Source organism: Eucalyptus grandis, chromosome 8, assembly GCF_016545825.1.
Source record: "Eucalyptus grandis isolate ANBG69807.140 chromosome 8, ASM1654582v1, whole genome shotgun sequence".
Lineage (NCBI taxonomy): Eukaryota > Viridiplantae > Streptophyta > Magnoliopsida > Myrtales > Myrtaceae > Eucalyptus > Eucalyptus grandis.
This window is the reverse complement of record NC_052619.1, coordinates 29,178,933-29,323,111: the sequence shown is the minus strand read 5'-3', so window position 1 is coordinate 29,323,111 and position 144,179 is coordinate 29,178,933. Positions and strand designations below refer to the sequence as shown.

The following is a 144,179-nucleotide window of genomic DNA, read 5'->3' as shown; positions in this document are numbered from 1 at the left end:
ATTCTAGGATCCCGTAGGCCAAAAAAAACTGAAACTTTTCATTGTTTGTAGATTTTGGATGTTGCTGGTAACTTTCAAATGATATTGGTAGAAAATTGCAATCTGTATTGTTGATAAGATACCAACATCACATCGAATTTACCAATGTTGTAATTCTTTAGTAAATTATTATCTTCTTTTACACTGCATGTATAGTGAGTAAGTTACCAACATCGTGATGAGCTTATCATCTTCCAAATAACTTAGTAACTTCTTTTAAATTTTAAAATTAAGATTAGACAATAACAAAGATTCAGATAGTTACTGATTTCTTTTAAGTTTCATAATTATAGTCAGTAAGTTACCGAGATTGTAATGAACTTATTAATCTTCAAATAAATATGAGAATTACCCACTTCTTTTATATTTTACTACATCTAGTAGATTGCCACTTACAGTTGTGGTTTACTGATCAGTACATTCAAGCCCAATTACGTGACTTTGTAGTACATGAACAATAGTATCATCCCCTCATTTTGTTCAGTGACATAGCAAGAATAAAGGTTCATTTAGTTTAACTTTTTCGAAGGGCTTTTCCCTTTACTCAATGCATCTCTCACCTAGTATTTGCATAAGAAATAAATGGAAGAAGGCATCCTTGTCTTAAGCAGTTCCATTTACTAATAAGTTATATATGAACATCATTGATTGGCTAGATTCTTCATCTAGCATTTATTTTTAACGTTATGTACATTTATTTGTATAAATATGTGTGATTCTCTTTATTTCTTTTCATCATCTTCACAAATATAATTCGATACGAGTGGTCTCTTTGTAATTTAGCAAATAAAACTAAATACTTTTTGGAAATAATATGCTTTCCATTTCTAAGACAACATATCTATTTCCAACCTTACTTGGCCATTTCCCGTCAAGAGCATGGACAGTGTAACTACTCAGTATATGAAGTTGACTCCGAATTATTGAGCTAGATTAATTATTTAATTGTATTTTATTAGTGCTTCGCAGACAATCACAACCATCAATTGCATATCCAAATGAAAAATTGTCTTTGGAAATTGATCGACGTCTGTTTTTTTAGCAAGCCCCAAATTAATTTAGTAACTTCCAATGCCGCTTCAAATAAATGTAAGTATCGTTTTTGTTTTCAACGAAATTGATGAATTTTCTCTAGCAGTAGCACGAACCAAATATGAATACGTAAAAACAGTACACTCTAAAAAGGTTGGACCAAGACAGAACATGCGAGAAGATAATGCCACGAAAAATAAATATCAACACCAGATAGCATAAGAAGAAGAGTCAATTACAGAGAATCCGCCCACAAAAATAAGAATAAAAATAGGAAGCATATCCAAGTCCTCCATTAGAGAGACCAAATCCAAGACACCCGAGTGAGGCATTATAACCTCACCCACTTATTACGAAGACTGGAGTCTGGCAGATCTCCAATACATTGCCATACATCCGGGTGATGTTTCATCTCCCAAAGTCACGCGGGCAACGTCTGTATCGTATTCAAATGAAGCTATATGGACCCCAATTCTTCAAGGGCTAGTAGAAGAGGTTGAGGGTGGTGGTCGGGAACGAAGGGGTTTGGGAGAAAGATGGGAGAGGCCGGAGTGTCGCCTTTGGGAATGTCGCACCTGGGAACGTCGCTCCCGAGAGTGGCGGGGACGAGGCCTCTGAAATTGGAGGGAACGTCACCCCTGAGAGTGGCGGCAGTGGCGGCAACGTCCCTCCCGATGGCGTCAGCAAGTTCGGGATGTTTGGCAACCGTAGCAGATTGCGAGCTGCTTCGCACCAACCCGTGCCTTCTGATGCGAGGGCCATCACAAGTGCCAGAGCGAAGGCCGCGAAGAAGAATCCACTTTTGGAAGCCATTGATGCCTCTTGTTTCGATTATAAAAGTATATGCGAGCTTACAGGATTGATAGGAGCTTCGGACTCGCGAAGGAACAAGTGCTAGGTCGATGGTAAATAAGGGGAAGAGGGAAAGATTTTGTGTGCGGGTGCGTTGATGGCCATTGTTGACTTCTAGAAGAAAGTCGGCTTTCACGGGAGAGCACATGCTTTTCCAGATTATTAAATCTGACATGTACATACTATGGTCATTAATTGAACAATTAATTGCTGATTATATCATGTATCCGTCAAAAAGGTCACTAACTATATTATAATTTTCTGCCAAGTCCCCTCTGTATTCAAATAAAAATGTTCATGCCAGTGCCGGTGATATCACATAAGATGGCTAACATCCACATTAGTAATTTCTTATCAAAATTGATAGAATAGACTCAACTAATACAAATGCAAAAAGTTCAAGGCTAAATTGGCTCAAAAAAATTGACTTAATTGAAATGTTTATAACTGAGTTGATACAAATATAATAAGTTTATCATTTTTTTTTGGTAGATTTCCCTACAAATGATGAAGATTTTCAATTTGCTTAGATTTCGTTATTTGATCATGAAGTAGGTCTTTTCAGCTTACTTTGGATCTTTGGTTTTTGTATGTAGGTGATATTCATCGGAGCATCAATAGAGAGCAATACAATTAGGAAAAGGGAAAATGTCACAAATGGTCCCTATACTTTTGCCCAATGTGCAATTTCGTCCCTAAACTTTCGATCGGCTCAATTTGGTCCCTGAACTATTGATAAATGTCCAATTTAGTCCCTGAACTTTTGATCGGCTTAATTTGGTCCTTGAACTATTCATAAATGTCCGATTTAGTCCTTCGTTACTGTTTTCATTTTTTAAAATTTTTTAAATTTTTTAAAATTTTTGCTTTTTTCTCCTTCCTCCGCGGAGCCTGAGCCGGCGAAGGAAGCCGGCGTCGGGCGAGGGCTGTCCTCGCCGGACGCAGCGAGGGCGGCCCCTCGCCGGTGTCGAGTGAGGGGCTCCCTCGATCCGGATCGCGAGGAGGCCCTCGGCCGACACCGGGGTGCTCCTCGCCGGACGCAGCGAGGGCGGCCCTCGCCGGTCTCGGCGAGGGCTCCCTCGCAGATCTGGGCGAGGGAGCCCCTCGCCCGACACCGAGGTGCTCCCTCACCGGCGTCGAGCGAGGGCTCCCTCGCCGCCGGGCGAGGGCCATCCTCGCCGACGCAGCGAGGGCGGCCCTCACCCGACGCCGGCGAGGGGCTCCCTTGCAGATCCGGCAGGGGCTCCCCTCGCCGGCGTCGGGCGAGGGAGCCCCTCGCTCGACGCCGGCGAGGGAGCACCCCGGCGTCGGGCGAGGGGCTCCTCGCCGGATCTGCGAGGGAGCCCTCGCCCGACACTGCGAGGGTCGCCCTCGCCCGCGTCCGACGAGGACTGCCCTTGCCCGACGCCCGAGGGCGACCCTCGCCGGACGCCGGCTTCCCTCCACCGGCTCCGGAGGAGGGAAGAGAGAAAAAGCAAAAACATTAAAAAAAACATTAAAAATTTTTAAAAAAGGAAAACAATAACGAGGGACTAAATCGGACATTTATGAATAGTTCAAGGACCAAATTGAGCCGATCAAAAGTTCAAGGACTAAATTGGACATTTATCAATAGTTCAAGGACCAAATTGAGCCAATCGAAAGTTTAGGGACGAAATTGCACATTAGGCAAAAGTATAGGGACTATTTGTGACATTTTCCCTTAGGAAAAATATATAGAAGCAACTATATACTAAAACTTTACGTTTTTGCTAGCACATATACTAAAATTGTACTTGTTAACACCAAAAGTCGAGCTCATGGGCTGTCAATAGTCAGTAAGGCCCATCGAGCTTATAATGGACACATCGAGCCGCGAGAATTCAGATATAACAACAATCGTAGTTACCGACGACTTGGCATCAACTACCATATGGAGGAAAGAGGATAAGAAGGAGACCAATTACCAAAGCACTCGATATCAAATTCTTCATGGATGAGACGATACAGCTACTGAAGGCACGCCGAGTATTCTGGAATCAATTGAAATTGAAGCAATAATCGTCAGGGTAGTTATTCACTCTATCTGGCTATAAATGGCCGAAGAGAAATCGTTGTAAAGGGATTATAAAATTTTGACAAAGAAAACTATGTTATTTTTCTAGCTTAAGCATTTTGTACAAGTTATTTTTTATCTCAAATTTACTGTCAAGCACTTTAGATTTATTATTTAATTGAATAATTCTCGCCAATTGCTTCCTTTTGAAACAACACAAAACTCGATACACAAAAAAACCAAAGAGCAAGCCTTTAGTGAAAGATATTTTGTTTGAGCTAAATAGTACTCTTTAGGCTAGACTGTTAAATCACAATAACAAGAGGATTTATTTAGGAGACTCTCAAATGTGTATGGATCGTAGGAGTGGACATTATGGATCCTCAAACTAATTCTTATATGTATGTCATTTTTCAATTTGATCCTTTTAAGGTTAAGCAATATGACCACGTGAAAGCATAGATTTGATGAAACTTGTGAGGTCCCATTGCCACCTCTGGCACAAAAGCTCACAATGGAGAAGCATATATACTAACCTAAATCGGCCTTTCGATGGTACGTGAATTAGCCATTAAACTTAATTATAATTGGTAACACAAGTTTTGTGAGTAGTTTTATTGAGTTGTGCCGAAGGTAACTATGGCAGATCTAGCTTAATCAATTACAAAATGAATATACAAAAAATACATCACGAGGTTCAGGAAGTTCTAAAAGAGGTGTCTAGCTAATACCGTCAATAGACAATATGTCATGATTAGCCCGAAGTGACTGAATTTCAATTAATACAAAAAATATGGTAAAGCCAAGTATTTACTGCAGTGAAGGTGCTTTCTTGAGACTGACTAATTTATGATTGAGAGTGACTGATGCTGCAGTAGGTACTTGACTTGGCTTTCGTCTCCCTTTCGCATTTCTCGTGCAGCTAGAGATAGTTTTCTCAATCTTAGCGAAGAAAGCTTTCCCCCGTCAATTGTTTTGTCAATGAGAGCCAACTCCTTTTCTTTCCATTCCTCGATGGCATTGTCTTTCATCAAGATTGAGATTTCACTTTTTGAATGATCCTCTCTAAAAATATAGTTTCCAAAAGGAAAAGTAAAGAGGGAGAAAGATCTAAGACAAATGAATAACTATACATGAAAATAGACCCATCTACGTTAACTCTCGTGAGAGGCTGCTTTTCTTTTGTTTTTTAGATTATTTTTTTTTTAATTTGTAGGCACATAATGCATTTATGAATAGTATTTAACATCAATTTGTCATGACTTTACTTGATATAAAAAGGGTGTTGTTAACATATTCACAGGACACTTGTTTTTTGTTTTTTGTTTTTTTTTTGTTGGGTCGTACACAGGACACTTGTTAACCATACCTAATAAAAACCAATTTTTAATTTTCAATGCATTGCTTTTTCTGCGCTTTCTATGAGAAACAGGCTTAAGAGTCATGATAAGAAATGATTTAATTCATTTGGTGATATATAATCCAATGAATAACTCCAGTCACTTAATTGAAATCGTGTTAGTGTGCATGAATGGAGAGCAATATATATTGCAAGTATGTCTTAAAGAACGGAATTAATTTAAGATGCAACCCAAATTGCAGTGAACACCTAGCCCTAAAATCTCTCCCTTTGAACACTAAACTCGACTCTCGAGAATATCGAGAGGGTAATAGCGGTTTTACTCCCCCAGAAAATCTACGAGAAAAACTTAAGATGGAAAGGTCATCTCAATGGTTTTTCAACTTATTTATGCACACAAGTTATGAATATCGAATTAAAAGACTTCTTTTTTTAAGGTTGAATTCCACGCTTGGTGAAGAAGATTGAGGACGTTGAATTAAAAGACTTCGGAACACCAAAAGATATAGGATTAGTAAATTTACTCACATGACAAATTAGTGCAAAATTACGAAACACGACATATATAAATTCTCGATTAATATATTACTTACACGATTAGTTTTCTAGTTTCATTATTTATTTAGCTTTCTTTGTCATACATTTAGCCTATGTGAGAGATAAAAGAATTTAAGAAAATGGAGGTGGTTGGAACAAGAATTCTCTATCATGTCCATTGATATCAATAATCTATAATTAGTAATTAAATATCGTTCACTAATCAAGAACTTAAAGTAGATTCGTGCAAAGCCCAGATAAGACTACTTGGCTCTAAAAATGAAGTCATTTATGACTAATGACTAAAAAAGCCATATATTCTGACACAGTTATGATATAAATCGTGTTTAATTCAATAAAAGTGTACTTTGTTAAATCCGACAGCACAATCAATAAATCCAACCGCTTACGTGCAACAAATCAGAAATATATCATCCACTAACAAATACTTACATATAAAACTACCCAAAACGGCATGCACTTCAAGCAAACATATTGCAGTTGCCCTCGTTTAACATCAACGCAAGCAGCTGGGCTTGGCTCCACCTCCACGCTTCTTCTCGTCCCCAACACCGGGGTCTCGCTGGAGCCTTCTCCGGTCTCTGACGAACGGCAACAGAGAAGGTTCCACGGGCCCATCGTTCGTGTCAAGATAGATGCACGAGCACAGGTCGAGAGACGTGAAAAATGCGGCGGCCACTCCACGACCAACCCACCGAGCCACCCCATCGAGCTTCTCGCAGGCAGGGGTACAAGCGACGCCGCCTGAGTTCTGGGCCTTGATCTGTCCGAGCCATTCGACCCGCTCACGACGGCCTTTGCAGGGGCACCATCGGTTGGCGCATCTCCGAGGATGAGGATGATGAGAATGACGAGTCATTTGAGGGTTAATGTTAAACGGAGTGCATGACGGCGCTATAAAGGGGAACTAGAGGAATCTGATCGGAATTAGGTTTTAATACACGTGTTGTAGCTTCTAGATCAAACACCATCAACTACCATTACTAAAAATATGCTCTCTCCTTGTATTTTCAGAAAATCATAAGCAGACATAGTTTGATATTACCAATGACATTCGTGTACCATTATTGTCCACGTTCGTTCATGGAGAAAAGTGTGAATATATAAGATACGAATTAAGCCCTTTTTTCTTAGGTTAGCCCTAATATTATTCGAAATGAGAATATTATGGTCTGCCCGAATTTTAAAAAGAAAAGGTTCTTACTTTAGGCGGTGGGTAATGATTATTCCGAGATGTGGGTAAAGGAAAGAATTTTTATTTTTTTATTTTTTTATTTTTGGGAGGGGGGCAGGGGGAAGCTTATGGATAGAGCCCTAACAAATAGCGGATTCTAAATCCATACAATAATCAAGCGACACAAATAACATCTAGAAATAGCAGCTTTTATTTTGAGGAAATTGGAGCAAATTAGATCGTGTAGTGGATATAATGAGTGACCAATTTTAAGATGAATAGGTTTCAGATCATGAATTTAGAACCTATCCTTTCAAAGTCGTTCCTTGCCTAGACCAAGCTGTCCTGTTGCAAGATCAATCCTAGAATGTGCATAACTTCAAATAATTTAACTATTATTCGGGAAAATGTACCATTTGAACCTTTTAGTAGTTAAGGCATTACTGGACTTCATAAACTTCGCAAGTCCGAAACCCTATCCAAGATATCTATCTTTCTTTCAAACAAATTAAAAAAAAAAAAAAAAAACTCACAATTGGTCAAGGCCATTTCCCGATTATTCATCCAAGAACTTACTCAGTAAACCGGCCTGGAATTTATTAGGTAAGACCAGTTTAGTTCGATTTCCATAGTTGACCAGTTTGGTTGTTTTTTTTTTGGTGACCAAGGACACCACCACATGCCCCCGAGCCCGAAAGGCTCCTAAAAACCGGGCCCCTATACCTCGGGAAAGACTAGCATAACAACCCACCGCCATGACCCCCCACTTAAATTGCTAGCAACGCAAGGTTTCGAACTCTTGACCTCAGCGATGAGGGAGGGATTCTCAACCAACTGCGTTATCTACAAATGGGTGACCAGTTTGGTTGTTAACCCCTAGCCGAAACTTTTTTGAATGTCAAATCTGTATTGATGTCAATATGTTGAACTATGGTAAATCCAATTACCGGTGGGGGAAAAGACATTATCGGCAGTAAACACATGATACAGTTTGCGGAATTATTGTTTCAAAATTAAATGCTTAGACCCTTAATTAAGTAGCGGATAAAACTCAGGCCCTTCTTTTATCAATCACACGATGAAATTCTCCCAAAAAATGGGGAAAAAACACACGATACAATGCAGCCATTCCCCTGTGAAATGCATTGCCATAGAATATTGTTTTAACACCCTCACTCAACATTTTCCCAAGGAACAAAAGATCGAAGAGAGAATCGGGTAAAGAATGGCTTTTCATTGTGGCAAGGATAAAATAGAGATGTTTGCTTATTAATGGAGCGATGCTTTGCCTGTTTTCCAATGTAGGAATTGAAAAGGATACGGCAAAATAGAAGAATTTCACCCTAGAAACTTACAAAGCAAGAAGTGAGAGACCATTTGTAGATTTTGTATATACTTTTTCTACTTGCAATCTTTACATATTATATCTTTCTTTGGCGCTCCCTCTTTCTATAAAGTGCATAAAGCTTCAATGATAGTTATTAAATATAGGCCGGAGCTGGAGTACAACTATTTCTATCATAAAGAAGACATTTCCTAATACAACACGTAGCTATATCCGGAAAAAAAAATAATAATGAGACTAAAAGATTTTAACTCTCTCTCTCTCTCTCTCTCTCTCTCTCTCTCTCTCTCTCTCTCTCTCTCGTATATATAATATATGTGTATATATCGGTTCTCTGTCGTGATGGTGATTGATGGTTGATATAATTAACCAGCTTATTATGGTGGTCGCAATGACGCAAGTGACTACCATTAGTCGCCCTTTTCATTATAGATCCTGGGTTTTTCGTCAATTGGTAGGGTATTTTACTTTTTTCTATCCGATCATGAACTTATGTTCATCAAAAACTAGAAAAACTTTATAGTTTATATGATAGGTTAGAGCCATATTCATCGTTACAACCGATTTTCTCCCAAATAAATGATAAAAATGATAAATTTGAATGATTTATATATTATTATCCTATCGTGTCCTTCCCTATTATATATGACTCTATGACTTTAGGGTTATCTCCTCGAATGTATTTTGGTATATGATTTTATCCCCGTACAAGTTTCTTCCTGCCTCGACAATAAGTCGACGTCCTCTTTTCTCCCGTTGTAGTTTCATTTGCTAGCAGGAATCTCTCAGAATTACTAAAGAGAAGGAAAAAGAAGAGGAAAAGCAGAGTGTATGGAAACAAAAGCAGAACTTTGTTGACCCGCAATTTCTCATGTATGTCTTCTTTCGTGCAAGTAGAGTTACATGTAGCAATTTCTCCTCTTTTCACCTCTTTTCTCCGGTAACTTTGTTGACAACCTCTTTTGGGTCCATCCAAGGAGGAAATCCCCACTGCATTCCTTTCAATTTCCATATAGCCAATGCCTTTTCCTAACACACTAATACTCAATCCACACAACTTTTTTAAAATGTATGGATAGATTGCCATTTATCCGTGAATAGGACACGGTCTTGAGGTGAGGTCACCGTTTTGTTTGTATCATGATGTTTTATCTCGAGTGATCACTTATCTAATGTGTGGCAGAATCATATTTCTCACACGCAGAAGAGGCAATCTACTTACTTTGAGTTTATAATAAAAGCAAAACCAAGCAGATTGAAAAGAAGAAGAAGAAAAGAAGAAGAGGAGTACAGATACATGAATCACGTTATATCCACTCCCAGAATGACTGAAAATTTCACTAGAGATAGGGGATGTGGCCGAGATTACAGCTACTTGATCAATAATCTCACAATCAAGCCCTTCGAAAGAGTTCTCACATAAACACTCTAATCTCACAAAGAACTTTACAAATCCTAGTAAAACAACTTTAAAATTATGTTTAAAAAAAAAAAAACAAAAAATAGAGAGGACAGACGTTATTAGATCCGAAGAGCATCAACCAAAGGCCGGCAAGCACCGCGGCAAGGGAATTGGAGCCCGGTGAGCATTGACCAGAGGCCGCTAGACCTCAGCAAGGCAGGGTAACGCTGCTGTCAACAAGAGGCAAGGTGAGGCGACACCAAGTGACCAAAGGCAAGGCAATGACCAGGTGAGGAAAGGCGAGGCGAGGTGACCCAAGGTGAGACAAAGAAGAGGTCATGTTATCCCAGCAAGGCAACAGGAGTGTAGCGCGACCCAAGGCAAGGGACGCCTAGGCGAGATTTGCTCATGTCATGACCCCAAGCAAGGTGACTCAAGGTCATGCAATCCCAGGCGATGGCGAGGCGACCCCAGGTGACCAATGATGAGGCGATGCGAGGCAACGCTGAAGTCACGCCACCCCAGGCGACAGCCATCAAGATCGTGCAAGCCCAGGCATGGTCAACAATCAAATTTGAGCTAGCTTTAGCCCTTGCGTTGATGCCCTCGTCTGCCGATCAGATCTATTTAGCTTTTGAGGGTGAGGTTAAAACTGAAATTTCATTAGCTTAGTGAGGGCAAAGTTGAAAGAAATAATTCATTAAACCCCTGAAAAAACATTTTCAGAATGCAGCCCAAAACTGGATCCAAGTTGCCTTGAGGTTTTAAGCTTACTTGAGATTACGTTATCAAACACCGATATTTTAGCTCAAGACCCTTTGGAGGTCCGAAACTCTTTGAAAATGTTATGCTAAACAAAGTGTACGATGCCTACAGCATAATTCTGTTTGGTATGTTTTCAAGTTGCCCGACAAGACTGCATAACCCGGCTGTACCACCGAAATGCAAACTCAAAATGACGCTTCTCGTGCCCCTTGTTAATAATGCCTGATTCCACCTCCATATGTCTGGACATATACAGTCGACCGATTTTGTCGCATAAAGTGACAAATAATGCCAAACAAATAAATTACGCTCGGCAAATTTACATGATTCGCCCGGTGCACCCACTAAAGTCAAGAAGGATAAGATATCACACATGATATTAAAAAAAATTACAACATCTCAAACAGATGCTATAAGTTTCCCAAACTCCAATTATATCTAATAATTTTCACAAAAATAAATGAATATAACTAGATATCCATTCTGGAAAGAACGCTTTTCGAAGCTTTCCGAGGCTTTCTGAAGGTTGATCACATATTTAGGTCTAAACAATGTTGCAGTTTTGAATGACTCATGCTTACTTTATGTTTTTGATTGAAATAGAGTAAGCTTTCATCATTTAGAAATTCTCTGCACAGAACGGATTAGGTGGTCAACCACATTTAACTTGTCTAGATTGAAATTCAAATGAGATTATATATGACTAGCGCTAACTAAATGTGGGAGAATTAGTATATTTTTAATTGAATGCCTTATCAAATGTCATAATAATTTCCGCAAAAAAATAAAATAAAATAATTATGATTTTACCGTATGATACTAAGTAACCTGCAAACTAAACGGGCTAAAAGCTAGAATTTATACAAAATATTGGGTTTTGCTTAATGAGGTTTAATAAATGATAAATCAGTAAGCTTTTAAAATGTTAAGCAGATGAGAATAAAAGTAGATTTCTTACACGACGAAGTGAATGAGATGCATTTTATGAAGGAATAATTTAATATATTAATGATATGTCAATAATTAAGCATCGTCGGTTACGTCTGATACTAATTTAATCATCAATTTGGCATTCTTTTCTTGCAAATAAAGGTCAATAAGAGCAGCATCCCTCCCTCCCTCCCTGAGGTCCAAAAATCAGCAATAGTCTGCACGCTTTGTGTGAGAGGTGGGCAAAATAGTCACGATAGGAAGTGATATAGTGCATTTGGTGATAGATAATCCAATGAATAACTTCAGTTATTTTATTTAAATGGTATAAGCGTGCATGACCAGATACTTATATTTGGAAAAAAGTGTCAAAAAAGTCCTAAACATTTTTACTTAGTGCCGATTCAATCATTTCCGGCCAATTTTGACCGGATTTTGCTGACTAGATGCCGGCCAACCAACGTTCTTTGATCAAGAGTCGACATTGACAAATTTTAATAATATTTTAATATTTTTAAATATTTTTATTTTATTTTCTCTTTCTTTTTATTTTTCTTTTTTTCCTTTCCCTTCTCCAACTAGTCGCCGGACCTCGCCGACCGGCCGAGGCAACGGCCGGTGAGGTTGACCTCGTCGAACCTTGCCGGTGGCCACGAGGGCGGCCTCGCACTGGGCGCCGAGGCTCGCCGACGCCACCCAGCCCACAATTTGGCAAGGTCGAGCCTCGCCGGCCATGGGTGAGGCTCAAACTCTCCAAATCCAATGAGGGCGAGCCTCGCCAACCTGGTGCTAGGTCGCCCTCATGGCCTAGGCGGCGCCGGCAAGGCTCGCCCTAGCGACCACTAGCAAGGTGGCCGACAAGGGTGAGTGAGGTTGACCTCGCCGGCCCAAGCGCCTCGGCTAGTCTCTCGAGGTCCGACAACTAGCTAGAGGAGGGGAAGGGAAAAATAAAAATAAAATTCAAATTCAAATTCAAAAATTCAAATTCAAAAATATTAAAATATTATTAAAAATTGTCTACGTTTCGAGCCACATCAACCGGGCGACGTTCGATCGGCAAAATCTATTAAAATTAGCTGGAAATGATTGAATCAATACTAAGTAAAAAGGTTCATGATTAAATTGGCATAAATACAAAAGGTTTAGTACTTTTTTTTTAACACTTTTCTCCTTATATTTTGCAAGTACGCCATAAAGCGAGGAATTAATTTAAGAGGTAACCCACTAAAATGTCTCTCTTTGAAAACTAAACTCGAAAATATCAAAGGATAATACCCCTTTTTACTTCCCAAAAAAATACAAAGATATTAAGATGAGAAAGTCATCTCAAATGATTAAGCTGATTATTTATGCAGACGACATGTATTTTTCCCACAGTAATGTCCACAAGTTGAATAAACATTCTCCATGATGTCCAGGTGATATCAAATGATCTATGATTAGAAACCGAACATCGTTTCTTAATCAAGAACTTACAAGTGAATTCGTGCAAAGCACGGTCGAGACAACTAGTCGGTTCTCAAAATTGTCACGTATAACTATTGATTTGAAGAAAGTCATTCGTTTTCCGACATTTTGATGATGGAAATTGTGCTAAATTAAGTAAACGTATACTTTATTAAATCCGAAACACAATCAACAAGTCCAATACTTACCTACAACTAATCCATGTACAAATACGTACACATACCAATAACTATAATGGCACGCACTCCGAGCATACATCTATTTTACTTGCTCTCGTTCAGCATCGAAAGAAGGGGCCGTACTTGGCTCCACCTCAAGCTCCACCTCAAGCTCCTCCTCATCCTCCGCACCGGCTTCTTGCTGGAGCCTTCCCTGGTCTCCGATCAGTGGCGGCAGAGAAGGGTCCTCGGCGTCATCTTTCGTGCCGAGACGGATGCACGAGCATCGCTCGAGAGACGAGAAAAAGGCCGTGGCGATGCCACTGACGACCCACAGAGCTACCCCGTCAAGCTTCTTCTTGCATGCAGGGGTACAGGCGACGTGGCTCGAGCTCTGTGCCTCGGCCACCGCAAGCGGTTCGACCGGCTCGCGACCGCCCGTGCAGGCGCACCATCGGGTGACGTGGCTCCAAAGAGGAGCATGATGAGAATGAGGATCCATTGATGTTACAGTGATGTGGAGTGCACGATGGCCATATAAAGGACCGGGGTGATCTGTTTGGAATTAGGTTTCAATATGACATTTTGTAGCTTCTAGATCATACACCATCAACTACCAGAACTATATATATTATTTCTTCTATGATAAGTTTTCTTTTCTAAGAGAACAATGGGGCCGTAGAGAAAATAAAGATCAAAGATGTGATATGAAAGTAAAACATAAGATATGACTATTATTGGGTAACACTTTCGAACGAGAATATTACGGTCGGCCCGAATTTTGAAAAGAAAAGGTCCTTACTTTAGGCATAGGCCAATTTTTATTCGGAGATATGTAAAGGAAAGAATATTTCTTTTTGGAAGCTTATGGATAAAGCCCAAACAAATAATGGATTCTAAATTCATACAATTAAGTAAAATGAACATTATTCGGGATTGATATATTATGTGAACAATTTGTAATATAGTGATCACAGCTTTATAGATTTTTTAGACAGACCAAAATATTTATCTTTTTCTTGAACAAAGTATAAAAATAATAAAGCTAAAAACCAGTTCTAATCTAGAAACTAAAATTGGGAACCGAGCCAATCGAGACGGTTCCCCAAATTTTACCCATAAACCTACCTAGTCCCCATGTGAACCGACTTTGAATCAATTGGGTAAGGCTAGTTCGATTGAGTTCTGCAATTGAATCCACTCGGCTGTTCAACCCTAGTAAAAACTTTTTCGAACGCCAAAATCTATAACAAGAGGGGGAAAAAACCTCAGTGGCATCACACACTTGAGATAGTTTGCAGCATTAATTTTTATAAAATGTTTAAACCGTTAGTTTAGTAGTGGATAAAATTCAGGCTCTTCTTTCCTTGACCACACGATATATTTCAGACATTCCCATTAAAATGAAATACCATAGAATATTGTTTTAACGCCCTCACTCAACGTTTCGCGCGGAACAAAAAGAGAGAATGGGGTAAAGAATGGTTTTATTGTCTCTCAAGGAGAACATAGGAAGGTTGCTTCTGAATAGAGCGATTCTTTGCCTATTTCCAATGTAGGAAATGGAAGAATTTCGTCCTAAAAAGTTGTCGGGGTAAAGATAGGCTGAACCTGGTGGACAATCCATTCCATTTCCACCCTTGGAAAGGAAGAGTTCCTAAATCGAATTTGGAGGATCGGCTAGCTTATAGTTTCGTTTAAGGTTGTGGTTTTGTTTGCACCAAAATTAACCAGGCCATTGATATGGATAGACATGTGACTAGAATATAAGTTATTTTTAACACGTGAGCCATCGTCGATGTCCATGAGTAATGTTGTATACATCGATGACCGCAGATCTATAGTTGATATACGATGGCGTATGGTAGACAATTATGAACGTCATAGCAAGGTTGGTTGGCAAAGATATCAATTAGACAGAATCATCGATTGAGACTCTGAATGGGGAAGGGATATCTTAGAAGCGCCGTGAGATGGCTGTGGTATTACAATTTGAAAATCGTTTGTGGAAGAGACAGAGTCAAAATTCAATAGATCATGGGGAAAAGGTGAAGTTAATGGGATAATTGTCCAAAATATCCCAAACCTATTGTATGGCGGCCATTTGAAGAATAAACATTTTACTTGTACCAATTTAATCTTAAATCTTTTTAAAAAATTGCTAATTTAGTAAACCTTTCAATTTTGTTAATTTAGTCCTACATCTCTTAACAACCTGTCAATTTAGCCATTTCAATCAATTTTGACCTAAAAATGCTAATATAGACGTTGGTTAGCGACTAGCCATTCTATGTGGTATTGTTGGTGGTTACATGAACAAATATTTCATATTTTTTCTTTTTCTTTTTTAATTTGTGCCTTTCTTTTTGTTTTTACTTTTCTTTCCCTTTGGCCTGTGGTCAATAATCGGTCAACTTGACATATTTTATGACTTGATTACATTTTTTGAAAGCTTAAAGACTCAATTACACTTTTTTGACAAGTTTTAGAACTTTCAATACATTTTTCCATACTATTATTTTATCCGACTCTTTGTTCTAGGAATTAGATGCAACCTAATTTGAATATTTTCATCATCTTGAAAACCATGACTTTGGCAATCAGCATACGGCGGTCGGCAGTGTGCCCCCTCGTTCTGTCCTCTCGAGTCTCTACATCGATTCTCCGTAGTGATCGTGATTCGTGGTTGAGAGAACCAGTCACCGTTATAACGGTTGCCTTCACATTATAGAACTAGGGTTTTTGAGCTGTTTATCTAAACTCGTTGTCCAATTACAACAATGTCCACAAAAAAACTTCAAAATTTTTATAGGATATGTATAGCCATATTCATCATTATATCCGATATCCTTCCAAATAAATAATATAAGAAAGTTGAAGAATTTTGTTCATCTAATCATATTATATCCCACCCTATAGTACATCACCCTTTATCCAGGCGTCATAAAAAAGCCTAATGGAGAAAATTGATGACTCGGGGATTGTCTCCTCGAAATGTATGTCGATACATAATTTTATCACGTAACGAGTTTCTTCCTGCCTTGAAAATCAGTCCTCGAGCTCTTATTCTCAAATGGTAGTTTCATTTACCAATAGGGAATCTCTCAGATTTGCTAAAGAGAAAAAAAGGAAAAGAAGAGGAAAAGCAGTGTGTATGGAAACAAAAGCACAGCTTTGTTGACCAGGGATTTCCCCAGTAATTCCACTTTCATGTAAGTCTACAAGTTCTGCAAAGAACAGACCCTCTTTGTCAATGCTTTTTCCTAATGCTCTATCCACACAACTTTCAAGAATACGTGGATAGATTGCAATATAAACGTGGATAGAATTCGGTCTTGAGGTGACTTCACCATTTGGTTCCGATAATGGTGCTCTATCTCAAGTAGTCGCCCATTGATTGCTGGAATTTCAATGCCCGAAACATGTGTTCTGGTCTATCTAATATGCGGTAGAATCCATATCACCATGAACTCAAAGTTGACTAAGAGCCATGGGCTCAAAGTATCAACCTTATATTCTACTATCAGATTGGTCCAATCTACCATGTGATCACAAATAAAACGAATTCAATCAAGAATTTCCTCAACATGCGATGCTAAGGCAAGCACTCACACCAAATCATCGGCAAGATGTCCTCTCTTCCTAGCCTTCCATTCTCACCATGTGATGACCGCCCATTGGATTAGCAAAAACAAAGTCACAGCTTAATCATAAAAATTCCCCTAACAGTCCGTTAATTTCCGACCAATGTTAAGGCTGAAGTTTCTCGGCCCCGACATAATTGCGATTGACGATTTCACATGCCGTGGTGACTTGATTAGAGGCCCAAAAAGTCTAATGGGACTTGAGATGGACGTCTTGTCTTTCTAGGAAACTCTAGAACGTTGCTAAATTGGTTTTCGATTGCCCAATGAAGAGCCGAAGACAGAGACAACTTAATGTCCCCTCCATCTTCCCGGTATCTCACGAGCGGACAGGAAAGAACAGATGAAGGAACGCGTAGAAATTCTCTCTGTTGCGGTGGAACATTTTCTTATTCTACTCTTCGTTTCCTGTTTCTGAAATTCGGTTCACGAGTGACAAACAATTAGTTAAAATAGGGAGAGATTATCAAAAAAGTGTTCAACCTATTCCATTTGTGTGAATTTAGTTCTAAATCTTTTAATTTGATCAATTTAGTCCTAAAAATTAACGATTTGCCAATTTAATCCTTTCAATGAAATTTGACTAGAAATTGCTGACATAAACATTAGCAACGCTACATGAGATATCCAACACTAACATGAACAATTTTTATAATTTTTCTTTCTTTATTTTCCTTTTAACCTAGCAAACCTCATCAGCCACTAGGCAAATCTTGCAAGGCCCTCACCAGTCCTTGCCCAGATGACCACTAGGCGAGGGCCGCAACAGTTAGCACACTTCATAGGAAAAAAAAAGGAAATAAAAGAAATAAATAAAATAATAAACAAAAAAATTCATATCATTTTTAAAAATTCTAAAAATCATAAAATTTATCATGTTAGTATCGTTCATCATATGTGGCACTATTTACGTCCATGTCGGCAATTTTCTCCAAAACTTGGCTAGAATGAATAAATTAACAAATCGTCAAAAGGTTTATAAGTAGAATAGCCAAATTGAAATATATAAAACTAAATTGGTACAATTGTAATAAATTTATGACTTTTTTTATTTATCATTTTTCGTTGAAATAACATCGGTGTGGGTTTGGTCACTAGTTTATGAACCTACTTAACGGTTAGGATTCAAAGAAAACATTCCGTAAAACTTGTGAAACATTTATGGTGAAATTCAGAAGGATAATCATGGCAGTCGTCCCTCCTCACTTTTATTTAATAAAAAGATCTAAAAATTAGAATAGCAAAAGTATACGATGAACGAAAAGATGTTCCAAAAGTTCATGCGTACGACAAATGGCTTTTATTGGTTACCCTAATTGATAATAACTAGCTCATTCTCCAAATCAATAATACTTTTCTAAAGTTTATTCTCCACCGGCCGTGACCTTTAACTTTCATATAGTGTCATCGATTTCATTAAAGCATTTCACACTGATTTTGGGATTACGTTTTGACCAACACTAAAGATATTCACAATGCTTATGAAAAGCTAAATGTAAAAACTTGCTAAATTGATTAGAAGACTAATTTTAATAAATATTCTCAATGAGAATAGATCATCTTTAATTAGCCTGATTTCTCTAACTCTTTTGCGCGGCGGAATCCGAAACATTCCTGAGATACAGTTATCTTGGTCAAAGCTAAAATAAAACAAGTCTAAAATCTATGACATCGGTTCACATGATCTGTCTTCATTCATGGGCATCTTTGACATTAGAGTCATAAGAAAGAGAATTCAGTTTTTGGTATTATTCTTTTCTTCTACTTCAGTTGATCATTTAACTTTATTGTTGATAAGCTTGAACCGACCTGGAATCTCTAGATAAGGGACGGTTGAACCAAGCAACCTTCTTTTTCTTTTTCTTTTTCTTTTTCTTTTTCTTTTTGAAAACTCAAGGGGTACGAGTGCATATACTCGATTATCAGAGAACTCGTGAAACAATTTGCAAAACTCACAATTAAGTTATGTGTAGATCTTTGACCTGTGCAGATCACCTAACCCAGAACAGTTGGTACGTGATTTGTGAGATTTGAACAAGCAACTTTCAGTTTTTGAATTGAAAAGATTTACAACACAATTGACAAAATTGACAATTTTATGACTGAATTGGTAAAAATCCAATAGATTTTAGACTTTTTGGATAATCTCTAGAATAACATAACTATCAATGCTACACATCAATAAGCGGCCCGTTCCAAGTGGGTTCAATTCTAGTATTTAAGCGGTCATCTTATGAAGAGGATTTCTCGTGTTGTATATGGAGTTGCGGTGTTACAAACCGCCACGTATGATATACTAAGGTCCTCGTCGATGTTACTCTTGAGCTCTGGAGCATATCGAGCTGCTAGAATGTCGTTATACTCAAGAAGTCCACTATTTCGGCTTCTACTGGACAAAAGAAATGAATTATACTCGATCTTTCAGAGAGCTAATATCAAGCTACCGCACATAAAACCATTTGTCATGGACAAAGCCATGTCACATCCGGACAAAACAAGTGTAGATATACGTCTCTAAAAAATGCTAATTATAAACCATATTAGATTATTGAATGTTGAATGTGTGTACGATGATGGATGCGTTTATTTGTATACTGATTTCAGTATGACACATCTCTCCGAAACTAAACCAATCTTTAATGTGTGTGTGTGTGTGTGTGTGTGTGTGTGTGTGTGTAAAATTACTCTTTCATTATGCCACCGACAATCTCCTGCCGTGCAAGCAGAGACTTAACGCCCTCATCGACCCAAGATTTAATCCTATATCTTTCTTAGCTTTCCTCTCTTTGGACTTTGATTCCTTTCGGTCGTTCTCTCATAATGATACGCCAATAATTTCTCTGTGAATCTTCGATTCGATCCCACCGAAATTCTCTATGCCATAGTCTCCGTCAATGATGTCTCAAGCTACCTCGGTTCACACGTACTTTAGTTAACTTTAACAAGTGCTCTATTCAACTCTCCCTGTCTATTTAAACCATCTATCCCTACTATTCAGCATCAAGAAAGACAGCAAAGATGGCCAAGATCACAACCCTTTTCTTGACGTCTCTCCTCCTACTCTGCACAATCTCATCCTGCTTTGCTCGCCCCGAGCCAGTGTTTCTCGATGTTACTCCGGTCGACACTAAACATGCGGTGGGTTGTTCATTTACATTGGATTTTAATAACCCTGTTGGCCCGAGTTTTCAAGGCTCGACCTGTCAAAGTTTTTATTCAAGTTATTGCTATTACGTAACAAATTAAACGTTTTAGAACAATCAGTCATGTGTGCATCTGAACATTTGTGTGGGTAAATTCCGTCTTAGGCGTTTTGTATTCTCTATTTTGCAGGGTGTTGAAACCAAGCGTGATGATGAGTTGTTGGATGATAACTGCAAAGGTGTTGGGGAAGAAGAATGCTTGGTGAGGAGGACTTTGGCTGCCCACATCGACTATATCTACACCCAAAAGCATCATCCTTGAACTTAATTTCCTTTGTTGGTGATGGGAAAAAAAATGAAAGGTTTGAACAGTTTAGTGCGCCTCTACTTTGTTGTGAATTATGAAACATCTACTGTGGTGGGAATGTGAAATTAGCTCATCACTGAGAGCGGATTCCGAGGGAGTCTACTTCTGAGAGTTTGTTTATTATTTGCAAACATACGTATCTTCAGCCCTACCAATCTCTTTTGAGATTAGTTTATTGAGTGCCCTAGCAATCATGTTTTTTCTTCTTCTGCTTCTTTTGTTGTGTAATAAGGTTCTCGAGTTCTAATAGTGAAAGAGGTAAACGATTGCTTTGAGCCCAACAATATGACTTCAGTTACCAAAGACAAAAGTTACCAAGTTATAACCGAAAGCATATAAGTAAAGAACTGGGATCTTCTAAATTTAGATGGAAGTTCACATGGCCGCGGATTCGAGACCAGAGAGATGTTGAAAATTCTCGTAAATATGGATTTTGTCAATCTCAAATACTAGATAGGGGTGTGGGTTCGACTCTGACTTCCTATAAAGAAATTGAATAAGTATTTAAGAGACAAGAAAGTTAGAGTACGACAAACAAACAAAAAAAAAATGCAAATTCATTTGTCTCTCACTTCCCGAGAGAGATGTCGAAAATTCTCATAAATGTGGAATGTGTACATTTTCTGTCAACCACCAAATCCACTCCTCTGAGAGTTTTCTTCTCTCTTTTCTGCGCCTTCTCTCGTCACGGCACCGCCACCTCATCTCACAATCTATCTTTGCGCATATCAGCATCCATCATGACCTATGACCTAGCCACACCACCGCCACTTCTCCACCGCTTATCCAGATCACCATCATGAGACGCCACCTCTCTCTCTCTCTCTCTCTCTCTCTCTCTCTTCAATGACCGAGTCAAACGCAACTCACTCCGTCGAAACGAAGCAAAATTTGGCTCCGCCCTCTTTGAACTAGCCAGATCTGGTTCGCTCCTTGATGGTGCTAGCTTCAAGCTAGTGTCATTTGGCCTACGTCTAAGACAATGGAGCACTGGCTCAATTGTGATGAAAGCTGGCTCCATCCCGAGGGATGTAAAAAGTGTTGGGGAACTTTAATTGTCAATGAAGACAAAAGAGCAGCTAATGCTTTGATACATGCTGATAATCACTGTTCTTAAGGTATTATTTGCCTCATCCTATTTTCTCATGTAGTAGTTTCATGCACTAGCGGGGATCTCAGAAATGCTAAAAGAAAAAGAGAGAAAAAGGGGGGAGGGGAGGGGAGGAGAGTGTATAGAAACTAAAGCACAACTTTATTGACCGGCAACTCCTCTTATAATTCTACTATCATTTATGTATTCAAGTTGTGCAAAGACCAATCCTCTTTGTGGAGCATGCAATCGAGGAAATATCCCCACCATATTCATCTCAACATCCATATAGTCAATGCTTTTTCCTAACACGTTAATGCTCAATCCACACGGCTTTTAGGAATTTGTGGATAGATTGCCATATCACCATGTATAGGAGCCGATCTTGAGGAGACGTCCCCATTTGGCTCGTATAATTATTTTTTATCTCAAGTAATCACGCATGTAAACATGAGTACTGGTCTATCTAATATGTGAATATTATCTCGCCTAAGTTGAGGAGACAACATAGAACTCAAACTAAGTAGACTAATAGCCCAAAAACAAAAACAGAAAACGAGGAGTACAGATGCGAGATTACAAAATTTAGTCGATACAACTACTCCTAGAATGGCAAAATGTCATTAGAGATAAGGATTCAGGAAAGAGATTATAGCAACTCGATGGATCAATCAAACACAATTAACATTTTCTAGGTTCCCATTCCCATTAACACTCAATAATCTCACAAACAAGCCCTTCGCAAGAGTTCTAACAGAATCTCTCTTAATATCACAAAAGACTCTTACAAACCCTCTTGATGGATCTAAAGGTTAATCGAGAAGTTAGGTCAAAACACAATTAATAGTTAATCGCGTGTATGTTTGGTCAACTATCAGAAGTGGGCTTATACACCCGGCCAAAGCTTTGCGAAGCCAAGACGTCAGCCGGGTGGACATAGGGACCCACCTCCAGCTTGGATACCGGACAATGCGTGACCCGACGACCAAGTCCGATCTGCTGGATAGTTGTCGCTATAGCATTGGTGGTCATTCTCGCAATCAATGTCCGTTGAAAAAAATTACTAAAAGAGTCCTAATCTATAGCAATTTTTTCAATTCAATTCTAAATTTTTGTCAATTCAATTGCAAACATTTTGTACCAATATTCAGTCTATTCGGTTAAATTTGACTAGTCGTTGCTGACATAAATGCCAACCGACGCTGACATGACATTTTTAAAAATATATTATTTTATTTGTTATTAATTTTTTTCTTTCTTATTCTTTTGGCCAGTTCGATCGGCCAACGGTGACGTGGCACTAGTTAATAATATTTCTTTTTTCTTTTTCTTCTTCTTTTGGCCGATCGTCGGAGGCTATAGTTGGCAAGGCCTCGCTTTAGTGGGCAAGGCCTCGCTGTCGTGGGCAAGCTTACCCTCACCATGGCTAGGCGAGACCTCACCCAGTGTTGCAACAATGAGGGCAAGCTCGCTAAGCACCACACTATCGTAGGCAAGCTCGCCCAATGCCTCAACGATGAGGCTTGCCCCCGCCATGGCTAGGTGAGACCTCACCTAGCATGACAATAGTAAGGGCGAGCTCGCCCGTGATGGCAAGACCTTACCAACCTTAGCCTCTAGCTAGTCGTAGATGGGTCCGACGACAAAAAAAAGAAAGAAAGAAAGAATAATAATAATAATTAATTAAAAAACTCGAAAAAAAAATATTATAAAAAGAAATTGCTATGTCGGATTGCCAAACAGCTAGCATTGATGCCAACCTTAGCCTGTCAAGAATAAACTAAATTAGCACAATTACAAAAAGGTTTATGACTGAATTGGTCAAAAAATAATAGGTTTGGGATTGAATTAGAAAAATTACAATAGGTTTGCAATTGTTTTGGTAATTTTCCCACTTTGCCTTGATCAGTTGCATTCAAATTCAAGACATTAATTTCAATGTGCGTTTTTTTTTTTTTTTTTTTTTTAATAATTTGAAAGCAATGGGAAGTCTTGAATATACTAAGTTGTTATGGGACCAACAAAACTTAGTGTAAGCGTAAGTGGACTAATTAAGAGCCATGGACTCAAAGTCTTAGCCTGGCATTGGTCCAATCTACCCCCATGTGATCACAATAATTTCAAGCAAGAATTTCCCCCAACATCAAATGCTATATAGCAAGCACTTAGTCCAAATTATCTACAAAATTTCTAATGGCATAGATGTCCTCTCCCAAGCCTTCCTATTGGATTACCAAGAATAAAGTCAATGGATAAACAGTTTAATCATAAGTGGCCTAACAAAAATTCTTCAAACCATCCATTAATTAGCCACCACCAAGTGACTATGATTGATGAAATCACATCACATGTCGTGGTGAACTTAAACTATAGACCGAAAAAGTCTATGGAGCTCGAGATGGACGTCTTGTCTTTCTTGGAAATTCTAGAACAAGGCTAACTTGGTTTTCGGTCGCCCAATAAAGAACAAAGACAGAGACAACCTAGTTTCCACTCTATCCTCCCTGGGTTTCACAGGCAGACAGGAAGAATAAGTGAAGGTGACGCGTCGAAATTCTCTTCGGTTCTTGTTTTCGAAATTCGGTCCTCATGCAACGAACAATTGACTAAATTGGCATCGGTGGGAATTAGCGTCGGTGGGACTATGGTGACTGACTCATAAACCTACAGGGTTAAGGTCTAAACAAAACATTTCACAACATTTGTGAGATCCTTCTGGTGATATCTCGAGGGGTAATTGTGTGGGTCGCCCCTTCTCATCCTTTGTTTTCTTAATTAGAGAAAACATGAAACTCGGTACAGCAAAAGTCTACAACGGACGGATAGATGTTCCAAAAGTTCACACGCGACAATAGCATAAGTTCATTCTATGAGACATTTAAAGAATAATGATCAGAACTAACTTGTTTTCCAAATCAATGATACTTTACTAAAGTTTATTCTCCACTGGCCGTGACGGTGACATAAATTCATATAGTATCCGAGATTTTGTTAAAGCATTTCAGATTTATATCAGATGATATCTTGACCAATACTAAAGACTGAATGTAAAGACTAAGACTTTATAAATCAATTAGAAGATAAAGGTTAGTAAATTAATATAAATAGACATTCATTTGTTTAGCAGCATTTTTCTAACATTTTTAGGCCGCAGAATCCGCAACATTCCTATAATACGGTTACTTGCACTTGGTCAATACAGGAAAAAAGGGTGATATAAAACAAGCGTCAAATCTATGACCATGGGTTCACATGATCTTCCTTTATTCATATGCGCCGACAGAAGAAAGGGAATTCGGTCATTGCTATCATTCTTTTTCCTCTTCACTTAATCTTTTTATATTATCGATAAGTATTGTCCAGATTAGTCGTGGCCGAACAAAACAAACTTCATTTTTTTTCTTTATGAGAATTTAGGGCACGATTGTAGAGATCCATCTATCTAAAGGGCTCATGAAACACCCTACAAAGTCATGAACTGATGAAGTTCAGAACTTTTACCTATGCAGTTGGCCCGATCCAGAGCAATTAGCATACACTTTATGAAACTTAAATGAGTGATTTCCAATTTATGAGTTAAGAGATTCTTGAACACACTCTCTTGAAGTTTGTTGTTGATAAAAAAAAATGATTTTAAACCCTCGTAAAATGTAGTTATCCTCTAGAAGCACTCTCTTTTGGCGTTGTCATATTATACTCCATCTTTCAAATGTATGAACTAATATCAAGCAACCCCATATAATACCGTTTGTCATTGACACAGCCATGTCAAATCATGATAAAACAAGTATAAGCACACCTTTCTTAAAAAAATTTGCTAAATATTCCATAATCGATATACAAAATCAGTGTACTAAGTGATGAGGTACATTGTTATTACGTGTTAATGTGTGTACAATGACCGACTTATGTATATACCTCTTTCAATCTGACGCATCTCTCTAAAACTAAAATTACTCTTTCGTTTTGCCATCTGCAATCTCCTGCCGTGAAAGCGGAGACTTAACGCACTCATCTACCCAATACTTATCCCAATATCTCTGATTGCGTTCCTCTTTTTGAACTTTGATTCATTCTGGTTGCTCTCTCATAATAGAACGCATTTGATTTCTCTACGCATCTTCGATTCGTCCCCACCGAAATTCTCTATGTCACAGTCTACCTCAATGATGACTCAAGCTACTCAGGCTCACACATACTTTAGTCAACTTTAACCATCCGCTCCATCCACCTCTCCCTATCTATATAAACCGTCACTCCCTGCTGTTCATCATCAAGAAAGACGACAAAGATGGCCAAGATAACAACCCTTTTCTTGACGTCTCTCCTCCTCTGCGCGATCTTATCCTGCTTTGCTCGCCCCGAGTCAGTGTTTCTCGATGTTACTCCAGTCCAGACTCAACGTGCGGTGGGTCATTTATTTACATTATAATATTATATAATCATTTTAGCCCGAATCCTAAAGTTTCGACCTCTGAAAGTTTTCATTCAAGTTGTTATTCTAGAACAGCTTAAATTTTTAAAGCAATCAGCCATGTGTGCACTCAAACATTTATGTCGGTAAGTTTTGTCGTGTATATCTGTCTTCTCTATCTTACAGGGTGTGGAAACGGAGCACGACGTTGACTTGATGGATGAGAGCTGCAAAGGAGTTGGCGAAGAAGAATGCTTGTTGAGGAGGACTCTGGCTGCTCACATCGACTATATCTACACCCAAAAGCATCATCCTTGAAGTTAATCTCCTCTGTTGGCGATTAGGAAAAAAAAAAAAAAAATTAGAGGCTTGAACGGTTTAGTGGTCGTCTACTAACCTTGTTGTGAATTACGAAACATATACTATGGTGGGAATGAGAAATTTGCTCGTCACTGAGAGTGGACTCCGAGTGTCTGCTTAATTTCAAACTTGTGTATCTTTTGCCCTACTAATCTCTTTTGGAATATTTTATTGAATGCCCTCCCAATTATGTTTCTTCCTCTTCTTCTTCTTTTATTGTTGTACAATAAGGTTCTCGAGTTCTACCAGCGAGAGAGGTTAACCAAGAGTGTCTCGAGCACAACAATGCAGTTTCAGTTCCCAAAGAAGTTATCGAGCTATAGCTAAAGTTACATAAGTAAAGAACCGGGATCTTCTACATCTAAATAGTGAAGTCACATCTTAAATTTATCAACCTTAAAAATGGACACATTAGCAACACCAACCGAGTTAGGCTCCCAGAACCAAAGAACCTCAAGCTCTACCAAATCCCCAACCCCCGGCCCCCTTTTCTCTTCTTGCTGTGCGTGCTTGACCTGGGTTCAAGGATTCAGGGTCATGGACCTCCAAATCAAAAAGAGATAGACTAATGCTCGCTGTGCGTGCTTGACCTGGGTCCTCGGATTCAGGGTCATGGACCTCCAAATCGAAAAGAGATAAGACTAATGAACGTGACAGCAAGACAGGAAGGTCCACGACCACGGGTTGTTAAAGGCGAGAATGTGTGGGCGTGGCGGTGCAGCAAGGGTGGTAAGACATGCTGGAGGAGAAGACATGCTCCAGGGACAAGCGACGATGCTCGGGGGACAAGATAGACCTGCTTAGGAAAGAGGAAAGGAGACAACGACGTTGTTTCTAGGCAAGGAAGCTGCGTCAATGCCACGTTGTTTTTTCTGGGTACTCCATTGACCAAAGGCCAGAAGTATGATTAGGTAATCTTTTCCCCAATCTTTTCCCGACAATGTGGAATGTCAAAGTTCCTTGTTTTCTATGGCCGAAAGAAATCCTTGATTAGGACGAGCTGAATACATCGAAATGAAAAAAGGAAGATCGCTTTAACACGCTGTCCTTGATTTTCTTGGGATCGTGGCTCTGCTTTTGGCGTTCAAAGGTCCACCAAAACGACGGTACAGACGGTGCGCACACCATGACTTCTTGGTCTCCACCATTTCCGGTTCCAATTTTGTCAAATGCTCTTTCTCTGTAACCCTAGCTAGAGCATTGTCCTTCCACGACGCGGTTACGATCATTCTGGTCTTCTCAAGACCTTGCGTGTGTGTGTGTGTGTGTGTGAGAGAGTGAGAGAGAGAGAGAGAGAGAGAGAGAGAGAGAGAGAGAGAGAGATCACTTATTCAAAGTAATTGAGTGCATTTGGGGAAACTTTGATGCTTGGTGAGATTTTTCCAAAGTACTTTGTGTCGTGGAATCGCGAATAAAATGTTGGGCGTATGAAAACAAATCACTTTGAATCGTAATCACTTTTCCGAAAGTGATATTTGCCCCCACTGTATTACCTATGGGTTAAGGCAACGTCACTTCTAAGATACAACAAAGCCACCTAAGCGCAAGATGAAATATCCACTTGTCACTCCCTTCTGAACTTCCCTTGAATTTCATGAGAGGTCCCAGATGAGAAAATTCAATGAAGAGAGATCAAAGATGTGTTTTTTGGTGATGTTAATAGTTTGTTATGGGAATAATTAAGCAAATTATTTTTGAAACTTTAGTCCAATGTATGACATCATCCCTAATCTACAACTAGAGCATTCAACCCATTCAACCCAGTGTTTAAGGGAATTGAGTGAGGTAGACATGTTTAGTTTCATATATGAAATTCGACTCTCATACTTTGTGAAGAAATAGAGTAAAAGTTTGAGAAAGAAATAAGAGCTAGAATAAGATAGACATTAGAAAAAAAAAAAAAAGTTGAGTTTTGGAATTGTACGTAACTAAAAACGATGGGGGAGAGGGGGGAGAGAGAGAGAGAGAGATGACGGCGGTTGCTTAATGCCAACTATCAAGATGCTCCTTTGTCAGGATCATGTGACCTCGTTAATGCCTTGCATAGGGTCGCACGCAAGCCTTGAGATGATCCTTTGCATGATCGCTTTGGTTCTCACTTTAAGAACCACTTTACTCTTGATCATTCATTAATGATGTTGAAAACCAATTCTAATCATTTCTTTGAATATATATATATATATATATATATATATATATATATATATATATATATATATATATATATATGGAACATACCATTTTCTAGTTTTATTAATGCAATTGGGCTGTGGAGATGGCCTGACTTAGAATATATGTTTTTGTACGGAATAGCCTCATTTTCCGCAGGCATTGCATAATTGATGGACGGACCTAAAGAACCGACTTATGTATTGAGAAGAAGACACCCCTAATAAGACTCGATCCTATTTCCCCAATGCCCCATGCTGAACGATACCCTTTTAGCCGTTTGCAATACAAGTTATTGCCCTAGCCATGCCTCGAACCGATCACTCCGGGTGAGGAACTCCCGAGTGAGGCTTAGGGGGGTCGGACGCCGGTCGCCACTTTTTGCCCTTTTTTATGACGCAGGGACCAAAGTTGCAACTTGAAATGGCCGCAAGGACCTATTCGAACCCCCTCATTTCTTAAGATTGAAGTTCAATCTGTCGAGCGCAAGCCCAGTTGTAATTCTTAATCACAGGCCAACCCAATCATTATATAAGTCGATGTTTCAAGACAAACGTGGGTGATTCTATAACTATGTGGTTGGTCATGATGAGAGAATACTGCCGGACACACCAATCATGTAAAAAAAAAAAAAATAGTAACCCAATCATTCTCTTTTGTCTCTATTTAAAGAGAATTTTAACTTCTATTTTATAACACGAATAGACCCTTCATTTAAAAATAATAATAATAAGCTATGGGGTAATGATATTCCCACAATCAAAATGTCGTCTTCCATAACTTTGTAAAACTCTATATTTCGATTGGATTAATTCATCCTGAAAAGCTCATCCACAATATCCATGAAGGTTCTTGAAAATTATGACAAAAATAATATCTACGAAATTAGACAACAACCAAATAGTCCCTCTTGCTTCTATTTTTCTTCTTGCTAAATGCTATTATCCATTTTCCTGATTAATAAAATCAATTTTATATAGAATTCAGGGAACAAGGTCTATCTCTACATTAATATCCTAGGTAATTTCTAACTTGCTTAGAAAAAAAAAAATCTGATTTTTTTAGTTTAATTTGAGTTTGATATAAGCTATTATAATGTTTACAAAAAAAATGCAAATTATACCCATTATAACACAAATATCCCATATTTTTTATATCACTAAAAACTCTACAATTAATCATTGTGAAATAAATATCTCAATTTTTTTTTTCATAAAAAAATCCACTTTTTTTTATGTATATGTCATAAATAGAACTGAGATATAGGGTATGTATGTTAAACCTGCATAAGTTTGGAAAACTTATTTGGTAATAAGATATGTTATTACCTTATTTGATTTTGATTTCAGTTTACTAAGATACATATTGTTTATTTGATCATTAATCAACAAAAAAAAAAAGTGATATTTATTTATATCAAGTTTTATTTATACCTCTATAAAAGAAAACGAAGTAAGCTCTAATTCAAATTACAAATAATCTACTTATAAACAAGATCGCTTGTTTTACTTTAGTTTTATCTACATTAAAGATTTATATAAATTAAATCTAATTCCTTAATGTTACTATCATAAATTATTTTCAAAATAAGCTATATTATCCAAGAATACTTTTGAAGATATCTTCTTTTAATATGATTTGTTCAATTCTAGACTCAATAAAAGGTAAGTGTTCATATATAACAAATAAAGTGAAGTTAATTTTTGTCAAGGAAGGAAAAAATAAATGAAAAACAAGTAAGGTTAAATTTACTTGATTATGAGTTAATACCATGAAAAATCCCAAATTATATCTAATTTAACATAAATACCTTAAACTTTTTTTTTATTACTAACGGTATATTTGATATCGTGTCAAACAATGTCTATTTTCATGCTTTTATTCCCCAAAACAAAAAAAGAACAAAAAAAATTTTGATAACTTTTTTATTCTCGAGAACAAATTTGTTTCAGAATAGATTTGAAACATTATCAAGAAGGGAAAAAAAGTTACTTTTTTTTTTTCCTAAAGACAATTCTAGAATCAAAGCTTTTTTTTTTTCTTTGTTCTTTTTTCCTTAGCTAGTCGTTGACCTCGACCATGGTCGGACGATAGCTGGTAATCTTGTTGGAGCGTCGTTGGCTCTTAACGAGGCCAAGCTCGTCAAGCAAAGCCTTACTATTGCTAGGTGAGGCTTAACCTCCCCATAGCCGAGCAATACCAACCTCGTGGTGGCTTGGCAAGTTGTAGCCTCATCCAGCCAAGGTGAGCACCAACCACGGTGGAGGTCAACAATCGGCTAAAAGAAAAAGAAAAAGAAAAAGAAAAATATAAGATAAAAATATAAAAATATAATAAAATTTTAAAAGAAATTCTAAGTCAAAAAAATTTAAGAGTTGTACCAAATACAATTCTCTTTCAAAAATAGAAATTTTATGCAATTACAAATACTTTCAAATGATCAAAAACTTATTTATGGAATAAAATAAAAATAAAACTATTTTTAGTAAAAATTATTCTTGATAATAAAATAGTTACTAAATGAACTCTAAAATTCTAAACTTATCTATTATGACAAAAATATCCAAACACTTTTTTGTCTCTCATAAAAAAATCTAAACTTATATCAAGTATAATAAATATACCCTCAATAAAATGCCACATATGTATAAAAAAAAAGTTATGAGTATTTGTGTTTTTTTTTTTTGTCGGTCATACTCTACTCTTACTCTAATTCTCACTCTCGAATTTTGTCATGCCTCCTTACAGGGTGTGGGAGTCGAAACCAACTCCCGAAACTAATTCATCCCCATCCCAACCCCCTCAAAATGTGAAAATTCGAACCTCTATGGGTATTTGTGTCACAGCATGAGAAATTTAGGGTTTTTTTGTAACACAAGAAAGTTTGGGATATTTGTGTCATAGTGGGCATATTATGGATTTCTTTTTTTTCGTATTTGCCCCTTGATTATTGCTCAATCTTTTACAAGGTATTTTTATTTATATTCTAGAGATTGTGGATGAATTGTGAAGGGCAAATTAGTCCAATCGAAATAAAAATTGTCGAAGAAGAGTGTTTTTGCCCGTTGTACCCTGAATAAACCCTAGTTCGATTTTCCTTTGAGCCAAATCTACTCCGTTTCAAAATCCGAAAGCCTTTTCCCCCGTAATCCGAGAGCCGAATCGTTGACGGCCGCCGCCGCCGCGCCCAAGGTCGGCATCGACCGGACCTCGAGGTTGCTGTCAAGTAGCTCGAACCAGAGGCTCGCCGTCGTCCCCATCGCCGATACCGTCGCTTCCGCTGTGCCGCCGCCGTCCGTCTCGTCCACCCAAGCGCTCCGGCCCTCGGCAGCGCTCGCCTCAGTCTCCCGGCCCCTCCGCCCCTTCGGCGTCCTCTTCCGGCGGCCCCTGATTTATGCTCGTGAAGAATGGAGCAGAGGCTGGCGAACACATGGCGGATGACCGTTAACGAGAAGAAGTTCATAGAAAGCGCTTTGGTCTCCGGCCTCAGGGTCGATGGCCGGAACGTCTACGACTATCGCAAGCTGAGCATCAACTTTGGCAAGTAAGTTGCAGCCTCTCTTCTCTGCAAAGCTTGCTCCTTTCGGCGTGTCGAAGCAATGTGAGCGGGATATTGGCAAAGTATTTCTCAATTGGCAAGCGACTTTTCTCCCCTCGTAGAGAAGTGTGCTGTGTCTATCGGTGTTGGCATGCTGTCTCGGTTTTTCAGTAGTAGTAATTCACACAAGCGGACACTTTTACTGGACCGTATATTGATAAACGCAAAATTCATACGAAAGCAGATGAGTTTAACATAAATCATGATTTTGGCACACGTACTCTATACAAAGAATGATGCTTTGTGATGAACAATATTTCATGGACTCAAATTCAACTAGTGAACACAAATCGACAGGCCTTAATATGCTAACATGGTTTAGACTCGTGACTCACTTCAGTGTTTATGGTCTAATGGGGGGACTTGATGCATCGCTGCGGTTTGTCTTTGTAGGCGGTACGGGTATGGTTGCCGTGTTTACATGTGGAGATGATTGTTTATGGATGTGATGCTGATTATGAATAAACAAGTACACTTGTTCCTTCGGCTAAAAATCTTTCACATTTGTTTGTTCGGAGTCCATGTAGCATAAGTCTATAGTTGTGTTCACTTTCAAGTTTCTTTGTCTGATAACTTTAGGGTTAAATAGCTTGATGTGCTTGTTTTACTTTGATTTTCCTTTTCCATCTTGCTATTTGTATCACTTAATAGAATTGGCTCTAATCTAACTTTTATTTTACCAAACCTGCAGAGAAGATGGCTCAGCAGAGGTGCATCTGGGGCAGACGCGTGTCATGGGAATTGTGACTTCTCAACTAATTCAAATTGACTCGTTTAGCCCATTTCAACCTATTTTCCTATGCAATTTAAATCTATCAACTCATATTGGACCTAACATATATCACTAAAACACTTTCGTATTTAATCTAATTAAAAAAAAAAACTCTTACCCAAATGAAGGTGGAATTTTGGAGTGATTGAGTATGAGATTGAGTGAGGATGAGAGAGAGTGAATAGTATATAAATGGATTGAGTTTATAAAATACAACTCATTCAACATGAATAATATTTTGAGTTTACTATTATGGACTCATTTGTGATCCATAAATTAAATATGACCAACCCATATAATAAGTCGATCGATTAAATATAAGTTGAGAAATGGATTTTAATAACCCTATTGGCCTGAGTTTTCAAGGCTCGACCTGTCAAAGTTTTTATTCCAGTTATTGCTATTACGTAACAAATTAAACGTTTTAGAACAATCAGTCATGTGTGCATCTGAACATTTGTGTGGGTAAATTCCGTCTTAGGCGTTTTGTATTCTCTATTTTGCAGGGTGTTGAAACGAAGCGTGATGATGAGTTGTTGGACGACAGCTGCAAAGGTGTTGGGGAAGAAGAATGCTTGGTGAGGAGGACTTTAGCTGCCCACATCGACTATATCTACACCCAAAAGCATCATCCTTGAACTTAATTTCCTTTGTTGGCGATTAGGAAAAAGAAAATGGATTTTATCAATCTCAAATACTAGGTGGAGTTATGGGGTTCGACTCTCACTTTCTATAAATTAAAAAAAAAAAAAGTGAATAAAAATCAGAGAGACTTAGAGTATTACAAATTAAAAAAAAAAAAAAGTAAATTCATTTCTCTCTCACTTCCCGAGAGAGATGTCGAAAATTCTCATAAATGTGGAATGTGTACATTTTCTGTCAAACACCAAATCCACTCCTCTGTTACTTCCCTCTGAGACTTTTCTTCTCTCTTTTCTGCGCCTTCTCTCGTCACGGCACCGCCACCTCATCTCACAATCTATCTTTGTGCATATCAGCATCCATCATGACCTAGCCACACCACCGCCACTTCTCCACCGCTGATCCAGATCACCATTATGAGACGCCACCTCTCTCTCTCTCTCTCTCTCTCTTCAATGACCGAGTCAAACGCAACTCACTCCGTCGAAACGGAGCAAAATTTGGCTCCGCCCTCTTCGGACTAACCAGATCTGATTCGCTCCTTGATGGTCCTAGCTTCGAGCTAGTGTCACTTGGCCTACGTCTAAGACAATGGAGCACTGGCTCAATTGTGATGAAAGCTGGCTCCATCCTGCGGGATGTAGAAAGTGTTGGGGAACTTTAATTGTCAATGAAGACAAAACAGCAGCTAATGCTTTGATACATGATGATAATCACTGTTCTTAAGGTATTATTTGCCTTATCCTACTTTCTCACGTAGTAGTTTCATGTACTAGCGGGAGTCTCTCAGAATTGCTAAAGAGAAAAAGAGACATATTAAAAAAAAAAAAAAAAGGGTGGGAGGAGGGGGAGCAGAGTGTATAGAAACTAAAGCACAACTTTATTGACCGGCAATTTCTCTAAGCGGATTAATATGCCCAAAAACAAAAAATAGATTATGGCAACTCGATGGATCAATCAAATGCCATTAACATTTAGGTTCTGATTAACACTCAATAATCTCACAAACAAGCCCTTCACTAGAGTTCTAACAGAATCTCTCTTAATATCACGAAAGACTCTTACAAACCCTCTTAATGGTTCTAAAGGTTAATGGAGAAGTTAGGTCCAAACACAATTAATAGTTAATCCCGCGTATGTTTGGTCAACTATCAGAAGTGGGCTTATACACCCGGCCAAAGCTTTGCGAAGCCAGGACGTCAGCCGGGTGGACATAGGGACCCACCTCCAGCTTGGATACCGGACAACGCATGACCCGACGACCAATTCCGATCTGCTGGATAGTTGTCGCTATAGCATTGGTGGTCATTCTCGCATATCAATGTCAGTTGAAGAAAATTACTAAAAGAGTCCTAATCTATTGCAATTTTTTCAATTCAATTATAAATCCATTTTTTTGTCAATTCAATTAAAAATATTTTGTACTAATTCAGGTCTATTCGATCAAATTTGACCGATCGTTCTTGACATAAATGCCAACCGACGCCGACTAATATTTTATTTTATTTGTTATTAATTATTTTTCTTTCTTCTTCTTCTCTGGTTCGATCGGCCAATGGTGACGTGGCACTTGTTAATAATTTTTTTCTTTTTTCTTTTTTTTTTTTTTTTCTTTTTTTTCTCTTTTTTCTTCTTCTTTTGGCTAGTCGCCGGAGGCTATGGTTGGCAAGGCCTCACCATCGTGGACGAGCTCACCCTCACCATGGCTAGACAAGACCTCGTCCAGTGTTGCAACAACAAGGGCAAGCTCGCTAAGCACCACATTGTCGTAGGCAAGCTCACCCAACGCCTCAACGATGAGGCTTGCCCCTGCCATGGCTAGGTGAGACCTCACCTAGCATGATAATGGCAAGGGTGAGCTCGCTGTGATGGCAAGACCTACCACCTTAGCCTCTAGCTAGTTGTAGCCGGGTCCGACGACAAAGAAGAAAGAAAAAAATAATTAATTAAAAAACTCAAAAAATAAAATATTATTAAAAGAAATTGCTATATCAAAGATCGCCAAATAGCTGGCATTGATGTCAACCTTAGCCTATCAAGAATAAACTAAATTAGCACAATTACAAAAAGGTTTAGGACTGAATTGGCCAGAAAATAATAGGTTTGAGACTGAATTAGAAAATTATAATAGATTTGCAATTGTCTTGGTGATTTTCCCACTTTACTTGGGCCTTGATCAATTGCATTCAAATTCAAGACATTAATTTTAATGTGTGTTTTTCTTTTTTTTAATTGAAAGCAATGGGAAGTCTTGAATATACTAAGTTGTTACCGGACCAACAAAACTTAGTGTAAGCGTAAGTGGACTAATTAAGAGCCATGGACTCAAAGTCTTAGCCTGGCATTGGTCCAATCTACCCCCATGTGATCACAATAATTTCAAGCAAGAATTTCCCCCAACATCAAATGATATATAGCAAGCACTTAGACCAAATTATCTACAAAATTTCTAATGGCATAGATGTCCTCTCCCAAGCCTCCCAATTGGATTACCAAGAACAAAGTCATTGGACAAACAGTTAAATCATAAGTGGCCTAACAAAAATTCTTCAAACCATCCATTAATTAGCCACCACCAAGTGACTACGATTGATGAAATCACATCACATGTCGTGGTGAACTTAAACTATAGGCCGAAAAAGTCTATGGAGCTCGAGATGGACGTCTTGTCTTTCTAGGAAATTCTAGAACAATGCTAACTTGGTTTTCGGTCGCCCAATAAAGAACAAAGACAGAGACAACCTAGTTTCCACTCTATCCTCCCTGGGTTTCACAGGCAGACAGAAAGAGTAAGTGAAGGTGACGCGTCGAAATTCTCTTCGGTTCTTGTTTTCGAAATTCGGTCCTCATGCAACGATTAATTGACTAAATTGGCATCGGTGGGAATTAGCGTCGGTGGGACTATGGTGACTGACTCATAAACCTACAGGGCTGGCCTAAATAGTTTAGGTCTAAACATAACATTTCACAACATTTGTGAGATCCTTCTGGTGATAGCTGGAGGGGTAATTGTGTGGGTCGCCCCTTCTCATCCTTTGTTTTCTTAATTAGAGAAAACATGAAACTCGGTACAGCAAAAGTCTACAACGGACGGAAAGATGTTCCAAAAGTTCACACACGACTAGCGCATAAGTTCATTCTATGAGACATTTAAAGATTAATGATCAGAACTAACTTGTTTTCCAAATCAATGATACTTTACTAAAGTTTATTCTCCACTGGCCGTGACATAAATTCATATAGTATTAGAGATTTTATTAAAGCATTTCTGATTTATATCGGATGATATCTTGACCAATACTAATGACTGAATGTAAAGACTTTATAAATCAAGTAGAAGACAAATGTTAGTTAATTAATATAAATAGACATTCATTTGTTTAGCAGCATTTTTCTAATATTTTTAGGCCGCAGAATCCGCAACATTCCTATAATACGGTTACTTGCACTTGGTCAATACAGGAAAAAAGGGTGATATAAAACAAGCCTAAAATCTATGACCATCGGTTCACATGATCTTCCTTTATTCATATGCGTCGGCAGAAGAAAGGGAATTCAGTCATTGCTATCATTCTTTTTCGTCTTCACTTAATCTTTTTATATTATCGATAAGTATTGTCCAGATTAGTCGTGGCCGAACAAAACAAACTTCATTTTTTTTCTTTATGAGAATTTAGGGCACGATTGTAGAGATCCATCTATCTAAAGGGCTCATGAAACACCCTACAAAGTCATGAACTGATTAAGTTCAGAACTTTTACCTATGCAGTTGGCCCAATCTAGAGCAATTAGCATACACTTTGTAAAACTTAAATGAGCGATTTCCAATTTACGAGTTAAGAAATTCTTGAACACACTCTCTTGAAGTTTGTTGTTGATAAAAAAAAAAAAAAAAGATTTTAAACCCTAGTAAAATGTAGTTATCCTCTAGAAGCACTCTCTTTTGGCTTCTACTGGACAGAAAGAAATGGCTGTTGTCATATTATACTCCATCTTTCAAATGTATGAACTAATATCAAGCAACCCCATATAATACCGTTTGTCATTGACACAGCCATGTCAAATCATGACAAAACAAGTATAAGCATACCTTTCTTAAAAAAATTTGCTAAATATTCCATAATCGATATACAAAATCAGTATACTAAGTGATGTGGTACATTGTTATTACGTGTTAATGTATGTACAATGACCAACTTATGGATATACCTCTTTCAATCTGACGCATCTCTCTAAAACTGAAATTACTCTTTCGTTTTGCCATCTGCAATCTCCTGCCGTGAAAGCGGAGACTTAACGCACTCATCTACCCAATACTTATCCCAATATCTCTGTTTGCGTTCCTCTTTTGAACTTTGATTCATTCTGGTTGCTCCTCATAATAGAACGCATTTGATTTCTCTAAGCATCTTCGATTCGTCCCCACCGAAATTCTCTATGTCACAGTCTACCTCAATGATGACTCAAGCTACTCAGGTTCACACATACTCAGGTTCACACATACTTTAGTCAACTTTAACCATCCGCTCTATCCACCTCTCCCTATCTATATAAACCGTCACTCCCTGCTGTTCATCATCAAGAAAGACGGCAAAGATGGCCAAGATAACAACCCTTTTCTTGACGTCTCTCCTCCTCCTCTGCGCGATCTCATCCTGCTTTGCTCGCCCCGAGCCAGTGTTTCTCGATGTTACTCCAGTCCAGGCTCAACGTGCGGTGGGTCATTTATTTACATTAGATCATATAACCAATTTAGCCCGAATCCTAAAGTTTCGACCTCTGAAAGTTTTCATTCAAGTTGTTATTCGATAACAGCTTAAACTTTTAAAGCAATCAGTCGTGTGTGCACTCAAACATTTATGTCGGTAAGTTTTGTCATGTACATCTGTCTTCTCTATCTTACAGGGCGTGGAAACGAAGCACGACGTTGACTTGATGGATGAGAGCTGCAAAGGAGTTGGCGAAGAAGAATGCTTGTTGAGGAGGACTCTGGCTGCTCACATCGACTATATCTACACCCAAAAGCATCATCCTTGAACTTAATCTCCTCTGTTGGCGATTAGGAAAAAAAAAATTGAGGCTTGAACGGTTTAGTGGGCCTCTACTAACCTTGTTGTGAATTACGAAACATATACTATGGTGGGAATGAGAAATTTGCTCGTCACTGAGAGTGGATTCCGAGTGTGTTTGCTTCTGAGAGTTCGTTTCTTAATTTCAATGTTATGTTTCTTATGTACCTTTTGCCCTACTAATCTCTTTTGAGAATATTTTATTGAATGCCCTTCCAATTATGTTTCTTCTTCTTCTTCTTCTTCTTTTATTGTTGTACAAAAAGGTTCTCGAGTTCTACCAGCCAGAGAGGTTAACGAAGAGTGTTTCGAGCACAACAATCCAGTTTCAGTTCCCAAAGAAGTTATCAAGCTATAGATAAAGTTACATAAAGTAAAGAATTGGGATATTCTGCATCTAAATAGTGAAGTCACATCTTAAGTTTATCAACATTAAATATGGACACATTAGCAACACCAACCGAGTTAGGCTCCCAGAACCAAAGTACCTCAAGCTCTACCGTATCCCCAACCCCTCCCCACCCCCACCCCCGGCGCCCTTTTCTATATCTCGCTTTGCGTGCTTGACCTGGGTCCAAGGATTCGGGGTCATGGACCTCCAAATTAAAAAGAGAGAGACTAATGCTCGCTGTGCGTGCTTGACCTGGGTCCTCGGATTCAGGGTCGTGGACCTCCAAATCGAAAAGAGATAAGACTAATGAACGTGACAGCAAGACAGGAAGGTCCACGACCACGGGTTGTTAAAGGCGAGCATGTGCGGGCGTGGCGGAGCAGCAAGGGTGGTAAGACATGCTGGAGGAGAAGACATGCTCGAGAGACAAGCGACGATGCTCGGGGGACAAGATAGGCCTGCTTAGGAAAGAGGAGAGGAGACAACGACGTTGTTTCCAGGCAAGGAAGCTGCGTCAATGCCACGTTGTTTTTCTGGGTACTCCATTGACCAAAGGCCGGAAGTATGATTAAATAAATGCCCCGATATTTTCCCGACAATGTGGAATGTCAAAGTTCCTTGTTTTCTATGGCCAAAAGAAATCCTTGATTAGGACGAGCTGGATACATCGAAATGAAAAAGGAAGATCGCTTCAACATGCTGTCCTTGATTTTCTTGGGATCGTGGCTCTACTTTTGGCGTTCAAAGGTCCACCAAAACGACGGTACAGACGGTGTGCACAGCATGACTTCTTGGTCTCCACCATTTCCGGTTCCAATTTTGTCAAATGTTCTTTCTCTATAACCCTAGCTAGAGCATTGTCTTTCCACGACGCGGTTACGATCATTCTGGTCTTCTCAAGACCTTGCGTGAGAGAGAGAGAGAGATCACTTATTCAAAGTTATTGAGTGCATTTGGGGAAACTTTGATGCTTGGTGAGATTTTTCCAAAGTACTTTGTGTCGTGGAATCGCGAATAAATTGTTGGGCGTATGAAAACAGATCACTTTGAATCGTAATCACTTTTCCGAAAGTGATATTTGCCCCCACTGTATTACGTATGGGTTAAGGCAAGGTCACTTCTAAATTACAACAAAGCCACCTAAGCGCAAGATGAAATATCCACTTGTGACTCCTTCCGAACTTCCCTTGAATTTCATGAGAGGTCCAAGATGAGAAAAAAATTAATGAAGAGAGATCAAAGATGTGATTTTTGGTGATGTTGATAGTTTGTTATGGGAATAATTACGCAAATTTTTTTTGAAACTTTAGTCCAATATATAACATCGTCCCTAATCTACAACTAGAGCATTCAACCTAGTGTTTAAGGGAATTGAGTGGGGGTAGACATTTTTAGTTTCATATGTGAAATTCAACTCTCATACTTTGTGAAGAGATAGAGTAAAAATCTGAGAAAGAAATAAGAGCTAGAATAAGATAGACATTAGAAAAATAAAAAATAAAAAAAAGGTTGAGTTTTGGAATTGTACCTAACTAAAAAATGAAATGATAGGGGGAAGGGGGTGGAGAGGGAGAGAGAGATGACGGTGGTTGCTTAACGCCAATGCTTTATCAAGAGGCTCCTTTGGCAAGATCATGCGACCTCGTTAATGCCTCGCGTAGGGTCGCGCGCAAGCCTTGAGATGATCCTTTGCATGATCACTTTGGTTCTCACTTTAAGAACCACTTTACTCTTGATCATTCATTAATGATGCTGAAAACCAATTCTAATCATTTCTTTGAATATATGGAACATACCATTTTCTAGCTTTATTAATGCAATTGGGCTGTGGAGATGGCCTGACTCAGAATATATGTTTTTGTATGGAATAACCTCTTTTTTCCGTAGGCATTGCATAATTGATGGACGGATCTAAAGAACCGACTTATGTATTGAGAAGAAGACACCCCTAATAACACTCAAGAAACGATTCTATTTCCCAATGCCCCATGCTGAACAATACCCTTTTGGCCGTTTGCAATATAAGTTATTGCCCTAGCCATGCCTCGAACCGATCACTCCGGGCGAGGAACTCCCGAGTGAGGCTTAGGGAGTCGGACGCCGGTCGCCACTTTTCACCCTTTTTTATGATGCAGAGACCAAAGTTGCAACTCGAAATGACCGCAAGGGCCTATTTGAACCCTTTCATTTCTTAAGATTGCAGTTCAATCTGTCAAGCGCAAGCCCAGTTGTAATTCTTAGTCATAGGCCAACCCAATCATTATAAGTCAATGTTTCAAGACAAACGTGAGTGATTCTATAATTATGTGGTTGGTCATGATGAGAGAATACTGCCGGACACACCAATCATGTAATAATAATGATGATGATGATGATGATGATGATATTAATAAGCTATGGGGTAATGATATTCCCACAATCAAAATGTCTTCTTCCACAACTTTTTTAAACTCTATATTTCGACTGGATTAATTCGGCTCGAAAAGCTCATCCACAATCTCCATGAAGGTTCTTGAAAATTATGACAAATATAATATCTACCAAATTAGGCAACAACCAAAGTATTCTCGCTTTCTTTTCTTTTTTTTCCTTTCTAAATGCTATTATCCATGTTCCTAATTAATAATTTCATTTTTTATATAGAATTCAGGGAACAAAGTCTATCTCTACATTAATGTCCTAGGTAATTTCTAATTTGCTTAGAAAGAAATCTGAAATTTTTAGTTTAATTTGAATTTAATATAAGCTATTATAATGCTTTTAGGATTAATACCACAAAAACCTCAAATTATGTCCATTATAGTACAAATACCCCAATCTTTTTTGGTATCACTAAAATCCCTATATTTGCCCATTGTAACATAAACATCCCCATTTCTTTTTGTCATAAAAAAACCCCGAACTTTTCTTTCATGCATATGTCCTGGATGTAACTGAAATGGAATTTATATATGTCAAACATGTGTTATCCAAACTTATTTGTTAATATATGTTTTTACTTTGTCTGATGTGTCTAATAGGTCTATATGATTTCGACATGAATTATAGGTAAGATGAAATTAAATTGTCCAAATTTAGAGTAGAGTTCCATCTTACCTGGTGCAATAGCTGTGGACTTCGTACTCCCGAATTCTAATGAACCACTTCAGATTTTGAATATATACTCGAGTCGAAAATCTGATGGACTCTCTGTTCTTCAGTTGTCTTCATATGTAATCACAAAGATCTAGAATGGGGAGTCGTAGAGAACAGGGAAGAAAAGAACTTGAAGAGTTGCGTGCAAATGGTAACTAAAAATATTGCACAAAAGTCAGAGTATTCATAAATTTCCAAAGATGTAAATGGCACCTCTTTAAAGTAGCAATCTTTTTTGAACAGGTAATCTCTATCATATTACTAAACATAAATATTCCTTTTTCTTAGATCGAAAGACACAACACCCCATGAATAAACGTCTATGTTCAAAAAGACTATGATTATACATGAAAACGCACTCTATTTCATTTACAAAATATAACTTTTGAATTAAAGTCACGACTCTTCTAATGAAGGTTGAATCACGGTGTTAATAAAACTACAATGGAGTGGGGTTCGTGTTTGTGAAGAAACTGCTTCATAAATGACCAACATGTACATAAATTCGATTGATCCATCTCTGTTAATACAAGGGCACGCATCGCTCCATCAGATTAAAAAAATCACAATGCTCGTTGGTGCATAAGGCATTGTGGCGAGGCCATCGTAACGATGATCCCCATCCACCATAAGAGCCTTGCACCTGCTAAGCAAACTTGACGTTGTGATGCGCCTATTGTGGAATACTAATTTTGCTCTTCTGATTTTATTCATTATCCAATCCTATCCTAGGCCCAAAATGGCCAGTCTTGTCTCTATTTTTATTTCTTTCCTAGTTTCAGCCGGGCAGAATTTAAGGCTTCTCATCGTGAAATATGTTAGCGGAGAAAAAAACTTGCCATCGCAAAAGTGACGTTAGGGTCAAGCTAGAAAGAATGGCTCAAAACATGTCGAAAAAGCGGATTTTTCATGCTAAAAAGACCTCATACGCCTTTGGAAATCTCATGCGGCGAAGTAGGCCCTTCGATCAACTCTCTTGTACCAATGAAATAGAAGAATATCCAAACTTTTTGAATGAAAATATGCTCTGTAATACTAGCGAAAGGATTATTGCTAATCTGAAGATCAAGGATCGACTCTTATGCGTTTTCATAGATAAAAACATTTCTTATCAAGTGATAACCTCGTGTCAAATTTCTAAGATGAATTCTAGTTAAATTTCTTTTTCTTTTTTCTTTTTTTTGGGGGGGAGGGGGTGGTAGATCGATTCTGATCATAATAGTTTTAGGAGCTCCTAGCCTAAACTCCAGCCTAGTGAGTAATTTGCTAGAGTCCACAAAAATCAACTATAGTTCCCTTGATCCCCAAATTACTCGGAAGTTATTATTAGGGGTGTCAAGAACCGAACCGAAAACCGAACCGAACCGAACCGAACCGAACCGAAAAAATCGGTTTTTTTTCGGTTCGGTTCGGGCTTGTTCGGTTCTTGTTAAAAACCGAAATCTCTTTTATCGGTTCGGTTTTTATCGGTTAACCGAACCGAACCGAACCATAAACCGATAAAATCTCTTTTATCGGTTCGGTTTATTCTCTCCCGTCCCGTTAGTCCCGACTGTAGGGTTTATTCTTTCTCGACTCTGGCCCTCTCCTCTCGTCTCGTGTCTCCTCTTGGTCGGCTTGGAGGTGCAACGGCGACGGCGGCAGGGACGGCGACGGCGGCAGGGACTGCAACGGCGACGGCAACCGATTGAGGGACAGGAGCGAGTTCTTGGGAGGCACGCTTCACATCAAGGTCCGTCCTTTAGCTTCATTGCGTCGCTTTGGCTTGGTCCCTGTTTGGTTTTGAGTGCGATTCTGGAATTTCTTTTTTGGGTGGTTTGAGCTTGTGGTCACTGATGCCGAGAGGTTTTCTGTTGGACTATTATGTCGGGTTTGGTACAGTGGAATGGAATGAAATCGGGAAGTGATGGGGAAAGCAATGGACTGGAGTGATGATTCCAAGTCTTGGTTTTTGTTCAGTGATTGTGGAGGACGGAATGGAAATCCTTGTGTTTGAGTGCGATTCTGGAAGATTTTGGGAGGTTTGAGCTTTTGGCGGTTTGGTAATGTGGAGAGATGGTCACTCTGTTCACAAGCTTTTGAACTTTTCTGGTCTACTGTCACTGCTTAATTCAATTCGCTGCTGTTCGATTTTGTGATAATTAGGTCAGACGATAAAGGGTTTGTTTTAGGTAAAGCTATCGAACTAAGTGCATATCTTGGAATTCTGAAAGGAAAAGTGCACGGATGTTTTATCCTAATAACAATTCGCTTCAGCAGATCATATTTAGACTTATAATAGGACTGTAGTTAAAATAGTATAGTGACAGAGATGAAAGGACTTCCATAAGTACTTGGTTTTCATGTGATTGAAGTGAAGATCTCGTCCTCACTTAGTCCAACAGCAAGATGGAGATCTTAATGCAATATAAGAAAAGTTCATGTCTCTGGAGTGTACTTCACTGATGCATCTAGTGAAGTGCTTCATGATTCTCTAGTGGAATTGGGGTTCCCTCTACGTGACACATTCAGGAGAGAGGCAGATGATCGTATATTATATAGCACAAATCTCTTCAAAATCATTTCCCTCATACTTCTGTTCTTTAAAAGTGACCAGAGTACTCCCGAGGGGGTAACATGTCTTTATACGCAGGACAGTTTCTCCTCCTACATATCTGTAAAAACTGCCTGTACAGGTGATCCTTCTGTGAGCATCACATGAGAATCAAAATAGCAGTGATAGCCTAAAATAGATCGTGTGGCTCCTCGTGTGAAAGAATAGCTACCAGTAGACAGTGCTTCCAAGGTCTATTAATTGATTGGCCACTACGTTGTCTAAACTGATTGCATAAACAACTAAGGAACAACGGACTGAGTATTTATCCTCCTCTATACACTATATACGTTGATCTTGGTCTTCAATCTGGATAGGGAGCTGAGAGCTGACTTCATTGAAACGATTATTGAATCGCTGGCTTCAGTTTGAAGTCTCTGCTCATCTTTGTCTGAAAATGGGGGGAAGCGTTCCAATCATAATCCTTGTCCAACTTCATCTGGTGTTGGACTTGATGTATAAAGGTCACCCAACCTTCAATTCCATGCACTCTGGTTGTAAAGAGCAAGGGATTGCTCCCGAGGAGCGTGAAGGTAGAAATTTGTCATGTTGATTGCTGTTCAATGCGTGGTTCAATCACTTTCCATAAGATCAGCAAGTGTGATTTTACCACAGTTGCTGTCGTCTAAAATGTCAAATTGGTTGCAGATCGGTGCAATGTCCTTTTCAGCTATTTTACCCATCTCTTTAAGCTTGTATACAACGTACTCAGCTTTGGTGCAGGAATCAAAGTCAACATTAGAGTTTCTTCTTGCTTGACTTCTCTTCCTCGCTTCTCATGATGTGATAATTTCAGGAGAGTGAAAGGGTTGTAACAAGGGAAGAAGGAAGAGATCTAGCTCAAAGACATAGATGTTCGTTTCTTGAATATAGCACAAAAACTAGAGAGAACATCAATCAATGCTTCAGGGAGCTTATATAGAAGGTAAGCCGTCCCGAAAAAAAAAAAAAAAAAAAAAAAAAAAAAACCGAAACCCAAAATTTGAAAACCGAAAAACCGAACCGAACCGAACCGAACCGAACCGAATGGTTCGGTTCGGTTCGGTTCGGTTCGGGACTTATTCGGTTCGGTTCGGAAATTTTCTCTAACGGTTCGGTTCGGTTCGGTTTTTCAAAAAAACTGAACCAAACCGAACCATTTACACCCCTAGTTATTATGTATAAGACATATAACCTAATTAAAAAAATTTAACTGTAATTACACCAAAATCAAGAAGACAATTGCGATTTATTGCCACATCGAACTTTCGGCTATTTACATTACCAAAACATAAGCAATTTCTGTGATGTTCATCATATAAAGACTTCAACAATCCATTCTAACAAGTTTTTAATATATTGGCAAACGGAATTCTAGCTTGCGATCCCGTGCTTCTGCGAATAATTATCCGATGACTCTTGTCTTCTTTTAAAGACCTCCCTCTCTCCTTCTCCTCCACTACACGTGTGACTAGTCTTCGATTCAGGGTATGCTCCTATACACAGATTTAAAAAATGACCATTAGGAATGAAATAATCCTTTTTTTGAAAAACCACGAAACAAACACTGGTTTGAGTGAGGCTAATGATATTTCAACACCCTTAATAACTTCTTCCACAAGTATTACACAAGTATGTTGCATATTAAGTTGTAACATGATCATGGAAGAAGTTATGTCTGTCGTGAAAGCAAACTTTCGAAATCTTCGAATGTTGAAGAAATTATTATTAACTGTCATTATTATTATTATTACTATTATTATTATAAAATTATCATTTCATCAAGTAATCGAATCCATTTTGTCTTAACAAACACAAAGTCCTTGTCAGCATCTTTTAAAGAATATGAGCAAAGTCATCACCCATTTATGAACCACGGTATAATTTCCACAATAACGCGAATTTTATTTCACAAAACACGAATAAGACCTTCCTTTTTGATTTCTGTCAAAATTCACAAATATTACAAGAGTGATTCGTCCTGCGATCATGCTGATACTAAAGGTGAACATGCATGCATGCTATATACTGAATCTTTCTAACAGGAATAGATAGACAATTACCCAGGAAGAAAAGGAAAACTAAAAACAAAGGGGAAGAAGAAACCAAAGAAAAATTTACCGACTGTAAGAGAACATGAGATGATTCTTCCTTTCTAGAGTTGGCTGTTGACATCGTCCCCACTACGACCGTAAGTATCCTTCCATTTTTCGTAAAAGCCAATAAAGTAAGGTGAATTCGCACATCCTGCAAATGTCAAAAAACACTGGTCTTGAAGTTGTAGATCAGGCAAATTTTGCAATGGACAATCTGAGAGACTCAATAGCCGCAGCTCCTTTAGTTTTGATACATCAGGCAATCTTTCTAAGCAACTGCATTTGTAAATACTCAATGCCTCTAGCGATCCCAATTTCTCCACGCCTCGAATCTCCATTAGCTTTGGGCAATCAGTCACTCTCAATGATCGGAGCCCCTTCAATCTTGATACGGTTAGCCTTTCAAGATATTCACCATCGCTCACGGCCAGACTATGGAGTTTCACCAGTTGTTGTCCAAGCACCTTATCAAAATTGACCTCCTTTAGCCGACATTTACAAAGGTCCAAGTCGGACAGATTTGTCAAGTTGGAAAAGAGGGACCTTTCCATCGGTGACCTAACATCAAACAGAGACAATCTTTCAAGACTGGACGGAAGCCCCTTTAGAGATTGGGGCTTAACACAAGTAATCTCAAGAATACAAAGCCGAGAAAGAGTAGCCAAATTAATCGGAGGAAATGTGACATGTCTAATGACAAGCTTCAATCTCTCCAAACTAGATAACCCCTCGATCCACTCTATTTTTGGAGCTGGACAGAAATATTGCAATGTCCGAGGAGTGTCATCCCATGCATGAAGATTGACTAAGGTAGTTAGATATGAGAGGTTAGGGGCTGTCAACAACAAACGAGGTGGGAACTCCAAAACCTTCAAACTCACAGGGAGCTCTGGCAACTTTTCAAGTTCATCACACCTATCCAAATGAAGTTTTTGGAGATGAGAAAGCTGATTCATAGTTGTGGGCAATCTCCTAATCTTGCTCCGTGCTAGATTTAGTGTCCTCAAAAAGCATAGGCCCCTGATTTCATTTGGAATTTCCCCCTTCAGATTTTCACAACATGAGGCTTCTAACCATTTAAGATTCTCTAGCTTCCCTATGGCCTCTGGTAGCTTTCTTATCGCACTCCCACGTAGACATAAAATCTCCAATCCTTTTAGGTTCCCAACACAAGGAGGTAATTCTGTGATATCTGTATACGCCAAATTTAGCTTTATCAAGGAAACCAACCCTCCTATTGAGTCCGGTAGCTTTTTTTATTGGAGCCATAGAAAGACTCATCTTCCTCAACTTTTTTAGATTTCCAATAGAGCGAGGTAATCCTGTCATTTTTGTGCCTCCCAATTCCAACTGAAGCAGTGATGTCATTTTTCCAATGGATTCCGGAAGTTCAAAGAATGCCAGATTTTCCATCTTCAGGGTTTTCAAATTTTTTAGATTGTCCATTGAGTCCAGCCAGAATTGAGGTACCACACACGGACTGATCTCCGTTGAAGCTTCTTTCAGTAAACTCCCTAAACGATTGCTCCTACTTATTTCCAAGTATTGCAGGTGCTCCTGTTTACCAATGGATGGGTCAATCTGAACCAAGCTTTCACAATCTTTGAACACCAGTCTTTCTAGAGTGGAGCACATAGAGAAATCGGGCATCTTGATTAAGCTTTTGCAACTCACAAGACTGAGAGCTTTTAAGTTACTTGTCCCCTGCAAAATAAGCAATATAAGAAGAGACAACTATCAACATCCCCAAATGAGGAGAGAAATCTCGTTTAATGAACAATATGCATGTCAGCAGGTATAGTACCATAATTTGGCTCCAACCATCCCAATCATTCGTTATATCGCTTTCTGAAATTTTGAGGACAACTAAGTTGCTTGGACAAAAGTTGGTTGCTTGAAACTCTGAAGGACAATGACGCCACGAAAGCCATCTTAGTTCAGAGAAGAGACTCTCGAAGTCTCCAACAAAGTTCCCTCCGTCTAATTCAAGGAACCTTAGGCTTTCTAGATTAGAAAATTCGTCATGAGTAAAGTTGTGGGATTTAGAATGTCCATCAAGTTTGAGCGCTGCTATATTTTCTGTTCCCTGTAACAGAAATTAAGGATCAGATAGCATGAACTCTGATTAGAAAATGAGATCACACAATAAACCCCTACAATATGACATATGCATTCTGTTTTCAGTCCAACATAAAAGTTGTCAGCTAGATCGACACACCTTTTTTTGGCGTATGACCTGCATAGCTGACCTTGGACACCACAACCTGCTACGGCTTCCGGGACGGTTGGTGTTCTCTTTACGAACAATTTCTCTTCCAAGGTCTTTGAGTTGGTCATGCATCCATAATTTCTCATGATACACGACCCTTATCAAGGACTTGTTGATAAGGACATTAATTGCGAAATTTGGAAAAAAGTGGTCGCAAGATTTCCACATGAGAATTGCATCGTCGATTTTTTCACCAGCCATGTGACATGCGATATCAAGAAAAATTTGTTTCTCATTGTCCTTCAACATTTCGTAACTTATCATCAATTTATCTTGGACCTCTTCATCAGGCATTTTCTTTAACTTTTTCAGCATGTCATTCCACACATCCTCTCCTTGGTAGTAAAGAGAGGATCCGATGACCCTTAGAGCCAGAGGAAGTCCACCTGTGGTTCTAACTATCTGGGTTGCTGTGTTGGCATAATCAGTTGGAGGGCTATCTCTTCTGAAAGCGTACTGGCTAAAAAGCTCAAGAGCATGATGAAAAGGCATTTCCTTCATTTTATAGATGTAAAACCCACTGTCTCCTGGTCTTTCCTTATTGATTGGCAAATATCCAATATCCCTGGTTGTGATGATAATTCTGCTGCCAGGACCAAACCAGTCGCACTTTCCGGCTAGTTTCATGAGCTGGTTTATATTGTCAACGTCATCCAAGACGATGAGAACTTTCTTGTGACAAAACCTTTTTTTTATCATGTTGATCCCGTCATTGGGGTCGTAAATCCTTTTGGGTTGGTGCTTGAGAATATCTGATAATAGTCTCCATTGCAATTCTCCGATTTTATCATCTTGGGAAGATTCACGAACATTTGAAAGAAAGCTATGACCAGAGAATTGGTGAGAGATCCGATTAAAAACAGCCTCAGCAAGGGTTGTCTTACCGATGCCACCCATACCGTGAATTACGACGAAACGCACATCAGGGGAACCTTCTTGCAGTAAGTGCGTCATTTCCTCCAAATGATCATGAATTCCAACTAGATGGTCGGGCAAATTTCTCAGCCTTTTGTTCAGTCTGGTCAGAACCTCATCGACAATATGATTGATAACTGCACCTTGCCTGCAATATCCATATAAATGGAGCACTTGATTCATGATCTATTACCGAAGATTTTTTCTTTTTGTGTATTGGTCTACAGCAATATGACCTATCTGCAATGAATATCTGCATTTGACCAACAATCCAGGCTAGATTTGATGCACAGCAGATGCTATGCTAATAGTTACTTTGAGAATGCATCCTATTTCCGCAAAACTCCATTCATATGGGATTGACATTTTGTGAGAGGACCGACTATTCTCTGCATCTCTAGCGCGAATGCAACAATCCGTCGAAAAACACCCAAATCGAGCTAAATGAAGTCGATGTTTGAATTCGTAACAGCGAAGTAAATCCGACGTGCGTGTTGTCGTAACTCTCATATTGATGAATCACTCATGATATGCGAAAGAATCGATCAGACATGAAGCAAGACTGAAACATTGAAACTCCTTTTTCAAACTAAAAAGGAACTGCAGTATATAGAGGAAACCAGCTGCAGAGTGCAGAGCCTTACCCTTTGTTCTTCAAATCCCATCCGTCGATATGAGCGACCTCTATCAGAGCATCCTTCCACCGCTGCACCACATCGCAGCGGAACCGATCCTCATGCTTTTTCAAGGCCTAGTCGTACAGTCCAGTCCGTAGCTTAACGTCTTGAGCACCCACGTCGAAGAAAATAGGGAAGATCACTTTGCCGCTCGGTCCTCTGGATCTCTTCGCGATGCGCGCAAGCTCGCGGAGACACCACGCACTGGATGCGTAGTCTCTGGAGAAGACGGTCACGTAGACCTCGGAGTTGTCGATGGCGCGCCGGAGCTCGCGTCCGATCTCCTCGCCTTTGGGGATCTCCTCCTCATCCCTAAAGACTCGGACTCCGGCTCTGTCCAAGGCGTGGTAGAGGCAGTCTGTGAAGCTGTTGCGAGTGTCCGGTCCTCTGAAGTTCAGGAACACCTCGAATTCAGCCCCCGGCGGCTCGCCATCGTCGCCGGCGGCCGGATCTGGGGACCAGGCCCCCTTCCTCTCCATCTTCAGGAGCTGCGCGCGCCGGCTTCAACTGGGAGACCGAGCGGCCTGATCCCTCGAGACAACTTTAGCTTAGGCCTTTCCAGATTCCCCCCATCGGAGACGATGGAACTCCTTTCCCCGAGCTAAGGCCAACGCTATTTTAGCTTTAGGCCTTTCCAGATTCCCCCCTTACTTGCTGATTATTTAAGTGTAGCCGGCTAGGTATTCTGATCAAATTGATTGCGTGCTCTTTATAAATAATTTTTTTATTTGACTTGGGATATCTTTTTAAACTTATCCAAAACAACATTGCCCAATCTTTCATGGATCGCTCAAGCAAAACGAGTCGTACCAAGTTTGGGCAAAACGACGTCGCACGGGAAGGATGAAAATAGCGCTTGATCTTCATCGTTCGAGGAACTCCTCATTGCTCGCTCACTGCCGCGCTTCGTCGCTCGCTCACTCGTCGCGTCGCTCGCTCGGTCATCGTCATCGCTCGCCATCACTCGGGTGTTATCTCTATAACCCTAAGTCATCTTCTCTCCCTAGCTTAATTGATTGGAAAAATTAGAGTTCTGAGGGCAAATTAAGGTTGTCGATGTAGCTGTGGCCCGTGGGAACTATGGCACTAGAGAAGGAATCGCTAAACAATGAAACTGTGATTGTGAGAGACCTCAATTTGTTTAATCAATTGGGCACGCTAGCTTTGTTGCTTTGTTTTTATTAATAACAACTGTTAAGTCATTCTTTAATTAATTAGTTATGATCATGGGTACCTCAATGTGAAGTTATTGTCCTTTTTGCATTATGATCTCAAAGGCAATTTTTTTTTCTTTGGGTGCAGCATCTGCTTGGGTATAATTTTATAGCCATCATTATTTGTTATGGTAAGGAATTTGTTATTGGCACCGAGGAGTGAGAATATACTAGTGGAAATGACGGTACTATCTTCTTCAAAATAAGGAGGCTATCATATATTGAATTCGTGAGGAGTATAATGCATTTTATTGATGCAAAGTACAAAAATTGCATCATTGTGTTCTTGGGAAGACCTTGAAGGATTGTTTGAGGTATTTCAGTGATGATAATGGTATTAAGCATACTATGAACCATTATCTTCATGGTGAGCTAGTTAAAGTGCATGTTGAGTATTATAGTGATAATAAAAATGATGAGATCACTTAAATAGAAAAGAAGGAGATAGTGTTAAAGCAAATACTTAGGTTGGGGATGAATCTATTTTGAACGAAGGACAACAGGAAAAGTAGGAGAGGGAAGCAAGTCATATAGAAAACATTCAATAAATAGGGATATGTCCTGAAGTATCTAGAGAAGACATAATTAATGAAGAATTGACTAGATTAGATTGGACAATCACTTTATCTAGTGAATCAGATAATGAAGCTTTGACAAGTGTAAATTTTCAAAGTGATGATGATCTTTAAGAATTTGCACAATTAGGTAAAAATGGAGGGGATTTGTGGGAAATAAATTTACAGCATTTAGAAAGGCATGAATTTCAACCAGTAAATATGAATGATGGAACTCCAGCTACTAGTAACCAAATTGAATATGAAGAAAATGGCGGTGACAATAACAGTGCTAGTTTTGAGAATGAACTTGAAGATGATGAAATACTTGTACATACAAGGAAAAATAAGTCTCCTTTATATGATTCGACTTTTGCATGTCTTGTTTTGTTTGTAGATATGAAATTTGATGATGCAAATAAAAAGCTACTATTAAGAACTCCATTGCTGAATAAAGAAGTGTTGGATTTATTTCTTAGATTGAGCTGAAATAATAGATATAAATGTATATATAGATCACATGTGTATAAGTTTGAGTTTTTCCATAATATTAAAAAAAAAAAGTTTGAGGGTATTTGTATTATAGTGGGGAAATTTACTGATTTTTTGTGAAACAAAAAAAAGAAGAGATATTTGTATCACAACAAGCATAATTTGGGATTTTTGGTTTTTTTGGTATTTACCCTTTGATTATTGTCCAATCTTTTTTTTTTTTTATGACCAAAAGAACCCATAAGCCGACAGTGATCGACAAACCTTGAGGTGACGGCAAATGACCCACCACCCCCATTGCCCAATCATTTTTATGCTAGAGATTGTGGGTAAAATGTTTTGAAGGGTAAATTAGTCCAATCGAAATAAAAATTGCGGAAGAAGAGTTTTTTTGCCCGTTATACCTGAATAAACCCTAGTTCGATTTTTCTTTAGCCAATCTACTCCAGTTTCAAAATCCGAAAGCCTTTTCCTGTAATCCGAGAGCCGAATCGTTGACGGCCGCCGCCGCCGCCGCCCAAGGTCGGCATCGACCGGACCTCGAGGTTGCTGTCAAGTAGCTCAGAACCAGAGGCTCACCGTCGTCCCATCGCCGATACCGTCGCTTCCGCTGTGCCGCCGCCGTCCGTCTCGTCCACCCAAGCGCTCCGGCCCTCGGCAGCGCTCGCCTCAGTCCCCCGGCCCCTCCGCCCCTTCGGCGTCCTCTTCCGGCGGCCCCTGATTTATGCTCGTGAAGAATGGAGCAGAGGCTGGCGAACACATGGCGGATGACCGTTAACGAGAAGAAGTTCATAGAAAGCGCTTTGCTCTCCGGCCTCAGGGTCGATGGCCGGAACGTCTACGACTATCGCAAGCTGAGCATCAACTTTGGCAAGTAAGTTGCAGCCTCTCTTCTCTGCAAAGCTTGCTCCTTTCGGCGTGTCGAAGCAATGTGAGCGGGATATTGGCAAAGTATTTCTCAATTGGCAAGCGACTTTTCTCCCCTCGTAGAGAAGTGTGCTGTGTCTATCGGTGTTGGCATGCTGTCTCGGTTTTTTCAGTAGTAGTAATTCACACAAGCGGACACTTTTACTGGACCGTATATTGATAAACGCAAAATTCATACGAAAGCAGATGAGTTTAACATAAATCATGATTTTGGCACACGTACTCTATACAAAGAATGATGCTTTGTGATGAACAATATTTCATGGACTCAAATTCAACTAGTGAACACAAATCGACAGGCCTTAATATGCTAACATGGTTTAGACTCGTGACTCACTTCAGTGTTTATGGTCTAATGGGGGGACTTGATGCATCGCTGCGGTTTGTCTTTGTAGGCGGTACGGGTATGGTTGCCGTGTTTACATGTGGAGATGATTGTTTATGGATGTGATGCTGATTATGAATAAACAAGTACACTTGTTCCTTCGGCTAAAAATCTTTCACATTTGTTTGTTCGGAGTCCATGTAGCATAAGTCTATAGTTGTGTTCACTTTCAAGTTTCTTTGTCTGATAACTTTAGGGTTAAATAGCTTGATGTGCTTGTTTTACTTTGATTTTCCTTTTCCATCTTGCTATTTGTATCACTTAATAGAATTGGCTCTAATCTAACTTTTTTCTTTTTACCAAACCTGCAGAGAAGATGGCTCAGCAGAGGTGCATCTGGGTCAGACACGTGTAATGGGAATTGTGACTTCTCAACTAGTTCAACCATATAGAGATAGGCCTAATGAAGGGACACTTTCAATATTTACCGAGTTCTCTCCGATGGCTGATCCTTCGTTTGAACCTGGTCGTCCTGGGGAGTTCGCAGTTGAGTTAGGCAGGGTGATAGACCGTGGTTTAAGGTGATTAGTTGAACTTGCCTTAATCTCTTTTTACTGGGAGGACTTGAGTTTCCTTAGTTTCAATCTATGTTATCATGTATTTCCATATTTAAATTGTCTATCTATCTAGTTTATTATACAAAAGCATTGTAGTATAATATTCTAGAAAAGTGTATGCTAGAAACATTTAGCTGTTAAGATGGATTTACTGATAGGAATATTGAGAATATTGATGGATGGATGTGCATTCTGAATTTGTAAAGCTTACACATTAGTAGATGGTATGTTTGTATTATATCCATATTCAATTATATCCATCCCAAATTATGTGGTATAGGATGTTAAAAGTGCATTTACAGTCAACTTTAACATGTATGCACACTATGTGCTTTCCTTACTGAGGAACAATACAAATGACAATGGACAGATAGTGTGCACCTTTCAAAATCTGTTGCCGTCAAAATTGAACAATTATTCATACATTTGACCTGGAGTCATCTGTGCTTTGAGTGGAAATTCTGTTACAAACTTTAAGAAATTTCCTGTTGAGAATTCTGGATTGAGATGACTCACGTTGTTACAAAGTTGTCTCGCAGGGAAAGCAGGGCTGTGGATACAGAATCTCTTTGCGTTCTTGCAGGGAAGTTGGTGTGGGCCATCCGTATTGATCTCCATATCTTAGATAATGGAGGGTAAGGAATTCTGGGTTTTCTTGTCCACAAAGCAGACATCAAATACTTATCTTTCTCATTAAAGCAATCTGCCAATTTGAAAACAGTAATCTGGTCGATGCTGCTAATGTTGCTGCTTTGGCTGCTCTGTCAACATTCCGTCGGCCTGAATGCTCATTAGGTGGAGAAAATGGTCAAGAAGTAATAGTTCATCCACCAGAGGTCAGCATTACTGAAATTTTTGGTACAACTGTACTGGAATACTCATTGCTAGCAGCCCAATCCGGAGTTGGATCTTGTTCAAGTATATTGTGCATTTTTGAAAAATTGTGATAATTGAGAACATTTAATGCAACTTCTGGATCCATGATTATCTTGTTATAGTAAATTTGTCATCAGCTGTAATAATTTTGGGTGCACTAGAAAACTTTTCCTGAGTCAAATTTTTGCTATGCAACTGACTATTTCTACTATGGATTGCCGTAGGAGATTCCTGCTTGGATTTTGAGGTTCTCTTTAAAATCTGGATTCTATTTCATTATTTTATGGCCAGTAGCTATATTTCATAGTTAAAAATGTGTAAAACAATGCTTAAGTTGCCATAAGTTGGTCAATGGAGAATGTGTGGATCCATGTGACTCATTGTGATCAGGAGTTAATGCTTTCAAATAGACTATTTTCCCTTTTCTCTTTAATCTGCTTATGTTAAATTCTGCAAATTTTTGTCCCTAGAATAGAGAAATTGGTTTTTTCCATATGCATAGCTGTTAAAAAAACCGTATCTTGATATTTCTAGGTTAATGAGATAGTTTATTTGAGTCTATCGTTGATCAAGTTTCTATACTGAATTTCTCACTCATATTGTGAATTTTTTTTGTTTTAATTTCCTGGTGCAACCTCTTAGAGATGGGAGTCTACAATTAGTCTTTACCATTTTTGTGCCCTGATGTAAAATGTGCAATTGATCGATTTTGCTGATCATTAAGGGTGGGCTTGTGATATTCTGTTTTGCATAAACGACCATATAATTTTGCTTGGTCCATATATAAGAATTTAACCCGAACTGAAAATTTGCACTTCCCATTAAGTGATAGAACATTTTTCACTGTCACATAGTTTTTCCTACCAAAATAGTGTGGTGTGTTTTGGGCTTATAGCTGATTAATATTTACTGCGTTTTGACAGGCTAGGGAGCCACTACCCCTTATAATTCATCACTTACCTATAGCAGTCACCTTCGCATTTTTCAGCGATGAAAGCACTCTGGTAGGGAAGATATCTGTGTTGCTGTTTACCTGGAAATTGCAGAGCCAAAACTAAAAGTCATTATTGGGCTTTCTTTCTATCCAATATCTGGATGTACTCTAAATTCCAGGTGGTAGATCCTACCCACCAGGAGGAAGCGGTTATGGCTGGTAGGATGACAGCTACTCTGAATACAAATGGTGATATTTGTGCTATTCAGAAAGCAGGAGGAGAAGGTGTTCCTCAGAGTGTAATAATGCATTGCCTACGTATTGCTGCTACAAAAGCTGCTGATGTAACAGTGAAGATACGAGACACTGTGAGTTTATCCTTCTTCAGCGTTTATGAACTTTTAAGACTTGTCTGTGCCTTTTTTTTTTCAACTTTGTGCCTTTATTCTTCAAACCTTGAGTTATTGAATACTTAATGTGGGGTTGGTTGCTTAGAGACTGCTTATTTATTGGTGCAAGTAGCTCAAAATGCAAAATTCCATCCTGCTTGTGTTTCAGGGAGTAAATGCAGAACAGTTTCGTTTATGGTGATTTATAGATTCTCATTGCTTCTTTCCATGGATATGTGTTCTCTGACTTGATCACCTCCATTTGATACTTTTTTTCAGTGCTACTCCTATATTTGTGAATGATCATCTGAGTTCTATGTTATAGGTAGAGGCGTACAATACTGAAAGAGCTCTGCGGAAGATAAAGCGCCACTCTGCTCCAGTTGCCTTGGATGTCAGTGGGACTCTTCCTAATTTAAGGAAAAATCAGGTCAAATCTGAGGATCAGAGGGAAGTCAGCGGATCAGTAGGAACTCAAGTGGAAAAATTGAAGCTGATGAATGAGAGAAAGAATTCTGATCAGAGTAATGACATTGAAGGTAAAGTGGTCACAAAATCACTTGAACAAGGAGGAACTAACAGTAAAGATGGGAATCCTAGGAGTTTCATTGGAGGTCCATCAAGTTGGTATGGTGCCATCCTCTGCATGTAGCAATAAAATTATACTTTAATTCTTAAAGTATGTGTACTATAAAATTTCTTTTTCATGGAGCTGATTTGATAAAAGATTTTAAATCCGATCTGCTTGGATTTTGTAAAAAAAGATACTGAAGCATTTAAGGAAGAACTCAATCTGATATTAGAAAATGTGTAATTTTAAAAACCATAAGACTTTTTCTTTGTGTACTGCAGGACTGGTAAATGAAGTTAATATTTTTAGTGTGGCATTTTGATTCATCAATCAATAGGAAATTGCGTGACAGTTTGCTCTCCAATTCTTTTTGGGCAATTAGGCCTTACCACCTAACAATCAGTAATCATGAAACAAGTAGTCATCTTTGTTGTTGTTGTTGTTGTATATGAGTGGATCATGGCGTTCTTGATGCTGGTTAGTGTGTATTGAATTTTACTATGAGAGGCAACATTTTTCTTTGGTAAATCTCAAAAAAGTACTCCTTGAGTTCTACTCCTGGCATAATTTTTAACTCAGTTTATTTTTCAAAATGATGAACAATAACTTGGATTATGCAATCCTTGTTCACCTCATTACATTCCTTAGTTTGATATTCCCCATTCTTGAATGCCTATTTGCCCCTTCTCAAGCACTTTTCTTCTTGCTTAACTCCATCCAATCTAATTTCCGCTTAACTTTAAAATGTCCTCTTTTTATCAGGAATCCTTACTCGAGGGGTGTTGATTCGGATTTCCTGAAATTATCTCTTGCTTCGCGTGGTACTGTTCGTTTATTTGTTTATGAAGATAATTTTGACAGGAACCACATATTTTAAGTGCTAATAGCTACTCTCTGTTAAACCTTTATTGGTTGCTTTTGGTAATGGTGGGTTTTCTATTGATCCACTGATGCAGTAGTTTGAATCGTGGCATTTTGTGAAGTAGCTTATTGAAGTCACTATTGGTAATCTGAGAGAGTTGCTCTTAGGATTCTTCGTCTAGTTGTCCTTTTCCTATATGATGGAAGTAGTTTTTTAAAGTCGACCTATGACAGAATTCACCACATCCAGCTTTTATGGTTTTGCCTGAGTTTGCAGCTTCTTTTCGGCATTGGCAAATGGGTATGCTGTTTGCTGACTGCTGCATTGCAAAATTGGAGAGTAAATATTAGAGGAAGAAGTATGTTGTTGGGTACATAATCTGGGTGTTCATGATGGTCGTGTTTGTTTGCCCCTTTTCTTAACACGATAGCCAATCTACCCAAAAAGGTAGCTTCTTTCTTTCTGTCAGATTTTGACAGTATGATTTGATCTTAGATCATGGACATCGCTAGTTGTGCAACCTAGCCTAGTGAATTGGAGTATTACCTATTACCAAATTGCTAAGTCGTGACAAAATGATTCTGTTCAGGAGAGGTATTACTTCATTTAGATGGGTAGTGATGAAAGCTGTTACTGCTGTCCTGCTAAATTGGAAGGTCAATTCAATGTCAAGTGGAACAAAATTTTAAGATTCTTTTTTTGTACTTGCCTTAAATAATTATGATGCAAATGCAATTGCAAATGTGTTTTGGATGTTGCATGTGCTTTATATGGTTGATGCCAAGGCATGAAGGTTCTGTCTGATTTTTTATTTACCATCACTCTTGACGTTGCTGCATGTAGTGACTGCTTTTCCTTTGTGCTCGAGATAAAATGAAGGAAATGACAGAGTTGATGGTTTTTTGCCTGTCAAATTTGCAGATACTTCAAAATTCTCTAAAAAGCAAAAGGGCTCGCAAAGTGAGAAATCAACCCAGCAGGCTAGTCCAAAGGGGTCAGCCGAAGATATGAAGGCAATATCTCCAGCAACTGAGTCTGCTAAGATTGCCTCTCAAACCCATGGGGAGAAAACACTAAAGGATGCTGTTAAGCCTAAACATAAGAGGAAAAAGAAAGCACCCTCTGCAGTGGATGGAAGTTAGACACGCTAGCAGGTATTAACTGGCTTCAATTATGTGATCTCTTCTTGTTTGCTTTGTTATAGTTAGTCCTTTCTTCTTTTTTCCTTTTTCTTTTTTATTTAGTTTCACCTGAAAGAACCCATTAGTTAGATCTGTTAGATGAGAACATTTACTGAATAGTTTGTCTCTCAAATGTGGAATTGAATCCTCCATGAGGTCTGTTAAATTATGTAGGACTTCCTTCTTTAGATTTTTTAGGACCAATCTGTGGATCATTTTCTTATATCTATTGTTGAGAGGGATTAGGCCCTATTACTTTTTATCTTTTCAGATTTTTGGAAACCCAGCTTTTCAGAGTGTCAGTTAAGGTGGGGCTAGAAAGCAGAAGCGTGCTATGAACAAGCAGGAGGACAAACTCTGAACAGGTTGTTGGTGAGCCTAATTGAGGACACAACACCAGTAGAATTTTAGCTCAGCTGATTTCGTTTTGTTTGATAATGTCTTAGTTTTGTTATGTTTCTCAATTCCCAGTTTAGTTGGACTTTCGGTGCTTACCTCCGTAGGCACCTCATAGCAGAAGCCCTTGGTGTAACATATATGATTTTTTTTTTATTCCATACAACCTATTAAAGTTATTTCAATCCTAGCTCTCCTAAGTCTCTCTGGGTCTATCTTTTTATTCATAAGCTGAAACAGCAACTATTTAAAAACCGATGGTATGGCTGCATTTGCTCTCGGTTGTTTAAGTGGTGGTTCAAAATTTATCAATCTCATAATATATGTTCAGTTGCGACAGCGGGATCAATCTTTTTGCCTTGGCAGTTTTTAATCTCGGTACCTTTTTGTGCTCTTCCTTTCTGGATATGACAACAGCTAGTTTTTTTCTCAATTATTTCTTTTCAATGCTGTAAAGAAGCGGATATCTTGTGATTTAATATTAATACTATAGAATGGTAGTGATTATAACAAAATAGAACCTTGCAATTGCTCTCATGTAGTTGCTCTCTCCTGTCAAGAGAAAAAGGTAGAACCAAATGGTAAGGACCCAGAGAGGAAGCACAGGTCCAACTCTTCACATTCGTTTTTGGTGCCAGTCAGTTTGTCAAAGATTGCTTGACATTTAATCAAGTCAGATTCTATGGTGAATTTGTATCGTGATCCTTGCGCTCTCTTTTCACGGTCTTGGCCTAAAATTCTCTCCGAAACTGATGTTTCTTCTGAACTTAATCCTGATCGCTGGATGGGACTGGAGTTGTATATGTTCCGTACCCGGCAACAGGTCAAGAGGCACGCTGAAGAAGCCGCGACAGCCATCGAATCCCCAAGAAAAAAAGAAGGAACGGGGTTGAAACTGGCAATCGAAGATCGTGGAGTTTGAACTATTCCTTCGACCATGAAGTGCCACGAGCATCGTCCTTATCTCTAGCTTGTCTGATAAGAATATCAGGACATGAACATCGAAATGTTGGTTTCCATTTACGCATTGCCAGAGATTGATTTGAGGTTTGGCTATTTCATTATGCTTATTATCTGGCTCTTGAAGCCATGCCATTAATTTCTTGTACTACGTGAATTCTAATTTAACCCATCACTAAATAGGGCCTCTTTACAAAGTTTTAGCCCCGAGAAGTAATTGGATTGTCCATATATATATATATATCATATAAATCAATCTCAATTTAATCATTAATTATATGTGATTACAAATCATTCTCATAATTGATCCAAGGAGCATTCGTGCATCACTTTTGTAGCCAATTGGACCACTCCATGACAAGTATTCAAGGGTCTTGGCTTCTTTGCTTCCAACCTTTTTATGATTGGTAAAAAGGTTGGAAAGGGACGACCGGCGTCGAAGAACCCTTTCGATGTCACCACAAAGTGATTAGTATCCACACCTCTTGTCCCCCGGGACGAAACTGAAAAATCACCCAAAAAACAGAGGTCACAAGTGCAAAACCAGGTAAAAAAGAAGGACCTGCTCTTCCCAAAGCCAAAACCTCCGCAACCGACGACGTGATAAAACCCCGGGGATTGCAAATTTGCAACTTGCAAGTTGTACCGAATTCCGCAGAACCGGAGGAAGACGAGCCGATCCGGATCCGTATCCGAACCCGAATCGCGAAACCGGTCGCGCGACGACCATGTTCGGCCGGAGCCGGTTCCTGTCGTTCCCGACGGTGATCGGAGCCGTCGTGTGAGTTGCCCCTCCATCCTCCGCTCTCTCGTTCGCCTGCGAATTCTGTTCTCTTCTTTGCAATCCCTTCATCTGCGTGCGCTCGAACGAGCTGGAATGAGCTTCGAAACGTGCTGTTGTTGCTTCTTTGACATTCAGTAGGGTTTGGCAATGCGTTCTCCGGGATAGAAATCTTAGTGGGTGATCTCTTTCTCTCTCCCCCTGCGCTTGACGATTTTGCTGGCGCTATCTTGAGCTGGCGATCTTCAAATCTAGGAAGTACGGGGGGAATTTGTGACTGATTAGTTGATGCATTGAATTAGGAGGGCGAATTCTGTATTGGGTACTAAAAGGAAGCGCGAATCCTTCGATTTTGGAGCTACTTGGGTATGTATTTGAGATTTGGTGGGAATAAGTGGTTTCGCGTCGGGGGCGGGGGGATTGTTTTTTGATCAGGAACTGGTTGTGGGGATTTTTGGAGAAATAATTTGCATTAGGAAGGAGGAAAATTTGCCCCTGAGTAAACTCACTAAGCTGCCGATGCGGTCATTTGTAGAAAGCAGCTGTGTGTATCTTGATTGTGGACGTTTCAAGACAGGAGCTTGTTGTGCGGTGGACTGTTGTAATTTGTTTGGGGAAAAGTGTAATGAGCGAGTTGGTAGTGCGAGACTCTTGCAGGTGCTTCCTTTGAGATATATGTAGCAGAATCGTGACGTTAGCGCACTTGCTGTTGTGTTTTTCTGCAGCTGATAGATTACAATGACTCATCTATCTTAGATACTATTCTAGAACACGGGCATTCTGCTTCTACAGTCTATTTGGTCAGTTCAATCTAGAATATTTTATGTGAGAGGTGGGGTAGTTATTAAGCATACAGACATTACGAATACTCTTAACAGCTTTGTGACAGAAGTCTTGATATATCGTCCTCTACAAACATCTTACTTGAAGAAGGCAGATTATTCTGCATGTTCGGTGGAAGAGAATTGCCCAAGTCTGGGGAGAATCTGCTTATGAGTTGTGCCTCTACTTCATTTAGATATCTTCCCTCACTCTATGTGCATTCCATTCAACTTGATTCCTGCCCATTTATATAAGAATAATTAGAAATTTTCCTTACAAGTTCAAATTCCTATATTCATAGTTTCAAGTTTTCAACACACTTCACTACTATGTCATAGGCAAGGAGCATTCTTGTATAGAGTCTTTAGACACCCCAAAAAATCTCACACCTTCATCCATTACGTAGTCAGAGGTAATGGTATGAAACTAAACATCTATAGTCCTCTTGCTGCTTGGCATTTTTTTGTTTCTCACAAGGCAACCATCCATTAAGTCCTCACAGAGCATTGGTTGTGCAACTTTTTCCTTTCTTCACACCCTTTGACATGTATAAGCCTAGTACTGATTTGGCATTAAAGAAATGTTTCTCAGCTCCTATGGCTTTTGCTTGTTCTTGCCTCTTCTATACCCTTCTACTCTTTAGTTGTGATGGCATGAGGTCCTACTAGATTAAGCATTGTTGTAACATTGATCAAATGACCTTAGGAGCTTCTTTACCTTCTTAAAGATACATTATTATCATAACTCTCAATCAAATAGCTTTTGAAATCAACAGTTCCCAATGTAGTTTCTTTATACTTATGGTGGATCATGGCTTATAGATACTATTAGGATCTTGTATTGTAGTGTGCCATAAGTAGAATATCCTAACTTCAATGTCTTTTTCAGTTACTTCTTCATAAAATTTACTAAAGTGCCAGAGATGGACAGGGAGTTACTCTCTTAAGTGTGTCTACCAGATCAACCACATGTCTGACTCTGGATTTTTCTGTCACTTATGCTATATCTTTGACTCTTTGAAATCATTCAAATATCACACATTTCCTGGATCCTTCTTATTAATTAGTTAAACAACTAATCACTTGTAGTATTGCTGACTGATGATATAAACTTGTATGGCCTGGCTTCCTTTATTCACATCCATCTTCTCTTTTGCTTTTGTCTATTGTTTGCCAGATAGCTAATTGTTCTTTGCTTTGGTTTTCTTAATGGTGTGCGCCTATAGTGCGCCATTAGTATTTTTTTTTTTTTTTTGGCTTTGCTTTGATCAGCATCATCAGGAAGTTACTATGGATAAATGAGGGGTTAGTGAAGTGACTCGTAGATGTTTCAGTTGGATGATCTTACGTAGACCTAATTCTTATGTCCCAGTGATTACATGCTTATCTGCAAGGCATCATGTGGCAACTAACTGGAGTCAATTTTGTCATACAGATTCTGCAAATCTTGTATAATTATAAATAGAAACAATTCCATAGGTGATAATCAGTTTTGTCTAATCTAGGTTGTTTGGGAGAATGCTTGGCTTTAGGCTATAATGTTGATTGGACGGTTAAGAGTGCATTTCATTAGGATACTAGGTTCTGTTTTCTAACTTTCTTCTCTATTAACATATTGCTGATAAACCCAACCACGGACAGCATGGTTGGTGTGCGTTCTCCCTTCCATCAGAGGTCGGGGGTTTGAGCCCTCTTGTTGTTAAAGTGTCTTAAGTGGGGGGTTCTAGTATTGGGGTCCTGGGCTAGCCTCCTCCCAAGGTATTGACGCTTGGTCCGGGGTGCACCGCGCACTCTACAGGCCGTGGGCTGCCCGGCGAGCCCGGTGGATCCTCATTACCAAAAAAAAAAAAAAAAACATACTGTCGATAAAGTATTGATGATAGACTATTCTCACCCATTAACAAATATCAAAAGTGGAGAATAGTGTCCTTAACATCCACTGTCCAAATTGCTGAAAAATATCTCTTCCCGCTGTTAAAGTGATATTACCCAATGTCAAATATGAAATATCTCATTTTTTTCAAAGGCTGATGGTTTGCAAATGCCATGACTCTACAGGATTGGAGTTGTCTCTGGCAAAGCAATATTTGGACCACCTCTTGATGAGTACTGGAAAAAGAAGCATGAGGAAGAGGCAGCTGTGAAGGGAACTGATAGCAGCTCATCTTAGCTTGCACCATGTTATATTGCATCCAGGGAAGCTGAACAACTAGAGGTTGAAGAGCTTTCCAGGTGCTGGCCGACCTTTTAGTTGGCTGGATTATCGGATGATTCTTCAGCAAGTCACAGGAAATGACCTGGAGCTAAGAACGGGTAGAGGATACATGACTTCATTTAATCTTAACCCACTGCGAGTGTCTGAAGATTGTTTCATTCTCAAGGACAGCAATTGTCGGTGCTATTTTGCATTGATGCACTTCCTAAGCTGCATTGGGACGGACTTACTGAACTGGTGGTGTGGAAGTGTAGAGTTTCTTAGTGGGAATTGATCTTGAATGAAATTGACTCAAGCTGTGTGATGAAAAGTACCTTCCAACGTGTACTATTTGAATATTGGAGGTTGCCTCCAGTGATTGTAGTTTCCATATTTTGGTGATAAAGCAAGCGGATGCAGGTTCAGCCAAACTATTACGGTATCGTCAGGCATAATATGACCTGAAGAGAGTCTATAGGTACTGAAGTCTCCATTCAAAATATATCCCAACTATGTTCTTTGCTTTACTGCTGCACGACAATTACTGCAGACAGGATGAAGAATAGACCTTCTAAGCTGTTGTGATTCTAATTATAATTGTTCTCAGACAACCGCGAGTTGGTTATCCACTGCTTAACACGAACCTCACACAATCAAAAAGGCAACCGCATAGCTTCGTCCACCGCCAGACAAGAAAAACCAACCAATTAACTTGGCTGAGAAAACGGCAACGTGATCAATTTATGTAAACATGTTGTGTAAATGTTCAACTTAGTTAACCATACACGTGTTTCGACCAAAAAAAACCATTAACGTACCGGTCAGTGAAACTGACAATTTAAGCAATGAAGATGCAAGAAAATCCTAGTAACAGTACAGTGGAAAGAATTGGTATTTCATGTTCAACAGAACCTTTTTACAGTAAGGAATTTGGTCCCAGCGATCAACCCCCGGGACAAAATCTCCAAGAGTTATGATACAACAACATGACCCATATGCTTCATTTGCCTCTTTCCCCTCCTTTTCTCACCTTCAATCAAACAATACAATCTGTTCCTAAAAAGTAATCATCGAAAAAAAACATTCGAAAGCAAATCAGCCCAAGAAAGATGGAGTGGTCCGAGCCATCCAGCTGCAATGGAGTGTCGAAGAACTCGCAGCGAGCCTTTATTCACCCGGAGGGATTTCGAATGCAGACAAGGCAGATCAACAAAAACCGAATGAACTAACCTCAGAGGATGCTTACAGGTCCCTTTCGCAAGGTTCAGATCTAAGAAGATATGTGCTGGATGACCGAGCTGATCAAGAGAATTGATCCGTCCAGTTAAAATGGTGCCAAAATTGCAGCACCATCCAGTATATGCAAGCACAAAGAGAGACAGAGGGTGGTGATGATGGACGACTTAGCAGTTGCATATCTCACGACTTCGATACCCCTGTCAACAACTTCGTCGTGAACGGCGTTAACGCTCTGCCTCACACCATCATGGAGTTTCTCCATCAAATACTCCAGGAGAGATCTCACAGTTTCGAATGTAACCCTCCCGGTCACGTCGAGAACAAGCCTCCGATTGCTCGGGACGGCCAAAGTAGACGACACTTTATCGACCCACCCGCTGTTCTTAGGAAGACCATATGAATCTATCAGACCCTTGTGACTCAACACCCCTTGCTTCCAATCCACTCCAGTAAATCTCAATCCTTTGCTTCCCTCTACAGCTAAACAGGGAGAAACTGAATACGAATTGGCGTTTGATTTGGAACTTTTCAGCACTTGGTGAGACGTTTTCACCAGAGTCTCGACCGCGCCATTACAGACAGATACCAGCATCTCTCTCACTTTCTTCTCATGCTTTGGATTTGTCATCCCGGAGAATAGCTCATCGTAGGTGTTGATGTCCATCGTCTTTTCCAGAAAAATAGTGACTGCAGTGCTCACAAACTGCTGGATGCAATCGCCGACTAAATCCTTGATCCTGTCGTCGCACAGTACGTTTAGCCATCCTGGAACAGAACTCCCCTCCGTTTCTGATTGCAGACTAGACCGCCTATCCATAAAAATAGCCATGACTAAGTTCCTGGCTAGGCTGCCTACCACAACAGATACGAAACCAGACCCTGCAGGCGTGAAGAGCTTATCGAGAACGTGATCCGTGAATCCCAAAACCCCACCATTGCCATTGACATTGTCCTTGGACTCAGATTTATAACCGCGCAAAGCACCCACAGTCAAAGCCCGGGATACCTCAGTTATCGACTCCGAGAACTCGGCTGACTTTGCGATCTTCGAAATTTGCTTCAAGCTATTGGGGACCTCATCGGAGTCGGACCTCAGAAACTCCTTCAAATCCTTCGAGACGAGCGCGATCGTCTCGGTGGATTCGGACACCGCCTCGGCCAACGAGACCAAAGCCCCCACGAGCTTCAAGAGCCGCCTCCTCTTCCGAGCAACCGAGGGCGAGTTATACACCCTGTACGCCCCATAACCAGAGAAGGCCAGAGCGGCAGCGGCGAGAATCCACCTCTTCCTCCTCCCCGCGAAATCGATGCCCGACTTCACCAATCTCACGTCCATGAAACACGGGACCGAATGACCAGCCCGGGCCTGCTAATCAGAACCTCAATATTCCCCCCCACGGAAAAAAAAAAAAAACAGAGTCCCCTGATTAACACACCAGACAGAACGAATCCGGACTACACCCAAGAGGGTATCCTGCGTTGTCCAATCGGGAGTCCAAAACTGCAGGAATCACCTCAAAAAGAACCCTTGCAACGACTTTCCAGATAACAACTTTCCTGCTCGGGCCTTCTTGGTTGTCCACACGAACTTCCCAGCACACAACTTTCTTCAGGGGACAAAAGGCCAACTGGGTTTTGCACAATCTATATGTAGGGTATGACAAAACAATTCATACAAAAGAGGGTGAGTCCAAGAACAAGGCGTCAATGGATAAGGCCCGGATAAGAACGAATGAGAGACAACCTGTTCCGACCGAGAGAGAGAGAGAGAGAGAGAGAGAGAGAAAACAGGGCGTGACGTAGAGAAGAGGTGGCGTGCGCGCGCCTCCTGCTGGACTTGGAGGCGGCGGCGGTGGCGGCAGGGGGCGGCGGGCGGCGGGGAGGGAAGTCGCTGAGGCGTCGCCCGCGAAAAGCAGAAGCCAAAAAGGCGTTCGGTTCGTGCGGATTTTCTGCAGATCGGAGCTTTCGGTTTGTTTATCGGTGACTTATTTGTTTCTTCTTTGGGAATGGAAGCGAGGGTGGGCCCCCGGACTTGAATGGGCGCTAACTACCTCGCGGGATGGGGAACAGGATAGGATATCAAAGTGAAGTGGGGCCCGATAATGACGGGACCCGCGTATAATAACTTTGTTTACGATTCGTTTCGATTTCGTACCGACATTTCAATAATACGACACTCAGCGTACACATCAAGTGACTTGCAACGAGAATGGATTTGACTCGGGCTATGTCGCCAGCTAGGCCTGCCCGATCGGTTCACAAATCCGTCACATGTCGGGATCTAGTCTTGTGAACTAGTCTCGCGTGACGTGCGTCGTGCAAAGAAAGGGTAACTCGTTTGCACATACATCATACGAGCTCGTTCCGTAAATAATGAGGCAGATAGAATCGTGGAGAGTTCATGTGTTCTTTGGCGGTGTTTGTATAGAGTTTTCATGCTTTTGATCATGATATAATAGAATCAAATTGATGGTCCTATATTGATGACAAGTAAAAGAATACTTCATTTTGTTGTATAGTAAATCACAATTATCATGCTTGTCTTTATGTTTTATAGAGTTTAGCACCTTAGAGAGAAATTACTCAATCGGTCTTGTACTTATTATATTGATATTAAATCAATCATAGACTTTCTAATTTTATCAATATAATCCTAGATCTTTATGTAAAACTTTAATATATTCATTCCAGTCAATTGTCGCAAGAAATTGCTAATGTGGCATCCATGTTGATGTGGACAACTTGTAGATCATTGCGGTAGCAATAAGCCGGACTAAATATATTGAAATTTCGAATAAAGATTTTAATACTACATTGACAAAATTGAAAAAAAAAATTGGAACTAAATTACCATCCATACAATAACTTTGGAACCGAGTGAGTTAATTATCCTGATGCTTGAGTTCTAAAATAGCTAAGAAGAAATGAAAGAAGAATCAAGTTGACTTTACTCAAAGCTTTCCTCACTATTTCCCTTACCACCATCACTGTATTTATGAAACAAAAATATTGGCATAGTATCTCTCAATCAAGATACAAAGCCGACAAGTTGTTTGAGAGACACTATGTGAAATATAGGTCAACTTTACAGTAGGCTTTTCACCGACTTCTCCTACCTTTATTAGCGTGAACGGCTTTTATATTGACTTATCAGTTTCTCAAATATCCTTCCGGATGCAATGGAGTCAATCTTCCCCACTAGAGAGAGCCTCTAAATTTTTAGACATATATTTTGCCCCATCTAGGGTAGAGGAAATATTCCCGGATTTTAGGTCTCAAAGTTCAACATATTAAGGTCCGAGCTACAACTCATCTTAGAAAGCAAGCATGATCATATGTTTTACCCTGCGTAAATGCGGTGCAGTTTTCTTTCTCCCACACGAAGAAACCCTAGCAAACCAATAATTGCCTTCCACCCATTCTGCGCCGCCCAATAAATCTCTCCAATGGCTTATGAGCTGCCACGTAGGTCGTCTTTATGATTATTTAATGTTTTTTGGGCCCGCGTCTGGTAATAATTAATTGCCTAGTTGTCAGTCGACATTGCTCCATTGTTCGCCTAGAATGTTTTGGAAATTTCATGAAGCACATTGCATCATATGAACGAAAAGTATGATGCTTTACTCGAATTTTCAGAGGCAAAAAGTAGTTCATTTGCGACTTTCAAGAGGCAGGACACTTGGTTTTGCAAATTAAATTTGAGGATAATGAAGGGGAAAAAGGGATTAAATATAATGAGGAAAAACGTGGAAGATACTTTACATTTTAAGATCCATAAAAAGGAGATTTTGTGAAGGTAAATAGAGATGGTAAAAATATTTCATTTTCTTCAAGTAGGTCTCTTCAATTAAGTTTGTTTTTTCATAGAAAATAAATAATTTAAAAATATTTTTCTAAAAATGACCTATTATATTTATTAGTCAATTGAAATTTTTTCATTATTTGTAATAATTTATATCTAAATATTTTCATAAACGATTAAAAATCTTTTGTTCACTCCTGGCATGTTCACACCTGAGACAGGTTTTTCTAAGGCGTCTGAAACTTATCCCCTTTAAGAACATGGGAAATCCAAAACCTCCCTGAAACTTAACTAACTCACATTTTCTTGGTTATTTTTGAAGAAACTACATTAATAACATGATTAACTATATAATTTAGCATATTTTTGAAGAAAAAAGATTCTTGCTACTATATAATTGGCTGATTTCGAGTTTTTGGTACTTATTAACGAAAACAAACCTGTCTCAAGAAACCTCAAACTCATTCCACTAACGCAAAACTCAAAAGTTTTTCGAACAATGACACAAAGAATTTAGCAATCAAATTCCCGAAAAAATACGACCTTTTAAGCCATGGGTCACTTTTATCACGACTTTTAAAACTTTAAAATATAATGGTCGGCCTTTTGGACGAAAATGACATGTATTTAGTTTTTCGTCAAAATTGTCATCCGAAACCCTACGTGACAATCAACACGGACGACTATCTGCGACCTGAATCTGACATCATTTCATCGCATATATCTACCCTTCAGGTAAACAATAAATGAAATGATGATACCGGGGGTCATAGGATTCGTGGACGTTCGGCACTTTAGTCCTAAAATCTTTTTCTTGTGCGATTCAATCTTGAAACTTATGTTATGTTTTTGCCACTCTAATTTCTCATCTAAATATGATCGATTCTAGGGTGAGTAAGTTCCAGACTTGTAACTTGAATTCTGTAACCTAAAATCTAGAACATATCATGTTAGAGCCGGTTCCCAATTCTTAAGACTAGAAAACTACCATGTTTGCCTCGGAAACTATCTTGCTTTTTTATCTGGTTTCTAGGTTTATCTGAGAACTTGTTTTTTTTTTTTTTTTTTTAGGTTTCTTTTTATGGTTTCATTTTTTTCAGCAATAACATGAGTAACAAAATTGTTTAAAGTAAAAGATGAACGTGGGTGAGCAAGTAAACGTGAGTCAGGAACGAGTAGGGGTTGTGGGGCTCAAACAAGTGAGGGCAAGCCATAAGCAAGTGAGGAAGAGGGTGAGTTGCAAGCGAGCAAGAGAGTTGTGAAGTGTTTGAGTGAAGTTGGAGAGAACGGAGAAAAAGAAAGAGATGGAAAAAAAGTGCCAAGAGAAAAATTAGGATTTTTAAGGTTTAGGAAATATGTTCCAAATTTGGTCCAGTCAATCCGATTCCTGGGTGGTTTTTCACTCGAAACCAGAAACTAGATCCGTTCCCATTGAAATTTGGAACCGAGAAATCGGACCAATTTTGAGGACACGCCTGATTAAGTTGCATACCCTTACTTCCACCGTTAGTTCCCATTGTTTTTGTTGGATGGAAAATTTATTGGACAGTTTTTCTATTAATTTAAGAAAAAAAAACCAGGTCGAATTTAAAGAATAACAATAATAAAGAGGCACGTGATATTTTCTATCTAAAAAAAATGGACCTAGCAGAAGTTCAGAAATCCATAATGTGTACAAGTTAAGGACTTAAATGCATGACAAAATTTTTAGGATAATGCCGAGTTTCTTTTTCTTTTTTTCTAATAAAAAAAATCGTTCACTTGTCATAATGAAACATAAAAGAACATAAAAGATTTCAAGTAAAGAAAATCCCAAAAGAGCTGCAAAAAAATAAATAAATAAAACCCAGAAAAGAAAGGAGTGTAATTTATAGTTATAACCACGCTCTCATCCAAAAAAATCAAAAAATAATTAATAGCTAATCATTGGAATCATTGGTGATGATGGGCACACATTGAGGCTTCCCTTTAAAAAACCTATTTCGTTTAATATATGTCTAGGTTCAGCCTCTTCAACACTATCGTCATACGAAGATGACAACACTGATAGCAACAATGACAATAACATGTTGAATTACCACAAACCAAACGATTCTAAGAAACTTCAAAATGTACATTTTAATTAAGAGAGAAAAGCTTCTAGATTTAAATTTACTTCTAAATTGAGAAAGGACAGCTTCCATCGAATCTTGAATAATGCTTCCCTTTAAAAAAACCTATTTCTTTTAATATATGTCTAGGTTCGGCCTCCTCAACACTATCGTCATACGAAGATGACAACACTGACAATGACAATGGCAATAACATGTTGAATTACCACAAAGTAGATGCTTCTAAGAAACTTCAAAATGTACATTTTAATTAAGAGAGAAAAGCTTCTAGATTTAAATTTACTTCTAACTTGAGAAAGGACAGCTTCCATTGAATCTTGAATAATGCTTCCCTTTAAAAAAACCTATTTCTTTTAATATATGTCTATTCAGTTGACTATTCATATGAAGATGACAACATTGACAACGACAATGACAATAACATGTTGAATTACCACAAACCAGACGCTTCTAAGAAACTTCAAAATGTGCATTTTAATTAAGAGAGAAAATCTTCTAGATTTAAATTTACTTCTAAATTGAGAAAGGATAGCTTCCATCTAATCTTGAATAAGTCATCAAATCACGTTATGGTCATCCTACTGGCTAAACTGGTGACGACATTCTTGACAAACTTTCAATTGCAAACAGAGTTATTCACCATAACAACAAGTGAAAGAAGATGCCAAACAAGGCCATAAAAGATTCTATATTAGATTGATCGAGGAAAAAAAGAAAAAAGAAAAAAAAGAAATCAAGGCCTAAAAAAGAAAGGTAAAGCAAAGTAGGCTCTCTGCTTCAAAAATTGAGAGCCTACAAGTAAAGCTTCCTTAAAGGAGAGTTTTTTTTTTCTTTTTTTAATTGCGAATTGATGAATGTCATAACCGAAAAATTAATTGAAGATAGAAAGATGAGCATTTTAGGTTTTATCTTCAAGTGAAAAAAGAAAAAGAGAACATAGAGAAGCTGTACCTTTGTCTTCCTCTATTTCTCCGTCATATTTCAAATTGGTCATGTCTGACCATAGTTGCGATAAAAAAGTACCAAAAAAGTTGCAAGTCTATTATATTTGAATCAATTCAATCGTAAACATTTCAATTGAACTAATTTAATCGTAAACATTTTTTTATATTGGTATCGGTTGAGTCCATCTATCTAATTTATATAAAAAAAATTATTGAATATAAGTGTTAACAATTTTATGTGGTATGATCAATGCTGACGTGAATTTTTTTTCAAAAATATTTTCCATTTTTTTTTCTTTTCCTTAATTTTCTTTCCCTACTATTAAGGGCAAGTAGGGGGTTGATGACCCCTCGGCGAGGGCTATGAAGCAGTCATTGGCAACTAGATAGGGATTGCAGCCCACCCTCCTAGCTGGGTGAGCACTCGTAGCCTTCATTGATCATGTGCGAGAGCGGCAATGCCTTACCAACCACCGGGCAAGGATTGCAACTCTTGCTTAGTTGCTTACTAGGGACTCATGACCCTCACTCACAACAAGGCAAAGGGCAGCCATCTAGGGCTAGCAGCTGGTTGTTGGCCCTTTACAATAAAAAGGAAAACAAAAGAAAATTTTATAAAAGAAAATGTCAAAGACAACTCCAGCCATGTAATGCAAAACGACAAACATCTATATTAGTAATTTCTAATTTAAATTGACCAAACAGACTCAGTTGGTATCAATATAAAAGTATTTAAAATTGAATTAGTATCAATTTAATATATTTAATTTTTATTTTTTTTGGGGTATTTTTCCCTATCTGTGTCATTGCAAGTACCTCCCATTGTGACGCACCCCGCCCTCGCCGTCCAAAGAGCCATCCACAACCGCCATGACCACCGCCATTACTCTCTCTCTCTCTCTCTCTCTTTTAGTAATTTTTTTAATATTAAAAAGGTTCTCTCTCATGGTCATTCAGATAATGGGCTTTCCGCGCTCGTGCTCATGAGTTACCAAAGAGAACTGCTATACTTTATTCGGCTATTCATTCTCCCACACCTTCTGGTGTCGCTTTGTCCTCACAAAGCAATCCATCTTTCAATCTGGACCAACAAATTCCAAGGATCCACGTTATCTAATGGTACGTATGATCGGGCATCCAAATTTTTTTTTGGAATTTTCATACATCCTGTCGGTTTTCTAACTCGAACAATATTGCCCTTGACTTTTAAGATACGTTCATTTTGTGCAAAATGAATGATTTGTAAAACATTTTCTAAAAAAAAAAAAAGATCATTTGTATCTCTTACAAAACATTTTTTAGTGACTAATTATTTTAAATGATCATTTTTGGACCATATTTTTTAAAATTGTTTATTTTTCAGAAAACAAAGTGGACCATAATCAACTCATCGTCTTCCCGCCAACTCCGGATGAACATTCTGATCAATTTTGGACGGATTTTAGTGCACATGATATGCCCGATAGAGGCTACAATCGTCCAACGAGAGAGCAAAATCCCCAAACTCAACTCCAAGTCCACCAAATTGAACATTTAGGCTTTCTTTGTTTGTCTGTGTCTTTGTTATGCATGAGCCCCGCCATAATCGACGCAAATAGAGAGAGAGAAGGTGGCGTCTAGCTGTGGCGAATTGGGCCGACGGCAGAGGAGATGCATAGAATCGATTAGATCTTACTCATCAATACATAACTTGTATTAGAATTTGTATCAAGAGCAGAAAAAATGACTCGCGAAATGCATTTAGAAAAAAACGAAATAATAACACACAAGGTCAGAAGATGAGGAAATATGACAAACAGGAAATCAAAATAAAAAATGTTAATGGAGTTTTATTTCACGAATTTCAAAATTAGTAATTTTTGTTCAATCTTGGAAATTTAAATTGAAATAAGCAGGTCAACATTTTTAATTCACTTATATTAATCACCAAGCATGCGTCCCACCGACCAAATCTACCACCAAATCTTCCCGCTAATCAAGAGCATTTTTGTTCATAGATTTTTCTTTCTTTTTTCTTTTTTTGCTTCCCTGTTCACCTTCTTCTTCGTCATTAGATATGGGATCGAGTAGTGTCATCTTTTCATCCCAAAAGAAGTGTCAAACGGAGCGCACGCTCCTCCACTCCCTCGAATGGTAGATCCCTCCCTCCGGACACACCAGACAAAGACCTTGACGACAGCGATGGCTACCTCAAATACTTTGGGCTCTTCTACGGTGCATACACTTGAAGCAAGTATTGGGGTTTCATGAATTATGTATAGACAAAATTAACATAAACACAGTGGAAACAAATATAATATATTTCTATACATAATTATCCAAAAGCATTGTTTGTACATTTTAATAAAAAATTTGAATATAAAATAGAGTTAAACGAATTACCTCTCAAGAGCGCTTTAAATGAATTGGTTTGGATGTTTTTCAATTCAAGACCCACAAACGTTGGACCTCTAGTTCAGACATACTACCAATGGACGTCGAATGGAAGAGAGAACTTTTGGATAATCACTACTATGATTGTGCTAGCAATCTTATGGAAACAATCCTCCGTATCCTTGATGTTTTAGCCACGGCCCGAATGAGAGAGAATCCATTTTTTTTCTCGCGTACCAACACGCAAAACACACATTTTTCTCTATTTAGTACCCTCCTTTATGCGGCATTTAAAAAAAAAAAAATCTCAAATCAGACGATAAGCAATCGTTGTTGATTGTTCAAGCACGACGCTTTGTGCATGATGGTCAGCAACGCTGACCATCATGCATGAAGCTTCCCCATATATATTTTTAATTATTATTATTATCAAAACACGCACATGTGACGTGCGTTGCACATGGTCAGCAACAATTGCTGACCATGTGCACATTGATTAATTAATTAATTAAATGAATAAATAATTAATCAATCTTTTTTTATAAAATAATAAAAAAGACATAATCTTTATATGTGCATTTGGAATACATTAATATATATTCACTTTGGGCTTGCGTGTGCATCATATGCATGTAAGCTCATGATTATAATACAAATATAATTAAATCTCATTTGATTTAATTTTAGATCGACTCAATTCGATTGCAGTAATTGTAAACACATTTGCAACATTATTTTTCTCTTGTTCCACGTTATCCTAATTGTTTATGGTGTGTGACATCCCTAGATTCATCACTAAGTTGATAGTAAGACTTGTACTAACACATTAGTGCTCCCAAAGGATTAATTGTCCCGATTAATCTTTGGGTCCTTCAAGTCATGATTGACATCTAGCAATATGTCATGGTTAGAAAGTTTTAAGACCATAATAAACCTGTCAGCTTTGACTACAGTGTAATTCAATCCTTCTATCTTACTATGTTCCGATCGAACAAAAACCATGAAATATTTGTCAAGTCACTAATTCGATCATATGCACAAATTTAATTGACATGCATTTTATTCGAGACATAAATAATTTATTCTCGGTTACAACCTCGGTCAAAGATTTCAATGCAGTGTCATAATTAGATCGCATATGACATCATTATTATACATTGCATGTAACAAGGAGAAAGATTCCATATTGCGTACATATGCAATTTTGTATATGAATAAATTATGACCATCAGGTATAAAGACGGATCAACAACCCAGCATTATGTGAACCTATGAACCATTTGTTCGATACACAAGTTAACACTATGCCTCAGGTTTAAGGATTATTTACACAGGAGCAAAGCATGAACAATTAAACATTGACCACGCTAAAAGTTTCCATGTCGCTAATCGTTCCATATGCATCACGTTCAGTGAGCTTGTCTAATACAAATACTCATGTTCTTAACTCAAGCATCACAATACCCACTGACTTGCAATTTGTCATTCCCTTAAGTATCCAATACTTAATGATGAAGTTAATAATACACCGGTTTCAACATGATTATCAATATCCACTGAATAATCCATCAATCGATAATGATTTAAAGATTCACTATAACTATGAACTGTCATATATATTCTTAACGTCTCAATAATAGGTCTAGTTGCAACTAATCTTATGGAATCATTCGTAAATATAAAATAATTGGAACAAATGAATAAATACGTCATTGCCATTAATTAAATAATAATGATATTACAACTGAAATCCCTAATATGTAACTATTACACGGTAGCTTTAGGGCATACATCCAACAGCAAGGACCCTCATGACTTACCTACCTCCAACGCAGCCAGTGAGTCGCCTTAATGGACCGGCATGGCGATGAGCTTTGGGCTGTTCTCGGAGTCAACGCTGAGGATCAAGCTCATCAAAAGGTGAAGATGGAGAGGGCCAAGGAGGTATTGAGGCTGGAGGCGAAGCAGAGGCGCGCTGAGCTATAAGGCAAGATGACTCGGATGCCATCGTAGACTTTGTTGCATATCTCTTTAACGCACTCACTCAAAGCTCAATCTGCCCAAGCTCCTTCAGAAATGACAACATTATTAAGCACTGCGATGTCCTCGAGGCTTCATCTCATCAAGCAACACCTCCTTCGCGAATTCTCCCTGATCAAAGGCACCTTACCAGCTCATCTCGCTGCCGCCGCCGCCGCCCCTTCCTCCTACCCCATCACTTTCGAACCTTCAATTGAACCCTCTCCCTTGAGTCTCTCTCTTTCATCTCCTTCTTCGAGTTCGATTGCCTCCGAAATGAAGACCTCTTTGAGTTCAACGTAGCTCGATCGCCTTCAAGCAATACTAGAGTGAGAGCTTCAGTTTGGAAGCGAAACCTCAGAATCTCGACCTAATCCCTCCATCGATGAGCTCTGAAATGAAATTGTTCTTCTAGTTCAAAGAGAGACTGGTGATACTCATTAAAACAACCTCGAAAATCTCACATTAGAACAAGAAGCTGTCACTGAAGATCATTCGAATCAAGTACACAACAAACGAGAATTTGACTTATTTGAATAGCCACATCCACCTTAGACTTATATGTGAAATAAGATTAACTCCCACCGAATTATTCTTTGAGAAAATAAAAATACTTAGGTTTTTATTTGAAATTTTATCAAATTATTTTAGAAATATTTACATTCTCAAAATAGATTGATATGAATCGGATCTTGATCAGTTTCGTTGCGAGTTTCGTTTGTCAAGTATGCCCATGTCTATCCCACTCCAAGATATTCCCCGTTGGATTGATCCCCCATGTCACGAACTTGACTAGGTAAGAAGTCCAAAACTGCGGCCCCCAAAATCAAGGAAAAGAAGAAGAAAAACACACTCGCGCCCCACAAACCCAACCCCACGCTCAAAATAATAATAATAATAATAATAATAATAAATAATAAATAAATAAATAAATAAAACAAAAAGCCCTCGAAGCCTCCTTAAAATCTCCTCGAAAGGGGTTCCTTCACGACCACACAAGATCCCCCTGTCCCGTATACCACACGTGTCCTGCAGAGCTCCAGCAAGCGAGCCGCCGCAGCACAATCAAAATTATTGGCGTATAGGGGAGTTTCACTTCGTGAATATCGAGATTAGTAATTTTTTTTTTCAATCTTAGAAATCAAAATTGAAATAAGCACTCCAACATTTCTAATTCACTTATATTAATCAATAAGCATGCATACACAATCAATTAAATTTGTATTCATGCTGCATCTCTCAAAATAGCTGAGATTAAAAGTAATATTAAATTACAAATGAGAACAAAATAATAAAACAAAGTGTGGATTTTGAGAAAAACTTTACCAAATTAAGAAATTCTCGAGCACCCACATCATGCCTTTACTATTTGATCTTATGTAGTTTCCATTTATTTGATCATTTAGGATATAAGAATCAATAGAAATGTGAGTTTGGAAGAAAATTAAAATAGCAGTAGAAGTCCTCTTGAGAACTTCACGCACTCATCTTTACTTTTTATTTGGATACTTCATTCATCAAATATTGTGCACTTCTCGAATTTCTCTTTTCCTAAGAAAAAAAAAGACAAAAAAGAAAAAGCAAACAATTCCCTTAGAAAGTCAAAACATCCCTTTCCTGTTCAAACCCAATCATTGTAAAATACATGGAAGGACAATCTGAATATAGTTTCTTTGCTATATTAATTATCGATCAACTTTATGTCAAATTTTTTGACGGCGCCCAACTCTTTGAACGAGATGCATTAACTTGAAGTATCCAGGACCCCTTATTTTTCTTGTAAAATCATGGAAAAAATTCATATATAAATTTAGTGTCTTCATTTTCTCATAAAAAAGGATTCAAAATTAATTTTATTTTAAATAAGAAATTAAAGTGATAATTTTAATCATAAAAAAGGATCTAATCTCATCAACCAACAAAATCTTCGATTGATAATGGTATTTTTGTTGAAAGATAATTTTTTTTTTCATTTTTTTCTTTTATTCGTCTCTTTTTTTTTTTTTTTGAGCAATCTTTTATTCGTTGTTAACCTTCCTCTTTGTGGACAGATTTGGGATTGAGCAATGTCATCATTTCATCCCAAAAGCAATGTTAGCGGAGCGCGTGCTTTTCCCCTCCAATGGCAGATCAGTCCCCTTGGACCACTCGGCCAGAGACACTGGCGACGACGATGGCTGCCTCAAACATGCCAGGCTCTGGTGCGTACACTTCGAGCAAGGACCCTCACGACTCGGCTAGCTCTGACGCAGCTAGCCGAGTCACTCGATGGATCGGCATGGCGACGAGCTTCGGGCAATTCTCGGAGTCGATGTTGAGGTTCAAGCTCCTCAAGGTGAAGATGATGAGGGCCTAGGAGGCGTTGAGGCCGGAGGCGGAGCAAAGGTGCACTGAGCTGTAGGGCAAGATGACTCAGATGCCATTGCAGACTTGGTTCCAAATCTCATCCAAATAAATCAAAAAATAATTAATAGCTAATCATTGGAATCGTTGATGATGATGGGCACACGCTAAGAGCTTCTCTTTGAAAAAACTTATTTCTTTTAATATATGTCTAGGTTCAGCCTCCTCAACACTATCGTCATACGAAGACGACAACACTGACAACAACAACAACAATAACATATTGAATTACCACAAGCCAAACGCTTCTAAGAAACTTCAAAATGTACATTTTAATTAAGAGAGAAAATCTTCTAAATTTAAATTTACTTCTAAATTGAGAAAGGATAGCTTCCATCGAATCTTGAATAAGTCATCAAATCACATCGTGATCATCCTATTGGCTAAACTAGTGACAACATTCTGGACAAATTTTCAGTTGCAAATAAATTTATTCACCAAAACAATAAGTGAAAGAAGATGCTAAACAAGGCCAAAAAAGATTCTATATTAGATTGAGAGTGGAAAAAAAAATCAAGGCCTAGAAAAGAAAAGTAAAGCAAAGTAGGCTCTCAGCTTCAAAAATTGAGAGCCTACAAGTAAAGCTTCCTTAAGGGAGAGTTATTTATTTTTTATTTTTTAATTCCGAATTGATGAATGTCATAATCAAAAAATTACTTAAAGATAGAAAGATGAGCATTTTAGGTTTTATCTTCAAGTGAAAAAAGAAAAAGAGAACATAGAGAAGCTGTACCTTTGCCTTCCTCTATTTCTCTATCATATTTCAAATCAGTCATGTTTGACCATAACCGCTAGGAAAAAGTACCAAAAAAGTTGCAAGTTTATTACATTTGAATCAATTCAATTATAAACGTTTTAATTGAACTAATTTAATCGTCTAACGAGAAAGCTAAATCCCCAAACTCAACTCCAAGTCCACCAAATTGAACATTTAGGCTTTCTTTGTTTGTCTTTGTCTTTGTTATGCATGAGCCCCTCCATTATCGACACAAATAGAGAGAGAGAGAGAGAGAGAGAGAGAGAGAGAGAGAGAGAGAGAGAAGGTGGCTTCTAGCTGTGGCGAATTGGGCCGACGGCAGAGGAGATGCATAGAATCAATTAGATCTTACTCATCAATCCATAACTTGTATCAGAATTTATATCAAGAGCAGCAAAAGTGACTCGCGAAATACATTAAAAAAAAAAAAAGAAATAATAACACACATGGTCAGAAGATGAGGAAAGATGACAAACAGCAAATCAAAATAAAATAAAAAATGTATAGTGGAGTTTTATTTCGTGAATTTCGAAATTAGCAGTTTTTGTTCAATCTTAGAAATTTAAATTGAAATAAGCACGTCAACATTTTCATATCACTTAAATTAATCACCAAGCATGCGTCCTGCCAACCAAATCTTCTAGCTAATCAAGAGCATTTTTGTTCATAGATTTTCTTTTTCTCTTTTCTTTCCTGTTCACCTTCTTCTTCGTCATTAGATATTGAATCGAGTAGTGTCATCTTTTCATCCCAAAAAAAGTAGTGTCAAACGGAGCGCACGCTCCTCCCCTCCCTCGAATGGTAGATCCCTCCCTCCAAACCACACCAGACAAAGACCTTGGCGACAACGATGGCTACCTCAAATACTTTGGGCTCTTCTACGGTGCGCCCGCTTGAAGCAAGACTTTGTTGCATATCTCTTTTAACACGCTCACTCAAAGCTCAATCTGCCCAAGCTCCTTCAGAAATGACAACATTATTAAGCACTGAAATGTCCTCGAGGCTTCATCTCATCAAGCAACACCTCCTACGCTAATTTTCCCTGATCAGAGGCAGCTTACCAGCTCATCTCGCCGCCGCCGCCGCTGCTCCATCCTCCTACTCCATCATTGTCGAACCTGCAATTGAACCCTCTCACTCCGAGTCTCTCTCTTTCGTCTCCTTCTTCGACTTCAATTGCCTTCAAAATGAAGCTCTCTTTGAGTTCATCGTAGCTCGATCGCCTTCAAGCAAAACTAGAGTGAGAGCTTCAGTTTGGCAGCGAAACCTCAGAATCTCAACCTAATCCCTCCATCGATGAGCTCTAAAATGAAATTGATCTTTGAGTTCAAAGAAAGACTGATGATATTCATTGAAACGACATAAAAAATCTCACATTAGAGCAAGAAGCTGTCACTAAAGATCATTCGAATCAAGCACGCAGCAAATAAGAATTTAACTTATTTGAATTGCCACATTCACTTTAGACTTATATGTGAAATAAGATTAACTCTGACCGAACTAGTTTTTAAGAAAATAAAAACACTTAAATTTTTATTTGAAATTTTCTCAAATCATTTTAGGAATTTTTACATTTTCAAAATAGGTTGATATAAATCGGATCTTGATCAGCTTAGTTTCGTTGTGAGTTTCGCTTGTCAAGTTTGCCCGTGTCTATCCTACTCCAAGATCTTCCCCGTTGGATTGAACCCCCATGTCACGAACTTGACTAGGTAAGAAGTCTAAAACCGCGGCCCCCAAAATCAAGGAAAAGAAAGAAGAAAAAACACACTCGCGCCCCCACACAAACCAACCCCCACGCCCAAAAAAAAAAATAAACAAAGAAACAAAAAGCCCCACGCCCAAAAAAAAAAAACGCACACAAGATCCTCCTGTCCCGTATCCCACACGTGTCCTGCAGAGCTCCAGCATGCGAGCCGCCGCAGCACAATCAAAATTGGTGTATAGGGGAGTTTTACTTCCTGAATATCGAGATTAGTAATTTTTTTTTTTCAATCTTAGAAATCAAAATTGAAATAAGCACTCCAACATTTCTAATTCGCTTATATTAATCAATAAGCATGCATACACAATCAATTAAATTTGTATTCATGCTGCATCTTTCAAAATAGATGAGATTTAAAGTAACCTTAAGTTACAAATGAGAATAAAATAATAAAGCGAAGTGTGGATTTTGAGAAAGGATTTTGAGAAAAGCTTTACCCAATTAAGAAATTCTCGTGTACCTAGATCATTCATTTACTATTTGATCTTTTGTAGTTTCTATTCATTTGATCATTTAGCATATAAGAATCAATAGAAATGTTTGGACGAAAATTAAAATAGCAGTAGAAGTCCTCTTGAGAACTTCACGCGTCTTTACTATAATTTGGATACTTCATTCACCAAATATTGTGCACTTCTCGATTTTCTCTTTTCCCAAGAAAGAAAGAGAAGAGAAAAACGCAAACAATTCCCTTAGAAAGTCAAAACATCCCTTTCCTCTTCAAACCCAATCATTTTAAAATACATAGAAGGACAATCTGAATATACTTTCATTGCTATATTAATTATCGATCAACCTTAGGTCAAATTTCAACGGCGCCCGACTTCTTGAATCAGATGCATTAATTTGAAGTATCAACAACCCCTTATTTTTCTGGTAAAATCATGGAAAAAATTCAAATATTAGTTTGAAGTACCTTCATTTCTAAAAAATAAAAAAATCAAAATTGACTTTATTTCAACTAAGAGCTTGAAATGATAATGTCAATCTTAAAGAAGGGTCTAATCTCGTAGCTGGCCAAATCTTCCGACTTATAAGGGCATTTTTGTCCAAAGATATATATATTTTCATTTTTTTATTTTTTTTTTTTTTTTTTCTTTTATTCGCCATTAACCTTCTTCTTTTTCGACATATTTGGGATTGAGCAATGTCATCTTTTCATCGCAAAAGCAATGTTGAGTGGGGCGCCCGCACCTCTACCCCTCCAATGGCAGATCAGTCCCCCCGGACCACTTGGCCAGGGACACTGGCGACGACGATGGCTGCCTTAAACATGCCAGGCTCTTCTACGGTGCGTACACTTCGAGTAAGGACCCCCACGACTCGGCTAGCTCTGATGCGGCTGGCGAGTCACTCGATGGACCGGCATGGCAACGAGCTTCGGCCAATTCTCTGAGTCGATGCTGAGGTTCAAGCTTGTCAAGGTGAAGATGACGAGGGCCTAGGAGGCGTTGAGGCCGGAGGCGGAGCAAAGGTGCACTGAGCTGTAGGGCAAGATGACTCAGATGCCATTGCAGACTTGGTTCCAAATCTCTCTAATCCACTCACTCAAAGCTTAATCTACCCAAGCTCCTTAAAGAATGGCGACATCATTGAGCATTGAAGTGTCCACAAGGCTTCAGCTCATCAAGCAACACCTCCTCGGCAAATTCTCCCTAATCGGAGCCACCTTACAAGCTCATATCACCATTGCGGCCGCCACCCCATCCTCCTACTCCATCACTGTGGAACCTGCAATCGAACCCTCTCACTCCAAGGGTCTCTCCTCCATCTTCTTCTCCGACTTCGATTGCCTCCCAAATGAAGATCCGTTTGAGTTCGACGTCAGCTCGATTGCCTTCGAGTAGAACCAGAGCGAGAGCTTCAGTTTTGAGACGAAAGCTCAGAAGCTTCACCTAATCCTTATAATGTTAGCAAATTCAAGCTCATTGATGAGCTTTTCAAATGGAATCGTTCTTCGAGTTTGAAGAAAAACTGATAATATTCATTGAAACAACCTCAAAAACCTCATAGTTGAGCAAGATGTCGTCATTGAAGATCGTTGAAATCAAGCATGCATCAAATAAGAAGTTGAACAGAGGAGATGAAGAAAAGTTATTGTCTTTGGATGAAAATATTATTAATTAAAATTATTTAAGCCAAATTGACAATATCGTAGACCCTTATTTGAAATTGTTATATCTTTTCAAACTCATTTAAAATAAAATCAATTTTAAGCCCTATTTTGATCAAATGAAGACGTTTAAAATTTTTATTTAGAATTCTTTTTCAAAAATAATTAGATTCCTAAATTAGAGTAATATGAACTGTCGTCAGATCCTAATTAGTTTTGTTAAGACTTATCAAGTCTGCCCATGTCTATCCCCACTCCCAAGAACCCTCCCGTCGGATCTATCTTCCATGTCACGAATTTGACTTGGTAAAAAGGTCCAAACCGCGGCTCCCCAAAATCAAGGAAAGCAAAAAGGAGGAAACATTTTTCCCCGCTTGGAAAGAAAAGCCCTTGAAGCCTCCTTAAAATCTCCACGAAAAGGGGTGTTCCTTCACGACCACACAAGAAGAAGATCCCCCCTGTCCCGTATCCCACACGCGTCCTGCAGATCTCCAGCATGCGAGCCGCCGCGGCAGCACGGCGGACAGCGTGTACTCGCGCTGTCTCTCGCCACGTGTCGCCCCCCGCCTTACGTGGCAGCGGGATCGAGAAAACCCTAAAATCTCGTCCTCCCTCCCTCCCTCCCTCCCTCTGTGCGACCCACGTTGTAAACGCCCTTAAAAAGCCAATCGAAGAGAGAGATTACGCAGCAAAAGCGTCACGCCCCCACCTTTCCGTGGTCCCCCTTCTCGTATATATAAGCGGACGGCAGTATTTAAGATCTGTCGTCCGGGCTCGTTTCTTTCGGGTTGTGGAGAAGAAACGCGATGAGCGCGAGCTGGGTTCGGGTTGTCTCGGCGCTGCGCGAAGAGCTCGTGTCGCACCACCGCCGCCGCCAGGCTCGCTCCTCCCGCTTCCCCTGCTGCTCTTGCCGCCGCCGTTCGTCGCGTGCCGGATCGGGGAATTGATGCTGCGGGGGCGGGGACGTGCCGAAAGCCGAGGGGAGCACCGCGAAAGACACCGGCCCGTGCCCGTTTCGGACCACCTTCGAGCTTTCCGACTTCTTCTGTCAGGTGCGACGTCGGTCCTACGATTTTAAGGGTTTTGCTTTTCTCGTGCCTCTGATGTGCGAATCATGATTTCGCACGGTGGATTTCGTGGGAAAGGTTGCTTTTCGTTCTGGGATTTCGGAGGAAATGAGAGGGTGCTAAAAACTAGTTCTTCAAAGAATAATGGGCGGCGCTATCCTGCCTAAATGGTAAACACAGATTCGAGCCTGGAGAACATGATTGGTGTCGCGTTCTGCGATTCGTATTTGGTTTTCGATTGCTGAGCAGTGCCTCCGGGGTCGATTTCCGGAACTAGTTTTCCGGCGAACTCGTTGAAGCTTTAGGTTTAGGCCTCTTGCGTAAATTTTCCGATGAATTTTTGGTTTTCTTTTTCTTTTTTTTTCTTTATTTCTTTTCCATGGCTTTTTTTTTCTCTATTTTTGTTTGATCTCCGAAAGAGATCGAATTGGTCTTCCCAGATATTATTTATTTAGAACTGGGTCGGCGCTTTCCTTGAAAAACATGGCTCGTCTTCGTTAATCACAAGAAGCTGTGCAAGCCTAATTTGATAGCGATATCTTGGTTGGATATGCTTGACCCGGACTTTATTTTCCCTTTCTGGCGCCAATCTAATCTGGAACTTTAGACAAACGCTACACATCGCTTGCGCATTTGCAAGTTTATATATATTATTTTATTTTATTTTTTTATTATTAAGATGATGTTAATTATGCTAATTCAAGTTCCTGTTCAATGTACCTGCAGGCTGTGGCCCAATAATTTCCATGTAATTGAACAGAAAAAAATGGAGGTCGCTGCTTATCAACCCTACATCGATCCCGACTACGATTCCTTCATCGAAAGGATTTATCCCACCAAGTAATCCATGCTCTAATCTATCGTCTTATAATTTATTTAAATTCATCGTTTGTTTGCTGAATTTGATTATCGAAAAAATGGGTTTATTTGTTAACCTTGATTATCGAAAAGATTGGCTTGTTTGAAGGTGTGTTTTATCTTCTTCTTCTTTTTCCCTTCCCGCAGGGTTTGCATCGACAACGAGACCTGCCGAGACTGCACTCTTGTGAAGGTCAGATTGACAAAATATATTTCTGTTTCTTTCTATCTTTTTATTATTTTTCTGTATAACTTTTTCTGCGAAAGAGTAGCGATTATAAAATTAAATCCTTGCTGGTGGATGACGAGATAGTGTCCTTTACATAAAATTATTTTTTAATTCAATCCTGCAAGATCCAAAAGGGGGTTCTGCTGGGTGAAAGGTCCTGCCCATAGATGTGAAAACGACTGAGGAAGATACCGCGACATTGCCCACCATTTGCGGATTAGTCCCGCGGATTAAACTAATTAATTTTTTAATCGAAAGATTCGTGGGTGCGGCCACGGTAATCTTCTTGTTGTTGTTCCTCCATTAACGTTGTTAATTAATTACTTAACAAGATTCCAATTGAACTCCTCGTCTATAGTCGATGAACCATGAGATTCCCACTTGAGAATTAATAATTTTACCGTGATATTTTGCACTATATATACATTCATATGACGTGTAAAAAGATGGACCTTTCAATTATTTTTTTGTTGGTATTGTAATTAATTTTGGTTTCTTTCTGGGGGGGAACATGCAGGTCGATAGCGCGAACAAGCACGGGATCCTGCTGGAGATGGTCCAGGTCCTGACAGATCTCGACCTTGTCATCTCCAAGTCATACATCTCCTCGGACGGCGGGTGGTTCATGGACGGTCCGTAACACCCTATCACCATCTATTTGTTACGTCATCACCTCCAATAAATAGATCCATATATATTATTAAATTTATTAGCTGTGCCCGACATTAAAAAAAAAAAAAAATTCATCGATTTAGATGTTCGATTGGAGAAGCTCACCTTTTATGATTTGCATGGCTTGCAGTGTTCCACGTGACGGACCAGCTCGGGAACAAGCTCGTCGACGAGAGCCTCATTCATTACATTGAACAGGTAATATATACTTATATATTATATAATAAATATATATATCATAATCTTTATTTGCTCTTGGCCACATATATAACATAAGTTCTTTAGAGAAATATATTTAGGGAATAATGTGTTTGTTATGTTGACCTTAGTAAAGTGTGATATATCATCTTCTCATCTATGGCAACGATTCAACTTATGGTAGAATTCATTTTCACTGAATTGTTTTTGCACAAGTTTGAGGTTAGAAATGTTTTGTACTTGTTTTTGATGTTTAGTGGAGTGGATATAGCGTGATCCTATGCATCATTTGGCAGGCTTTGTGTGCGACAAGGCGAGCGGGTCTCACCAAAGAAATACAAGGATCATCGCAAAGGAAGCATTTTGGACCTCGCCACATGTCCTCCGAGCACACGGTGCTGGAGATGACGGGGACGGACCGACCGGGCTTGCTCTCAGAAATGTCGGCCGTCCTGGCCGAGCTGGCATGCCACATCGCCTCAGCCGTGGCATGGACCCACCACGATCGGGCTGCATGCATATTCTATGTGGAGGACGGGGTGAGGAGCGGACCCATTACGGACCTGAGGCGCCTGGCCCAGATAGAGGAGCAGCTGGAGAACGTGGTCGAGGCCCACCACGCCAAGGGGGAGAGGAGGAGCGTGAGGCTGACTGGCCCCATGGCCGGGCAGACGCATGCCGAGCGGCGGCTCCACCAGCTGATGTTTGCCGACATGGACTATGAGCAGTGCCGCTGCTGCGGGCACAGCTGCTGCGGGGACGGCGGCAGCCGAGGGGATACGAGCATAGGAAGGGGTGCGAGGGGGCCCACGTGTCAATCGAGAGCTGGAAAGACAAAGGGTACTCGGTGGTGAACGTCCGGAGCAGGGACAGGCCGAAGCTGTTGTTCGACACCGTGTGCGTCCTGACGGACATGCAGTATGTTGTGTTCCATGCTTCTGTTAGCTCGGAGGGCGCTTTGGCTAACCAGGTATTTTATGCTAAAAGTATATATTGAGTATACTTCAATTTTTACCCAGTTTGATGCGAATCGTGAAATTCTCGAATGCTCAGTTTGCCATGTTCAAACGGGATAATGTCCCTAAGATTTATATGCACGTCGCAGAAGATTGGATGGTATTTGACGCTAGAAAATATTGTGGGCTTGCCGCTGTGTTAATGTTTAATGAGTTAGCGTCGAATGTTTAAGCTATTGGGCAGAGAAAAGTAACATGCGATGCGAATTATTTGAAACGATACCATCAAAAGGATTGTATGAGGACGTGCCTTCGACAGTTTTGGCTAACAAAAGGATTTGTACGCTTTGCGGGTGTCGTCCAGGAGTATTTCATAAGGCATCGGGACGGCTGCACCCTGGATTCTGAGACTGAGCAGCGCAAACTCACTCAATGCCTTCTGGCCGCAGTCGAGCGCAGAGCGTCGCATGTATGTCCCCAAAGCAACCTTCTTTCTCATATATGTCTCGTGGGGATTGAATCCTGATTTATCGTTCCCTTACTTTTGCAGGGATTGAGGTTAGAAGTGAGCACCCAAAACCGCCGGGCCTGCTCTCGGACGTGACCAGGGTGTTCCGCGAGAACGGCCTATCAATAATGAGGGCCGACGTAGGGATCCGTGGAGAGCGGGCCATCGGTTCGTTCTACGTGACTGAAGCTTCCGGGAACGATGTGAGCCTGAGCACGGTGGAACGGGTGAGGAAAGAGATCGGGGGATCAGTCCTGATCGTGAACAAGTCCTCGGGAGCGAGTACTCCGCAGGGCCCATTGTCGGCTCTGTCGGCAGGCCTTATTGGCAGAAACGGGGACGAGAAGCCGAGGTTGTCGCTCGGAAGCCTTATCTGGTCTCAGCTCGAGCGTTTCTCCAGCAATTTCGGACCGATAAAGTTATGATGCAAGGTAACGTTTGCCATAGACGAGTGTGCTTGGACATGTGTATTGTAAATAAGGCTAGTAAGCACCTTGTGACTTAGTCAACGTAGCGACGAGAGTAGCTTCCGTCTCCAGATCTGTAAAATGTTAATGAAATTAGTCTACTCCAGTTCAAGTTCTCCTGTGCAAGTTTCTGCTGGTCTTTGCAGTCCCACAACTTACTCGTAGCGTTGAAATATAAGAGTTTCGTGCCGACAATGTTTCGTGAAATTCGCCAATTGAAATGCACGACGTAAGTAATCGTGTAGCGCCGGGGTTTCGCGGCTCGATAGCGAAAGGATTATATTGGGTGACTGCGATGATATGTTTCAAACTATCGATGGTGTAGCATGACTAATGAGAAAGTGACTGACGATTATCACTTGTTACGTAGAGTCGCATTGATAATGGGTTTTCTCCAAATTCTTTTTTCTTGGTACTCTTACTAGTGCAGTTGGATGAAACGGAGTTGATCGGATATCAACACTCCCATCGCGAAAAACTTTGCAGAAATATTCATGTCTTATTTCACATTGTTGACATGTAGACATGAGATCTCAGGTGAATATTTTAAAATCTGAAGAAAGTAGTAAGCATGCTTCACCACAATACTCTTGGCAACCTCTGTTTTTTCTTCATCATAATTGTCTAGAACGTTGAGTTCTTTAACTAACTTATTATATGTATCAAAAGACTTGTGCCGTGAGAACATTGATTCCCTAAGCATCAGAGGCTCGATAGATGAAGTGAGAGTAACCTTACTGCTTTTTTATGATCTCAACAAGAAATATTAATATTGTTGGGATCACTAGCGACTTGTCTCTAGAAAATATCTGCATAAAGACATGGATGACAGCGTTGACTTGGAAGATGAGACTGAGGATGTGCCTTCTCCATACTAAACTGTCCTCTAGAGAGAAGGCAATGATGTGTCTACACCGCCAAGGTGTAACAAGAGATATGAAGCTCAAAATGCCTGAAGTGCTCCATCTATTTCGACCGCACAAGCAAATGAATTGCCTTAATTATGAGAGGTGAGCTGAATCGCGAACATAGCTATCTAGTTAACCAACAAATAGGCCAACTACAAGAGGAAAATTATGTGGTGGGTCATTCATTTTCTTTTTAATGGGTGCAAAAATGAGAAAGACCTAAAGTAAAAGGCTCAATATAACGAAACTTCGAATGTTTAATATATTTGACTGATCCCAAATGAAACTAAACACTATGTTTTTGCTTAAATTTTATCACTTCTCTCCAATATGGAATTAAACAACTTAATTGGATGTAATAGTCAATGGCCTAAAATTTACCGCGTTCAAAACCCCTCCGCGCGATCAGAGAGGGCGTCCTGTGCATGTATAAAAGCAAAGCCCTTGCCTTTTGTTTCTTTTTTCCGACAAAGACTTCTTCAACTCCAGAAATAAACACAAATATTTATAAAATATGTGTGCCCCTTGCTTTGTCCTGTAGTGACAAAGTACGGTGGAGCTTTTTCTCATCTCTCTCTTTCTTGGTCAAACCTTGGAGAATTATCTCCAACGAGAACAAGGCCCAAGAAAATCCATATTTACTTTGGATTAATGGGCACATCTGGTTTGAACAAACCAAAAAAAAAATCCTCTAAGATTTTGTACGCGACTCAAAACCGAGACACAATTTAATACATGAGATGATTTCTTACTTTACAATAAAATGTAAACAGTGGCAACTAATGAACACAAACAATATATCTTATATATTAAATTACTAAGAAAAGTATTTCATAAATGGAGAATGCTTATTGCTTTCTACCAAGTCAAAGTTTTATCATCAAATCCATCCTATTATCCATCCGCAACTACCTGAGTTTCGACCCAACTTTGACCTTAAAATTTTTGGAAAGAATGTCATGAGTTCATGGAGCAACAAAAATAGCACCAAGGGGTTTGTTCATTGATTGATCCCAACGTGCATGATATCAAGAGGCAGAGAACTCCTAACCTCCTTCGAAGATTCCTTAAAAGAATGCCTTATCTTTCGTGGTTCCTCTTTCATTAAATCCTGCCAATGACAACCAATTTCCTAAGAGAGAGCTTCCTAAGTTCGCGATATCTAAGCTCATTTAAATTCAACTCATATCATCAGTTGAGTTAAAGATAGATCATTCACAAGGAGCACATTTAAATTCAGCAGGCCTCATTAGCAGAATTGGGGATGAAAAGCCGAGGTCGTCGCTCGGAAGACTTATCTGGTATCAGCTTGAGCGTTTCTCCAGCGACTTTGGACCAATAAGGTTGTTATGTAAGGTAATGTATGCTATGGACGAGTGTGCTTAGACATGTATTTTGTATATAAGGTTTGTAAACACCTGGTCACTTGGTCTAGTAGCGATAAGTTATTCTTTGACAGCGTGTAGGAATTAGCCCCTAAGAGGGCTAGCCTCACCCAGATCAGATCTAGCAAGGTCAGCCAGCGCGAGGCCGACGCTCGCCTGGGCAAGGGAGAGCCCTGGCGAGGCTCCCTTGCCAGATTTGGCGAGGCCAGCCCTCGCCGGGGCCAGGGCGGCCTCGCCATTGCTCGGCTAACGCCTAGCGAGGCCACCCTAGCCTAGGGAGGGTTGGCCTTGCCCGGGCTTCCCTCGCCGGTGCTCCTCCTCGCCTAGCCGGCTATGGCCGGTGGCCAGCCATCACTTGTGGCCGGTGGCCAGCCATCGGAAAAGACCAAGGAAAAAGCCAAAAAAAAAAAAAAAAAAAAAGGGCAAAAACAGAATATATAAAAATAAAAATAAAAAATTCAAAAAAAAAATTTAAATATGTTTAAAATATTATTAAAAATTGTTCACATCAATGCCGGTAGTCCTACGTGGCATCGGTGACGTCCAAGTCAGCATTTTCTGGCCAAAATTAACCGGATTGACTAAAACGGTAAAAAGTAAAAAGGTTATGATTTAATTAGCAAAGTTAAAGATTTAGGATTCAATTGACAAAAGTGCAATAGGTTTAGAACTTTTGGACAATTTTCCAGTTTCACACTAACTAGGTTTTGCAAAATCTGCCAATTGAAATGCGCGACATAAGTGACGGGGTTTTATGGGTGAACAACGAAAATATTATATCAGGTATTTCAAACAATCCATGACATGGCGATGACAAATGAAGGACCGAGGATTATCACTTTTGAAAAGGAAAGGCACATCAGATTCGGTCTCTTGTGCTGCATGTCTTCTCGATTTCACTTTTTATGTAGAGCCGTATTGATAATGGGTTTTCTCCAAGTGAGGACGCGTCGTCCTAGTTCATCAGTCTTGGTATTCTTTGTACTCTTAATATGACGCTTGTTGCTCTTCGGTCGATTCTTAAAGAAGCTTTAGCAGATGTCCCACGTCAGACATAAGCATAGTTGGGGCACCTACTACCCTATTGCCAAGGCTTTTCTGTGGAGCATGTCATACATGAAATGGAGTCAAATTGATATCATTCTCAACGCATTCCTGCAAAAACTTTGCGAAAATATTCGCATCTCATTTCACATTATTGACATGTGAACATGAGATCTTAGATTAACACTTTAAAGATTTGAAAAAAGTAGTCAACATGCTTCACCTCAATACTATTAGCAAGCTCTGCTTTTTTCTTTGTCAAAATCCCCCTAGAACGAAATGAGTTCTTTAACTAACTTATTACATGCATTAAAAAAACTTGTGCCGTGAGAGCATCGATTCTTTGACCCTCGGAAAGCTCAATAGACGAAGTGAGAGTAACCTCTTTGTGTTTTTTATGACCCCAATAAGAAATAACAAAATCGTTAGAATCACCAGTAACTTGTCACTCAGAGTATCTATATAAAGGCATAAAGGCATGGATTGTGGCACTAGCTTGAAAGATGAGACTAAGCATGTGCCTTCTCCAAAATGAACTATCCTCTAGAAAGAAGACTGTGATGGTATTTGGACCATCAATTTGTAACAAAAGAAATGAAGTCTAAACTACCCGAAATACTTCATTGACTTTGATTGCACAAGCAAATTAATTGCCTTAGTTATGAGAGATGAGCTTGATTGCAAATGCAGCTATTCAGTCAACCATCACATAGTCCAATTACAAGGGGAAAACTATGTGATGGTTCATTTGTTTTATTTCTAAGGAGTGCAAACAGAATGAAAAAGACTTAAAATAATATACTCAATATGATGAAATTTCAAGTGTTACATTTGTTCCATAGATTCTAGATGAAGCTAAATACCATATTCTTGCTTAATTTTATCGTTCCTCCCTAATGTGAAACTAAGCAATTCAATTGGATGAAAAACTCACTGCATAAAATCTATCATATTCAAAACTCCTCCGTGGGATCAAAGTGGGTGTCCCCGTTAATGAATATAAGCAAAACCCTTGCCTTCTGTTTCTTTCTCCGACAAAGACCTTTCTATCCCCAAAAATAAACATAAATATTTATAAAATGTGTGTGCCCCTTGTTTTGTCCTGTAGTGGCAGAGTCCAGTGAGCTTTTTCTCATATTTCTCTTTCTTGGTCAAACCTTAGAGAATTATCTCCAACAAAAACAACGCCCAAGAAAATCCATATTTGCTTTGGGTTAACGGGCACGCCTGATTTTTAACCCAAAAAAAAAAAAAAAAAACTCAGGATTTCGTACACGGCTCAAAGTCGGGACAAAATATAAAAATTAAGATAATTCCTTACTTTACAATAAAATATAAAAAATGACGAACGAATGAATATAAGCGGAGTATCTCATGCATTAAATGACTGAAGAAAAGTATCTCATGAATAAATAATACTTATTGATTTGTATCATGTTGAAGTTTTATCATCAACTACCTGCGTTACGACCCAACTTTGGCCTCAAAAAATTTCGGACAAAATGTCATAGAGTTCATGCAGCAACAAAAATGGCACCAAGGGGTTTGCTCATTGATTGACCCCAACATGCATGATTTCTTTCGTGGTTCCTGATTCATCAAATCTTGCCAAAGACAACCAATTTCTTAAGGGAGTGCTTCCTAAGTTTGCGATATGTAAGCTCGTTTAAATTCAACTCATATCATCCATTCAGTTTAAGATAAAACATTCACAAGGAGACTAAGGATTTTAGAAGTAAATTACATTCTTGTGTTCGCTTTTTTCAAATCGCTCTACTCTGCTTGTCAAGAAGAGCTCTTAATATTGCATAATAATAGTGGTTTAATTAGCTGATTAGTATCGTACTCATGATGGGTTAAGAGAAAATTACTCTCCGTAAGTGACTTCAACCACTGTTTATTAATATACTAACTTGAGAATGAATGGCTATTTAATGGATAATTCCTCTTTTATTCCTTCGTTATAAAGTAAAGATCGAATAAAGCTGGAAGCACAGTCAATAACGCAAGAAAATAAGAATAAGCAAAAGTGGCAGTTCCTTCCCATTTACCCATCGAATCTTCTTCTGTGAATGCTGTCACGCCTCCCTTATCATTGCTTATCCAAAAGGAAAGAATATAATTTGAGACGTTCAAGATGTTTTCGTTTGATGTTTATTGTCCAGAATAACTGATCGGATCCGTCTTGCAATATTCACTGCATTCTCACAGGGCATTCGTTATTTTATTAGCATAGAGGTTGCATGTAAACATAAATCCCAAGTATAAAACTGTATGTAGTATTAAATTTTGTGTCAATTACGATGTAACTATTGATAGTGCCGTACCGAATAGTAAATACGCTAGTGGTGGCTTGTGATCTAGAAGATTGTGGGTGTAGAAGACATTGATACTGATGAATTATGTGATCCCGGTATTCATCGTACAAGCCCCATTTAAGGTTGTAGATCCAACTAAAATAAGCCATCAACAACCAAACAATGGCAAGATACTCTCCACCTTTGCTCAGCACGTGCACATGTACCTCTCCCTTAATGTGAATCATCGCAGATGATAGCATCTCAACCCACACTTCGCTTATCACCTTTCACTTCATTTCCCCAAGGCTCTCCATCTTTAGGGCCAAATTGATCACCTCGCTAGGAGGGATCTCAAAAGGAAAGTTCCCAAATGAACCTCAAACAATGTCTTGCAAAGCCTCTTCACATCTTTGTTTGAAACTTCATTGATGAGGACCTCTAGCTCGAGCAACGCCTCAACTGATTTCATTTGACAATGTCCGTCACAGCAGATACCACATTAGGCTGATTAAGTAAAAGATATAATATGTAGTCAGAAAGGATCTTGTTAATATCCATTTCGTTATTTTCTGGCCGTAAGGCTCATAAATTGTTTCTCTATCATACCATATTTTAGTAACAATATGTCACATTATAATATTGTCGTCATAATTAGCCTTGACACAAAAAGATTGCCGCAAATTTCTCTTGGTCTACTCTTAGAAACATATCACCTCTAGTCTCAAGTATCTTCCTCAACGATGTTGGATCCTCTGCATCCTTGAAACTACGTCTTACCTCCTTGTAGATAGAGATCCTAACCTACAGTTTGCTAATTGAGATGTAGGACCTAAGGAATTGGGCTGTGTCGAGGTTTTGTGGACTGATGATCACAGGTTTATATTAGGCGATCGTGATGAGATGTTTTAGATCATCGATGGTGTGGTGATGATTGAAGAGACACTACAAATAGTTAAAAAGCTCTATATCTATTGTGCAACAACCGATTTAGTTCTAAACTATTCAATTTGGCCAATTTGGATTTAAACCGTTTGATGATTTTCCGATATAGTCCATCCGGTCAATTTTGGATGGAAATTACTAACATAAGCACTAGGTATTTTATGCGGCACATTACATGAGTGAGTTTTTCATTTTTAAAATTTTTTATGTATCTTTTTTATTTTTTCCTTTTATTTCTTTTATCTTTTTTTTTCAAGAAAAAGTACTCCCCAAGTGCCAAAACTTGGTACGAAGAGACACTTAAGTGTCAAATGTTATGACAATAATTTTTTTTTTTGTAAAGTGGGACACTTAAGTGCCACATTTGGCGAACTCTATCGAAAATCTTATATGGTAATTTTTTTATTATTTTTTTTTTTTGTTTACATGGCTCGCTAGAGAGTTAACTTAACAAAGAAATCTAAACATGACGTCATTTTGGTATGGATTTGAATTTTAATATAAAATTTAATTAAATTTAAATTATAAAAAATTAGTTAATTTTTTTTTAAAAATATATATTTTGTTAAAAAAAAAAAAAAAAGGGAAGGAGGAAGAAGGCAAATAAAGGCTAAGCCCTCATCGTTCTTGCCTCCTCACCATTGCCGGGAGGGGCTAGCAATGGTAGGGGGAGGGTCATTCGAGGTCACCGGTCGGGCGGTGAGGGCTCACGGGCCCTTGTTGCCAGTCGGTCGAGGTCACCAACTCTTGGCCAAGGCCCAGAGACCTCAGCCCACCCTCCCCACTAATTGCCAGCCCTTCTCGACAATGGCGGCGAGGGCTCAATCCTCGGCCCGTCCTCTTCCTCCATCCCTTTTCAAATAAATAAATAAATAAATGTTATAAATAAATTTAGTTTTAAATTAAATTCAATTAATTTTATATTAAATATTCACCACATCAACAACAAAACGATGTTGTCTTTGCATTTATCTAGTCACATTAGCGTGCAAAACGATGTTGTTTTGCACATACATCGTCGGAAAATCGCCACATCAGTATTTTGGTAGGATTTTCTCACCGTTAGCACTTAAATGATCCATTTTATTCCGATTTTAGCACTTAAGTATCACTTTCCTAACTTTTGGCACTTAAGTATCCCCTAATGCTAAGTTTTGGCACTCCGATGTCTAGCACTCCTTTTTTTCATACTTCCCTCTGCTAGTCACCGAGGCCTTAGAGATGGCCGTAGAGGCTCACCTAATTTCGGTGAGGTGAGGGTGTCGCGGCCTCGCCTAGATGCCCTCAACTTTGGCCATGACCTTTGCGAGGCCTCGGTGACTAGCAAGGAAAAAGAAAAAGGAAAGAAAATTAAAAAATTAAAAAATTTTAAATAATCATCAAGTTAGTGTATATTGATGTCAGCCCCGCCATGAAGGTCAACCGATACTAACTATATCATCATGTCGGCAATTTCCAATTAAAATTAGTTGAAATGATGATATTGAAAAATTGTCAAAAGATTTAGAATTAAATTGATAAAATTAAAAAATTTAGAATTAAATTAGTTACCATATAATAGGTATAGGACCTTGTGGATAATTTCCCTAGACGCTAACTCCGACGCTTATCACCTTGACAACAAAAGAGACATTAGATTCCTTCTCTGATGCCTACTTGTCTGGAGGATTTCACTTGTTATGTAGAGTTGTATTGACAAAGGGTTTTCTCCTAGGGCGGACGCTTCTTATTAGTTCGGACGTCTAGGTACTCTTGACACATTGAGTTAGAAGAAATGGCACATTAATATGGCGATCGTAGCTCTCTAATCGCTTCTTTTTGCTGTTGCACAATCCTCTCCTGAGGAAGCTTTAACACGTGCCCCTCTAACGTGAATATTCTAGGAATAAGTACTCAAATCGAGGCCTGTTTTGAAATAAGTAGAAATCCTATTTTAGAACATATGGTGGACACAATACCTCCCAGTACTTTATGATCGTACCTTCTTAGAATTTTATTACATATATACTCAAAGAAGAAACATTCAACATTTGACATGGATAAGTTAAGGTCGGCAGTTGCAAGGAATGACTGAGACTAACCTCCAGCAAGAGCAAAGTCTGCTGCCGTTAATAGCACGAAGTTAGACCCGGTTTGGTCTGGAACCTACTTGATTTGACTCAAGGACATCCATAGCGAGCAAAATATATCGGAATGCCTGAAAGAGGCATTTTTGGTCTTTCTAAATCACGGGGCGGATGTCTGGAGTGAAACACCGAAGTCTGGAGGCTATTATGGGTGTGAAACAAGAATGGATGTTTGCAAGCAAGATCGGGTGTTCGAGACTAAGAGATCAGAGATCGGGATACACTTGTGAGTGAGTGTGAATGAGCAATTTTAGTTTTCTATTCGCCGATTGTGGTCTCTTGTTGATCTCTATCCCTTGTAGAATTCTCCTCTAGCTAAGCGACCAGTTTCCAAACGTTGAGATTTCTGAGTTTGTGATTTGCAAATTCACTTAGATTCCACTCATCTCCTCCGCTCGATAAAAGATAGATCGTCCACAAAGAGACTAAGAAGTTCAGAAGTAAAGTCATTCTCCTGGTGGCTTTTCACAAATCGCTCTGCTATGTTCCGCTCTGCTTGTCGAGACGAGTCGTTAATGTCATATGTCGATGATGGAAAAGAAAGGGAGAGAAGGTCCGACGCAATGCTTTCCTCTCTCCCCTTTCAATCTCCATTTTCTTCTCTTTTATTACTTCATTATCAAATAAAAAGGGAAATAAAGCTGAAAGCATAATAATAAATAAGGAAAGAATATTAAAAAACAAAAGTGGCAGTTCCTTGGCATCAACCCGTCGGATCTTTCTCCTCCACACCATCCCTCCCTGGCAAAAGCTGTTACGCCTAGAGTTCGTACTCCATATTCGCAATCATCCACTCTCTATTCGTCGGACTAACATAGAGTACGGCCATCTCCTAAATTTTCGTGAGTTAATATTCTAAGCCATATGGAACGGAAAACAACAGATATTAGAAAAAGGGATCATGCCTCAGTGCCCATCACATTTATACATCATTTTTGAGCTCTCGAAAACACTCAGATAAAAAGTTGCAAGTAGAGATGGATTCTGACCATCTTTGAAATATTAATGGGATATATAAAGCCGCGTAAGTAACATCGGTGTTAGGCTTTGCTTCGCATGGTGTGAATCAAGGCTTCCTCAAGTCATTTGTGAAAATGAATTGTAGCATTTGATTCTAGCAATAGTCAATAGGAGAAAATGAGCATGAATAGAGATATCACATCAAGAGCAATCCTTCCAAAAATAAGGAAATAGGTAATTTCCACATTGAGATTGAGGTACCATGCTTGTTCAATCGATCAAACAAGATGAAAGCCATCACTCAATCAATGAAGGCTGCAAAGTAAAAAACACAATTCTATTTGAAAAGTATTGTCATGCTTTTGGGTGGAGCACCTTATACATGAAATGAAGTTTGAATAATATTACCCTCAATGCATCCACTAAAAAATTTTGCTGAAATGTTCACGGCTCATTTCGCATTGTTGACATGTTAACATGAGATCTCTGATGAACATCTTAAAGATTTGAAAAAATGTATTAATCATGCTTCACTACAATGCTATTGAGAAGCTTTGCTTCTTCTTCATTGGAATGTCTATCCCTAAAATGCTAAGTTCTTTAACCCGTTGGTTATATGCATCAAAAGACTTAAGCCTAAATCCACAGTATTTAAAAATAAAGAACTCAATTAGATGTAAAATTCCCAGCACAAAATCTACGGCGTTCAAAGCTCCTTCGTTCGATCGCAGAGGGCGTCACCGTGCGTGCCCTTTCTGTCCTTGCTCCGCCGGGCGACTTCAGCAAGAGCAAGAGAGAGGAATAAAAGCAAAAACCTTTTTTTTTTTTTGCCCTTTCTCTGACCGACAAAGACTTCTCTACCGCTCATAAAATAAATATAGACATTTATAAAACATGTGTGCCCCTTATTTTGTCCTGTAGTGACTGGGTTCCGGTGAAGCTTTTTCTCAGATTTCTCTGTCTTGTTCAAACTTGGATGACTATCTCCAACAAAAACCAGACCGGTATTTTGGTTTGGATTACAGGGGCACCCCTGATTTTGAGTTTAGGATTTCGTATGTGGCCCAAACTCGTAATACAATTTAACACTTGAGATGATTCTTTACTTTACAATAAAATATAAAGAGGAAAAATCAATGAACACAATTAAGATATCTTATGTATTAAATGATGGTATTAAATGACGAAAGAAAAGTATCTCGTGTTTAGAAATGTTTATCACTTTTAGTTATGTTGATGTTTTATCATTTAGAATTTCAAAGAGTGTCATGAGTTCGTAGAGCAACAAAAATGGCACCAGGAGGTTTGTCCATTGATTGACCCTAATGGGCCTGACATCAAGAAGAGGCAGAGAACTCCCAAACCAAACTTCGAGGATTCCTTGAAAGAATGCTTTATCTTTCACGGTTCTTTGTTCATCAAATCCAGCTAATGACAGCCAATTTTATAACGGACAGCTTCCTCAGTTCGCGATACGTAAGTTAATTGAAATTCAACTCATATTATCAGTTGAGGTAAATCATTCAAGAGGAAACTATTAAGTTTAGAAGTAATTACATTCTGTTTATCATTGCTTATCCAAAAGGAAATAGTACAATTTGAGATATTCAAGATGTCTATTTGGTAGAAAAAAGTCCTTTCGTTGGACTCAAAATTTAAGCATGTTTTCGTCTGATGTATATTGTCCAGAACAACTAGAACAACTGATCAGATCCTTCGGGCAATATTCACAATTCAGTTTCCACAATATTTGCTTGCCAAACCTACTGCTGCTGCAACACTATTGCCGCATCTCACGCCAAGCCTTCGTCACTGCCCAGACTTCCTCAACCTTCCACCGGCACTGGTCCAGCCACGATCGCGGCTCTTCCAGGTGTACTAGGAGAACAGCTTTCCGACAGCTTTCCGAAATATCCTCAGTCTCCCAACGAGCAATAAAGGCCACACCAATGAGATCTATAGTCCCAGACGTTCGTTGAGTGAAACTGCAGCCTTGCCAATCCTATTGAATCAACGCCACTGCCTTGCCGCCCGAACATCTCCAGCACTCCCTGCAGACCCTCCGTCGCGCTTGGCCAACACCCATTGTGTCACCGCTATGTGTAAATCTCTCTTTGCAGGTTTCTCGGTGTTTCAGCGAACAAATAGCAGCGCCTTCAGTGAATTCCGGACATGTTCAGTGCGCTCCCTTGGTGGTTTTTTGTGATCTAATATCCTTACCACGTTGTCCGACCCGCCCAAGTAGCTCCATGGCTCTTCCACAGTATCCGTTGCGTCCAATGCTTGCGTTATTGTTCGTCCCTTATCGGAATACAACCCCGATTCTTTGTGGGATTCCCACACGATGGCATTAGGCTTTGCTTCACATGTGGTGAATCAAGTCTTCCTCAAGTCATCTCTGGAAATGAATTGTAGCACTTGATTTCAGCAATAGTCTAATCGGAGAAAATGAGCACCAATTCTTCTAAAAGGAAGGAAATAAGTAATTCCCACATTGAGTTTGAAGAACCAATGCTTGTTCAAACAATAGAAAATGACAAAAGCCATGGCTCACTCAGTGAAGGCTATGAAACAGAAAATGGAGGTCCACTTGGTACGTATTGCCCACGCTTTTTGTGTGAAGCACATCATACATGAAATGGAGTTCAATTAATGTCACTCTCAACGCATCCATTGCAGAAACTATGCAGAAATATTCATGGCTCATTTGCATTGTTGACATGTGAACATGAGATCTCCAATGAATACTCTAAAGATTTGAAAAAAAAAAAAAAGTAGTAAGTATGCTTCACCACAATGCTCTTAGCAAGCTCTCATTTTTCTTGACCAGAACAACCATCCCCTAGAAAGTTGAGCTCTTTAACCAATTTATTATATGCATAAGAAGACTTGTGTCGTGAGAGCGTTGATTCCTTCTGTTGGGAATAACAGATCCCAGAAAAACGGATTCGACACTAAATCGAACCCTTAAATCAATGCGGAAGACGAAGCCCGGGTTATCCAAGTCTCCGGAAGAAGTTTGGCCAACGTATCCTTTGGAATCTGTCTAGGAACATGGATACATGATGCCTGGTCATTTTGCATAGAAATGAACAAGGCGTCTTCATTACCATTGTTGAAGTTGAGGTCAAGTGCATGGTTTTGCACTCGATAAACCATCTGGTAATGTAAGGTTGCAGCTACAGAGTCAGCAGTTTGGGGGGCTCCAGTAAGTTGAATTTGGACTTTCATAAAAGAAAGTAACTGAGGATCTGAAAGGGCGATGTTGAAGTTGGGGTACAGAGTGACAAAGACTGTTCCTGCATTCAAAGTAGTTTGAACAGTACCAATGCAAGCATGTTGGTATTGCAAAAACCTGGTATCTAGCAATGCTATTCTTGCCACAACTGGCAAACCTTTTCGGCCGTGGAAAGTTAGAGCAAGACAAACAGCTCCATAATGGACATGAGTGTATCCCTGTTGAGCCCATTGTCGGGGAAATTCTAGAGGGATCTGGAGAGTAACAAAGTATTCCTTTTTAGTAGCAGGAATAGGATGTTGATCGAATTTGGAGGACTGGACATACTCCTTTACTTGTTTTGGGGTTTGGTGAATAAGCTGGCGGATGGAGCGGATGGGTGAGAATGATGTGGTTGGTTTGGCAAAAGCAGAATAAGGGTTCATGAGGGGTAGCCGGGTTTCAGAAATTTTGTTTCATCACTAAGAGAGACTTCATAAAGATAGTCTATCTTAGAAGCATTAGAGACATGAAACTCTGGAGGTGTTGAAGATGAAGATGAAGGTGTAAGAGAGACTGGTGCTTCGAGGATTTATGGTTCTGTAGACATGATGTGAAGAAATCTTCTCAGCTCTAGATTCACCTGTCAAGCGCATGGAATGGATAACATTAAAAACGAAACCATGGCTCTAATACCAAAGAATGGACCTAGACTTAGAACCAGGGAATGAGAGTAAATTTCCTGCAGATATGCATCCCACAGTGGGCGAACATCTTCGTTCTAGCCCTTCAGGGACAGCCTTTTAGCAGAAAACCACTCAACCCTTTAGTTCCAAGCCTAGAGACACTCAGAGATGCCAGGATGGAAACGTTTCTAACCTACCCAAGCTGCATTTCTTGAAGGATCCTACCAGGCTGGAGAAGAAGAGAAAATTAGAAAGCCATGGAGAGATTCTCACAAAGCACACACTTTACTTCAAGGGACTTTGCCCAAAACATTACACCCTCCTTGCCTTATATAGGCAATAAGAGGTCACAAGGACACACACAGGGACCAAGCTCACGGGTTCGGATACAAACAGGGGCACCGAAAGGGAATTATTCGCACACTATGAACAGTAACTGTACTGTGAACAGTACATTCCCTAGCCTAGTGCTACAGTAAAAGTGAACAGTGACTTGCTACAGTGAATTTGTACGGACTCAACGGTCCCGTCCATCACGAGCATTGTAGCTACAAACTGAGTCATCCAAGCTGTCTTCTAGGAGATGTGCCTCGTATTTCCGTTCAAGGGCTTCAAGGTCTTCAGGTGAGAGGATTTGATTCAGCCTTCTTGATGAGGATGCCTGTTCATGAGCCCAATGTGATGCTTCTTCTTCAGCCCAGTTTGTATGTTCATCTTCTTGTGGGTCAAGCATTCTTGGCTGAGGCCAATTGGATGGCTCTGCATAGAAGGATGTGTCCATGCTTTGAAATTGTTCATAGGGATCCTGGGACAGAGGTCCTCCAAAGCGTGCATAGGGGTCCTGGGTGGACTGGACAATGTCATCTTCGCTTGTCAATTCAGGCTCTTGGGACGATGAGGCTTGTCTGTATTGTCCGAGTGCTTCCTTATCTTCTGGTGCTAGGTCATAATGATCCCATGTAGTAGGTGCATTATTCCAAACATCTTCGGGAATGGTCTTGTTTTCCTGGCACAGGATTCTCTGGAGTTCTCGATATTCATTTTCGCACAGTCGAACAAATCTGGGATAAGATTTGTAAATCCGGGCTTCACGGCTGTTCAAGTTAGGTTTATAGGATATGGTTCCTATTTCTAGTGGTGTATCGAGAATACTACCATTATTTCTGCAAAAATTCCAAGGACGTCGAAAAAACAGGATGGTATGGACTTCAGGGTTTGGCGTCATCGATCTAAGTTCTTTTTCTAGATCTTGTCTCCAACATGTAGGATGATAGAACCAATTTAGAAATTCTAAAAGATTTCTATCACATTCTTTTTCAATGTTTCTTCCGAGCAGAAATATCCTTGTGAGGTTAGCAACGAATCTTTTGGTTGGGATTTCAAAAGCTATCAGGTACTTATTGGTCAAGTACCATAATAACGTTTTGAGTTGTTCAGGAAAATCATCTTCCTTCCAGATAAGAGGATGAATGAATGGATAATTCATATTTAACCCGAAAGGATAAAGAATCGAACCTCCATTGAATCTGAATAGGTCTGTGTGGCTTTGCCACATGAGGTTCTCCAAGTTCTCAGCAAGGCTGTCGTTCTGGATTTGCTGAATAATCTCCTGGGGATATTTCCAGCTTTGTGAATCTTTGATGTTCTCGATTTTGTATTTTACTCCATAGTTGAGCATATGGAAAGCAGGCCTTTTGATGTACATGTTGATCTCGGCTGGTGCTTTTGGCCTTGATAAGAAGTCAGCAAGTACATTCTTTTTTCCAGGAATATGCTTGGTTTCAAAGGAGTATTTTGAAAACCATTTAGCCCACCGAAGTAGTTGAGAATTTGGAATCTGTTTATGTTTAAACTTGGTCATCCGAGGAAAAGATGCCATGTCTAATTCTACTAGGAAGTGGTGGCCGATGAGATTAAACTCAAATTTTTTGATTCCTTTTTTAACTGCTAAGATTTCTTTGAAAGTGGAATGGTAATGCATTTCAGCTTGGGAAAAATTTCCACTTTTATGAGCACAAAGGAGTCTATTACCATCAATTTCTTCAAAAAGAACAGCTGCCCAATATTCATCACTGGCGTCAGTTTGGAGAATTCTTTTACCTGTTGATGGTATTTGTAATGGTGGGAGATTCTGCATAATCTCTTTGAGTTCAGCAACTGCTTTAGTCTGAGTTTTTCCCCAAGGTGGGGAATTCTTCTTCAGCATAGACTGTAAAGGGATCAGGAGTTTTGCAATATTTGGGACAAAGTCTCTGAGATAATCAATTATCCCAAGAAATTGCTGGACTTGCTTTTTTGTAAAGTTATCCTGAGGAAACTTTAATAATTCTTGAGCAATATGTGGCCCTGGGTAGTATGTTCCTTTGTTAAGGTGCATATCAAGAAATTCGATTTCTGTTTGGGCAATATTCATCTTCCTTTGAGAGAGCATAATGCCATGCTTTTTCACGATTTTTGCAAACTGCTCAAGGAGTTGACAGTGTGACTGCTCATCAGGACTGTAGAGCAGAATATCATCAATGTATATAGCTACACTTGATAGAATTGGTTGGAAGATACGACACATGGCCTTTTGGAAAAGGGATGGTGCTACCTTTAAGCCAAAAGGAAGAACTTTCCATTGGAAGTGCTGGTTTGGAATACAGAATCCTGTTTTGGATCTGTCTTCAGGATGGATGCCCAATTGCCAAAATCCGGCTTTGAGGTCGAATTTGGAATAGATGTGGGCTTTGGTGAGACCACTAAAGAGTGAATCTCTGGATGGCAAAGGGAATTTATCATCTTGGAGGAAAAGATTGAGAGGTTGATAGTTAATTACCAATCTCATTTTTCCTCTATTTTGCTCGGCACGCTTATTGACATAAAAGGCTTCACAAGCCCATTGTGAGTCAGAAACTTCAATAAGGCCTTGTTGCAAAAGTTCCGAGCACTCCCTTTGAGCTAGAACCAAACGTTCTGGCTTCATTCCCACGTGGCTCGCCTTAGTTGGGTTTATGTCTTCATTTTTCTTGAAAGGAAGGTGAACAAAAAGTCGGGGTTTTTCCATAAAGGATGAGAGCACTTTTGAGTAAATTCCGAATGGGATTCTGAGCAGGATTCTAATAACTTTTGCATAATCGGATCTAATAGACTCATTTGAATGGAAAAGAGTCTCCGGATATTGACAAACTCGTGAGAATTGATCTTTATACCTAAGACCTTTTCCAAGAATGATCCGAAGCTGGGAGATTTGAGTTATGATGTCCCACCCAATAATCAAGTCTTTATTGGGAATGTTAGATCCAAAAATCTTTGCAGTTATAGAGCAATGTGGGAAAAACTGAACAGTTACGGGAGTGGTTCTGACATTTGTGGAGAAAGTATCTCCGGATGCAGAATTGAAGTATCTGGTGTAAGGAGTCCAGAATTCTTCAGGAAGAATTTTGGTATCCAAAATAGAACAACTTGCTCTTGTGTCTATAAGAGCAATAACAGTGATAGGTTTGGCAAACCTTGACATAAGGATTTTTACTTTGGGAAGTGTGGACAATGAGTTTGGCTTGAAAATATGTCCAGGTTTGGTTCCGGGGATGATGGTGATATATGGAAAATATCTTCAGACTCTGAGTCTGACTCGGTTTCACTGGAAGTTTGGTAAGCGGGAATGGCACAAAGAGTTTGTTCATATGGTTCTTCATCAACAGAGAATAAGGATTCAATATCATCATTTGCGAGAGAGATACCTATTTCGTTTTCAATATGATGGATTAGATGATTCTGACCTTTTCTCGCTTGAGGACAATTTTTGGCAAAATGTCCTTTCTGGTTGCAAATGTAGCATCGATTTGATTTTTTGTGGCTTGTGCGATCATTTCTTTTGCGTAGGTATCGCCATTTCTTCTTTCTTCTGAAATGCTTGGAGCCATGTTTGGATTTCTTAATCCAGAACTTCTTGTAGTGTTTCTTCTTTCGGGAGTACTTGCCACATGTTCCATCACAGTCTTTCTTGGAGCATTTGATTTTCAGCTCCTGACGGGAGCAGGCTGATTCAAGGCGCTTGTCATCTGTGATGTATGTTTGGACCATCTTGCGCTTTAAACATAATTCTTCTAGGCATAGATGGATTTCTTGCTGTATTTCTCCCAAGGGAATATCTTGTACCCGCCTCTGTTTTCCAAAGAATGATCTTTCGACCATCTGGGATAGTTCTTTTGGGATGGAAGTAAGGAAAACATGCTTCAGATTTGGGTCTGCTCCAACTTGGTAAAAGGTTTGAAGCATTAATTTAAAATGCTTATCAAGATGTTTCTTCTGGAGGGAGCAGCATCGTCTTTCAAAGAACTCTCTTCTTTTTATCTCTATGAGATCTCCAGGTTTTCCCACAAAGACATGATATAAGAGAGTGAGAGCATGACTGAAATTAGGTGACATCAGAAAATGAATCTGGTTCTGTTCTGACAGTGATTGCCACCAGAACTTCAAGCTTCCTGTGAATCTTGTAACGAAATTGTACAAGACATCATTCATATCATGATTGGTGATAGACTGGGTTTTCAACCATGTATGAAATTCTTCAAGCCGGTGTGGCCATTTCTGGTAAGGAATATCATCAATGGTGAAGAATTGTTTTGATGTAATGGACACATGCTGAGTGGGATTGCGAGTAGGATTGCTTGTCTGACCCATTTCCATATCCGAATAATCTGATTCCATATCATCATCTGAATGGCCAGCCATGAATATTGATGAAGTGACTGGTGCAATAGGAAGAGTATCAACTGCAGGAATTGAGAAAGATGAGGTGGAGGAAAGGGATACTGAGGATTCTGTTTCAGTATCATTTGGAGTTTGCTCGACCAGGGGTAGAGTCTGATTTTCCGTACTAGGAGGATTAGGTTGTTCAGACTGTTGAATAACAGAGTCAAGTTCCTGGGTGCTAAGTCCTTTAGAAAAGATTCTAATGGATTTGATAGCATCATTTGTTCTGGCCTTTCTCTTATGACGATGGAACTTGATTCTGTAGGTGATGCTTTTTCTTTCCCTCTTTCCTTTTGCAGGGTTTTGATACGATTTCGTAAGTTTGCCATATCTGGTTCTCTTCTATAAGGATCTGGTGGAATAGTAGCAAAAATGGAAGCTTGAGGTGGTGGGGGTAAATATCCAGTTTTAACAGGAGGTGCTAATGGGTCAAATGGTCTGAACCTCCCTTCTTCGAGAAGCTGGATTTGGTTTTTGAGCTTTTCTATTTCTGGTTATGGATTTTTGAGATAATGGTACCCAAGATGTTGTCCTAATTCCAAGGCGTGAGAGCTCATTGCTATACATCTGTTAGGAATATATAGCAGCTCATAATGGGCATCACATCCCGAGTAAATTTAGTATGCAGTTCCCTAGATCGATCGATCACATTTATATCTCTCTTGATCTCTTTTAAACAATGATATATATATATATATATATATATATATATATCTATATATTGTTCACACCTAAATTTTACTATTTTACTTAAAACTTAATTGTGTACAAGATTAGGAATTAGCCACTAAAAAAAAAAAAAAACAACAACAAAACAAAAGAAAATACAAAAAAATTAAGTAATCTAAAAAAAAAAACGAAAACGAGAAACTCCATTCTCTCTTTCTTTTTCCCCATGCACAGCCCTTGTGCCGCCCATCTTCTTTTCTCCCTCGCGTGGCCCACGAACGGCCCATCTTCCTCTTCTTTCTCCTCGGCTCGGCTCGGCTCGTGCCAGCTTTCTTCCCCCCTCCTGCTGGTCTTCGCTGAAAAAGACCTGCAAGAAGAGAAAAAAACAGAGTAGCAGAAGTTGTAGCAGCATAGCGAGAGCAAGAAGATCAAGGTTCGGCGCGATCCACGAGTCGGGGAAGTAGACCGATCGACCAGCTGGCACGGCAGGAGGTCTTCGCTCGGAATACTTGCAGAAAAAGAAAGGACATAAGTATAAAACCGGGGGAGAGGAGCGCGAGAGAGAAAGGGGGAGAAACAGAGGAGAGGAACCGGAGGGAGGAGGGAAGCTAGAGGGAGCAGCTAGCCGTTGGCGGAGGCTCGAGCCGTCATGCCTGTTGCCCGCCGTCTGAACCGGGAGGGGCGAGAGGCCGAAGATGAAGCCGAGACAAAGCATAGAGAGAGAGAGAGAGAGAGAGGAGGAGGAGTCCGAGCGAGGAAGTGACTAAGGGAGAGGAAGGGAGCTTCAGCTGTCGCCTCAGCCGTTGCCTCAGCTGCACGCGAGCCCCGCTCAACTATCCCTCGGCCAACGTCCTCAAATTGGATTCGGTACGTCCTCTTTGCGCCCTATTTTCACCCGGTTCTGTGCATCCCGGGCCGAAGTTTGCATTCAAATGGTTTGCGTGAACTCCGGCCCTGTCCACTTCCTCTTTGGTTGCTGTATGTCTTATTATTTGTTGGTGAGATTCTCGGTTTGGGTTCGAGTCCTAGTTGAGCTAGAAACGCATGATTCGGGAGTGCCCTCCACCTGTTTGATAGAACGCCACAATGAGATCCAGTCTCCATGGCTTTGTCTTTGACTGAAATCGAGTTATCCGAACGTGTCGCGCTCTATTGTGATGTTTCGGTGGTGATGGATGACCTTGGGCGTCGGTCATGTGGTCGTTCGCTACGTCGTTGTTGCTTGTTCGGTGTTCGGCCGAGGAGGGTATGCTCGGCCGATGATGGTGATGATCTCCGGCCAACTAGTGGCCGGCGGTGGAAGGGTCACTAGTTGTTCCGGGCTGCGTTGTTGTTCGGCTAAGTCTCGATGAGGCCATGTTTTGGGAAGGGAAGCTTCGGACGTGCAGTGGGCAAGCACGAAGGAGAAGAAGACCAAAGGGGAAAAATGAAAGAAAAAAACAAAAGAAAAGGTAAAATATAGAAAAAGTAAAAAAGTAAAACAAAATATGGAAAAAGAAAGCAAAAATTTGCTTCGGGAAGGAGGAACGCAGAGAAAGGAGTTGCAGCAGAAAAAGACAAAATAGAAAAGAATTAAAAGAAATTATAAAAGGGAAAAGAAAAACCAAGAAAAATCAGAAAAAAAAAAAAAAGAGAAGCAAAATAAATAAAAATAGAAAACTAAAACGGCGGGATAAGTACACTAATGGTGCCATAAGTTGTGTACGGCGCTTACTTTGGTGACAAAAGTTTCCGTCGGATCACTTAAGTGCCAAAAAATTTGAAAACGCTCACTTTGGTGCCAACTCGACGAAATTGGCCGGAAATCCGACGTGGCCTTTTTTTATTAATTTTTGACGCCGACGTGGCTCGTCGGAGAACTGAGTCAGCATCCAAACACCAAAACGACGCCCGTTTGGTGTCTCCCCCAATTCAAAACCCTAATCTCCGGCCGTCGCCGTCCTCACGGTCCTTGTGCTCGGCGGCCACGGCTTCGACCCCGACGATGGCCACTCAACGGCAGCGGCTCCGACCTCGACCCCGACCCCGACCCCGACGATGGCCACTCGCGGCCGTAGCTCCGACCTCGACCTCGACCCCGACCGCGACGATGGCCGCGGCTCAAACGTCGACCCCGACCTTGACGATGGCCACTCGACGGCCGTAGCTTCGACCCCGACCCCGACCCCGACCTCGATGATGGCCACTCGGTGGCCGCAGCTTCGACCCCGACTCCAACCCCAACCCCGACGACGGCCACGGCTTCGACCTCGCCGAAACCCTAATTTCTTCCCCATGTGAGCTAAACGGCGTCGTTTCCATGAAGCCATCCACGTAGGACGGAAAACGACGTCGTTTTCTTAAGGAGGACCGAAACGACGTCATTTAAAGGCTTATCAATTTTTTTTTTAAAATCATTTTGGCCAGAATCTTTCGCTGGAGGCCGGAATCTTTCGCCGGTGGCACCAAAGTGAGCGTTTTTCCTCCAATTTGGCACTTAAGTGATCCGACAGAAACTTTTGTCACCAAAGTGAGCGCCGTACACAACTTATGGCACCATTAGTGTACTTATCCCCTAAAACGGCAAAAGCTGGCCTCGGGAAGGACAGCCGGGCAGAACGTGCGGGGAAAGGATGAAGTGAGGAAAAATTAAAAAAAAATAATAACAAAAAAAAATCTTTAAAAAAGGGATGTAAAAGAAAATGAATATATATATATATATATATATATATATATATATTAACCCAAAGGTGTTGGATCCGGGTTTGGATTGGGCCTGTGGGTCGGATTGGGTTTACCTGGTCCGAACCCATTTTATTGAAGTATAATAATATTAAATATTAAATATATATTAAAAATTAAATAAATTAAATTAAAATTTTCGAAAATCCAAAAATGATAGAGTTTGGTTAGGAATTGCCGTGTATTGCCGCTTTAGTGTAATTAAGCCTTTGTTTTCTTGTATGTTGTTTTTATCGTATGTTTAATTTGCGTGTTTTATGTTTAATTTGCACGTGTTTAATTTTAGGGCAAATATGATCTTGGTAGGTATAATTATTACTTTATTGATTGTGCACCTGCATGCTCACCTCCTATGGTAGTGGATAGGTATGAAATCGATCTAAACTGCCTGATGAAAATCATTTTGTTAAAATGAACAAGATTAGGTACCGAAATGGCACTAATTAGTCAATTAGTGTAATTAAGTTCCCGACCCTAGATTCTCCGATTGTGTAGGAAGTGAGGTATACTCCCATGCCTCACTTGGTTTCTAGCCGACCCCAATAGGCTAGTGGTGACTCCATTTGTGCAAAATTCTAAAAAATATCCCAACGTCACGCGGGGTATGGGCTTGGGAGAGTCCACGCCTAATCATGGGCCTTAGGCCTGTCCTTTAGGCAATACCCCTAAACTTGCCCCCTCCCCCCGAGGGTAGGTCGCGACAGCTTGGCGACTCCGCTGGGGACTTGGTTTTAAACCTTAGAGGACTTAGGCCAAAATTAATCTTGTTCAAAAATATTTTTGTTTGGCAGCAAGGATTCCAGGTACGTCCCTAACATTATAGGTGTTAAATGTTTTTTGCAGAATGGGAGGTATAAGAAGAAGTGTTTGCTTACCTTTGTCTTGCAGTGAGGCGTAGGAATGTATGGTTTATTTATTTTTATATATGAAGTGCTGATTGCTTATAAATTATCATGCCTGTGTTTCCTGCATTACACTACACCATAACACACACAACCTGCCGCTGGATTTGGGCTGCATAGGATCACTTAGGATAGTGTTGAGGTGGATACCACTCCGACTACAATCGCGTAGTACGAGTCGCCCGCCTCTACCCCGAAATTTCTTTCTTCGCGTCGAAGGTACCCACCCCGGTCTGCAAGCATGTGACACGGGTCGGTTCTTTGACGAAGCCGGAGTCATGGGTAACCCGACCTAGCCACGATCTTGTTGGTTCAGTCCGGTGGTCCTATGGCTTCATTTTGAGCCGTATAGAGTAGAAATCGAACCACATTCCATGTGTATGTCTATGTAATTGAAAAAAAAAGAAAAAAGAAAAAAAGAAACAGAGACAAAGGTTGGCACCCATTGTAAGTATCATTTTCCTTTTTATTTGCCCATTTTGTATTGCATTTTCATCTTGAAATTTGCGGAAATCAATCGAATGCCCTCAGCTATGTAGGCTTATGATTGAAAAAAGATTGGCAGTCACTTTTGATAAGTAAACATTGAAGGCAAGTTCTAAACACTTTGATTTGGCCCTGTTGAACACATGGTTTTATTTAAATTTCTAGTTATGGGCTCGAAATCATTTTGAAAATAAAAAAAACTTTCAAGTTGTGATTTTATATTGGGGCACAAAAATTGAAATTGCATTTTTTTTTTATCAAATTTTCTCATTCTCACATTTTGGGATTATAATGCAAATCATTTTGTGTATAAATTCCTCAAAATAGAAATCACTTCATTTTTCTTTGAGTAAAATTACAAATCAATCTTTCAAAAATCAATGCCACTTTTGCATATGAAACTTTTGGAATAGAGTGGATATTCGATTATAACCATCAATCGATCTTTTAATGATGCCTCTTCCCTTATGACTAATCTTGGTGAGATACTAAACCCCCATAATAAAGACTATGGGGCATGTACTGTCACCTTGATTTTGTTGTAAGAAGCAACCTCATTGAAAGATCATTTTCTCATTCACAGGTTATCTGACATTGTTGCCTTTTTGCAGGCTACGTGTGATGCTCCATGACATTCTTGTGTTTGACTACATAGAGAAGTGAATTCTAGGGTTAGAACGAGAGTTGATTTTTACTCTTATCTATACAAAAGTTTCTCGCATTTTATCATTGTTTTTATTCTTGTTAAGAATCTTGTTTTCCATTTTGGGTTTTGATCGCGAATCCAATTGATGCTTTGGTAAATCATGCGACTCATTTTTTTTTTATATGATGGAATTCAATTTCGTGAAAATCATCTCAAAAAAAAAAAAAAAGAAAAACAAATTCAAAAATGTTTCAAGCCAACCTTTATGTCTACCTTCCAAAACTAATTTCAAGAAACCTTTGCTTAAGGCCCTCTCTTCATTTAGTCGTTTTCTTAGGCTCATCAAACTTGAGAAGCAAGCATGACTTGAGGCACCGTCGACGCCAATTTTCCATAGAGGCGGAGCAAAGTTGAATTCCATTTTGGGAAGTTTTGTTATTTGCAAATGCCTTAGGAACCAAAATAGCCCATCAATTTCATTCACTCTGCATGATGAGACAAATGAAGGGAGTTGCCAAGCATCTAAAAGCGCGAAATCAAAGGAAGAGTAAACTGTATCGATTTCAATAATCAATTTCTGATACCGTTTCTGACATGGTTTTCTTTTCCATTATCAAGGAGACATCAAGAGTGTCAACTTTTGTAACGTTCTTAACAAACGCGGTGGAGCATTTTTAAGTCTTGTTCATCTTAAACAAGGAAAGATTCAAATGAAACAGAGGGGCAATATTATCCATTCCTCCATTAGAGATATCTTGGGATGTTGATCGTCCGACTTTGAAAAGGATGTATCTCGTTCCTAGAATTGATTTTCTTCAGCATAAAAAATGACATGTCATTTTCTTTGATACAATACGGATTTGAACAGAACAAAGGTTTGTCAAATAAAGAGTGGAAAGCAACGTTTGATTTAGAAAAAAAATCTCTCATCTTCCACCAATGAAATGTGCTAGAACAACATTGTCAGATCCATTAAGAAGGATGTATCGTTCCTAAATTGAACCTAATTAAGTATAGAGATAACCCATTTCATCTCCTCTTCTTACAAGGTGATGAATGGGAAAATGTTGCACCTTGACTGTAGAAGCAGCGCCTTCCATCAAGGCAATAAGCGGGCAAAGCATCTGAAGAACAATATCCTCAGATGTGGAAACAAGGGGCACCCACTCTCCTTTCAAAGAAAAATCTTGAAAAACGCATCTCATATCCATATATAAAATTTTCAAGCTCATTGTCAGCTAAACATCTCTTCAAAAAGAGCATCTAAAAAAAAAAAAAAAAAAAAAAACAAACAGGAATCAAAATTTGTGAATTGTTGTATACAATAAATAAGTGCTTTTTATGGATAAAATCAGGGCCACATAGCCATTTTTCAATCAATTCTAGCAACTTCAAGTAAAGTTCATACCTGAAGAATGAAAACACATGAAGGGAAGACATCAAACGCTTAAGGGCAAATGTAAGTGAAAGGTAATGCCAAGTTACCAAATATCCACGAAGGTGAATCCAAGAGATGTTAGTACCCAAAAGATGAAAGCAAATGAAGGGTAATAATGTATTGTTTCCAACATTTCAATCCCTAAAGATTTTTGCGCTAACATATTCTTTCATATTCTTTACAGGGTTACCGGGTTGCCATGCCACAGGTAAGTACCCTTCTTCTCATTTTTTCTTTTTTAAGTAAAAAAAAAATGGAAAATTTCATTACAAAAGAGAACCTTTGGTGCTTTTAGAAACAAAAAAAAAATGAGAAAAGAAAAATTTCTAAAAACTTTTTGAGCATCATTTTTATCTCAAAATTGTTTTCTCGTTTTGTGAATTATTCATTTTGAATCAAATTTCTCTATGGATATTGATCTACTCAGATGATCTCGACAGAGTGAGATGGGGATGTTAACCATGCCAAACAAGTACTTAGGATGAAGAAAGGCAAGTCATTCCCAAACACATCCTTCAAACACTTTTGAGAGTTGAGTGAAAAGTGACATTCTTTTAGGACGAATGATTCATTCGCATTGAGCGCAAATATTGAAATGATAAAGGCATTCCCTTCATCAATTCCAAGCATTGCACTAGTCTCTTGTTACCCCTTTGGGCTGAAAAAAAAAAGATGATCCTTCAAAGTACCCTTTCGAGACGACCTACATTGGGGCAACAAGGAGTTATGATCATGTTGTAAAATGAAAGGTTGAGAAAGATTCTATTACTTTCACTTGCATCAATCTTTTTTGGTGATAACTTCAGAGGAATTCTCATTAGAGCTTGACTCATCCCAAGGTGAAGAAAAGCATTTCCTTCTCTACCCAAACACTGATACCCATTGTTTTAACCAATTTGGGCCTGATTACTCATTTTTGAATCCCGAGCGGTGGTCATCTCCCTTCACTGGGGTAACGCATAAGAATTGACCAAATACAATTGACAATCACAGGAAAATGTGAAAAGCATCTTGAAAGTCATAAGCTACCAAAGTTCAAAGAGCAAAAAGCTCGACAAACTAGGGGCATGAAAAAGCAAGGTGTGCCTGGTAAAAGCAAGGCCAATGCCCGTCAAGAAAAAAGAGCTAAAAGGTCGCATCTTATGTGAAAGAAAAATTATCAAAATCCAAGTGCCTACGAAAAAAATCATCGCAAAGGACAAAGGAAATTAGAGAAAAGAGCAAAGCTCTCATGCAGAAATGATCAGTGAATGAACTCTCGAGATGTGATGTGTTTCAAAAGCCAAATGCTTTCGAAAGGTCAAGTGACCCGATCACGATGCCATGATGATCACTGACTCTTAAAGACCCTCTTGAAAATTTTAAGCCTTTCAAGCCTTTCCCGAGCTAACATTATAACCCTTTCCCGAAGCCTCTTCTGATTGGGATGATTTGAGTGAAAATGAGAATACCACAAAGAAGCTACTACTTGAAGGAGTGGAAATAATTCTATCTTGTCTTATCTTCCAAGTTCTCGACTCGTAAATCCAATGAAGATAGCGACAAATGTTCCTTTATTGGCCTCAAAGCAATCATTCCTTTGTGTAAGCCCTAACCAAGCCTATATTGATGTCCTTTCAAAAGACATTTTTGATCAATCAGATTGTGCTCATTGCGAATGTTTTCGAAAGCCTTCGACATAAGCTATGTGATATACTTTCAGCAATCAGTTACTTCCCACGTGAATGGATGGGATCAAGTAGCCATTTTATCGAGAGTATGTGAGAAGCCCTTTCTGACTAAAAAGCTCCAGTTTGGCATGCTTAATGAGTCTTTTTCACGAATAGAAATCATTCTGGTAAAAACTTGACTCATAGAGAATTTGATGATTAACAATGCATTCTCGAACAAGATGACAATTTTGCGCCACATGATGCTGATTGAAATAAAATGTTTTTCTAAAGCAGTTAGACTTAGCTTGATTAGCTTGTTCAATTAATGCTGCAATATTTCTAATACGACGTCCCTAATGACATTTGCCCAAGTTGAGTTTCACAGGATTCCTTAGCTGAAGCCATGCAGCCAGGGATTAGCTTTCAAAAAATCAAAAGTTCATGGTCATTAAACCATGCCATCTCCAAAGTTTCATGGTCAACCTTAAACCATGCCATTCCCATGGTTAAAAATCATCTCCAAAGGTTCATGGTCAACCTTAAATCCATGCCATCTCCAAAGGTTCATGGTTAGCCTTAAACCATGTCATTTTCAAAGGTTCATGGGCAGCCTTAAACCATGTCATTTACACGGTTTGTGGGTCTATCCTTAAACCACGCGGTTGGTGGGTTTCCTAAACCACACGATTCGTGGGTCTATCCTTAAACCACACCGTTCGTGGGTCTATCCTTAAACCACAAGGTTGGTGGGTCTATCCTTAAACCACGGGATTGGTGGCTTTTCCTAAATCATTGGGTCAAAACCCGTTTGTACACGGTGAGACTATTATCCAATCGAAACCCGTTTTTACACGGTGAGACTATTATCCTAAACCCGTTTGTACACGGTGAGACTATCATCCGGTCGAAACCCGTTTGTACACGGTGAGACCTTCCTCCCGATCAAACCCGTTTTTACACGGTGAGACTATCATCCGGTCGAAACCCGTTTGTTGAGACCTTCCTCCCGTCGAAACCCTACACGGTGAGACTATCATCCGGTCGAAACCCGTTTGTACACGGTGAGACCTTCCTCCCAATCGAAACCCGTTTTTACACGGTGAGACTATCATCCGAAACCCGTTTGTACACGGTGAGACCTTCCTCCCAGTCGAAACCCGTTTTTACACGGTGAGACTATCATCCGGTCAAAACCCGTTTGAGACTATCATCCCGTCGAAACCCGTTTGTACACGGTGAGACCTTCCTCCCAGTTGACACCCATTTTTACACGGTGAGACTATCATCCGGTCGAAACTCGTTTGTACACGGTGAGACCTTCCTCCCAGTCGAAACCTGTTTTTACACGGTGAGACTATCATCCGGTCGAAACCCGTTTGTACATGGTGAGACCTTCCTCCTAGTCGAAACCTGTTTTTACACGGTGAGACTATCATCCGGTCAAAACCCGTTTGTACACGGTAAGACCTTCCTCCCATCGAAACCCGTTTTTACACGGTGAGACTATCATCCTCAAAACTAGTTTGTAAAAGACTATTATCCAAATCGAAACCCGTTTTTACACGGTGAGACTATTATCCAGTCGAAACCTGTTTTTACACGGTGAGACTACCATCCGGTCGAGACCCGTTTTTACACGATAAGACCATCACATCAAGTCAAAACCTGTTTTTACACGGCAAGACCATCACATCCAGTCCAAACCCGTTTTTACACGGTGAGACCTTTTTTTTTTCTTTTTCCAATCTAAACCACACGGTTCGTGGGTTTATCTTTAAACCACAAGGTTCGTGGGTCATCCTTAAACCCAAGGTTTTAAAATGTTCCATGAGTTTTTTTTTTTCTAAACTTCAATTTTTCAAAAGGTTCATGGTCAACCTTAAACCATGTCATCTACAAAGGTTTATTGGTTTCCCTCAAATCATGCATTTTCAACCCGGTCAAAACCCGTTGTTACACGGTGAGACCTACCTCCTAGTCGAAATCCGTTCGTACACGGTGAGACTATTATTCTGATCGAAACTCGTTTTTACACGATGAGACCTCAGTCCTTCAATCCCTTTCCTATGACACGGTGAGCTTTGTAGCCCGGAGTCCTTCTTCCTATGACACGGTGAGCTTTGTAGCCCGGAGTCCTTCTTCCTATGACACGGTGAGCTTTGTAGCCCTGAGAGCTTTTGTAGCCCGGTGAGCTTTGTAGCCCGGAGTCCTTCTTCCTATGACACGGTGAGCTTTGTAGCCCGGAGAGCTTTTGTAGCCCAGAGAGCTTTGTAGCCCGGAGTCCTTCTTATGACACGGTGAGCTTCGTAGCCCGGAGACCTTTTGTAGCCTGATGAGCTTTGTAGCCCGGAGTCCTTCTTCCTATGACACGGTGAGCTTTATAGCCTAGAGAGCTTTTGTAGCCCAGAGAGCTTTGTAGCCCGGAGTCCTTCTTTCTATGACACGGTGAGCTTCGTAGCCCGGAGAGCTTTATAGCCCGAAGTCCTTCTTCCTATGACACGGTGAGCTTTGTAGCCCGGAGAGCTTTTGCAGCCCGGTGAGCTTTGTAGCCCGGAGTCATTCTTCTTATGACACGGTGAGCTTCGTAGCCCGAAGAGCTTTGTAGCCCGGAGTCTTTCTTCCTCTTATTGACAAGACGCTCTTCCATAGTTATGAGTTCTTTCCATCGACCTAATACGTGCCTATGCACCTGGGTCTGTCTCAAAATAATTTAGGTGTCTTTTGTCTTTGAAAGGAACCTCTTCGAGCTCCCATTCAAAGAGGAGCAGCTGTTGACACCTAAATTTTACTATTTTACTTAAAACTTAATTGTGTACAAGATTAGGAATTAGCCATTAAAAAAAAAACAACAACAAAACAAAAGAAAATACAAAAAAATTAAGTAATTTAAAAAAAAAAACGAAAACAAGAAACTCCATTCTCTCTTTCTTTTTCCCCCATGCACAGGCCCCTGTGCGGCCCATCTTCTTTTCTCCCTCGCGTGGCCCACGCACGGCCCATCTTCCTCTTCTTTCTCCTCGGCTTGGCTCGGCTCATGCCAGCTTTCTTCCCCCCTCCTGTTGGTCTTCACTGAAAAGACACCGCAAGAAGAGAAAACAGAGTAGCGAAGTTGCGGCGGCATAGCGAGAGCAAGAAGATCAAGGTTTGGCGCGATCCACGAGTCGGGGAAGTAGACCGATCGACCAGCTGGCACGGCAGGAGGTCTTTGCTCGGAATACCTGCAGAAAAAGAAAGGACAGAAGTATAAGACCGGGGGAGAGGAGCGCGAGAGAGAAATGGGGAGAAACAGAGGAGAGGAATCGGAGGGAGGAGGGAAGCTCGAGGGAGCAGCTAGCCGTTGCCGGAGGCTCGAGCCGTCAAGCTTGTTGCCCGCCGTCTAAACCGGGAGGGGCGAGAGGCCGAAGACGAAGCCGAGACAAAGCACAGAGAGAGAGAGAGAGAGAGAGGAGGAGTCCGAGCGAGGAAGTGACTAAGGGAGAGGAAGGGAGCTTTAGCTGTCGCCTTAGCCGTTGCCTCAGCTGCACGCGAGGCCCGCTTGACTATCCCTCGACCAACGTCCTCAAATTGGATCCGGTATGTCCTCTTTGCGCCCTGTTTTCACCCGGTTCTGTGCATCCCGGGCCGGAGTTTGCGTTCAAATGGTTTGTGTGAACTCCGGCCCTGTCCACTCCCTCTTTGGTTGCTGTATGTCTTATTATTTGTTGGTGAGAGTCTCGGTTTGGGTTCGAGTCCTAGTTGAGCTAGAAACACATGATTCGGGAGCGCCCTCCACCTGTTTGATAGAACGCCACAACGAGATCCAGTCTCCATGGCTTTGTCTTTGACTGAAATCAAGTTATCCGAGCGTGTCGCGCTCTATTGTGATGTTCCGGTGGTGATGGGTGACCTTGGGCATCGGTCATGTGGTCGTTTGCTACGTCGTTGTTGCTTGTTCGGTGTTCGGCCGAGGAGAGTATGCTCGGCCGATGATGGTGATGATCTCCGGCCAACTAGTGGCCGGCGGTGGAAAGGTCACCCGGTTGTTCCGGGCTGCGTTGTTGTTCGGCTAAGTCTCGATGAGGCCATGTTTTGGGAAGGGAAGTTTCGGACGTGCAGTGGGCAAGCACGAAGGAGAAGAAGACCAAAGGGAAAAAAATGAAAGAAAAAAACAAAAGAAAAGGTAAAATATAGAAAAAGTAAAAAAGTAAAACAAAATATGGAAAAAGAAAGCAAAAATTTGCTTTGGGAAGGAGGAACGCAGAGAAAGGAGTGCAGCGGAAAAAGACAAAATAGAAAAGAATTAAAAGAAATTAAAAAAAAAGGGAAAAGAAAAACCAAGAAAAATCAGAAAAAAAGAGAAGCAAAATAAATAAAAAATAGAAAACTAAAAACGGCAAAAGCTGGCCTCGGGAAGGACAGCCGGGCAGAACGTGCGGGGAAAGGATGAAGTGAGGAAAAAATAAAAAAAAATAATAACAAAAAAATCTTTAAAAAAAAGGGATGTAAAAGAAAAATGAAATATATATATATATATATATATATATATATATATATATTTTAACCCAAAGGTGTTGGATCCGGGTTTGGGTTGGGCCTGTGGGTCGGATTGGGTTTACCCGGTCCGAACCCATTTTATTGAAGTATAATAATATTAAATATTAAATATATATTAAAAATTAAATAAATTAAATTAAAAATTTCGAAAATCCAAAAATGATAGAGTTTGGTTAGGAATTGCTGTGTATTGCCGCTTTAGTGTAATTAAGCCTTTGTTTTCTTGTATGTTGTTTTTATCGTATGTTTATTTTGCGTGTTTTATGTTTAATTTGCACGTGTTTAATTTTAGGGCAAATAGGATCTTGATAGATATAATTATTACTTTATTGATTGTGCACCTACATGCTCACCTCCTATGGTAGTGGATAGGTATGAAATCGATCTAAACTGCCTGATGAAAATCATTTTGTTAAAATGAACAAGATTAGGTACTGAAAGGGCACTAATTAGTCAATTAGTGTAATTAAGTTCCCGACCCTAGATTCTCCGGTTGTGTAGGAAGTGAGGTACACTCCCATGCCTCACTTGGTTTCTAGCTGACCCCAATAGGCTAGTGGCGACTCCATTTGTGCAAAATTCTAAAAAACATCCCAACGTCACGTGGGGTATGAGCTTGGGAGAGTCCACGCCTAATCATGGGCCTTAGGCTTGTCCTTTAGGCAATACCCCTAAACCTGCCCCCTCCCCCCAAGGGTAGGTCGCGACATATATATATATATATATATATATATATATATATATATATTGTATTCACAATTATGATTATCCCAAAGACAGTCATAATTGGTTAACCGGTGAATACAAAACTATAATGTAATTCTCCAAATTCGATCTTCCTCTTTCCTTCAAACTCTCAATTTCAGTTCAGCTTGTTTTTCTAGAAATGCCCCATTAGATCGAATCACTCATGACCATTGGCAACATCCTAAGATAGCAAACACTAAATAGAAATCTTGAGAATAAGTAAGAGTCATGAGGGGACTAAGAAATTGAGGAACTCTCTTCCTCAAGAGTCTCACACGACATAAAAATTGAGATCAAACTTTTGCCACTCTTATTGGTTGTCTCATGCATACGTAATATGAAATACGTATTACGGTATTAACTCATTTCCCATGGAGCGTATGTCTACACCTTTCAATACTGTACAGATGATAGTTCAGACATACCCAATGTCTAACTTGAGTTCACGTATCTACTCATTCACAAAATTTATCAGAACTCACATCTGGCATCTTAGACAGATAAAGTAAAACATGTGGAGTATTTTACTTTCGGACATAGTAAGTATTATGTCCTCATCTTAACACCTAGTTAAGGCGACATACGTGTTTTAAGCTTGAGCTATCAATTATCACCTAGATAATAAGCTTAAAAACAGTCTCATCTCTATTTATCACACAGTAAATAGAAGCGATTACCCGTGTGAGTGGGCTAATCTTATATCTGTCCGACATACTCCTCAACTTAAAGTAATGCACTAAGCATTAAGATGCATAAAGATCAAACAAAGATTCATAGGCATTAATGATGAAAACACAAATTCATCAAATGTGAACACTTAGGGAAATTACAATATTCAGTACATCAGCCTCTACACAATCCTAGAGATTTCATATGGCCACAAAACACATCTCTATGTATTGGTTTTGTCATAGGATCTGCTACCATTCTATGCGTAGTATGTACTCTAAGTTCACATCTTTTTGTGTAATCATATCATTGACGAAAGTATAATTGGTATCTATATGTTTGGTCTTGCCATGATATTTTGGATCTTTGGTGTACGCTTTCACTGCTTGGCTATCACAGTTAACCAACAATGAATCTGCAGCACTTCAAATAACATTTAAATGATCTAACAATCTCTTAAGCCAAACATCTTCTTTTATTGCTGCTGATAATGCCACGAACTCAGTTTCCATTGTGGACAAGGCTATACATATTTTGTTTTTTACTGCTCCAACATATGGTCCCATTATTCGGTAAGAAAACAAATCCAGAGGTAGATTTTCTTTAATTTAAATCTCCTCTCCAATCAGCATCAGAATAGCCTTAGAATCGCAGATCCTTCCCATAATAACTTAGCGTATAATCAGCAGTTCCCTTTAGATACCTTAGTATTCATTTAACGGCTTTCCATTGTGCTGGACCTGGATTGGATTGGTATCTACTCACAATTCCAACTGTAAAACATACGTCAAGTCTTGTACACATCATAACGTACATCAAGCTTCCAACATCACTAGCATAAGGAACATGTTTCATTTGTTCCTTCTCTTGTGGAGTCCTTGGACACAGTCTATGGCTCAATCCTTCACCTTTTGCAATAGGAGTGTCTATGGGTTTATAGTCTTGCATACGAAATCGTTCAAGAACATTATTTATATATGTTTCTTGCGAAAGAGACAACGATCTCTTCAAACAATCTCTTGAAATCTTAACTCCAAGAATGTATGTAGCCTTACCCATATCCTTCATTTCAAAGTTAGAAGACAACCATCTCTTGACAGTATTAACCAACTCCATATTGCTTCCGGCAATCAGTATATCATCAACATATAATGATATGATCACAAATTGATCCTTGGATCTTTTGATATATACACAATGATCCTCATCAATCATTGTAAACTCATATGCCATTATGGCATTATGAAAACGTATATACCATTGTCTTGATGATTGCTTAAGCCCATATATCGACCCCCAAAGTTGATATACCTTTTCTTCCTGGCCTTTCACTATGAAACCAGCAGGTTGTTCCATATATGTTCCTTCCTCTAATTCTCCATTGAGGAAAGCAGTCTTTACATCCATTTAATGTAACTCAAGATCCATACTTGCCATTATTGTTAGAATAATGCGAAACGAGGTAAATCTCACTACAGGAGAAAATGTATCTTCATAATCAATTTCTTCCTGTTGATTATACCCCTTCGCCACAAGGCGAGCCTTATGCCTTTCTATCGAGCCATTAGCCTTTCTCTTTATTTTGAAAACCCACTCGTTCCCAATAGCTTTGTGTCCTTTTGGAAGATCAACCAGTTCCCAGACTTGGGTTGATTTCATTGACTCCATTTCCTCTTTCATTGCATGAATCAATTTTTCTTTATTAGAGCAATTCAGAACCTCATTAATATTTCTTGGCTCATCCTTATCTTGTGGAGCAACCATAAAAGTTTCCCTTTCAATGTCAAAACATCGACAGGGAATACTTTGGCAACTTGTTCATCGTATGGAAGATTGTACACTTAGCACATCATTCCCCATCATGCTCCCACTTGGATTAGGTAATGATGATGTCGTCACATCAGGTGGTTGCAATTGAGAATGAGTTGAATTCAATTCATCACATCTCATACTACTCCCACTTGGACGAACTCCACTGACATCATTATCTTGATCCAAGGTTTCAAATAGGGAGTAATTTTCCCTATTTTGCCCCTCTTAAAAAATTCATCCACTAAGGATGTGACATCCCGTGATTCAAATTCAGTTATACTCCCACTTTCCTGCTTACTTATGAACACATACCATTTTGAGTGTTCGCAATATCTCATGAAAATACTCTTATTTTCTTTGGGACCCAATTTCCCAAACTTGTGAGAGGACTCATGAATATAGGCAGCACAACCCCATGGCTTAAGAAAGCTTAAGTACGGTTTTCTAACTATCCATAACTCGTATGAAGTGGAAATAACTGATTTGAAAGGCATCCGGTTAAGTATATTGGCAGTAGTTAACAACGCATCACTCCAAAAAAGTGATAGGTAAGTTAGCATGCGCCATCTTGGACCTAACAACTCTAGTAGGGTTCTGTTTATTCTCTCTGCAACACTATTTTGTTGAGGAGTATATGGAATAGACAATTATCTTTCTATTCCTTTTTCATCACATGATTTTCTGAACTTATCAGATAAATATTCTCAACCTCGATCGGATCTAAATACCTTTATTTTTTTGGCTAATTGATTTTCTGCCAGGTTCATAAACTTTCTGAAACAACTTATGCTTTAGATTTATGAGAAATCAAATAGACATATCCGACTCGAGTATAATCATCTATAAAAAAAAAAGTGATGAAATAAATAGCCCATTGCCTTCCTCTCACATTCATTGGACCACAGACGCCTAAATGGATTAAATGCAGAGAAAATTCAGCTCTTTTACCTTTTCCAAATGGTTTCCTTGTCATTTTCCCTACTAGGCAATGCTTACTTATGGACAAATCGACTTTTTCAATATTGCTCAACAAGCCCTCTTTGGCTAGTCTATTCATATGTTGTTGGCCCATATGACCAAGTCTAGCATGCCACCATATTCACATCATTATCATATAAGGTAGAAGACGTGAAACAAGGGAATAACATATTGACATCATCACAGTCAATATTTAGTACAATAAAACCATTCAGTAAGTGACCACAACCATAGTAGTTTGTATCTAAACACAAATCTACACATTTATTATGGAAGTTCATACCAAAACCAAGCTTAACCAACATCAAAAACAGACACAAAATTTCGACGAATCTCTGGAGCATATAGAACATCAAGGTGCGTCCACCACTCATGTTCAATTGGTCGGTGCCAATTCCTTTACATCAGCTCTAGAGTTGTTTCCCATATGGATCCACTCAGTTCCAGTTAGTACTCGTCAGAATTCCACGAAGGATTCTCTATCCTTCCCTCTATGGTCTGTTGCTTCTGAATCTACAGTCCACAAAAGATTGGATTCAGCCAATAATGCAGAACTTGACACATAAGCAAAGTTCTCAAATGTACAAGAGGTGTTGACTTTTTTTTTTTTTGACTCACAACAGTTGCAAGCATAGTGACCTTTTTTGTCACAATTATAACATCTCACCCTTGACATTTTCTTCACTTGAGGACGTTTTCCTCTCTCTTGTTGGTTAATTCTTGATTTCTTGCAATAAGGACTTGATCCTTTGCATTACACGTATTGAACGAATCAATATGTTTGCGCTTAGAGCTCAAAACCCTTTATGAGCTAGAACCAGCATTGCCGATATCTATTTTCGGCTCACATGCCGTCAAGCGGTCCTCTACCAGCTCAAGGTGGCGCATAGCATCTTCAAGATCTTCCATAACATGGTCAAGAGCTTCTAGTGCTTCTTGCTTTTTCAACACATATTAAATCTTCATATTCAATATTTCACAATTGATGCCGTTCATATCAGCAATTACATTCTTAGTTGCTGAACCATCGTTCTGAACACATCAGACTTATATGCACGAATAATTAATACATATCATTTATGCATCCCTATTTGCATAGGCCCATCATATTAATGAATAATTTCAAGTAAGGCTTTAGAATCAAAAGGTCACTATGTTTCCAATCATCCTCCAAAATCCTAACTCAAAATTATTATTAATATAATTGTCTTATGCAAATAAATTCTATGAAGTTACAAAAACTTCTATTACTACCCACAGCTAATTACCCACAGCAACCAGCAATAACAGAAAGCAAATAAAATCTTAACATCCAATAAAATAACAATGCTTTCACATGATACAACTAACATATCGGTTGCCACATCAACAACAATCAGGTAGTAAACATTACATAATTAATCAAAGAAATAAATAGGGAATGTCCCTTCTAATCTATCAGCCATAATATCTTAGAAATTTGAAGGCACATTTGCTAACCATGGAAAAACTTTTGGAGAGCATTCATGTCGCTACCAAGGCGCATTTACTCTACGCCATGTGGCGCTCAATCTAAGGGTTGAATTTTTTGGCCAACTCAATCCTATAGTGCTCTCTTACAAAAGCTTCCACCAGCCTCCTATAACCCGGGACCTCGTTGACCTCCCATAGCCGATCCAACACTGCTTGCCATTCAGGTGGAAGAGTGTTCATCAAAGCCGGCACCTTCTCAAAATCCGGCATAAGATAACCATTCTAGATGATTTCTTGTATCATCTAATTGACCCTGATCACATGTGATACTAAATCACCATCATGCCACCGATAATTAGCTAATTCTGACATCAGCCTTTTAAGTCTTGCATTTCCCTCGTCCGTTCTCGGGATTGCAGGTATCCTTACATAACGCATCACAGTTTCTGCAACAAATGCAGAACTAAAAATGGATCACTTATAATCCATAATAAATATAAGGGAAAATACATAATTTTCCAAAAATTCATGCAACAAATGCAGAATTAAAAGTGGATTACTCATAACCCACATAGGCATGATTGAAAAAGAAACAAATTCTTTTTTCGGGTCAACGATCGTCGGTCAACAGGTCAACGACAGGGAAAACGGTCAACGGGTCGGGTCAACGGGCGCGCGGGTCGGAGGACCGGACTGACCGGTCGGGCCGGTCGTACCGGCCATGCCGGTCGGACGAACCGACCGCACGTGCCGCACGCGTGCGCTGGCTGACGTCACGCAGACATCATCCAGCACGTGCCTCGCGCGTGAGCGTGCGGCGTCACGCGACGTCATCCGGCACGTGCCTCGTGCGTGAGCGTGCTGCGTCACGCGACGTCAGCCTGCACGTGTGCGACATGCGCCCGGGCTGATCGGGTCGGGTCGGTCGCTGTCGGGTCGAGTCGCCGCCGGCCAACCGTCGTCGGCAATGACGCGTCATCCGACGGTTATCAACCGTTAGGTGACGTCACGATGATGTCATCGGGTGACGTCGGCACATGTCGGTTCGCCGACCGATGCGTGCCGTTTCGCCGGTCGCCGGTGCGCACGTGCCGGTTCGTCACCGGCGCGTGTGGCGCACGCGCCGGCCATAGCCGGTGCTTCGGGCGCGTCGCGCCCACGCGCAGAGGCTTCTGGCCGCGCGTGTGGGCGCGTGCGGTGTCGTACGGCGGCGTGCGATATGTCGCTGAACTCATCTCGACGTTGCCTTTCTCCCCATGTATTCATAAAACGATTTCGACTTACGAAAACTCAGAAAAATGGCCGAATAACGCTCGGGTGTCGGGATTTCTCGCCCCGATCCGTACGGCTGAAAATTTTTTGCGAAAAATCAATCAAAAAACATCAAATTGATCGGGAAAACGTGAACTAGGGCTCTGATATCAATGTTGGGAATAACGGATCCCCGAAAAATGGATTCGACACTAAATCGAACCCCTAAATCAATACGGAAGACGAAGCCCAGGAAAACACGTATCACCGATCGTAAAGCACACTACGGAGTCGAGCGTACCTTGTTAGCCACAGATTAGACACCGATGCTGAAGAAGAGGAAAAAAGACTAATCTAATGATGTCAATTGAAGGGAAGACAGTGCTGTTTGCCTTACTGTTCTTTTTGTCTTTTGGAGAGAGAGAACGCGCGCGGGAGAAAAGCGTACGTATGTCTGTTTTTCCAACCGGTGTCTTCTCTCTCTCTCTCTCCTCCCTTTTATACCTTCTCCCATTCACGAGCCTTATTCCCGTGGGCCGAGCTTTTAGGCCCAACATGGGCGGACGGACCTTAAGCCCATCTCATAATCCATCACCTTCAACCTCAGGAAGCTTGATAGATAAAGTCATTGATAGATAAAGTGCGAGTGACCTCTCTGCATTCTTTATGACCCTAAAAAGAAAAACCGGTATCGTTGAGATCATCAATAACTTGTCATTAGAAAATATCTTCACAAATACATACATGGTGGCACCGGCTTGGAAGATGAAACTAAGTAGATGGAAGCTTCAAAGCGAATTGTCCTCCGAAGAGAAGGCAGTGATGGTGTCTAGACCACCAAGGTATAAAAAAAGAAATGAGGCACAAAATGCTTGAAGTGTTCCATCTACTTCAATTGCATAAGAGAATGAATTGCCTTGGTTATAAGAGATGAGTCCAATTGCGAATGCAACTACCACTCAGCCATCAAATAGGCCAACTAATAGAGGAAAACTATGCAGTGGCTCGTTGTTTTCTTTCTAAGGGGTGCAAATAAAGTGAGGAGGACCTAAAACAAAATGCTTAATATGACGAAATCTTGAATATTTTATTTGCTCCATAGCTTTCACATGAAACTCAATGCCATGTTTTTGCTTAATTTTATCGACCTTCTCTAATATAATATTGGGTACGAAAAATCTATCGGAGGAATAGTAGGATATATATATGTACATGTTGAGAAGATTCCGTGTTTTTACATGTATTTGTACATGTTGAGATGGTTCCTTGCTTGTACATGTATATGTAGATGTTGATGTTGTAAAATTAAAGTGAAAATCAACAAAATCTAGCAATCAAATCAATAAAAAATCACCAAAGAAATAAATAACAAGCAATAATGACATAAGAGATTTATATATTTTGCTCCAATTGTTAGTACCTATTTTGTAAGGAGAGTCAATAACCAATGATCCATTCTAAAGGGAGAATCAGAATCACAATACTCACGAGTTCAAGTATTTCCTGCAGTCAATTGGATGTAAAATTCACAACACGAATTCTACCGTGTTCAAAACTCCTCCATGCGATCGATGAGGGCGCCACCGTGCGTGCCCTTTCTGTCTTCGCTTTTCGTCCTTTTACTTGGAAATCCTTGTGCGCTTCATCAGGAGAGAGAAATAAAAGCAAAACCCTTGCCTTTTTTGTTTCTTTCTCCTAAAGAGACTTCTCTAAACCCATAAAATAAACATAAATATTTATAAAATATGTGTGCCCCTTATTTTGTCCTGTAGTGGCAGCGTCCAGTGGAGCTTTTAATCAGATTTCTCTTTTTTGGTCAAACCTTGGAGAAACCATCTCCAACACTAACCAGGCCCAAAGCAAATCCACATTTGCTTTGGATTAATGGGCACGCCTGATTTTGAACAAACCGAAGAATCCTTGACATATCATACATGGCTCAAACTCGTGATATAATTTAATATTTAAGATAATTCTTTACTTTATAATAAAATATAGAAAAGAAAAACCAATAAACACAATTAAGGTATCTCATGCATCGAATGGTAGAAGAAAAGTATTTCATGAATAGAGAATACTTATCACGTTTGGCTGATTGATGCTTTTATTTGTCAAATCGGCCCTATCTCAATTTGATTTGCATATCCATATGTAATTACTTGAGTTTCAACCTGATTGTTGCCTTTAAAATTTCAAACGGACTATCAGAGTTCATGGAGCAACAAAAATGGCACCAAGGGATTTGTTCAGTGATTGACCCTAACGTGCATGGCCTCAAGAAGAGGCAGAGAACTCCTAGCCTAACTTCGAGGATTCCTGAAAGAACGATTTATCTTTCATAGTTCCTCATTCATCAAACCCTGCCAATAACAGCCTATTTTCTAACGGATATCTTCCTAAGTTTGCAATACGTAAGCTCATTTAAATTCAACTCATATCATCAATTGAGTTAAAAATTAATCATTCAGAAGAGACTAAACAATTTAGAAGTAATTACATTCTCGCTTATCATTGCTTGCCCAAAAGGAAATTATACGATTTGTGATGTTCAAGATGTCTATTGGGTAGAGAAAAGTCCTTTCGTTGGAGTCAAAATTAAGCATGTTTTTGTCTGATGTTTATTGTCCAGAACAATTGATCAGATCCTTCGGGCAATATTCACGATTCGGTCTCCACGATATTTGCTTGCCAGACCTTACTACTGCTGCAACACTATAGCCGCATCTCGTGCCAAGCCTTCATCGCTGCCCCGACATCATCGGCCTTCCACCTGGACTGGGAGAACCACGATCGCAGCTCTTCTAGGTGTCCTGGGTGAACTCCCGCAGAGGTTTCCGGAAGCTTTTAATGTATCCTCAGTCTCCCAGCGAGCTATGGAGGCCATACCAACGACACGTCTAGTCCGAAATGTTCGTTGAGCGAAACTGCAGCCTTGCCATTCCTGTTCAATCAACGCCGCGCCACTGCCTTGCTGCCCGATCATCTCCAGGCCTCCCAGTAGTGCATCCATAGCGTTTCGTCAACACCCATCGTGTCACCGCTGTCTAAATCTTTATTGCAGTATCTATTGCGTCCAGTGCTTGCCGGACATGTTCAGTATGCTTCCGTGGTGGTTTTTTGTGATCTAAAATCGTCGCTACATCGTCCGACCAGCCCCAATGGCTCCGTGGCGCTCCCACAGTATCTATTGCGTCCAATGCTTGCCTTATTGTTCGCCCCTTACCGGAATACATCCCCGCTCCTTCACGGGTCAAGCTCGAAGCGTTTGATCGAAGTCTGAACTGGGTTATTACCTAAACTAAGCCCAATTCGAATACAAGATCGTCTAAGTTGAGATTATTTGATTCCAACACAATAGCATTAGGCTTTCCTTTACATGTGCTGAATCGGGTCTTCCTCAAGTTATCCTTGGAAATGAATTGTAGCACTCGACTTTGGCAATAGTCTTATTGGAGAAAACGAGCATGAATAAAGCTATCATATCAAGAGCAGTCCTTATGAAAAGAAAGAAATAAGTAATTTCCACATTGACTTTGAGGAACCGATGTTTGTTCAAACGATAGAGAATGAGGAAAGCCATGACACAATCAGTAAAGGCTATGGAGTAGAAAATGTAGCTCCACTTAGAATGTATTGCCCACACTTTCATGTGAGGCACCTTGTACGTGAAATGGAGTTCGACTAATATCACTCTTAAAGCATCCATTGTAGAAACTTTGCAGAAATGTTCACAGCTCATTTCGCACTGTTGACATGTGAACAGGAGATCTCTAATAAATGCTTTAAAGATTTGAAAAAAAGTAGTAAGCATGCTTCATCACAATGCTCTCAGTAAGCTCTGATTTTTCTTCATCAAAATGACCATTCCTTAGAAAATTGAGTTATTTTACTAACTTATTATATACATCTTAACGTTGATTTCTTGAATCTTGGGAAGCTTGATAGATGAAGTGCAAGTACCCACTCTGTATTTTTTATGACCCTAGCAAATAACACCGACATCATTAGAATCATCGGCAACTTATCATTGAGAAATATCTACACAAAGACATAGATGGTGGCACTGACTTGAAAGAAGAAAGTAAGCACATGGCTTTTCCAAAGTGAGTCCTGCAATGAGAAGGCAGTGATGGTGTCTGGACTTTCAAGGTATAACAAGAGAAATAAGGCACCAAATGCTTGAAGTGTTCCATTTACTTCAACTGCACAAGCGATTAAAATGCCTTAGTTATAAGAGATGAGTCCTATTGCGATTGCATCTACCCAATCAGCCATCAAATAGGCCAACCATAAGAGGAAAACTATGTGGTGGTTTGTTGTTTCCTTTCTAAGGGATGCAAATAACATGAGAGAGACCTGAAGCAAAATGCTCAATATGACAAAGTCTTGAATGTTCCATTTGTTCTATAGCTTCCACATGAAACTAAATTCCATGTATTTGTTTAATTTTATCAACCCTCTCTAATATAATTTTGGGTACAAAAAATCTATGGGAGGAATAGTGGGGAATGTATATGTACAAGTTAAGAAGATTCCTTGTTTTACATGTACTTATATATGTTGAGATTGTTCCTTGCTTGTACATGTATATATAGATGTTGATGTTGTAAAATTAAATCGAAAATTGACAAAATCTCGCAATCCAATAAATATGAAATTACCAAAGAAATAAATGATAAATAATAATGATATAAAAGATTTGCATGTTTTATTTCGAATGTCAATACATATTCTATAAGGAGATTCAATAACTAATAATTCACTTTAACTAGAGAATCGGATTTACAATGCTCAAAAGTTTAAGTGTTTCCACACTCAATCGGATTAAAACTCACAACACAACTTCTACCTCGTTCAAAGCTCCTCCATCCGATCAAAGAGGGCGTCACCGTGCGCGCCCTTTCTGTCTTTGCTGTTCATCCTTTTTCCCGGAGCTCACCATGCGCTTCAGCACGTGAGCGGAATAAAAGCAAAACCCTCGCTTTTTTGTTTCTCTCTCTTATGAAGACTTTTCTAACCCCATAAAATAAACATAAATATTTATAAAATATGTGTGCCCCTCATTTTGTCCTGTAGTGGCAGCGTCCGGTGGAGCTTTTTTCTCAGATTTCTCCTTCTTGGTCAAACCTTGGAGAGCTACGTCCAACAAAAACCAGGCCCAAGAAAATCCAGATTTGCTTTGGATTAATGGGCACACATGATTTTGAACAAACCAAAAAATCCTTTAGGATTTCAAACCGACTCAAATTGGTAATACAATGTAATAGTTGAGATGATTATTTGCTTTACAATAAAATATAAAAATGGACGACCAATGATCTCATACATCAAATAACAAAAGAAAAGTATCTCATGAATGAAGAATACTCATCACTTTTTGTTAAATTGATGTTTATCATCAAATTGGTCCTATCTCAGTTCTACTTGCATATCTATATATAATGGGCCTGATATCAAGACAACCAAATCCTGCCAATGATAACCAATTTTCTAATAGAGAGCTTCCTAAGTTCATGATATGTATGCTCATTTAAATTCAATCATCAGTTGAGTTAAAGATTGTTGGAGAAATCTTTCCAGAATATTTTGAAGCTGACAAAACATTTCTATCAGTCTAGTCTGGATATCGACAGTATAAAGTCTTAAGACTTTGTAATCTCAAGACTCAAGATTATTCTCACTGACAGTCTTTCTAATCCAAAGGTGGCGAAGGATATCCGAAGCCGAAGTATATGGTTGAGGATTTGATCCTATCTTCTGAGAAGATCCCTTGGTTGGATAATCATTTCGGATTTTTTGATTCTTATCTAAAAACAATTGAAGATCCGATGGTCGACGAAACATTCTTGGAATGTTCTATTCTTGAAACCAAAATCCCGATTGTATGGGCGAACAGGATTGATGGGCTATCATCGATTCCTTAAATAGCTCGGATGATCTTCTTAATTGATTCCGTCCAACGGGTAGATTGGAGGAATTCCTTTGGTAAGTGCCAACGGCTATGATGGCATAAAGGAGTATAAAAGGAAGACGTTCTAGTTGTTTTAAGTGTGTGATCGATAGAAAAATTCCAGTCGAAGAACCTTGAGTGTTAGTCGATACGATTTCGAGCGAAATTGTATACACAGAGTGTTTGTACTTGGTGATACCTTGAGCGAGTGTAGTAGATCATCTACATCGAGAAATCAAGGAAAATCAACACCGTAACATCTCTTTGTTCATAGTGGAATCCAGCCAATCGGCTGTCGGTGCGAAGAGTGGACGTAGGCTTGAATCAAGCCGAACCACTATAAACCTCGTGTTTAATTCTCTCTTTCCTTTACTAAGTCTTACGATTGATTTTTTAATCTTTCATCTGTCTAAGTATTGTGCAATCTTCAAGAAAATATTCATAAACCTATTCACCCCCCTTTAGGTACTCGTACTAGCTTTATCAATTGGTATCAGAGCCTGTGTTCTTACTTTATTTGAAGTGTTTTACTTCAGAGTAAAAGATCCATGGCTAGTATGCTAGCACCAGGGCTGGTGGAAGGGCAAAGCAATACCAGACCACCCTACTTTGATGGAAAGGATTACAACATCTGGAAATACAAGATGAAAGCTTTTCTACGATCAAAGGATCCTCTGGAATGGGAAGTGGTGGAAAGAGGAATTACTCCTACTTTGCATCGCATCCGAAAGAGGGAAAGAAACTGTTGAAACCAGCGGAATGTCTCAAGAAGAGATAAACAAGAGACAAGCACTCGATGCAAAAGCAATTTACTCTTTATATTGTGCTTTATCACCAACCGAATATAACAGAATATCTTCTTGTGATACAAACAAAAGAAGTCTGGGACAGATTACATATCACTTATGAAGGGACAGACCGAGTGAAGGAGACCAGAATTAACATTCTCCTTGGTCAATATGAAGCCTTCAAAATGAAACAAGGAGAATCTATAACCGACATGTTTAGCCGTTTTACGATATTGTCAATGGCCTTGAGAATCAAGGACAGAAAATTTCTGATCCTATGAAGGTGAACAAGCTACTGCGTGGACTCTCCAAGGATTGGAATCATATAAAGACTTCAATAAGAGAGACGCAAAGAATTATGCCATTATCTGTAAACGAGCTGATTGGAACTCTTCAGTCTTATGAAGTGGAACGAATCAATGAAGACGAAGATCCAAGAGGTAAGAAATCCATTGCATTAAAATCTAACGATGATTCTAATGATACAGACTCTGAAGAAGATCGGACGATGAGGAGCTTGCTCTTATGATTAGAAGGTTCGAAAGCTGAATAGAAAAGGAATAAGGTTCAACTCAAGGAAACAAAGTCTTCGAAACAGCAAACCAAGTTTGTTGATAATGAGGAACCAAACAAAGATGTAGTTTGCTTCGAATGTAAGAAAAAGGGACACATCGGACCAAATTGTCCTCTCTCCTGAAGAAGAAAAGAGGAAAAGCTGAAAAGTCTCGAAAAGCTCTCAAAGCCGAAACTTGGAGCGATACTGAGTGTGAAGAAAGTGATGAGGAATATGCTAACTTTGTGTCTAATGGCACAATCGGACTCGGTTCGGATCGGACTCGGACGGTGAATTTGAGGTAAGTGATTATAAAATCCCTGTCAAAGTCTCTAAATACATTGATGAACTATGTTTTAGTCTTAAGACTTCTCTAAAAAGGATTTCCGAACTTAAAAAGGAAAACTCAGTTTTAAAACAAAAGGAAAATATTTTAGAAGAAAAAGTGAAAAGTTTAGACTTGAATTTTTCTACTCTTAAGGAGAATGAAGATAAACTTTCAAAAGAAAATGCTTTCTTAAAAACTGACTTATCAAATATTTCAAAGAAATTTTCTATAGGGTCTGAAAAACTTGAAAAAGTTCTTTCAAATCAAAGACCTTACTTTAACAAGTCTGGTTTGGGTATGACAGCAGAAACAATTCCTTTGATTGATTTTCCAAAAGTAAAAGAAAGAATTAAGAAAAGACCATCAAAAGAGGCTTACAAAAATCATTTCAAGAAAGTCTTTGTAAAGTCTCGTAGGTCGAAGTGCTCTAAGGTGTTCAAAGTGTAACAAGTCGGGATCATTTTGAAAAAGAGTGTCCTATGGTTTGGAAGCTGTTAAGAAAGTATGGCCTAGTAATGCTTATTCTACTAACGCCAAAGGACCCAAGAAAATTTGGGTACCAAAGAAAGCTTGAGACTCTCTTTTGAATGCGAGTCTCTGTCAAAAAGAAAGTTAAATGGTATCTTGACGGCGGATGTTCAAGACACATGACAGAGACTCAAATTGCTTCATAAAGCTTGTTCAAGTGAATGGTGGAAAAGTTTCATTTGGAGGAAACAGCAAAGGAAGCATTGTGGGATTTGGAACTGTGAAAATTGGAAATCTCACAATAAGCAATGTCTCTCTAGTGGAAGGACTCAACTACAATCTTCTAACTATTAGCCAATTGTGTGATACTTTTGGTTTCAAGATCTCCTTTCAAGAAGGCATATGTTACGGAATTAGCAAAGACTCAACTCGCCTTTCATGGGTCGAAGGCATGGAAATATCTACCTCCTTGATGTAAAACCAAATGAAGCACAATGCCTAATCTCAATTCAAGATGAAGCAGTCTTATGGCACGAAAGCTTGGCCATGTCAACATGAAACAATTAGCCAAAATCTCATCAAAGAAGCTTGTTCGAGGTCTACCTAAATTGCCATACCAAAAGTCGATTCATGCACTCCATGCATTCGGGAAAGGTGTAAGAAATTCATTTAAGCAAATAAACCATGTTTCTACTAATCATGTACTACGGTTGCTTCATATGGATCTCTTCGGACCAACCAGAACCCCGGAGCATTGGAGGTAAGAAATATTGCCTAGTAATTGTGGATGATTACTCCCGCTTTACATGGGTATATTTTCTTACAAGTAAGTCAGAAACCTTTTCGTATTTTGAAAAATTTGCCAAAAAGGTTCAAAATGAAAAAGGATGTGCAATTTCAAGCATAAGAACCGATCATGGAAGTGAATTTGAAAATCAAGATTTTACGAAATTTTGTGATAAATCTGGTTTTAATCATATGTTTTCCTCTCCATATACTCCGAGCAAAAAATGGAGTTGTGGAAAGAAAGAATAGATCTCTTCAAGAAATGGCTAGAACACTTTTAATTGAAAGCAAAATTTCTTCACGATTTTGGGCTGAAGTCTGTTTCAACAGCATGCTATATTATAAATAGAGTCCTTTTAAGACCTATTTTAGAGAAAACCCCCTATGAATTGTTCAAAGGTAAAAAGCCTATTGTTTCATACTTTCATGTGTTTGGTTGCAAATGCTTTATTTTGAAAAATGCAAATGATCGAGTTGGAAAGTTTGAAGAAAGATCGGATGAAGGCATCTTCCTTGGATATTCTACATCAAGCAAAGCCTACGAGTCTATAACAAGAAAAGCCAGTCGGTGGAGGAATCAACGAATGTTAAATTCCAAGACTCAATGCAAGATGAATCCAGCCAGACTCAATATGAAGAGTCTGAACCCATTCCAGACCTTCCAATGCTTACAACTCAAGAAGCATCTCAGTCTCTGGAAGTCTAACATCAAGAAGCACATGAAGATTCAAACAAAGAAAGAGATCATCAACCGGGCGGAACAACCAAGAATCGGAAGCATAAATCCGGTCATCCTAAAGATCTCATTATTGGCGAAATCAATGAAGGAATCCGCACCCGATCAAAAAGGCGTGAAGAATCTAGTCTTTGTGGCTCTCATTTCTGAAATCGAACCAAAAAGCATAGAAGAAGCTTCATCGATGAAAGTTGGATCGAAGCTATGCAAGAAGAACTCGAGACAATTCAACATCAATGATGTCCGGGAATTGACATCTAAACCAAAAGGTAAAACTGCATTTGGAACCAAATGGGTATTCGGGAACAAGATGAATGAAGAAGGAAAAGTCGTACGAAACAAAGCAAGACTCGTGGCCAAAGGATATACGCAAGAAGAAGGAATAGACTATGATGAGACTTATGCTCCAAAGAGCAAGGTTAGAAGCTATTCGTCTATTACTTGCGTTTGCTTGTTATAAAAATTTTAGGTTATTCCAAATGGACGTCAAAAGTGCATTCCTAAATGGATTCATCCATGAGGAAGTTTATGTGGAACAACCACCTGGGTTTGAAGACCCAAAGAAGCGGACTCGCCTTTAGACGAAAAAGGCCTTGTATGGTTTAAAGCAAGCACCTCGAGCTTGGTACGACGGACTAAGTAAGTTCTTATTACGGAATGGTTTTGTCAAAGGTAAAGTAGATACTACTTTGTTTATCAAAAAGGAAAGCAAAAGCTTTTTACTTGTTCAAATATATGTGGACGATATTATTTTTGGATCATCTAATGAAAGTCTATGCAAGAAGTTTTCTAAGTCTATGCGGGATGAGTTTGAAATGAGTATGATGGGAGAGTTAACATTCTTTCTTGGACTCCAAGTGAAACAAATGAAGGAAGGAACTTTTATTCATCAAGAAAAATATGCGAATGACCTTGTCAAAAGGTTTGGATTGGAAAAGTGCAAAAAGACCGACATACCAATGTCATGTTCTCAGAAGATAGACAAGGATGAAGAAGGGAAGAAAGTAGATCAAAAGCTGTACAGGAGCATGATCGGTTCACTTCTTTATCTTACTTTCTAGACCTGATATTTTGTTTAGTGTTTGCATTTGTGCTAGGTTTCAATCGGATCCCGAGAGAATCCCATCTCGGTGCTGTAAAACGTGTTATCAAATACGTTGCCTCATCTTCAAGCATCGGTCTCTGGTATCCCAAGAAGGAGACTTTAATCTTCTAGGATACTCGGATGCGATTTGGCCGGTTGCAGAGTCGATAGAAAAAGCACCTCTGGAACTTGTCAACTACTTGGAAACAGGACGGTGTCTTGGTTTTTTAGGAAGCAAAGCACTGTAGCTCTTTCAACGACAGAAGCAAAGTATGTAGCTCTTGGAAGCTGCTGTTCGCAAATTCTATGGATAAAACAACAGCTACAAGACTTTGGGATTGAAGACTCATGCACAGAAATCAGATGTGACAACACCAGTGCGATCAATCTCACCAAAAATCCAATCCTTCATTCAAGAGCAAAGCATATTGAGATTCGACATCACTTCATTAGAGATCATATTCAAAATGGAGAAATCTCGATTCAATTTGTTGATTCAAAGAGTCAACTAGCGGATATATTCACAAAGCCTTTGGAGAAAAATCAATTCGACTTTATCCGTTCAAGACTCAACATTTTGAAGCCCGAAGAAGTTAAAGTCTAGAGACTCACCAACTCTAAGACTCTAATCTTTCAGACTTTAAATCCTCGACTCGAACATTCGTGGCTATAGACTGTAAGTTGTATTTCATCTAAGAGGTACGAATTTTCATTTAGTTATTTTAACTCGAAAAGGTACGATCTTTTGTTCGATTATTCTATAATCCGCATGAAATTTGAAGATTTTTTTAAAAGGAATAATTTTGGCAGTTATTGATTTTGAAAAGAAGTGATCGTTCACTTTCCTTGCACCGATTGATCTTCCCTTTTCAAAACGAGTTATATATATACGTTTTTCTTTTCCCCAATCTTCAAAACCCTAAAAGGCACTCTCCTCCCGATCTTTTCTTTCTCTTTGCTTGTTCGTCGTCGAGAAAGTGGTCATTTTTCTTGGGAAAGCAAGTGAAGGAATCTTCCAATCGACAAAGAAAGATGTCTTCTTCGAGGAAATCATCAAGAATCGCAAGCAGGGGACCACAAAGAATGAAGAAGGGACCGACTCACTTCGATCTCACTGAGGAAGAAGATTTAACAAGTCAGCGACAAAGTCCGATTCGCTCTCATCCACGTCATTCAACGCCTCCGCCCCACAAGGCGCAAGTCATAATCTGGAAGAAGAGATAATCGAGGATGCCGACCCGATGAGTCCAAAAGCCCTCCTTTATGTATAAACTTTATCGTGCGTTGAAAAGCACAGGTACTCCATTGAATTATATAGATGACTTCCTTAAGGACAAAAATTATGGGAATGAGTATCTTTTTCTGAAGAAAATGGAGGAATTGGGAATTGCCCCGAAAGGAAAAGCAGAGGAAGCACTTGCGAACATTCCAAGTGATCCTCGTATGCCGGACAAAATTTAATTGAAGGGAACAATGATGACGAATGTTCCTTGAATTTCAACCGAAAATGGGAGTGGCAGCAAAGGTGAAAGGAAATCGGATGGATTTGTTCAAATCCAAGGATCAAGAAAAAGTGTATTCCGAGGCTGTTGAAAAGAGGGTGATAAACCCTAGAAGTGTCGATTTTGACTTCCCGGACGCCATCAACATAAACTTAAGAGAAAACTTGAATTTGTTTCAACTTGAGAATTTTGCTCGACTCTACGGACGGGTATGCGCATCGACCGCTTATTTCTATTCAAATCTTAGCTTTACGGATGCGAATAGAATTTCATTCAAGTGTACGAGACCAAGTCTACGTGGTAGATGTTAATATGTTGGCGGACATAGTTGGAGTTGAACGAGTACGTTATCTACCAATCAAAGTCTCACCTGCTCGTACTACTCTGGAACTTGTCAAAGATAGGGACGCAGAGAAGAAAGTTACCTATTCCAGGATGAATGCCATCAACATTGTGCTTCATAAGATTGTGATCAACTGTCTTAGACCAAAGTCTACGTCAAAAACTTCTGTGTCTCTTTCGAAGCAAAGTTGATGTACGCGATCAACACAGGGACGGAAGTTCTCTCTCCCGCACACTATTCTCTTCCATATGTACGAGCAATGTCGAAAGACAAAGGACAATTGCCTTATCTCGGGTGCAGTAACCAAGATCTTCGACACATGAATATTGAACCGCCTCAAACACTTTGTGTTCAACCGTGTGATAAGATGGTGGTAGGTTTGAAGATGTTAACGAAGATGCGTCTGCAAGAACTGTCCAAGGCAATGGAGAAATTCAGAGTAAAATCTCCTATTCAGTCTGCTTCAAAGAGAAAAGGAAAGGAGGCCATTGGAGCCCCATCGAAAAAGAAGAAAAGATCTCTCATCCTGGAGGATGAAGATGAAGAGGATGAAGATCCTACTATCCATGCACTGACAAGAACCAGACGTTCTGTGTCTTAGCCGACAGAATTTCAGAAGAAACAAAGAGAAGAAGAAGAGCAGAGAGAGAAGGAGAAAGAAGCTGAAGAAGAGAAAGAAAAGTCTGCTGCTGAATCTGGAGAGAAGGGAAATCTAGAGCATGATCATCACTCTTCCCCTTTGGATGTCCTAGAGACGGGGGAGTTGGCGAGCAAGAAAGGTCTACACCTCATGCTGCGAGATAGTGAAGGTCCAAGACAATCTCCAACAGACCCAGAAGAATTTCAAGCTTCTCAATTGCCTGAAGAAGGTGATACATCGACACCAAATCTGCAAGACTATACAGAAGCGCCATCGTATACATTTACTCCATCCGAAAAAGCTCATGCCGGTACACGTACAGACAATTCTGCAGATTTTCATCGCATCATGGATATTCTTACGGAAATGCGTGGCCGGATATATGCTCGACCGTGAAATTCAAGCCATGAAGAATGCTGGACAAGCATCTTGATCACCCCGAGGACAAGATGAAAGACCTCGCTCTGCAACTTCAAGCCAATGCCAAAGGAGATGAGGTAGCTCATCTAAGGGAGGACTTGAAGAGGCTAGAAGGTGTAGTCCGATCAATGGGAGAATTCCGGATCGTGCACATTCCCAGCGGACATGACTCCTTTCTCGCCCTCTTTTTAATGATGACAAAAAGGGGAGAACCAATTTGAACAAACATTATTTTAAAACTTTGACTTTTGTGGTTATGTTTATTTTTGAGTATGACTTGAGAACTTGAACTTGAGTGTGAGACTGAATTGGCTGTGGATTTTGATGCTTGACTGGTTGCATTTATATCAAGTATTGTCATATGGTATTACTCATGAAAGACTAACCAATTTGCTGTGGATGCAGAGTCTGGTTGTTTTATTAATCTTTATGAGTTAGCCATATTGCTTGAAAAATGTTTTTGCAAGTCAAAGTTGTTCAAATCTACAAGAAAGTTTTGTCACCATCAAAAGGGGGAGATTGTTGGAGAAATCTTTCCAGAATATTTTGAAGCGACAAAACATTTATATCGATCTAGTCGGATATCGACAGTATAAAGTCTTAAGACTTTGTAATCTCAAGACTCAAGACTCAAGACTCAAGACTCAAGATTATTCTCACTAACAGTCTTTCTAATCTAGTGGCGAAGGATATCCGAAGCCGAAGTATATGGTTGAGGATTTGATCCTATCTTCTGGAGAAGATCCCTTGGTTGGATAATCATTTCGGATTTTTTGATTCTTATCTAAAAACAATTGAAGATCCGATGGTCGACGAAACATTCTTGGAATGTTCTATTCTTGGAAACCAAAATCCTGATTGTATGGGCGAACGAGATTGATGGGCTATCATCGATTCCTTAAATAGCTCGGATGATCTTCTTAATTGATTCCGTCCAACGGGTAGATTGGAGGAATTCCTTTGGTAAGTGCCAACGGCTATGATGGCATAAAGGAGTATAAAAGGAAGACGTTCTAGTTGTTTTAAGTGTGTGATCGATAGAAAAATTCCAGTCGAAGAACCTTGAGTGTTAGTCGATACGATTCGAGCGAAATTGTATACACAGAGTGTTTGTACTTGGTGATACCTTGAAAGAGTGTAGTAGATCATCTACATCGAGAAATCAAGGAAAATCAACACTGTAACATCTCTTTGTTCATAGTGGAATCCAGCCAATCGGCTGTCAGTGCAGAAGAGTGGACGTAGGCTTGAATCAAGCCGAACCACTATAAACCTCGTGTTTAATTCTCTCTTTCCTTTACTAAGTCTTACGATTGATTTTTTAATCTTTCATCTGTCTAAGTATTGTGCAATCTTCAAGAAAATATTCATAAACCTATTCACCCCCCTCTAGGTACTCGTACTAGCTTTATCAAAGATAAATCATTCACAAGGAGACTAAAAAGTTTAGAAGTAGTTATATTATCGCTTATCATTGCTTATCCAAAAGGAAAGAATATGATTTGAGATGTTCAAGATATCTATTTGGTAGAGAAAAGTCCTTTCATTGGACTCAAAATTTAGGTACGTTTTTGTCTGATGTTTATTGTCCAGAACAATTGATCAGATCCTCCGGGCAATATTCGCTACATTCTCTCGGGCATTCATTATTTTATTAGCATAGGGATTACATGTAAACATAAGTCGCAAACCTAAAAATAGAATGTACTACTAATTCTTGTATAGATTATTATTTAGCCATCAAAATACAGCTTCCATCCCAAAATACGACAAAGATTCACATTTTATTCGTAAGCATACCAAAAAAGAAAAAGAAAAAAGAGATTGAATCGTCAATGCCATACCAAATCATATGTACGCTAGTGAGGACTTGTGATTTAGAAGATTATGCAAATAGAATACTTTGATAGTGATGAAATATGTCATCTTGGTATATATAATCCAAGCCCCATTCAGGTTGTAGGTACCAGCCGAAAAGAGCCATCAATAGCCAAACAAAGGCAAGAAGTTCTCCACCATTACAAGGCACCTACACTTGTACCTCTCCCTTAATGTGACTAGATGCATATGACAACACCTCAATTCACACTCCGCTCATCACCTTCCACTTCATTTTCTCGAGGCTTTCCATCCTATGTGCATATTGATCACCTCGTTAAGCGGCGATCTCGAACTGGAGGTTCCAGAACGAGCCTCAAATAATTTCTTGCATAGCCCCTCCACATTTATTAACGCATCCTTATCGATGAGGATATAGAGTTCTTGTAACTTCTCTGCACATGTCAAATGGGCAATGCCTCCCAACAGCGGAAACTACATTCAGTTAATTATTTACAAGATACAACATGTAATCGAAAGGGATCTTGCTAAATTCCATTACTCATTTCAAGTTGTGGGACCAATAAATTGTTTCTCTTTGTTGTACCACATTTCAATAGCAACATGCCACATTATAATACTGTTGTCATAATTAGTCTTGATGACTTAAACTTATTGATACCTAAATTTTGGTAATCAATTTAGTCATTTATCGCATAAGACAATAGGGACATTGCATAACTTTGCATTTGGACAGTAGAGACATCAAGGGCATACGGTGACTTTTCATGTTGTGATTCTTTCAATTTACGGCCAAGTGAGCACATGCTAAATTAAAGAACAAGGCAAGGATACCAAGGAGGATAAGCCCGCCAGTTCTTTCTGCTGTTAAAGATGCACATCAAGCTTGAAGTGGCAAGTAATTCTCGGCCAGAAGAAATGTAGTGACGAAAGAAGGCCTAATTCACACATGTGGAATAAGGATATCGGAAAGAAATCAAGAGGGGGATGGTCCACACTCAAAAGATAGATAGAGACAAACATAGAGAAGATGGGAAGGAGGAGGTTTCTAAAAAAAAGGAAGCTAACATCCCAAAATTCACGATTCGGTCTCACGATTTTTAAACCGGCTGCTGCTGCAACACTACCGTCGCATCTCGCGCCAAGCCTTCCTCGCTGCCCCGACATCCTCAACCTTTCCATCTGCACTTGTCCAGCCACGATCGCAGCTCTTCCAGGGGTACTCAGTGAACTCCCGCAGAGGTTTTCGGCAGCTTTCCAACGTATCCTCAGTCTCCCAGCGAGCTATTAAGGCCATACCAACGAGATCTCTAGTCGCAGACGTTCATTGAGCAAAACTGCAGCCTTGCCAGTCCTGTTCAATTAACGCCGTGCCACTGTCCTGCTGCCCGAGCATCATCCATTTGCTGTTCCTCTATCCACCACAAAGCGTATCGATGTCATTTTGATGGGAAAAAAAAAAAAAA

General features: G+C 39.5%; 8 protein-coding genes and 2 long non-coding RNA genes across 14 annotated transcripts; 7 read left to right on the top strand and 3 right to left on the bottom strand.

Annotated features, from left to right (window-relative positions):
* Positions 1 to 19,767: 19,767 nt before the first annotated feature.
* Positions 19,768 to 20,552, top strand: LOC120287572 (phytosulfokines 3-like). Its single transcript, XM_039300435.1, has 2 exons — positions 19,768 to 19,899; positions 20,095 to 20,552. Exons 1-2 carry the CDS (start codon positions 19,780 to 19,782, stop codon positions 20,224 to 20,226), a joined length of 252 nt encoding a protein of 83 aa, XP_039156369.1. The 5' UTR covers positions 19,768 to 19,779; the 3' UTR covers positions 20,227 to 20,552.
* A 5,100-nt stretch (positions 20,553 to 25,652) lies between these two features.
* Positions 25,653 to 26,275, top strand: LOC120287574 (phytosulfokines 3-like). Its single transcript, XM_039300437.1, has 2 exons — positions 25,653 to 25,769; positions 25,962 to 26,275. The coding sequence occupies exons 1-2, from the start codon at positions 25,653 to 25,655 to the stop codon at positions 26,091 to 26,093; spliced, it is 249 nt and encodes an 82-aa protein (XP_039156371.1). The 3' UTR covers positions 26,094 to 26,275.
* A 5,374-nt stretch (positions 26,276 to 31,649) lies between these two features.
* LOC120287570 (exosome complex component RRP45A-like) lies at positions 31,650 to 59,991 on the top strand. Of its 5 annotated transcripts, none has more exons than XM_039300430.1 (10): positions 31,650 to 31,848; positions 54,324 to 54,533; positions 55,109 to 55,204; positions 55,291 to 55,405; positions 56,369 to 56,449; positions 56,559 to 56,747; positions 57,094 to 57,395; positions 58,102 to 58,160; positions 59,123 to 59,355; positions 59,654 to 59,991. In XM_039300430.1, the coding sequence occupies exons 1-9, from the start codon at positions 31,712 to 31,714 to the stop codon at positions 59,341 to 59,343; spliced, it is 1,410 nt and encodes a 469-aa protein (XP_039156364.1). In that variant the 5' UTR covers positions 31,650 to 31,711; the 3' UTR covers positions 59,344 to 59,355; positions 59,654 to 59,991. The 5 variants fall into 5 exon arrangements, with proteins under 5 accessions (XP_039156364.1, XP_039156367.1, XP_039156366.1 ...); XM_039300429.1 differs by lacking the exon at positions 31,650 to 31,848 and adding an exon at positions 53,117 to 53,574; XM_039300433.1 differs by lacking the exons at positions 31,650 to 31,848; positions 59,654 to 59,991 and adding an exon at positions 53,116 to 53,574 and having other exon boundaries at positions 57,094 to 57,307; positions 59,123 to 59,264.
* LOC120287573 (phytosulfokines 3-like) lies at positions 37,784 to 38,523 on the top strand. Its single transcript, XM_039300436.1, has 2 exons — positions 37,784 to 38,032; positions 38,222 to 38,523. Exons 1-2 carry the CDS (start codon positions 37,913 to 37,915, stop codon positions 38,351 to 38,353), a joined length of 252 nt encoding a protein of 83 aa, XP_039156370.1. The 5' UTR covers positions 37,784 to 37,912; the 3' UTR covers positions 38,354 to 38,523.
* On the top strand, positions 43,388 to 43,987 carry LOC120287575. Its single transcript, XR_005545700.1, has 2 exons — positions 43,388 to 43,643; positions 43,793 to 43,987. It is a non-coding gene; the product is annotated as an uncharacterized LOC120287575 (long non-coding RNA).
* On the bottom strand, positions 45,683 to 50,398 carry LOC120287569 (disease resistance protein RUN1-like). The gene is made up of 4 exons (XM_039300428.1): positions 48,798 to 50,398; positions 48,384 to 48,665; positions 46,605 to 48,283; positions 45,683 to 45,979 (listed from the first exon to the last, which is right to left on the bottom strand). The coding sequence occupies exons 1-3, from the start codon at positions 49,944 to 49,946 to the stop codon at positions 47,657 to 47,659; spliced, it is 2,058 nt and encodes a 685-aa protein (XP_039156362.1). The 5' UTR covers positions 49,947 to 50,398; the 3' UTR covers positions 45,683 to 45,979; positions 46,605 to 47,656.
* LOC120287571 (TIR-only protein-like) lies at positions 49,799 to 51,101 on the bottom strand. The gene is made up of 2 exons (XM_039300434.1): positions 50,408 to 51,101; positions 49,799 to 49,911 (listed from the first exon to the last, which is right to left on the bottom strand). The coding sequence occupies exon 1, from the start codon at positions 50,917 to 50,919 to the stop codon at positions 50,515 to 50,517; it is 405 nt and encodes a 134-aa protein (XP_039156368.1). The 5' UTR covers positions 50,920 to 51,101; the 3' UTR covers positions 49,799 to 49,911; positions 50,408 to 50,514.
* A 1,371-nt stretch (positions 59,992 to 61,362) lies between the features above and the next one.
* On the top strand, positions 61,363 to 65,015 carry LOC120286668. Its single transcript, XR_005545333.1, has 2 exons — positions 61,363 to 61,519; positions 64,399 to 65,015. It is a non-coding gene; the product is annotated as an uncharacterized LOC120286668 (long non-coding RNA).
* Positions 65,016 to 65,386: 371 nt separating this feature from the next.
* On the bottom strand, positions 65,387 to 67,715 carry LOC104414032 (protein PHLOEM PROTEIN 2-LIKE A10). The gene is made up of 2 exons (XM_018861549.2): positions 67,518 to 67,715; positions 65,387 to 67,417 (listed from the first exon to the last, which is right to left on the bottom strand). The coding sequence occupies exon 2, from the start codon at positions 67,107 to 67,109 to the stop codon at positions 65,859 to 65,861; it is 1,251 nt and encodes a 416-aa protein (XP_018717094.2). The 5' UTR covers positions 67,110 to 67,417; positions 67,518 to 67,715; the 3' UTR covers positions 65,387 to 65,858.
* A 17,024-nt stretch (positions 67,716 to 84,739) lies between these two features.
* On the top strand, positions 84,740 to 89,134 carry LOC104414031 (ACT domain-containing protein ACR1). The gene is given in 10 exon segments (XM_010025021.3): positions 84,740 to 85,112; positions 85,854 to 85,967; positions 86,133 to 86,178; positions 86,732 to 86,846; positions 87,017 to 87,084; positions 87,381 to 87,864; positions 87,867 to 88,054; positions 88,405 to 88,509; positions 88,591 to 88,621; positions 88,624 to 89,134. Coding segments are annotated over 9 exon segments (1,461 nt in total). The 5' UTR covers positions 84,740 to 85,112; positions 85,854 to 85,893; the 3' UTR covers positions 88,974 to 89,134.
* The last annotated feature ends 55,045 nt before the right edge of the window (positions 89,135 to 144,179 follow it).

Excerpts from the sequence above, each read along its gene's own strand:
- LOC120287571 (XM_039300434.1), bottom strand. The coding sequence starts at position 50,919 with ATGGAGAGGAAGGGGGCCTGGTCCCCAGATCCGGCCGCCGGCGACGAT.
- LOC120287569 (XM_039300428.1), bottom strand. The coding sequence starts at position 49,946 with ATGAATCAAGTGCTCCATTTATATGGATATTGCAGGCAAGGTGCAGTT. Across the intron at positions 48,666-48,797 it reads AGGTCATACGCCAAAAAAAG|GGAACAGAAAATATAGCAGC; the intron begins GTGTGTCGATCT and ends TTTCTGTTACAG. Across the intron at positions 48,284-48,383 it reads ATGGTTGGAGCCAAATTATG|GGGACAAGTAACTTAAAAGC; the intron begins GTACTATACCTG and ends CTTATTTTGCAG.
- LOC120287573 (XM_039300436.1), top strand. The coding sequence starts at position 37,913 with ATGGCCAAGATAACAACCCTTTTCTTGACGTCTCTCCTCCTCCTCTGC. Across the intron at positions 38,033-38,221 it reads CAGTCCAGGCTCAACGTGCG|GGCGTGGAAACGAAGCACGA; the intron begins GTGGGTCATTTA and ends TCTATCTTACAG.
- LOC120287570 (XM_039300430.1), top strand. The coding sequence starts at position 31,712 with ATGGAGCAGAGGCTGGCGAACACATGGCGGATGACCGTTAACGAGAAG. Across the intron at positions 56,450-56,558 it reads TCAGCGATGAAAGCACTCTG|GTGGTAGATCCTACCCACCA; the intron begins GTAGGGAAGATA and ends TCTAAATTCCAG. Across the intron at positions 58,161-59,122 it reads ATTATCTCTTGCTTCGCGTG|ATACTTCAAAATTCTCTAAA; the intron begins GTACTGTTCGTT and ends TCAAATTTGCAG.
- LOC104414032 (XM_018861549.2), bottom strand. The coding sequence starts at position 67,109 with ATGGACGTGAGATTGGTGAAGTCGGGCATCGATTTCGCGGGGAGGAGG.
- LOC120287574 (XM_039300437.1), top strand. The coding sequence starts at position 25,653 with ATGGCCAAGATAACAACCCTTTTCTTGACGTCTCTCCTCCTCTGCGCG. Across the intron at positions 25,770-25,961 it reads CAGTCCAGACTCAACGTGCG|GGTGTGGAAACGGAGCACGA; the intron begins GTGGGTCATTTA and ends TCTATCTTACAG.
- LOC120287572 (XM_039300435.1), top strand. The coding sequence starts at position 19,780 with ATGGCCAAGATCACAACCCTTTTCTTGACGTCTCTCCTCCTACTCTGC. Across the intron at positions 19,900-20,094 it reads CGGTCGACACTAAACATGCG|GGTGTTGAAACCAAGCGTGA; the intron begins GTGGGTTGTTCA and ends TCTATTTTGCAG.